The 144,179-nt window shown below is 46.0% G+C and overlaps 1 protein-coding gene across 8 annotated transcripts; it reads left to right on the forward strand.

Annotated features, from left to right (window-relative positions):
• Positions 1-11,301: 11,301 nt before the first annotated feature.
• Positions 11,302-118,459, forward strand: BNIP2 (BCL2 interacting protein 2). Of its 8 annotated transcripts, none has more exons than XM_029574395.1 (12): positions 11,302-11,544; positions 13,553-13,632; positions 29,214-29,330; positions 45,624-45,691; positions 47,067-47,249; positions 52,219-52,395; positions 71,464-71,566; positions 89,283-89,414; positions 90,469-90,555; positions 90,660-90,758; positions 105,739-105,774; positions 116,859-118,459. In XM_029574395.1, exons 1-12 carry the CDS (start codon positions 11,317-11,319, stop codon positions 116,908-116,910), a joined length of 1,362 nt encoding a protein of 453 aa, XP_029430255.1. In that variant the 5' UTR covers positions 11,302-11,316; the 3' UTR covers positions 116,911-118,459. The 8 variants fall into 8 exon arrangements, with proteins under 8 accessions (XP_029430255.1, XP_029430256.1, XP_029430257.1 ...); XM_029574401.1 differs by lacking the exon at positions 11,302-11,544 and adding an exon at positions 13,180-13,200; XM_029574396.1 differs by lacking the exon at positions 105,739-105,774 and having other exon boundaries at positions 116,856-118,459.
• Positions 118,460-144,179: the final 25,720 nt, after the last annotated feature.

The raw sequence follows: 144,179 nt of genomic DNA on the forward strand, positions 1-144,179 counted from the left end.
TGCAGTCTCACTATTGCATAAACCTTTCTACAGTTTTGTCCTGTCACTCATAAGTCCTAAAATGAATTCACTGTAATTTTAGATTTGATGTACAACTCACCTGCAATTCTCACTAATAGTGATCACTGGCAGTTATTTTATTTCAGAGTACACTCTTTCATCTATGGCATAGGACCGTGTATCCCAACCCACTACTGGAGACACATTTAATCAGTCTGGATTCAGAGTATCTGCAATGAATATGCATGAATAGATGTGCATACATTAGAGACCTGGTATATGCAAATGTATATCATGCATATTTATTTTGGCAATCCTGAAAACCAGACCGGTTAGGTGTGCCTCCAGGTTTGGATTGGGAAATTCTGGCAAAGCATCCAGTGTGGAGCTGGCCTTTGGGAACTTCTAAGTACAGGTCTCATCCAAGGAAATGAGACTGGTATTGTTCTCAATGCACCGCCTAATAAACATTTATCCATATCACAAACACGCCAAATAGCATGGCATAAATGGATGACTCTCGGCACTTGAACTATAACAGAAGAGACAAAACAAATCACGACAGAGGTCCCTTAATACCGTTCTTCATTCCATGAGACATTTGTGCAATGTCTACACAACTAACTAGCGCTGGTTTCGCTCTACCAGAGGCACAAGAAGGCACAATATTATTACAACTATGCAATTACTGTAGAGCTGGTCATACCAGGACACACAAAGTACAGGGATGTGCTGAAGGTCACTCCAGGCTTGGCTTCCTCCTTCTACATTTTTCTCATACTTCACAATCACATTCAGAGCCCATTTCAGGATTATCCTTAAGTCTTCCAACCTTTGCTCATTCCCTTCCACAGTATCCCAAAACCTGCCATTTTATTGTCTCTTTTTCTCCAAGCACCACTTCATACCGGTAAACCCAAACCACATCTGTGCATCCTTATATGTTCATATTTTTTTTATTTCATTGGCTTTACTGTTTTTCAACTAACACCCTCTTGCCATTCAAAACTTAAAATCTGGTTTTGCTCACACTTAAACCCTCATAATATTTTTTTCTTACCTGATCCTTATTCTTATGTAACCCTATCCCGGTGTGTCTATCCTGCATGGGTGGGGCTATAAAAGTATTTGTAAGTTCTTGGAGGCAAGAACCCTGACTTGATCTCTTCTATACCCATCTTCCCAGGATGTGGATCCGTTTGGTGGCCCAGTGCAGGGGTGGCTGACATCCTTTTCGTTATCCCTCTGCGAGTGCTGCGTGCCCAAATAAGGATGCTGGATGCACTGAGTTAGTGTCCAAACTTAAATTTACTGAATAAGATAGTTGCAGAAGGCACAATAAATATGTTTCCAGCACCACAGTCTTCCTTCTCTCAGTAACAATTTTCATCTCTATCTGTGCAGGAATCTAAGTAGGCAAGGGATCCTATCAACCTCCTGGTTTTAATGAGATGGAGATCCCTTCCACGGGCTGGCCAAAAATCCTGTCCTTGCACAGAGAGTAATTTTTCTCTCTCCCCAGGGGCTGAAGACTCCGGATTGGTATCCTCTATTAGCAGTTTCTTCCTCTCTTTGGATTTATCTCAGTCTCAAACTCTCCTTTGAATCCTGTATGGGAGGAATCCTTGGAAATAGGTTCTCTTACTTTTCTTCACTGCAGGTAGGAATGGGCAGCCAAACAATCTTCCTCCTGGATGTCTAACTTAATAGTCTCTTTCCTTAACTAAGGATAACACCAGAGTTACGCCTTGCTGCAGGTCACCACCTCAGATGGGTATCTTCCCTATCCCTGGGTATCCCAAACCCAAGGTTCCCCATTCCCTGAATCCAGGAAAGGCCCAGGTGTCCAGCAAGGCTCCTACCAAGAAAAGCTTAAATTCCCCAAAACATCCCGGAGGAGGATGCACACCAGCTAGGGAGTATTCCAAGGCCCCCTCAAAGGGAGGGACTGAATAAACTATGCCAAGTTTTTGAAGGCTTTGTCAAAATAAAACTCAGAACGTTAACAATAGAGAGCTTCAAAACTAACAAGGCCTTGTAGAGAATTAGTTAGAGAAATAAAACTCAGGAGTTTGCATTCCCAGGCCACCAGAGTTATTGTACCAACAACACATTTTATAATGGTCTGCATAAACCACAGCATTCTGTCTGGTAAAATGGAACATTTTTATAACTTAGCTCTAGGTTAGGAATAAACTTTCAGCTAATTTTATTTGTGGGCTGTGGGCAAACCATTCATATCAAGCACTTTCTCCATCATGTATAATTTAAGATTAATTATACTCAACAGAAACATTTCCATTGCTAGCAGGTAGAAAAGGGAGGAAGTAATAGGTATGAAGATTACTCTTTCAAGATTTAATAAAAAGTAATTAACCTTTAAACCATAGTACATGCTAGCTCTGCACTTAAGGATAAGTTTGCAAGTACATTGCTTTGATATTAACAACTTGTCAAAATGAGAGTAATTGTCAATAGTGTGCCTAAGTGGGAACATACATGCATATGTTAGTGTTCCTAAAGTTACACATGTGTTTTAGAAATTATGCATCTGGACCCCATAAATTATGCATGTATGTGTGCAAATATGTGCATACATTTTATGCATGCAAATGTTATGCACATACTTTCCATGCATAGTTTTCACTTCCAGGAATTTGCAGGGACATCATCAAAATGGCTCCACGGTCTCATAGGACCAACTTCAGCCACAGGGGCGAGCAGCTCCTGATGAAGCCAACAGAGCAGGAGGAATGACTTTTTTTTCTATCCCTGGGGTACAGAGAAGGCAGAGGAAGATGGCCTGAGCCTGGCGTGCCTTCTGTTCCCAGTACAACCAGTGGGCCTTGTCAATCCCTGAGAGGTAGAATTAGTCAAGGAGGTGGACTAAAGAGCAACTTTGTGTAGGCATGGTAAAAGTGGTGGGAACTAAGCAGGAAACGTATATGCTTATCTGCCCAAGAGGGTGGATTATAAAAGAGAAAGACAAAAAGGCTGTCCGGGAGAAGGCAAAATCAGGCAGGTGCTCACATTCTATGGCTAGCAGATGGGACGTATCCTTAGCAGAGAGGACAATATAATTGGACAGACTGGAGGGGCACAATGGTGTTTCTCAGCTAGCACTTATTATGTTACCATGTAACTATGTTCAGTGAAATGATGCTGGGTGCCAGAAATGGGCTCTCAAGGAAAGTGATTAAGACAGAAATGGAAACACAGAGTTCTAGAAAGCAAATCATGGAAAGCTAGACAGCAACTTGGGGTCAATGGCTATACTCCCCAAAGGAAACTGGGCACACTGAATGAGCATCATGGTCCATAGCTGCTCTCCTAGTGTTTCACACAAACTCAGAAATCAATGTATAAACAGTCAAACACAATGCTATGAGGCACATTACAACCAGGACCGGTGCAAGGGTATTAGGCACCCAAGTTGAATCTTCTGCCTTGTGCTTGCCCCCCCCCCCCCCCAGTTGTGCCCGCCTCCCCTCGACACACCCCCTGGTCTTGGCCCTGACTCGTATCTCATTGGTGCCTGCCGAGTGTGTGCTTCTCTGGACCACGAGCAGGATGGGTGCTGCTTGCATTCTGCTGAATCTCTACTTCTCTTTGCCATGAGCAGGATAGGTCTCGCTCATGGCCGCACCTGGCTGCTCTTCGGCACCCCCTAATGGCTGGTGCTCTAAACGACCGCCTAGTTTGCATAATGGGATGCACCGGCCCTGACAACATCCCAGATATATTCTGGTAGCTATTAGTATCCCACACATTCTGCAGCACATTAATAAATATTATTACAACTCTTTACTGTTCATTGACAGAGATAGCCATAACAGATAAGAAATCAATTAAATGTTGGTCAATGAAATTTCTCATTTTTTTCCAACAGTCTGCCCAATAAATAATATTCGGGGCCAATATTGAAATGGCACATAGTCGGTTAAGTCAGACCTAACTGGCTAAGTAGCAGCTACTGTATATTCAGCAGCCACTATTTAGCCAGCTAGCTTGGGGGTGGGCAACGGAGGCTAACTTGACACAAGCTGAATTGCTGGCATCCATCCGTAGCGAGCACAGTTTGGAAAGATAAGTACTTTCACTCTACTTTGCTCCTGAAGCAGTTGTTGCAGATGAAACATCAACTGATGTCAGATAGGTGGATGCAGTAGAAATCAATTGAGGTATTTTATTTAAAATACTGAAAACACTGAAAAAAAGATTTACATACGGTGGCTTTTAAAGGGTACACGTGAACTGGCTTTCTGACAGGCTACCAATCACACACACACACACATACCCTCTTACCCCTAGGCAGGTTACCATTCACACACCCTAAGGCAGGCTCCCATGCACATACACATTCATACCTAGGCAGGCTCCCATTCACCCCCCTGCCCCGGCAGGCTATCATTCACATACACACACAAACACAAAACACAGGGAAAATGGGGAGCCTCTTCTGCTGCTGCTCCTCATGTGCCTGCCTGTGGCATTCAAAAACTTGCAGGGCTAGCAAATTCTCTATGCTAATCTTGCGATACACAAGATCAGCATAGAACACTTACTGGCTGCACGTGTTTTGAATGCTGCAGGGCTGGCACCCGTGAGGGAGCAGGAGAATGGATGTGAGATTTTTTTTTTTTCTTCAACCGCCAGCCTCCCAGTCCTACTCCTCTTCTCGGTCAGTGGGATTTATCCACCAATGGCCTCGTGGGTCTCCTCCACTTCAGCCGCCAGTGAGATGGGGTTCAGCGGTGGCATTGCGGGCCTGGTCCACTTTTCGGCTGACAGGCCTCCTTCTCTTCTCGGCCGCCAGTGAGATGGGGTTCACCTGGCCTCCTTCTCTTCTCAGCCATCGGTGGGATAGGTCCACCGGTGGCCTACGGGCCTGCTCCACTTCTCAGCCACCTGGCCTCTTGCTCTTCTTGGCCACCGGTGAGATAGTCCACAGGTGGCCTCACGGGCCTGCTCCATTTCTTGGCTGCCTGGACTCTTCCTCTTTTCGGCTGCTGGTGGGATTGGGGGTTCCCTGGCGTCCACGACGGTCTCTTCCTCCTCTTGGCCAGCATGACCGCTGCAGCCCTGTGACACAGCTTTTTCTTGGGCCGCCAGGCAACGCTGATTGGGTAGGCCTGAGCCCAAAGTGGGTGGGCCACAGTCCACTCAGGCCTACCCCTGGCTACACCAGTGGCGCACGCTACGCGTGTATCCCCATTACATGCCAAAAATATCTTATAAAATCCCTCCCTCTTAACCGGTAGAAGACTGGGATACCTCCTATTAAGAGAGGTCTCACATTGCTTTTCCGGCTTGCTGACACCCGTATGTTTCTTGGTATTATTGGTTTGTTATAAGTTTTTGCCGTTTACACCTTGCTAATGTTTTATCCAATTTTGATTGTTTGATTTTGCTACTTGGGCAAGATACAGGTTCCTTATATATTTTATCCTTTTTGAGACATGGTATCCTGAACTGAACACAGTACTCCAGATGAAGCCTTACCAATGATCTGCAAAGGGGAATTATTACCTCCTTTTTTCTCCTGGTTATGTCACTCTCTAAGCAGCCCAGCAACCCTCTGACCTTCGCCATTGCCTTCTCACATTGCATCAGATACTATCACCCTGGGGTCTCTCTCCTGCTCCGTGTGCATCTGACCTTTTCCCCTCAGCATGTACAGTTCCTTTGGATTTCTGCACTACGAATGCATGACTTTGCACTTTATCCCAACTGCCAAACTTTTGACCACTTCTCATGTTCTCTATTATTTCAGGTGTTTCTACTCTTGTTGCAGATTTTAATGTCATCCACAAAGAACCCATTCCAATGATTTTCAATTTGTTCATGAGCCTATGTGTCCTTCCTTGATCTAACTCTCTAGTCACCCAAACAAAAAATGTCATTCGAATTTGTCTGCAAGATCTTCCCTGATAAAACCATGTTGACTCAGATCATGCAATCCACTGCAATGGAGATAGTTCCCTATCCTTTCCTCCAGAAGTGTATCAATTAGTTTTCCCACCACGAAGGTAAGGCTAACTGACTTGTAGTTTCCTGGCACTTTCCTGCTACCATTTTTGTGAAGCGGATGAGTTAGATGCTGCTCCATTCATTGAAGTGAGGGTGTGGGAGGTACTAGTGAAACTTGAAGTGGACAAGTCTATGGGGTCGGATGAAATACATCCCAGATATTCAAGAAGCTCAGAGAGGTGCTGGCGAGTCCGTTGAAAGATCTGTTCTATAGATCCTTGGAAACAGGAGTGGTGTCACAGGATTGGAGAAGGGCAGTGTTAGCTGGATGATAACTCTGAACATTGGCATTTATTCAGCTAATTTAGCTGGACAACCAATTCCACCCTGGAATATCTCTGCCCTGCCCCCAAGCAGTTATCCAGCTATATCAGAGCCAGTCAGCACAGTGGCATTTTCAAATTCTGCTATTTGTTCAGTCAAATCAAAATTTAACTGCTGCTGAATATGGACCTAATTATATCTATCTACCTATCTCTCTCTATATATAAGATTTGCAATACTAGGTCAGATCAAAGGTCCATCAAACTCAGTATCCTGTTTACAAGTGGCCAATCCAGGTCACAAGTACCTGACAGGATCCCAAAAGGTCAATAGATTCCATGCTGCTTATCCCAGGGATAAGCAGTGGATTTCCCCCAAGTCCATCTTAATAATTGTTTATGGACCTTTCTTCCAGGAATGTTTCTAAATCTTTTTAAATCCAACTATGCTAACAGTTTTCACCACATCTTCTGATAACAAACTCCAGAGTTTAATTATGTGTTGAGTAAAAAAAAATTTTTTCCTATTTGTATCACTGTTGCGTTCGTGCCTGTTCTCGCCCTCGCTCCACCCTCTCTACCTTAGTGGCGACTCCCTTCGGGTCTGACGGACAGATGCTGCCGTGGCTTCTCCTCGCCGCTTCTCCCTGGAATCCCTGGGCTGGCCTGACACTGCAGATCCGTCATGTTCCTGATGACGTAAGGGCGCGCGCGCCAGAGTTTGTACCGGCTAGGGCGCGAACCTTGGGGGCGTCCCCCCATGGTGACGTCATCCGCTTCCAACTTAAAAGGTCTTTGCTTGCAACTACGAATCGAGTTAGCAAGGGGAATTCTTTCTCCGCTGCTCTGCCTCCACAAACTTACCTAGGGGTACCCGCTCCTCAGGGGCCCCGCTCTCTCTTCTTGATTTCAGATTGCTAAGATGTGATCCGGTACTCGCTCCTCGAGGGCCTACGTCCCTGAATGCTCAGAAGACTTCTTACTACCTGGAAGCGATCGCAGACATGAATACTGTGAGTTCTATTACAGATAGGAACTGGTACTCGCTCCACGAGGGCCTATGTTCCTAATCTCCGAAGACTCCCTTCTGTCTAAGACGTTAGCACAGGTACGGAGATCGTGAGTCATTATTGCAGATTGCAGATAGGAACCGGTACTCGCTCCACGAGGGCCCATGTTCCTAAATCCCTTCTCAACTCTCTTCTATATCAGAAGCTATCGCATACCTATATCTGGTGCACTACTATTTCATATTGCAGATAGGAACCAGTACTCGCTCCACGATGGCCTATGTTCCTAAAATCCTCCAAAGACTCTCTACTATTCCAGAAGCCATCTCATACACAGATATTGTGAGTTCTCATTCCAGACTGCATATAGGAACCAGTACTCGCCTACGGCTCCTGTACCTGAATATACTGAAGACTCTCTGTTGCATAAAAGCCATTACAGATATCTACAATTGTGAGTGTATCATCTACTACTGGTTATGTATCCAGCATTCGCTGTCTACTCACTACCTATAGTCTCTCTCTACAGCTCAGCAACCCAGAGACCGCAATTTCGGTATCTGAGGGACTTCAGCCCTGCCGGGCACATCAGCTCACTACTGCCACCTCTGGTGGTTCTACTTCCTGTCTAATAAAGAACTATCTGTGTTTGTCTCCATACTCCAGCCTAGCCGGTGGTCCCTCTCAGGATATCCTCCTGGGGGCGCTGTCATCTGCCATCGGGCCCAGGGATTCACCAATTTATCTTAAGTGTTCTTTCCTTACACTACTAGAGCGGTATTATACAGACTGCCACTCTGTGGAAAGCCAACCCACCACAGATCATTAACTCCGCCTATGGAGTATTACAATTGTTAGCTCTTCCCCTTGGCAGTGTGATCCATAACAGATTGCTAACTCCCTGGTGGACTTATAACAGATTGCCAACTCCTCCCTTTGGCGGGGTGATTTATTACAGATTCTAACTCCGCCTCCCTGAGGAGCAGATTTCTAACAGATTGCCACTCCTAGCATAAGGAGATTGATACAGATTGCTAACTCCTCCCTCTACAGGAGGAGCTCAATAACAGATTGTTAACTCTGAGCAGCAGATTTATAACAATCACCTAGTAACGTCACTGATTGTCCCCTAGTCTTTGTACTTTTTGAAAAGTAAAACCTGATTTGTATTTACCTGTTCCACGCCACTCATTATTTTATAGACCTCTATTATATTTCCCCTCAGCCCTTTCTTCTCCAAACTGAAGAGCCCTAACCTCTTTAGCCTTTCCTCACAGGGGAATCGTTCCATCCCCTTTATCATTTTTGTCACCCTTCTCTGTACCTTTTCTAATTCTGCTATGTCTTTTTTGAGATGCAGTGACCAGAACTGCACACAATACTCAAGGTGTGGTCGAATCATGGCGTAATACAGAGGTATTATGATACTCTCTGTTTTATTCTCCATTCCTTTCGCATTCTATTTGCTTTCTTGGCTACTGCTACACACTAAGCAGAGGATTTCAACATATTTCCCATGATGATGGCTAGATCCTTTTCCTGGGTGGAAAAGTGGAACCTTGCATTGTGTAGTTATAATTTGGGTTGCTCTTCCATACATGCATCACCTGGCACTTGTCCACATTAAATGTCAACTGTCATTTGGATGCCCAGTCTCCCAGTTTTGCAAGGTCCTCTTGCAATTTCTCACAATCCTCTTGAGATTCAACAATTTTGAATAATTTGTATCATCAGCAAATTTGATCACCTCACTGGTTATTCCCATATCTAGGTCATTTATGAATATGTTAAAAAGCAGCGATCCTAGTACAGATCCCTAGAGCATTCCACTATTCACCTTTCTCCACTGAGAAATTTGACCATTTAGCTCTACTCTCTGTTTTCCAACGTATTTATATATTTATTTAGACATTTTATATACCGTTGTTCCAAAAGAAGATCACAACAGTTTACAATACCCATATTCATGGCCAACGATCACATACTGTGTGTCAACATATTTAGGATTTTAGTATTTATGTGCATTCTATACTTTTTAGTGTTGTCTTATGCTTTTAGGTTTCTTTTATAATTTAACCTTTTGATTTTATACTATTTTTAAGTAGTTATTGGATGTATTTTATTATTTGACTATTAATATTTATTATGTTTATCACGCTGTTGTGTTGGAAATGTAAACAGTTGTGATGGTACTACTTAACAACAGTATAGAAAAGCTGTTAAATAAATAAATAAACAAACATTCACCTTCTAGTTCAACACTATGTCATATACATATTCTAGTTCATGATCATAAATATTCTAGGATATCACGCTAGCTTCTATATAATCTAGTTCATATTCATACATTTGTTTGGTCAGCCTAACAGTAAATACAAGTTCCAATTCTACTAATAATACACTTCATATCATTCATTCCTTATTGCTCGCTCCACTAACATTATCTCTGGTACTGATGTAGCAGCTATCCACATATTTGTATTTTATGGTATGTCATAAGCATTTCTAAAGAGCCATGTTTCAGTTCACGGTTGAAACTCTTTCTTTCTGACTCTGGAAGTGAGTTCCAAAACTTGGGGTCTGCTATGAAAAACATTTGGTCTCTTATTTGCATTAGGTGTGTGTTCAGAGTAGAAGGCACCATTAGAAGTCCTTTGTTTTGTGATCTTAGGTCTCTCTGTGCTGTGTAGTGTTGAATTGTCACTCATAATAAACATGAGTTAATATTGTTGATACTGAAAATTAGAGATAATACTTTATAATGAATTCTGGATTGTATCTTTTAACCAGTTCTCAATCCACAGCAGAGAATTGCCTCCTATCCCAAGACTTTTTAATTTCCTCAAGTCTCTCATGAAATACTTTGTCTAAAGCTTTTTGAAAATCCAGACACTAAATCAGCTGGCCCACCTTTATCCATGTTTATTCACAGCTTCAAAAAAATGTAGCAAATTGGTGAGGCAAGATTTCCCTTGGCTAAGTCCAAGTTGACTTTGTCCCATTAAACTATGTCGATCTCTATGTTCAGTAATTTTCTTTAGAATACTTTCGACAATTTTTCCCAGCTGATGTCAGGCTCACTGGTCTGTAGTTTCCAAAATCACATCTGGAATTCTTTTTAAAAACCAGCATTACATCGGCCACCCTTCAATGTTGAACAGAAATGGACCAAGGACTGATCCCTGGTAACTATCCTTTCCTTGGCGTGGTCGGTTTAACTCTACCCTTTGTCAGCACAGGGAACCTATCACTCAACCAATTTCTAACCTTTACGTCTCTTTAGGGCCCATACCTACAGTGCTCAGTTTGTTTATGTTTCCTATGTGGAATCATGTGCAAGGCCTTACTGAATTCCAAGCATACTCTACTGCACTCTAACTGGTCACCTCATCAAAGAAATCATCAGATTTGTCTGACAGACTAACCATGCTGCCTCAGGTCTTGTAATCCAATAGATTCCAGTAACCACACTATCCTCTATTTTAGTAACGATTCTATTAATTTACTCACCACTGAAGTCAGACTAACAGTTCCTTCATCATGCCAACCTGTCTTATTGTAACTGAACATTAGGCCTCCACCTATTCTCTTTACCATGTTTACTTCCTGTTCATTGTAATTACCGCTTTTTTGCTTTGTTTTGATGGGATTTGTAGAACCGCCGCTTTAACAGGCTCTGAACTCATTTCGTTGGAAGAGCGTAAGCTAAATAAACGACGATAACAATTATTTACAATTTTTTGACTAAAGTGGACTACCAAGATATCCACACTATTTTGTCACAGTTTTGAAAGCATGAAAAAACTGCTGGTTCCCCCTCCCCTTCTTTCTCTCTCAGATTCCTGAAGGGCACAGCCATGAAACGGGGTTCTGCCTGCATGCTTGTAAACTTTCGCGAACGAGACGCCTTGTTATTGCCTCCTGCGCTAGTCTCCGACCTTCTATTACTAAGAAGACAAGGAAAGAAGGTACTGCAGACTTATTAACAAAGCAATACTGTGAAGAGTAATTGCATGCTGCGAAAAGCTCCTGCAAAAGGTCTGTACCCGGTCCACGCTTCCTCAAAAGACCGTCAGCACAGGGAAACAAGAAGTGACGCAGCTAACGGGAGGGGTGTCCCCAGGCAGCTGTCAATCAGCAGCGGTGCTCGAGACACGGGCTCGCGTACAGTGGAACAGCTGGCGGAGCAGCATGGTTACCCAGCGGGGGTGAAAACGTGCGCCATGGAGCAAACCTGCAAGGTGCGCGGCTTTGTTGCTTGTTTGGACGCTGCTGTTTTCGGAAGAGTCTCTCCACGCCCGCTGCCCCGCAAACACACACACTTTCCCGGTCCGCCTCCTGCACAGGGCCGCTAGAAGCATTAGAGGATTAGGCGACCGCTTGTAGCGCCATAGTCCCGGGGGCGGCTCCCGATGGCATTTCTTTCATCCCGCCGGCCCGGGCCGGGAAAAGTGATGTCTTGGACCCGCTCCGGCAGGATGAAGGAGATACCGTTGCCGCGGTAGCCGGCACCTGCGGAGCAGGAACGGAGCAGTGTCGAGCCGCGGGGGGGGGAGAGAGGGGCGGAGAAAAAGGAGGCCGTGCCTCTTGGGCCCGCGGAACCGAAGAAAGGAAAAGCCCAAGTACCAGTTAGTCCTAAATAAAGAGGAGACGTCCCATGGGCCCCACTGGATGACTGATGCTTATGCAGTATGCGTAGGGAGGGGAGATTACCGGGGTGGGGGATAGAAGGATGTGATTGGAAGGGGTGAGGAGAAAGTTTGTGCACTGTCCGTTTCCCCCTCCCCCATTACTAATCAACTACATGTTCAGGGCAACTAGAATTGAAATGTTTCTAGTTATGGAAAGCAAGGGTTTTTTTTTTTAATTCTCTTTAGTTTTAATAATTGGGTCTTATGTTTTGCTTTTTGAAATATTTTATTGGTTTTAGAAAAGCTTAAAACATTTTAATTTGTAATTTTGTCAGCTGTTTAGAAATATTTTTCATATTAGTATGTTTTTATATATATTTCATGTATTATGAGGAATGGATGTTTGTTTTCCCATTGCTGCACTGCATAGAGTCTGGTTTGTTGTAGTTTCATTTATGGTTTCTTTGATCTGTATTTGTTAAGTGTCTATCTTCTATGTGTGTGACTGAGGTAAAGTATTCTGCTAGCTTGTAGTTTCTGTGTAGTTTTGGCTTGGCTTGTTCGCTTTTCTGTATGGGTGATGTATTGGAATTTTAAGGCTTGATGTATTATCTGCAGTATTGTGTTTTCATATTGAGTGCTACTTTAGTATGGTAGCTTTATAGTATTGTAATTCCATTTACTCATGGCTTTGAGGGTCCAGCTCACACCCATAAGACTAGCAAGGCATTCAAATATAACATAACATACATGTTGTCAGTGATATTTTTACTTTAGACTGTACTTTGAATGTCCTCATTCATGTTTAAAAACTATGCATTTATAATAGACTTGATTGTGTGTGGGAGGGCCATGGGTAGGAGTGGGAGGAAGGAGCAAAGCTGTAAGGTTCCTCTGGAGGTGCCCAATACCCATGCACTAGCACGGCTGAAACTTTCTCCTGCAGGTTGGGGTTGGAGAGTGGAGACTTCTTGCACAACTTCAACTTTGGGGCCTTTGGTGGGGCTGGCAGCTGCACAGATTTGTAATGGTGCTAGAGCTCCTATTGGAGGTGAAGATTCCCCATCAAGCCCTGGAATACCTCATATCTTTGCCCAACAGGCCAGGATATCATTGATGCACTGGAGGAGCTTACTGAATCCTAGTCGTGTGTAGCTGAGTAGAGCAGCTTAACAAAAAGAAGAAAACGCCGTCGGCCCAGAACTACTAAGATTGCAAAAGCTGCTATCCGTCGCATTGTTCTCTGCTATGCAGTTTATAATGGAGGTTTAGTTACATATTGAGTGCTGTTGATAATGAATAGGGGGTCTGAAAATAGCATTCCTTCTTGAAGAGTGAGTGATGTCACTGCCATTGTTTCTTAGAGAAGCCGCTCTGCTGATTTTTCTCTGGGGTAGGTGGTGGTTGACCAAATTGCTTGTTGGGAGCAGCATTGACTCCTGGGAGTTGTAGTATGCGAGTGCGGGTGAGTAAATTATAATGCTGTCCCAGAAACATCAATTCCCAGTGTTCTGTGGGTGCTGCTTGCCTTCTAAGAATGTGAAAACTTTCAGGCGGCCATAAAGTAGGAAGAAATCACTTGCGAGTTGCCACTCCTTAATTTCTGTTTTGATTACAGAAGTTGCCACCTGATGACATGAATTATGAGGCAGAAAGTGCAGAGATGAGTGGAGAACTGCAAGAACCGGAGCATGTGGTGTAAGTAATGATTATTTTGTTGAAGGAAAGCTGTTTCCTATGAAGAAATTCCTAACGGACTGTGTGACACTGTTGCCAAAATGATTGTAGTCAATATTACTTTTCAACCGACTTCTTTGAAAGTAGTTTTGAAATGCAGTTTTATTCTGGTACAAAATGCTCATTTTATTTGCTGCTTAGAATGCTTCAGTCATGCTTGATTTTTACATTTATTTATTTATTTATTTATTTTTTTTTTTTTACTTGTTATGCTTCAGGAAATCCGCTAGTTAAACTGTTTACATATATTTCTATGGGAAGTTGAACTCGTCTTGAAGTGAATGTGAGGACGGTCTGTGCTGTTAGATTTCTGATTATGATATGTAGTGAAATAATTGTGTAAATTTGAAATAGTTTATCTGAACTAGCATTTTTGTGTGTGGTTAATTAATTGAAAGTATGTTGTTACAATATATTTAAAACTGGCAGCAATTAAGATCCCCTGGTTTTTTCTTGGTTTTTTTGGAGGGGTACCAGAACCATTCCTGGGGTCTGGTACCATGAGCTTTCATTTTTAATTACCTGATGATTTTTTTGCCCTACTTCTGTATTTCCTCCCAACTTCAGGATAGTCATTGCATGCCCCAATACTCTGGAACTCTACAATCATGGGTCTTAAATTCAGCCATTACATATCACCATTATGTGGTAACTACATGCACTGTCACACTTAAGGCCAGATGTACTAAGCATTTTTTTCCCCAAAGACATGTGGCTCTTAATATAAACTTACTTTTTGCAGTTTTTCTTATAGTAAAAACAGGTTAGCATGCACAAGAATAAAAGGTTCTGCTGCCTAAGTGGGCTTGCAGTGATAATACAGTGTATGTTATCAGTTGCATCAAAACTAAATCAAATTGCTCTACTAATGTTAGTGTGTGGATAGTTTTATTATGACATTCCTGTCCCAGTATATTTGTAGGTTTTTTTTTTTTTTTTTTTGTGTGTCCTTAGTAACTATCATATGCTTGATCTAAAAAAAACAAACCAAAAAACACAAAACTTTATTTGAACAGCTATTATATAAACTTCCAAGAGCTATTAGATACATTTCTTTCCTTGTTTTTGGAACCATGAGTAATGACTCCATCCATAAGGAGGGAATACAACTCACTTATAAATATAAATGATAGACAAAATCCATTTCAAGGCATTTTCCTGTGGTTTTTTTTTTTTGGTGGGGGGGGGGGGGGTTTGCTAATAATAAAAAAAAAAAAAAAAAAAAGTTTTCAGCAAGGCTTATGATTACCACTGCAGTCATATATATGCTAAGATTTAATTCACTTTATGAAGCCTTGTTAAGTAGGTTTATTGTAAAATTATTCATAGAAGAGCTTTACTTTCACCATGTTTATATAAGATATTTTTCTCTAATAAAATGATATGAAGGCTAAAATTTAACCTAGTTGGTTTATTGCAGATAAGAGCACAACACAAGTTTTAAAAAATTGTTCAGTTAAGGGTGCAAATTTTTAAAACCTTTGTTGTACTCTTATTTGCTAAATTTCAGCCACAGAACTTTAAAAGGTAATTCAGTTCCAAGATTACTCTAAAAACAATCACTGTAGGAATGATCTTATGGTTTACGCTGTTGCATGCTGTGCTGTGGTGTAGAGAACTGAAGAAGCCAGGGATTAAATTCTACTTCCACCCCTTGTGACCTTGGGCAAATCACGTCCCCTCTCTGTTGTCTCAGGACCTGATTAACTAAGGCGTTTCTCCCATTCCATGTCTATGAGAAAAATGCTTAGTAAGTGAGACCTTTTAGATTGTTAGCCCTCTGGGGACAGGGAAATACCTACTGTATCTTGATGTAATTTGCCTTGAGTTTCTAATGAAAAGGCATAAACTAAATCTAAAATAATAATAATTAAAAAAAAAAAAGTTGGTATGCTCAGGACTAGAGCAGAAGAGAAAACAGTTGCTGCTACTGTGGCAATCTTTCCTGGGTGCATCTTGAAGGTGACATTTTGTCAGCCCTCAGATTGCTTGAGCCACCTGGGCATGTTGTGAAGAGACAGAAAGAGAAAGTGATAATAGAAACTGGCAAAGGGGGGATGGGGGGAAGGGAAAAGAGAAAAAAGATGCAGCATCCAAAAAAATGAAAATGTTTCACTTGATAACCTTTTAATCAGGGTTTGCTCTCTGTTAAGACTATTGCAGTCAAAATGAAATAAATACCTACACTGTCTCAATTCTTGCTCTTCAAATATTGTACAAAACAGAAGCTGCTACTGAAATATTTTAATCTTGATTGTCCAGTTTAGCTAGCATGCCAGTAGGGACTTTCATTTTTAGTTTGGTTTTTTTTCCTAGGAATTTCAGGGTTTATTATAATAAATCAGTGAAAGAACTTCCACTGATTTTTCTTCTGTTTTTGTTTGTTGTAATAACACTGATAAATTCCAGAGAGAAATAAAATGAAAACATGCCCCTCCATATCAGTCATAGGGTAAAATCATCCAATTAACAGCCAATCATAATGTAAGTTGAGATTTTCCTTGTGTGGGTAATGGGAAAATTTATTTTGGAGGTGTTTTAATGCAGGTGTGGATTTACTTTTTTTTTTTTTTTACTTTTTATTTATTTTTGCTGCACTTGAGGGCTTCAAGTAAGTCTGGTTTTCAGGATAGCTATAATGAATATTCATGAAAGATATTTTGGTTTGAGAAACTAATTTGTGTAGCCTGGTAACCCTGAAAACCAGACCTTGTTTGTGATAATCAGGACTGTGGTTGTGCACTCTTTTTACACATTCTTTCTCTCTTTGTCTCATGGAAGCTGTAGTGAGATTTCTCGGAATGTAAAATTGAACCAGGGCCCTATGTACTTTTCTAATGCTCACCAATAAGACTTGTGCAGAATTCTAGCTTGTTTGCTGTTTCACTCAGGGTAATGTCTGCCAATGGGTTAATTTTGCACTTACCATGACAGGAATGAACCTCACATGTAAGCCAGGGTATGTTTAGTCTGATCTCTCAGATTTATTGCTAATGTCCTTCTTAATACCTGTATTTTGCCAGAATTTTCTTCTGGAGTTCATAGAGGTGCTATATGCTTAAGTAACATGTCTAGATGTGACTGGAAAGTTTTTAATTAGGCCAGTGGCATCAAATAAACTGGAACAATTTCTGTATCTTTCTGTCACATTTTCTTGGTCTTTGCAACATTTCTTGAGGATCTTCTTTCTCCATATGATCCACAGAATAGTTGACACTTCTATCTGCCATGCTGCTTTTCTCCTTCACCATATCTGGTTTTCTGCATCAAGCTTTTTATCTGTTGGAATAGGAATGTTTCAAGTTATCACATCTTCTTCATTGTCTGAAGATCTCTCTTAATGTGATCCCAGTGCTTTTCTGGTAGTGATGTTAGTGTTTTACATGAGCCGTGCCATTTTTATGCCTTTCCGCAAACAGACCTTCTGACATCACACTTGATGTCCAGTGATGTGTGTTAACTGTTTCTAGTTTGTTTTGCAGAATCTGCATTTTTCTGTTGTATTTTTTTTTCTATGTTGACTGTAAACCATCTTGTCCAGAGTCTACTAGCTGCAGTCATCACTCTCTTCTCTTCAGGTTTAAGCTCAGCTCTCTTTAGCCATTCCTGAAACAGATTTTCATCCATGTGAGGTTTCTGAAGCAACTCTGTATTTCCCGATTAAAATTATGCTTTTGCCACTTGATTTTCCTTCTTTGCTGGACAGATTCTTTAAAGAATTTTTTTTCTCTTGTTTTGCAAAATCTGTTGCTTCTTTCTCTTCAAGTGCTGGTAGATTCTCACTTATTTCTTCCACTTACGGAAGCAATTGTTCGCTTAAGGATGGAGACCGACTTTTTTTTTTTTTCCCCATTTTCTTTCATACTTCAGTATTTTTTAAGTATTAGGATCTGTTGACGAAGGTCTATAATAACACTTCTATATGTATATTCTGTTTCTATAAGGCCCATGCAGCCTTCAGCTCTTGGAATATAACAATCTCAGGATACACTGATTCTTATAGACTTCTTGATGGACATGGAGTTTTCTTGTTCTTTTGTCCAACTGTCTAAGATCTTTATCGGGCCAGTCTGTTATTCCAAAAGTATAGGAGGATATGGGAATTGCAAGTTGATTGATAGCTTGTATCTTATTTTGTGTTTAAAAGAGTTTCCAAAATCAATTTTTCTCCTCTATCATTCTTTACTGATCTTTTCTCTCAGCATTTTGTGCTGAATTGTTGCACCTTCATCTGCCCCTAGTTATTTATATGCTTCAGTTCTCAATCAGAAAGATGTTTTCAGTTGTGCTTACTTATTTACAATTATTTATATACAGTTTCTTCAGGCAAAGAAGACTGGGGTGGTTTACAATAAAACATCCATCATGGACTAAATAAATAAATAAAAACAAAACCAGTGCAAGATGTGTAGTAAAAACAAGATCATATCCATATTCATTCTTAAAGGCTTCAGCATGGAGTTCCATAACCTTAGGCCGGCGATGGAGAGGGCTCTGTCACTTACTTCTCTTAGATGAGCGCGGTGGATGGTGGGGACTTCAAGTAACCCTTTATCAGCAGATCTCAAGTTTCTTTGGGGCACATACATATGAAGGAATGCACCTAGCCAATTTGTCTGGATTTATCAGTAGTTTGTGAATTAAAGTTAAGATTTTGAATTGGATGTGATATTGAATAGAAAGCCAATGTAGGGAAGAGAGATGGGTGTGATTATAGTCGTATTTTCTTGTTCTGTAACATCTGCTTCAAAAGCTACTCCGGCTGAGGGCTGTGGTTTCGGTACCCATGTCTCAAAGTATGGGGCGATATTCCATTTATTTTGTTGTGCCCAAGAAGGGGAGGGCTCCTTTTCATCCCATCTTGGATCGCAAGAGGGTCAACAGTTATTTGAAGTTGTCTCAGTTTTGCATGGAAGCACACTGTGATAATGGCAGTGCAGTTAGGGGAATTTCTGACCTCCCTGAATCTGTCAGAGGCTTACCTTCATACTCCCATCCGATTGGAGCACCAATGCTTTCTATGCTTTGCGGTTTTGGGGTGCCATTATCAGTTTTGGGCACTGTCCTTTGGTCTTACGGGATTTGGTTGTTAGAAAGGCAGTTTCAAATCAGCCTTTGGAATTGTGAGTGATTAGGTATGCCTTAACGACTTTCTCCCATCTACTTAAGGGAAAGAGCATTCTCATTCAAATCGAAATCAGCCATATTCTGTTTTAACAAACAAGAAGGCACAGGGTCATGGACTTCCTGCTAAGGGGTAAATAAAGGGAATGGGCATGCAATCATTAAGCGATTCTTCACACAGCCTACTGATGTTAGCGGATCGTGTCAGCAAGATCTTTCGTCCACATAAATGGTCTCTACATTAGTCAGCAGGAGACATCAGTCTTTGGGGACATCCCTCAATGGACCTTTGTGTCCAAGGGAAAACAGAAAAGTGAATAGATGTTGTTCTGTTCTGTTCTTCCCAGCAAGCTTGGGTCCTCTCAGGACACTTTTCTTTTCCTGCTCAACTGGAATATAGATTTCATGTACTGCTGATAGTCAAAATAATGCAAAAACTGCTCATATACCAGGCCCATCTGATATTTATGGCACCAGCGTGGCTCTGACAAGTATAGTTTATGTACCTAATTCAACTGTCTCAGCCCCCTCATGGCATCCCGCCAATCCCCATACCTAGTCCTTGGTATGGATTCGTGGGGACAAGTGTGTTAATCCACACAATCTTTCTCTGTAAGTCAGGGGCAGGATCCATCCCACTTCCAGTGTCTGCCCCATTTGCTGCCTTAGCTCTCCCCCATCCCCAGTATTCCCTCCCTTGTTTTTAAACCTCATGCTCCAAAACCTGCAACTGCCTTCTTCCTTTCTCTTCCTTCCTCCCCACCCTGTTGCTAACAATACATCTGCCAGTTCCGCCTGCCTACTGTCTGGGCAAAATACCTATTTAGAGAAGAACAGTTGGGAGCCTAGGCTGCTGCCACCATCCTCCCTGTCGTACTGGCCCTGCAAACACGTCAAAACTCTTGGACTGGCACGATCTCCATGCAAATCTTGGGATGCACAAGATAAGCGTACAGGAAGTGTTGGCAAGAGTTTTGAGCATGTCACAGGGGTGGCAATGTTCTCGATTTTTTTGCCAAAGGTCCAGATCTGGGACTGGGTCTATATGGTCTGAGGTATTGCATGCTTAGCTGCTCATGAACACACACCACAAGGAGTGTTGGTGGCAGCACCCCTTTTTACATGTGCATCAGGTGACTGTCCTGCTGGTTCTACCCAAGAGCTGCCTCTGCTTCCATCTGTTTTTCTTGCAGAGGGCAGTGGGTTTTTCTCGGACTTTTCTGTACTTTTCTCCAGTCATTGTTTGTTTTTTCTTTTCTGTTCTGACAAGTGCCTCAATCCCTACTGATGAGAAACATCCCCATATCATGATGCTGTCACAAAAATGCTTCACAGTAGGGTTGATGTTTGTTTGTGCTGTATTGGTTTTTGCCAAATGTAATGCTTTACATTCAGGCCAGAAAATTCTGGTGTAGTTTCATTAGTCCTTTTGCTACATGGCTGCAGTATCACTTCGAACGGGATTCAAGGTGGGCTTTCTGGAGTAATGGTTTTCCTGTTTTCACCCTACAATACGGGCTGCATTTGTGGAGTGCTTGGGATATCATTGCATTTACTTGGACCAGTCTAGGCCATGGAAGCCTGTAGCTCTTTCAAAGTTGCCATTGGTTTCTTGGTTGCCTCTATTATCAGTCTTTCTTGCTTGGTCATCCATTCTGGAGGGTTGGCCTGATCTAGGGAGGGTCTTGATGGTGCTATACATCTTCCCTTTCTTAATAATCAGCTTGTCTGTGCTCTAAGGAATATTCAAGGACTTCACAGATTTGCGCTTTTCCACTGTTCCAGAATTCTTTTGACAGTTCCTTGGTGTTCATTGTTGGGTCTATGCTTTGAAATGTACCACCCAGCAGAGAGAGAACAAATGGAAACTACTACATTTCTTATCTTTTGTATTTAAAAATTCAGTGCAATTCAGTTGCTGTGTGCTTTTGAAGGTAATTGTTTACACCAGAGCTTTAAGTATTTAGGATTGCTAAAGAAGTACAAGGGGGGTGAAGACTTGTCCAACCAAGATATTCTGTTTTTATTTCTTACATTTTCTGAGGAATTCTGGAATATATTTTTCACTTGGCAGTTGTGGGGTAGGATGTGTGGATACATGGAATAATGCATTTTACTTCCAGACTATAAGGCAACAAACATTTTAGAAGGGAGTGTAGTCGCTGTATATGGGGCTACATAAAAAGAAAGTAGTTGTGAAAAAAAAAAAAAAAAGTAATGGTGGACATACATTTATTAGGGCTAAGATTTCATGACCATATAATGCAGGTGCTAGATAGCCATAATGGGATGCCAACGAAGGCTATTCTTAATTTCTTATCCTCCTGGTAGACCAAGCATTACGGAGTTTCCCTCCTTCACAGCTGCTGGAAACAGAGGACACACCTTCTCTTTCTCCCTTGTATCACATCCAGCTATAAGGAAGGTGGAGCCCTAGGTAGTTGCCAGTAGTCTCTATCTCCAGCAGTTTGCGGACTAGTGAGGGCAAATCTGGAGTCAGCTCCCAGGGTGTTGGTTAGACCTTAGCCTTATTGAGGCTACTGGAGCAACTGTCCTCTTGGTTTACTGCGCCTCATAGTAGTTGGCTCCCAGAAGGAAAAACCAAAGCAAAGGAGAAGAAATTCTTCTTGTCTCATGCCTCTACTTTCTCTTGGTTGAGCTCCCTTGAGCTTGTTCCCAGTTCCTCTAAGGGCTTGCCGGAGCTGCCCTGGTAGGGGCTTCCCATTTCCCTGTGGGGTATTGGAACCATGGAGGCAGGGTAGGGGACTACCCTCTCTCCATCTTATTCTCCCTCTTGCCTTTCCTCCCACCTCCCCTTTTGTCTTTTTTTTTTTTCCCTTGCTTACTAACAGTTTAAAAAAAAAAAAGTGGTGGAGGAAAGTAGACCCAATGAAAAGGATTTTCCTCTACCATGTATGGAAGTCTGAGGCACCCAATTCCTGGTTTGGTTCTGGAGGTGAGTTCTTTTTTTCCCCTGCAGGGGAATGACACTGCGCCGAGGGGTTGGCATTAAATTAGCCTGTAGGCTGGTTCGCCAAAGCCTTGGCAGAGATTTCCTGTTACTGCTGCAGCTGAAGCTAACTCAAATGGGAAGCAGCTGAGTTTGCCAAAGTAGTGCCGACTTCCTCGGGCAAATTTTAAAATGATGGCTTGAAGACCATGGCACCGAGTAGCGCCTGTGGTAGGGCTTATGCCATGTGGTGCACTGCAGTTCCCACTGTGAGGCTGGTCACCGCGACTGTGTCAAAAAAAAAATCTCCCTTCATCAAAACTGCGGTGTTAGGAATATCGCGCTATCAGCAGCTGTGGCTGAGTTATTCTCCCATAGGAGCAAACCAAGCAGAGCAGCCATTTTTTTTTTTTTTTTTTGTCAAAAAAAGAACAGCATTGATTATGAACAAGGATTGCAGGTGCTCAGCATGTTGGCTACATTGGCTGGCTTCCTCTGACCTATATGTGATAGGGGCACCGAACAACAGGAAGACATTGCTCTAGTCTCCGTTCCCTATGATGAATGGGGGAACAGTAGCAGGACCAGCAACATCCTGGGGAGCTACCATGTCTAACGAATGACCTCTCCATGGGACTTCTGCTCTCGCACCCTTCCCCATAGCGATCTCAGGGGGAAAGCAGAAGCAAAGGGCCAGGCCAGAGGCAGACAGTGTTCCCCTAATCCCACAGAATGGAGCCCCAATAGGATCCTTTGGGGCCATTTCACCAGATTTTGTGCCATGTGAAGGCCAGGGATGGAACCTCTCCTGGCCTTGTCTGGGCCATCTCATGCTACCGAAGACAGAGAACCTCAGAAGAGGGCTGGGACAGCCCCAGGAAATTCAGGATCTTCAACTTCCCCCTTGGGGAATGGAGTTGGATCGATCTGCCTCCACAGACTCTCTAGACTGAGGAGTGATCCTCCAATGGTATGCCTCTTCCGTAGGGAGGAATTATTTGCTCTACTTTCCAGCATTATGACCAGTGTGGGTGATAGCACACTGGTTACAGCAACTACCAGACTCTGCGGAAACAGCTAGGATAGTGGCCTTTTGTAGACCTCATCAGGATGGCTTCCTGAGTTATAACTTTGGGGATAGCGGCAAAGAGGCTACTGGGCTCTGTAACTGGGCAGCAGATGCTGTATCCAAAGCCCACCTTTGTAAATTGTCATTCAAAGTAGGCTGCCTTTTGAGAGAGGAATTAGAAAAAGGATCTGTCTCAGGCTGTTTGAATCTAGGAGACTCCCAGAGAATAGACTGCAAGCACGTACTTGAGGCCCAAGGCACCAGCACTCTTAAAAAGTATTGCAGATACATGCCTTGGCAAATCAGGAGGGCAAAGTCCCAGCCCTTTCAAGGGGCTAAAATATCTAGGCAGCTGCAGGTTCCAGTCGCCCACACAATGGGTCACTTTCTTGGTAGTCTTCCTAGGTGGACACCTATGACAGTTCTAGGCAGAATGGACCAGTGGGTACTGTACATCATTCGAAGAAGGTATGTCCCAAACCTGATTTCATCGGTTCTGTAAACCTTTATGGTGCCTCTGTGCTCATCTTCAGGCAAAAGGGAGGCAATAAAGACCAAGCTGACAAAAACTGCAGGGTCTTCAAGGCATTGTTTGTCCCCATGGAGGAACAAGGTAAAGGGGCATACTGCATTTATTTTGTGGTTCCCAAGAAGGACAGTGCCTTCTATCCAGCGTAAGACCTCAAGGGTGTCATCAGGTGCCTAAGGGTTCCTCATTTCCATATAGAAACACTCTGCTCCATGATCGTTTAAAAATAAAAAGGGGGGGGGGGGGGGGGCGTTTCACATCCATTGATCAGATAAAATGGTATTTTCATATCCCTATATGGGATTCACAACAGAATTTGCTTTGCTTCTCTAAGCTAGGCAAGCATGTTACTGCCCAAGGATCTTCACCAAGATGATGGTGATGGTGGCCAGAGCATTATGCAAACCAGGGGTATTGATCCACCCCATTAAGGTGGTTGGCTTATCAGAGCCAAGTCTCTACAGGAGAACGAACGATCAGGCCTCTGCTATAGTTGTCCAGCTTATGGAAGACCTGGGATTGGTGGTAAACCACACAAAATGCAGTCTTCTGCCAACTCAGTCTCTAGATTTCCTAGGGGCACTCTTAATACAAGAAACGGCTTAGCATACTTTTATACCAAAGAAGATCAGAAAATTGATCTCCCAGGTGCAAAACTTCTGAATGCAGACTGCTCCCAAAGTTTGGGATTACCTGCATATTTTAGGGCTAATGACCAACAAGTTAGTCCTGCTGCCATGTGGTGCCATGCACCCATTTCTCCTATCCCGGTGGTCACAGGTCTCAAGGAACTACAAGATTCATCTTCCCTTACAGCAGGCAGTGAAAGTCAGTCTGGCATGGTGAGCAGCTTCTGTTACTTTGTCAAAGAGAGTAGATCTGGATCCTCCCTCATGGACCGCCATAACCTCGAATGCCAGCAGCTACTGCTGGGGAACCCCCCAGTCAGGTTCAGATGGCTTGGGGGTAATGGGGAAAGAGGGAAGGAACATGGTTATTAAACAGGTTAGAGTTAAGAGCCATCAGGCACGTGCTAGTTTTCTTCCTACCTTTTAATAAAAGGAAGAACAGTCAGAATTCTATCAGACAGTGCTACAGTGGTAGCATATATGAACAAATGGTGAGGTACTCACAGTCAGAAACTAGTAGTTGAGGCTGCCATAATCTGCAAATGAGTGGAGCAAAGTCTTTCTTTCTCACTTAACAGCAGGAATATTGTGGCAGTAGACAGCGTCATGCAGATTTCCTCAAATTAAACAGGCTGGACCCCTGGGGAATGGGAGCTGAGCCAAGAAGCGTTTCTCATATCAAGCCAGTGGGGACAGCCAACAGTGTATTTAATGGCATCCTAGGCGAACACACAGACAAATTCTTCAGTTGGCGGAGAGAGCCAGGATCCAGCAGGATAGATGCACTGATACAGGAGAGGCCTTCTTTAGGCCAAGGCTTTGTTTTTCCACCCTGGCCACTGATAGGGAGAACATTAAAGAGGATAGAGAATTACACGTCTGTGAAAACCCTGCTAGTGCTGGATTGGTCAAGGATGCCACAGTATGAGGACTTCATGTTTTTCTGTTTTTACGACCTTTTTATTTATCTTGATATTTTACTTTTTATCATTTTTATTGTGACTGATTTGTATGTTTTACTGTAAACTGCCTTGTACCTATTGGCTAGGCAGTATAAAAACTTTTAAAACAAAGTTACTAGCAAGTACCTCACTATGTCCATCTTAATGGAAAGTCCAGCTCCATTTTTGTCCCCCTGCCTGACCTTGAGAGGGCATGACTACATGGGAAAGGGGTAATCTCACATGGTCATTTCAACCATATTGAAGGGCCTAGATTTGTATTTGGCGCTTATTTGAGAATTTTGGTTGCTCTTGCGAGGTGTCCCCATGGAAAGCAGACATTGCATACATTTTAGATTTCATCCAGCAAAGACTGGATAAAGGGCTAGCCCTTAGCTCCCTGAAAGTGCAGATAGAGGCCCAATCGAGGGCTTACAGGTAGCAATACATTGGGTATTGTCTGGTTTCTTAGAGGGGCAATACACATTGGGTCTCCTTTTTGACTAGTGGTCCCTGAATGGGACCTCAGTCTTATTGTTAAGAACCATGACATGGCCCCCTTTTGAGCCCATAAGACAGGCATCTTTGAAGGACCTGTCCTTACAGACAGCCCTTCTTGTAGCCATTTATTCAGTTAGATGAATTTCTAAGCCTTGTCCTTGCAGGGACCCTTCACTTCAGAGTTGGTCACATTCAGGCTGGTCCCTTCCTTTTTGCTTAAAGTAATGTCCCCATGCCACCTAAATCAGGTTGTATAATTTCCAGCCTTTAGAGGCAAGTAGCAGAAGAACCACCCAGAGCTGTGTCTTCTGGATGTTAAGCATGTTATTGAGGTATCTAGAAGTCACAACCTCTTCTTAAAAACAAATAGAATGTTCATATTGTATGAGGGGTCCGTGCAAGGGAGAAGCAGCCTCTAAATCCACAATAGCCAGATGGGTTAAGGAAACAATTGCCTTAGCATATGTCCTTAGAGGAAAATCAGTACTGCTTGGCCTCCAGGCACATTCCATCAGAGCACAGATAGCATTATGGGCAGAGATATCAAAGATGGGCCATAGAAGAGATCTATAGGGCAGCCACCTGGTCATCCTTGCATTTGTTTACCAAACTTTGTAGACCGTATATCCTGGCCAAGAAAGATTCTGCCTTTCTGCCTGAGGGAGTAGCAGCTTTGGTACTTCCCATAAATATTGACTGATCTAGCAGGAGGATAAGAGAGGTGAAATTTTATCTTCATGCTTTCCTTTCCTTGAATCCTGCTAGAGCAGTCCAGACCAGCAGTCAGGAATATGGGACTGACAGATCCTAGCACAAGGCAGAAATAGTAAGTTATCTCTCTGTGTTTCTTTTTTTGTTCCACACCTGTGCTGCAAGGGGGATAGAATTCTAGACTCCATCCCTTCCTTTCAAATAATGAAAGAAGAGGGAAGATAATTGGGTGGAGATGATGATGGGGGGGGGGGGGGGGGGGGAGAGAGAGAATACTCATAAAACACAGAAGTTTTATTGATAATTGAGTGTCTGAAGACTGTGAATCAGGGAATACCTCACCAGAACCCTAATGTTCTTTTGGATTATCCTCAAGTGAATCAATTGTACCTTTTTGGCTTTGACAGGCTACTGGCAACTGCCTAGGACAACACCTCCCTTTATAGCTGGATGTAATATCTCATGGGCGAAATAGGTGGTGTGTCCTCTCTTGGGCAGCTGTGGAGGAGGGAAATCTCATAAGTAAAGACAGGTTTAGCAGGATTCAATTGCCTTACCTTATTGGGAAAGATACAATTTCACTTTTCAAGGTATTTAGTATTTACGTCCTCCTCTTTTAAGGCTTGTTCCCAATATTTGAGGTGGTGATTGAGTTCTTAACCTTCCACACTGGAAATGCAGAATAAATAGGGCACACATACACATTTATTTATTTATTTTATTTATTATTTTTATATACCAACATTCATCTCAATTGAGATCACACCGGTTTACATTCAGGTACTGTAGGTATTTCTCTATCCCCAGAGGGCTTACAGTCTAAGTTTTTGTACCTGAATCCCAAAATAATATGTGGCACTACAATATAAACTGTTCAATACATATATTAATTGCTTTATTTGTTCGAAGGCCAACAGGAAAGAACACTTATTTAAACAGTTTATATTGTAGTGCCACACATTATTTTGGGATTCGTTTTTACATTCCAACCAGGTCTCTTTGCTCATTGTAAGAGGTTTTGCTCTATATTCTGTCTTCAGCAGAGATAAAATTATAATGAAACTTTTTAAGTTGTTATATATTAAGTTATTAATCGTAATGTTTTAATTGTATGCTACCTAGGGCCTGAATAAGGGTATGCTTTATAAATTGCAAAAATAAAATACCTGAATAATGTTGGAAAATAGTTTTTCAGTGAAAGTGGTGGATGCACCAGAAGGAGGTGATGGAGACAAAAATGGTAACAATTTTAAAACAGCATGGGAGAAACACAGACAATCCTAGTCACAAGAGAATGGAAATGATGCACGGGGTACCTTGCACACAGAGCAGCAGTCAACAACCATAAACGGCAGTGGTATAATTCATCAGATATACAAAACAGCATTGTGATGACCTGCACATACTGGCAGTTACGACCTTAAAAGGCAGTGGTACATCTTTGAGAAGTTGGGTGAAGGATATGAGCCAGGGTTCCCTTGAATGTTTTGAAAGACTGCATGCACAAAAATTTTTCTTTTTGTGCAACCTTTTATAAGCCAAGTTCAAATTTGTGCACTGTGAGCCAGTATAGTACAAATAATGAGATTTCTTGTGCATGCTGTTTTTTGCTGTGTGCATAGGGTTTGACCTCTCTGTATTCATACACACTCGGCTTGGGGAACAGTGGATATGAGGGACATTGAGGAAGCGGGAGTTGATGTCAGGTTCCATATAGGAATTTTAGATTGCTACTGGGCAGACTGCATGGATCATTTTGATCTTCAGGTGCCATCATCTATTTTGTTTCTTACGATAACAAGTTTTGTGGTGTTTTAATTTAATTTGGATTTGCTATAGTATAAAAGTTTTTTTTAGGGATTTTCTTTCAGTTCTTGTTGCATGGTAATCAGGAAGTTATATTTTTCTTCTATAAAAAATTTAAAATTGATGTAGGCTCAAATTCTCACACTGATGCAGTAATCTTCTAATGAATTATTTATATTGACAACAAACTTGACATATCTGGAATTTCTCTTTAACATTTCATCCATTCTAGATCAGCAGCTGTCTCTGTTTAGCTGCAAGTGTTTTTCATTATGTCTATTATGTTTTTAATGCTAAAATATTTATGGGTTTTGTTTTTTTTTTTAACTATTACTGATGCTTGTCTGTTTAGTGAGATACATTTGGTAGCTGAATTTGTGACTAGTATGTATGCTGTAGCACAGGGGCTCACTTAGATAAGCTCAGTGGATGTTTGTTCTAAATTAGGAAACATTAGAACAGTGTGTGGTGGGCATTCTGTTGAAGGTAAACTTTCGTTTAAAAGATAAGTGAGAGATGACACTTGTGGATTTAAGTTTCTGTAGTTGATTGAAGGTGAATTAGGGCTAAGATTTATATTATTCACCTTTTTTGGTTCACTTACTTGTATTGTAGAACGGGGTAGGCAGCTCTGGTCGTGGAATGCTACAAACAGGTCTGGTTTTCAGGATATCCACAGTGATTATGTGTGAAGAATATTTGCATGCACCACCTCCATTCAATGCAAATATCTCATGCATATTCATTGTTGATATTCTAAAACTCAGACCTGTTTGTGGTACTCCGGGACCAGAGTTGCCTACCCCTGCCAAGTGTATAAATAACATATTATTGCAAGATTGTTGTGCTTGAAATGTACTATTAGCTATTAAAATTCTGCTTCTCGGTAGTGAAAGGTATGAATTTTTATTTAAAAATAAATAAATAAATAAATAAATAAAAAATCAGGTATAAGAATAAATGCAACCAGGGGCTATCACTATGGCTCACTCTTCTGCACATGTCTACTGTGGAGCTGATGCACTTGAACTGTGAGGGGAGAGAGAAGGTGGTGGCAGCTGCTGCTGCAGTAAAGGAGTGACACTAAAAGTCTACAAAGAGGCTTTTCTTGAATCCCTCAGAAGGTGAGGGACTCTGTTTCTCCTGGACATGCTGTCGGGGGAAGAGGTTTTGAAGTGGTGAAAAACTAAGGGATAAAAGAAAATATATGACTAGAAAGCCTCATTCAGAAAACAATCCTAGCAAATTTCTGACTTGTTTGTCTGTCTTCTCCTGTTTGCAGTCGAGAAATGTTTTCTGGGTCTCTGGATCGCCAGGAATCTGTGGCTACCACGGAGGCCAGGTTGAGAATGGAAGGTGTAGAGCTCAAGGAAGAATGGCAGGACGAAGACTTTCCCAGGTAAGCAGAATGAAGTATTAAGAAACATCTCCACTCCTGAAATAACAGGTTATTAATCTTATATTCTAAAACCTTCTGGGAAGTCTCAAGGCTTTCTGCTTGCAGTCTTATCCATTCTTTAAAGCAGTCAAGCATTATAACATTTTTGTATGCATTTTGTCACAGCAGTATTAGCAACAAAAAATACATTTTAAAATGATTTTGTTGGTTGGCAAAATGATTCTTGCTTTCCAGCCTTATTTTTATTTTCATTTTTAGCCTATGAGATTGCTGTGTCTGTAGGTGCGCCCTCTTTTATTTAATAACCTTTTCACGCAAAATTTTTAGGGGATGTTGGGGGGGGACTTGGGCTCTGGTGGTGGCTTTTTTCGGATGTGTGCAAATTGCAGATGCGACTAGTATTCTTCTTTTTTTAGTTCTTGTTGAAGAGAAAGATGTTTAAAATTTCAAAAGGTCCTTTTAGTTGCTGCATACCGAGGTGGTGTGCTGACTTTATTGCAGCCCTATCCAGGTATTGGCTGGCGACTTTAAATATGTTGACTCTGGATTTTGCACAACTGAAGAATGGACTCTGGGAATGACATTTTTAAAAAAAATTAGAGAGAAGAACCTCAAAAAAAAAAAAAAAAAAAGTCTTGACTTTTTAAAAAGGTTTGAAAAGACAAGAAATTGAAGAAACTTTACGCATAATACCCAAAGAGAAACGTTGGCTACAAATTAGGCACGTGGACATTTTGAAGAATGTGACTACAGCTGCTTTAAATATATATCTGAGGCATACTCTCCGTTTGTTCCAAGACACATTGTTTTTGGTTCCTGCAGTCAAAAGGACCCTGAAATCCAGCTCGGCAGAAAGCTTTTCATGACCAAGCATACTAAGTCTTTCTTTTAGAGGGGAGAAAGGGAAGAAGCCCATGCTAGGTCTGATTTCTGTGGTAGTGGTGGCTTTTTTATTTCCCCTGGAACAGCTAGAATAAGGAATGTACAGGCACTGCCCATTTTACTTAATATTTTAGATTAAATTATTTTTCTTTTGCTGGCAGAAGTCTGCAATGCTGGATTGTTTGATCCCTGAAATGTATTGATGCTGTTAAAGTAAAAGCTTATTAACCAAGTTGGGCATTACACTAGTGCTTTTCAAACTGGGAGTCATGGGCTTGATTGGCTGGAAGGAGGGCAAAATATATTTTAATTGCAGTAAATTGTACTAGAAGTGATTTTGAATGGCTAATTTATCTTTTTTTTTGGACGGGGATGAGGGAAATGAAGGAAGGAGGCTAAACGTGTTATAAGATACAAAAGGGAGTCACAGCCTAAAAAGTTTGAGAAACTGTGCATTCCCTGTACGTACCAGGATCAGTCCAGACTGCTGGGTTATGCCTTCCCTCCAGCAGATGAAGTCAGAGAGAAGCTGAAAAGCACCCCCTAGATATACTGGTGTGCTGCCTGCGATCCCTCAGTATTTTCTCTGATTCCAGCAGATTGAGAGGCATAACCTGCGGTCCTGATCTCTCCAAATTTCTACTTTTGGTGTACAGGTTGGAGAAACCCTGACTAGATCAATTAGTGTATTTAAGCAGTTTTTGGGAAAAAAAAAAAGAAATGTAGTTTTTGAATTTTCTTCTGACAGCAAGGGTGTCTTGTTAAGAGCAGGCTTGGCAGGGCATTGCCCTATGGCCACATACCCGGAGATAGCTTATTCATAGGGGACCGGGGGGAGTATTTACCGGTGGGCCGGTCACTCTCCCCCACCAGATTACGTGTACCAGAGGTTTTCCTCTGAAGGGGGCTTGCTATTTGAATTGTTGAACCCTTGAATTTGGGGGGGGGGGGGGGGGGGAAAGGAGACGACAGACGACTTTTTCAAATAGGTGCCGGGTAAGACCTGTTGGGGACAGGCAGAGCACACTAATCTGCAGCCCCAGCCTGCCACATTCGGTCCCAGGACTCCAGAGGGGGGTGGCTTTGTCGCCCGTAGTGTCTTCAAGCCCTGCTTGTTTTACTTACTACTTTAGCGCGCTTTTCCCTGGCTGTCCTGTTCGTGCCCTCATGCCGCACTCCTCGTCTTGCACGGCCTGCGGGGGGGCGGGGGCGCGACTCTCCCAAGATGGACTCTGCTCCCGATGTCTTCCCGGGGGCGAGGGACCCTCTCAGGGGTCGAGTGCTGTCAGAAGTTTGCCTTCTGCTTCGCGATCGCGGAGAGCCTCGGTCCCTCGGCGATCGGCCCCACCCCCTGCCAGTGAAGGGGCGGCGGCAATTTTGTCCACGCTGCACTCGGACGAGTCAGCATCGGAGGAGGGAGAATTCCCTCCTCATTCTCCACCGGCATTAAGCCCACAGTGGGATCAAGGTTTCGGGTCACCTCCCCCCCCCCCCCCTCCCTTTCATCCCGCGGGGGATGCTTTTAAACGGCCAGCTCAGTTCTCCTCACAATTTGTGCTCTTGATGCACAAAGCCTTTTTGGAGGCAGAAGCGGGCTGGGAGGACTCAGGCCCCCACCACCTTCCAAGGGCGAATCCGGATCAGGGCAAGGCGGGGGCTCGCTGTCCCCGGCCACAACGAGAATTGGAGCCTCCGGAGCCCTTGGATCCTTCACCGGACCCCTTGGTTGCTGTCGGGGGAGGGGACCTGGACAGACAGGTGTCCATGGAGGGAGATGATACCCAGGTCCTGCATTTATTTAGCAAGGACGAGCTGGATCACCTCATCACGCATGTTTTGCAGGAATTGGGAATCCCGGCATCTCCCCAGGAAGCGGATTTTTCCCCAGGGGATGAAGCCTTGGCGGGGCTCAGGGATCCCCCACAAACCTTTCCATTTCACCCAAAATTGTTTCTAAGGAATGGGAGCTTCCGGAAGCTTCTTTGTGGGTCAGCAGGGCTATGGATAAATTGTACCCTCTGCCGGCTGAATCTTTAGACCTCCTCAAGATTCCCAAAGTGGATTCAGCGGTCATGGCGGTGATAAAACACACCACTATCCCCGTGATGGGGGGCGCAGCACTTAAGGATCTCCAGGATTGGAAATTGGAGATCGTATTAAAGCGCATTTTTGAAGTTTCAGCACTGGGCGTCCAGGCGGCTGTTTTTTAGCAGCCTCATGCAGAGGGCCACGCTTCGTTGGGTCCAACAATTGCTTACGGCCCAGGAGCTTCCGCCGGGGGAAGCGGAACAGGCCAACCGTATGGAGGCTGCGGTCGCCTATACTGCGGATGCCTTATCTTCTGCGGACTTCGGCTCGCACTATGTCCTCAGCTGTATCCGCCAGGAGGTTGCTCTGGCTTTGTCGCTGGGCGGCGAATGCTTCCTCTAAGTCGCGCTTGGGTTCCATTCCCTTCAGGGGGAAATTGTTGTTTGGCGACGAGCTTGAGCAGCTCATTAAGGACTTAGGGGATAACAAGGTTTATAAGTTACCGGAGGACAAGCCCAGGCAGTCTCGCCCCTTTGGGAATTCAAGGGGTCGGTTTCGGGGCCAACGTCATTTCCAGATGGGGAGAGGGAGCTCCTTCTGAGGCAACAGACGTCTCTGTCCCTGTCTTGGCTGCATTCCTTTCGTGGCAGACTGCCTCAACAATCGGGAACATCACAATCCTTTACCCCCAATAAGACAGCGCAATGAAGATGCGCAGACCCATTCCTCTGTTCCGCGCATTGGGGCTCGGCTATCCCTATTTTGGGATAATGGGTCAAGATAACCTCAGACCAGTGGGTCCTAGATGTTGTAAGTCACGGTTACGTTTTGGATTTTGCTCGGCCGCTCCGAGATCTGTTTCTTGTATCGCCCTGCGGGCCTCCAGCAAACCAACAAGTGATTGTGCAGACGTTGGATCATCTTCAGGCGCTGGGGGCAGTGATCCCGGTTCCACCTGCTGAGCGCCAAACCGACCGGTACTCAATTTACTTTGTGGTCCCGAAGAAGGAAGGGACGTTCAGGCCAATTTTGGATTTGAAGCAGGTCAACAGGGCTTTACACGTTCCGCGTTTTTGCATGGAGATGCTAAGGTCTGTTATTGTGGCCGTCCACAAGGAAGAATTTTTGGCTTCTTTGGACCTAACCGAGGCGTATCTCCATATTGGAATTCAGGAGCATCATAGGCGGTTCCTCAGGTTCATGGTGCTGGGGGACCATTATCAGTTTTGCGCACTACCGTTCGGGTTGGCAACAGCCCCCAGAATTTTCACCAAGGTTCTGGTGGTGGTAGCGGCTTCTCTTCGTCGTTAAGGGATATTGGTACATCCTTATCTGGACGATTGGCTCATTCGGGCCAAGTCAGAAGCTCTGTACAAGCGAGCATTTCGGTCAGTGGTGGATCAACTACTGAAGCTAGGTTGGGTAATCAACTTTACCAAGAGCCATCTAGACCCAACCCAGCAATTGGAATTCCTGGGAACCCGGTTCGATACTTCGCTGGGCAAGGTATTTCTTCCCCACCAATGGATGGTCAATCTAATGGATTAGGTACGGAACCTGTTGGCGCTACCGTTGCCTACGTCCTGGGATTATTTGCAAGTAATTGGGCATATGGCTTCCACCCTGGAAATGGTTCCTTTTGCTCACATGCGGCCTCTGCAGAGGGTGCTACTTTCCCGCTGGGATCCCAGGTCCGAGGACTCTACGACATGCTAATACCCTTGTTGGAACCGGCCTGGGCCAGTCTCACATGGTGGCTGATTCTGGACCATCTTCTTCAGGGGGTGGACTTAGAACCCCCACATTGGATTGTGGTGACAACGGATGCCAGCCTATCAGGGTGGGGAGCGGTATGTCAATCCCGGGAATACAGGGACGTTGGTCCCCTCGGCAGGCCGCTTGGTCCATCAATCGCTTGGAGACCAGAGCGGTTCGTCTGGCCTTGCGTCAACTCCTCCCGTTAGTGCACCGCCCGACGGTGCGAGTTCTATCAGACAATGCGACCACCGTGGCATACATAAACAGACAGGGCGGCACAAGAAGTCGCCCGGTGGCGGCCTTGTTGATGGCATGGGCGGAACGCCATCTGAACGGCATCGTGGCGTCCCATATCGCAGGCGTGGACAACGTCCAGGCAGATTTTCTCAGTCGACAACATCTGGACCCCGGAGAGTGGGAACTGTCGGCAGAGGCGATGCTCCTCATAACTCGACGTTGGGGGATTCCATGCTTGGACTTGATGGCGACGTAGTTAAACGCCAGGGTGGCTCGTTTCTTCAGCCGAAGGCGAGAGCATGGTTCGGAGGGGGTGGATGCGCTCGTTCTTCCATGGCCTCCGCACATCCTCCTTTATGTATTTCCCCCGTGGCCTCTGGGAAAAGTTTTAAGGCGCATAGAATCCCACCAGGGTCTGGTAATTCTAGTGGCCCCGGAGTAGCCAAGAAGACCGTGGCTCGCGGATCTGGTCAACCTAGCGGTGGACGGGCCCCTGCGCCTCTGTCACATTCCGAATCTCCTACGTCAGGGTGCGGTATTTTTCGATCTGGCGGATCGCTTTTGTCTAGTGGCTTGGCTTATGAGCGAAGACAACTGAGAAAGAAAGGGTATCCTGAAGCGGTGATTTCTACTCTTCTTCGGGCTCGCAGATCTTCGACTTCGCTGACCTATGCTAGGGTTTGGAAGGTATTTGAATCCTGGTGCAGTGGTTTACAACTGTCCCCGTGTAAGGCTTCCTTGAGGCATATTCTCATGTTTTTGCAGGAAGGTTTGAAGAAGGGCTTGGCGTATAGTTCTCTTCGGGTTCAGGTAGCAGCCCTGGGCTGTCTGAGAGGCAAGGTTGATGGTTCTTCGCTTGCACGTCACCCTGATGTCGCATGTTTTTTACGCGGGGTTAGGAATTTGCGTCCCCCCGTGAGGGCTCCATGCCCATCCTGGAGCTTGAATTTGGTTCTCCGTGGTCTCTGTGCTTCTCCTTTTGAGCCTCTTAAGAGAGCCACCTTGAAGGATTTAACTCTCAAGACAGTATTCCTAGTGGCCATTTCATCCGCGCGTCTCATTTCGGAACTTCAGGCTCTTTCGTGCAGGGAACCGTTCTTGCGTATTTCTGAGTCAGGGGTTTCTTTACGCACAGTACCTTCCTTCTTACCTAAGGTGGTATCGGCCTTCCATGTTAATCAGACTGTGGAATTACCTTTCTTTTCGGAGGAGGAGATCCAGTCTTCTCAAGGTCGGGATTTGAAGCTTTTGGATGTCCGGGTACTCCTGCGGTATTTGGAGGTGACTAATGAGTTTCGAGGGTCGGATCATTTATTTGTGTTATGGAATGGGCCCAAGAAGGGTCTTCAGGCATCCAAGACGACCTTCGCCCGCTGGTTGAAAAGTGCGATTGCTTCCACATACATTGGCTGCGGAAGGTCTGTTCCAGATGGGCTTAAGGCTCACTCTCTGTGTTCTCAGGCGGCTTCGTGGGCTGAAAGCCAGTTTGTGTCTGTCTTCCCAGGAGATTTGCAGGGCGGCCACTTGAAAATCCTTGCATACTTTTTCTAGGCATTATCGCTTGGATGTTCGTGGTCAGTCGACAGTCTTTTGGGGGCAGTGTGCTTCGAGCGGGACTCTCTGGATCCCACCCCATTTAAGGCGGCTCGGGTACATCCCAGCAATCTGGACTGATCCTGGTATGTACAGTGAAAGGAAAATTAGTTTCTTACCTGATAATTTTCATTCCTGTAGTACCAAGGATCAGTCCAGATGCCAGCCCAAGTAGGTTACGGGAGAGTCCGCTCGTACCTGCTGCTGCTGTTTTCCTTATGTTGCAGTTACTCAGATTACAGAGCGTCTGCATACGTGATGGTTCATTGTTACATACAAGTTTTACTGGGTTTCCTTTCTCCTGTTGGAATTTGGGAGATAGGATTGTTTTTTTTTTTTTTGGTTTTTTTTTAGGGCAGTAGTCCTACTTGATCTAGTCATTGGTTGGGTTCTAAACTGTTTATTATTCACTGGAAGTGTATGATTATATATTGCTTCTGCTTTGATATTCTTTATACTGAGGGATCGCAGGCAGCACACCAGTATATCTAGGGGGTGCTTTTCAGCTTTTCTCTGACTCCATCTGCTGGAGGGGAGGCATAACTCAGCAGTCTGGACTGATTCTTGGCACTACAGGAACGAAAATTATCAGGTAAGAAACTAATTTTCCTATATGCAGTCTGAAGATGAAAGCTGCTTTCAGTAAAGTTGCTTTTACCTCTTTTATTGTAGAGCTTAGTTTCTGCCAGGCCTCTGCTCCCTTATCAAACTGATGGTTGCTGATGACCAACTTGCTGATTAGACCCAAAATGTGTTCCGAAACTGAGGAAGGAAGGAAATGTTAAAGAGAACCTGCACAAAGATTAGGAAACTAACATTTTCACTAAAAATGATCCTTGCCCTCTGGTATCATTAAAGTGCTTCATTATAATATTGTAGTAATTTCATTTGATAAAGTAGCCTCCACTAAACCATATCACGCTTCTTAGTTATTTTTAGTGCTCACATGAATGAGTGCTTTTGATGTTAATGGCCTTGCAGTGCCTTTCCTGATTCACAACTGCATGTAAGCGTCCTAAAAGGAGAGGAAATAATGTTTTGAGTTAGTCACAGTATGCAACATTGAGGCTTAAGGAGATAGTGTGACTTACCCGTCATAGTCTTCTAAAATTAATTCTAGCCTCATACTCCAACAGGTAGACTGCACTGTCTCCCTTCGTCTATGCCTCTGCCGCATAACTAACTTTTTCATTATCTGTGTTAGAATACTCCTTCAAAAGAGAAGCAATTTTTTGAAAATTTTAAAGAAACATGTCTCTAGTGCTTTATGAACTGGAGATGGCCAAAGTGTCATTGATATAATTCTGCTTTAATAGTTGAGGTAATGTGCCAAAACATTTTGCGAAATGCAAAACAGACATGTTGCCATGTCTAGCATACAAAGTATTTTTGCACCTAATTTTAAGAATAATAGTCCAAATGATACCCACTTGAATGGAGGGTTATTTTTAAGAGACCTTGCCTTTATGTCTGTGATGACGTTTGAAGTAGTAGAAGCTTATTTACTTTTATTTAGCTCATACCTTTTCACTGGTCGTGCAAAGCGAGTTAACATTCAGGTACGGTAAGTATTTCCTTCTTTTCAGAAGGCTTACAGGCTAAGAGGTCTATTTCTTAGCATCTAGACAGATGGATTCAGGACCAGTGGGTTATGCACCTCTACCAGCAGATGGAGATGGAGCAACGTGACGACAGTGTGTGTATATATATATACTCCTGTAGTGATATCAGCCTGTCAATATTCTCAGTCTCCAGCAGATAGTGGATGTGCATCTCCCCAGTGGGGATTGCTTCATTTTAAAGAAAAGGAGAATTAAGGAAACAAATTAACCCTATTTTCCTGAGGTGATACCAAATGGTATCTCACAGTTGAGAATTCTTGAGGTGATTTCCATGGTCCCTCAGACTAGTTCCTTGGTCTGGTAGCTGGTTTCAGCTGCCGTGGACTTAACCGCTTGAGCAGCTGAAAGGCAGGAAACTGAGCACGGTGGTGAAGGTATATGCCCTCTCCTGCCGCAGCCGGAGACCATCTCTGTACTCACCCGGGAAAGGCTGAACCCAGGTAAGCTTTAAAAAGAAATGCAAGTGCCTTGCCCTCTGTGCTGTCTGTCATATTTGGGCATCTCAGCCTGGAGTGCCCTCTAACTCGTGACAGTGCTGCTTAAGATGCTGATTTTACTAAGCCTGGTTCTTCCCAGCCTGATGATGGCCTAGTTAAGTACATGTCAGTAGGGACACCTGACCTTGGAACTCCCTTGACTGGTTCCTCAGCAGAGGACGGCAACTCAGTGGGTGCCACACAAATGCCTCTTGATTTTTGGCATGTATTTTTCTGCCTTTTCTTGGGTAGAATTTTTTTTTCAAGGATTGCAGTCCTTTCTTCAGGCTCAGTCCTGAGTCCTGTTCAATCCTATCAGGTCAGATCCTCAGGCGGTGACCTCTTCTGCTTCCAGTACTACGTTTAAGTGCCAAAGTACACCTCAATTAGCTGCAGGTGTTCCCAACAGGAATCTGGATGGCACTGATGATGAGGCAGATCTTGACTCTCTGGAGGATGGGGAAATTCCTCCGGGACTGGAACCGTATAGGACTATGTTGCAGTTCTTTCATAGAGATGAACTGCCAGCCCTGATTACCCAGACATTGATGCTGGGAGTACCTGGGGCAGATTCCATGTCTGAGCCAAAGAAAAATCCAATTTTGGTGTCTTTGCGTAAAGCCTCTTTGTTTTTTTTCCCCTGTTATGGAGGCCATTCAAGAATTCATTGATCTTGAATAGGATGCCCCGGAGGCAAATTTCAAAAGGGGTCGGACCTTGGAAGGCCTCTACTCTCTGGATCCAGTGGTGAGAAAGCGTCTGCGTTTTACGAAAGTGGATGCGTTTGTCTGTGCCATCTCTAAGTGAACGACTATCCCCGTAAGAGGGAGGAGCGGCCTTGAAGGATGTGCATAATAGGAGGATTGAGGCCATTCTTAAGCAAGCATGTGAAGCAGTGGCAATGACAGTGTAGATAGCTTGCTGCTGTTCCCTGGTGGCTCATTCTTGTTTGATTCTCTCTCAGGAGGTTGATGACTGGAGTGAATTCCAGGGCAGTTATGGAACCCACCACTGCCTTTTTAGCAGATGCAGGCTACGATTTGGTCTGCACCTTGGCCAGAGGAGTGGCTTTGGTAACAGCGGCCAGACAGCAGTTATGGCTGAGAAATTGGACGACTGTTGCTACCTCCAAACTAATCTTACGAAATTGCCTTTTGAAGGCTTGCTCTTGTTTGGGAGTGAGTTGTAAAAACTGGTCTGTAAGTGGAGTGAATCCCCAGTTCCTTGGTTGCTGGAGAATAAGAAGCAGTTGCAGTGTCCCTTTGGTATGAGGGGTTGTCTAAAGGGGGTTCCCTACAGAGGGATGACCTTTCAGAGGACTCGGCCTTTCGGCAAGTCTCAGTCCTTTCATCCCAGACAGCCCAAGCGAGGTTCGGGCTCGGGAACTGGAACCTCCCGAGCTTCCCAATGAAGGTTTGCCGACCCTTCCCTGGGAACAGGAGATAGGGGAGCGCCTCTCTCTCTTTCAGAGGTGGGTTGAGATCACATCAGATCAGTGGGTCCTGGAGTGATATGAGAAGGATATGCGCTGGAGTTTTGCAGTGTTCCTCTGGACATTTTCATGGTGTCTCCCTGCCACTCCTCACAGAAGAGGCAGGCAGTGGAGTATACACTGTCAACACTCCTCAGTCTGAGGGCTGTGGTTCCAGTACCCAGTCTCAAGAAAATATGGGTCGATATTCCATTTATTTAGTTGTGCCCAAGAAGTAGGGCTCCTTTCATCCCATCCTGGATCTCAGAGGTCAACAGTCATTGCATTCAGTGATAATGGCTGTGCAGTCGGGGAAATATCTGACCGCGGCGAGCCTCCATATTCCTATCAGATTGGAGCACCAACGTTTTCTGAGTTTCATGGTGTTGGGGTGCCATTATCTGTTTTGGGAGCTGCCTTTTGGTCTGGCCACCACTCCCAGAACTTTTTCCAAGGTTGTGGTGGCGGTGGCAGAGTTGATTAAGGATGGGATCCTAGTATTTGGATGATTGGCTGATTCGGGCCAGATCTATGGAAGAGAGCCGCCTGGTGACCCACAAGGTGAGCTTCCTGTTGCAAGAGCTCAGTTGGGTGGTGAATCGAGCCTAGAGCAGTCCAGCCATTTCAGTCGGAGTATCTGGGTGTTTAGTTTGACACCAGGCAGGGCAAAGTTTTCCTGCCAGAAGCTCATATTCAGAAGTTGATGACACAAGTGGATCTCTCTGTGAACACTTATGCCTGACAGTGTTGTCCTATCTATAGGTACTCTGTTTGATTTTTATTTATTTAGATTTATATTCCGCTTGTTGCAATTTTTTCAGCGCTTCAAAGTGGATTACATTCAGGTACTGTAGGTATTTCCCTGTCCCCACAGGGCTTACAATCTAAGTTTGTGGTGCCATGGGCAAGGGTTCATATGCATCCTCTTCAGTGCTTCCTGCTGTCTCGTTGGAGCCCGCAATCTCCGGACTATTCGATTGGGCTACACCTGCTCATGGAAGTCTGCTCTCACCTCCAGTGGTGGTTGTAAGCATATCATCTGAGAGGGAGTTTCCCTGACATCACCGGACTGGTTGATACTCATGACAGATGCAAGCCTCCTGGGTTGGGGAGTTCATTGTCAGGAACGAACAGCGCAAGGGCGCTAGAATACAGAAGAGTCTCTCTTGAACATCAATCAGCTGGAAGCCTGGCAGTCCGGTTGTCATGTTTGCAATTCAGTGGCAGGCTGCAGAGTCAAGCAGTCAAAGTAATGTCGGACAATGCAACGATGGTGTCTTACATCAATTGGCAGGGAGGAACCAAGAGCCAGCAAGTGTCGCAGGAGATAGACCAAGTTATGGAGTGGGCGGAAGTGCATCTTCAGAAGTTCTCGGCCTTGCACATTGCAGGAAAAGGCAACGTAAGCGCAGACTTTCTCAGCAGGGAGAGTCTGGACCTGGAGAATGGGTATTGTCAGACAAGGCATTTCAGCTGATAGTGTATCACTAGGGCCTTCCGTTTCTAGACCTGCTGGTGACTTCCTGCAATGCGCAGGTTCCTCAGTTCTTCAGTCGAGGGAGAGATCTAAAGTCCTTGAGTATCGATGCACTCATGCAGATCTGGCCGGAGGACAAACTGTATGCCTTTCCCCCGTGGCCGAAGTTGGGCAGAATAGTTTGGAGGATCAAAGGCCACACTGGGATAGTGCTCTTGGTGTCACCGGATTCGCCCAAGAGACCGCAGATCTATGAAGACCTCTGGTAGACTCCTCCCTCCATCTTCTGGTGCACAGGAATCTGTTGCAGCAGGGATCTGTCCTTCATGAAGATCCAGCTCTGTTTTGTCTTATAATATGGCCCTTGAGAAGGCTTGCTTTTTGAAGTGTGGATATTCTACTTCAGTAATTGCCATCTTGCTATGAGCACGAAAGTTCTCCACTTCCTTAGCCTATGTATGGGTTTGGTGAGTGTTTGAGGCTTGGTGTGACGATCGAAGAGTGCTTCCTCATTCAGTTAGTATCCTGCTTATTTTGGAATTTTTGCAGGATGGGTTGAATAAAGGGTTGGCCCTTAATTCCTTGAAGGTACAAGTAGTGGCTCTTGCCTGTTTCAGGGGCCAGGTGAATGGTGAATCCTTATCTCATCCTGATGTGGCCCGTTTCTTGAGGTGAACTGGTAGATGTAGTGTATTTGGATTTTCAGAAGGTGTTTGACAAAGTCCCTCATGAGAGGCTTCTACGAAAACTAAAAAGTCATGGGATAGGAGGCGATGTCCTTTCGTGGATTACAAACTGGTTAAAAGACAGGAAACAGAGTAGGATTAAATGGTCAATTTTCTCAGTGGAAAAGGGTAACAGTGGAGTGCCTCAGGGATCTATACTTGGACCAGTGCTTTTCAATATATATATAAATGATCTGGAAAGGAATAAGACGAGTGAGGTAATCAAATTTGCGGATGAAACAAAATTATTCAGAGTAGTTAAATCACAAGCAGACTGTGATACATTACAGGAGGACCTTGCAAGACTGGAAGGTTGGGCATCCAAATGGAAGATGAAATTTAATGTGGACAAGTGCAAGGTGCTGCATATAGGGAAAAATAACCCTTGCTGTAGTTACACGATGTTAGGTTCCATATTAGGAGCTACCACCCAGGAAAAAGATCTAGGCATCATAGTGGATAATACTTTAAAATCGTCGGCTCAGTGTGCTGCAGCAGTCAAAAAAGCTGTTCAGCTTGGAGAAGAGACGGCTGAGGGGGGATATCATAGAGGTCTTTAAGATCATGAGAGGTCTTGAACGAGTAGATGTGACTCGGTTATTTACACTTTCGAATAATAGAAGGACTAGGGGGCATTCCATGAAGTTAGCAAGTAGCACATTTAAGACTAATCGGAGAAAATTCTTTTTCACTCAACGCACAATAAATCTCTGGAATTTGTTGCCAGAGGATGTGGTTAGTGCAGTTAGTGTAGCTGGGTTCAAAAAAGGTTTGGATAAGTTCTTGGAAGAGAAGTCCATTAACTGCTATTAATCAAGTTTACTTAGGGAATAGTCACTGCTATTAATTGCATCAGTAGCATGGGATCTTCTAGGTGTTTGGGTAATTGCCAGGTTCTTGTGGCCTGGTTTGGCCTCTGTTGGAAACAGGATGCTGGGCTTGATGGACCCTTGGTCTGACCCAGCATGGCAATTTCTTATGTTCTTATGTTCTTATGTTCTTAATGTTAAGAATTATTAGGAAGGGAATGGTTAATAGAACGGAAAATGTCATCATGCCTCTATTGCTCCATGGTGAGACCGCACCTTGAATACTGTGTACAATTCTGATCGCCGCATCTCAAAAAAGATAAGGTTGCGATGGAGAAGGTACAGAGAAGGGCAACCAAAATGATAAAGGGGATGGAACAGCTCCCCTATGAGGAAAGGCTGAAGAGGTTAGGGCTGTTCAGCTTGGAGAAGAGACAGTTGAGGGGGGGGATATGATAGAGGTCTTTAAGATCATGAGAGGTCTTGAACAAGTAGATGTGACTCTGTTTTTTACACTTTCAAATAATAGAAGGACTAGGGGGCATTCCATGAAGTTAGCAAGTAACAGATTTAAGACTAATCGGAGAAAATTCTTTTTCACTCAATGCACAATAAAGCTCTGGAATTTGTTGCCAGAGGATGTGGTTAGTGCAGTTAGTGTAGCTGGGTTAAAAAAAGGTTTGGATAAGTTCTTGGAGGAGAAGTCCATTAATGCCTATTAATCAATTTTACTTAGGGAATAGCCACTGCTATTAATTGCATCAGTAGCATGGGATCTTCTTAGTGTTTGGATAATTGCCAGGTTCTTGTGGCCTGGTTTTGGCCTCTGTTGGAAACAGGATGCTGGGCTTGATGGACCCTTGGTCTGACCCAGCATGGCAATTTCTTATGCTCTTATGGAGTGAAACATCTTCGTCCTTCCTTGCAGTTACCGGTACCCTTGTGGAGTCTTAATCTGATGTTGGATTTCTTGGCGGGCCCTACATTTCGACGGTTGCATAGCCTTTCATTGAGATTACTGACCTTTGAAAATGGTGTTTCTGGTGGCAATATGTTCTGCACATCAACTTTTCAAGCTGCAGGCCTTGTCTTGCCGGGAGTTGTTCCTTCGGGTGACTCCAGGAGTGATACAACTGTTTACTGTTCCTCCTTTCTTGCTTAAAGTGGTCTCAAATTTTCACTTGAATCAGTCCATTTCCTTGCCATCTCTGAATAAGGAAAGAGATGCAGAGGAACATCACCTGTTGTATCCCTTGGATGTTGAGTCATGTCATGAGGTATCTGGAGGTTTCTGAACATTACAAAAAGACAGATCACCTGTTTTGTCCTTCATGGTAGGTAAACAGGGCGAGCCGGCTTCGTGGGCTACAATAACTCGCTGAATTAAGGAGGTAGTCACGGCCACATATGTGGCTGCTGAAAAGCCATTGCCTACTCAAGTTATGTTTCATTCCACTAGGGCTCATGCAGTGTCATAGGCAGAGGTTAGATTGTCTCCCGTCGACATTGGCTGAGCTGCAACTTGGTCCTCCTTACACACTCTTTCCAAGTATTATCGTCTGGATGTGCAGACGTAGGAGGACACAACCTTTGCACGTGCGGTTTTGACTGGGCTGCAGGCAGCCTCTAACCCTATTCGGGAGTAGCTTGGGTACATCCCACTGGTCCTGAATATATCTGTCTAGATGCTAGGAAATGAGAAATTACTACTTACCTAATAATAATTTCCTTTTCCTTAATCTAGACAGATGGATTCAGCTTCCTGCCCTTGGCTGACGAATGATTATGGTTGTCCTGTCTGGTTACGTGTTCCACAGGTTACTGGTAAGTGTTCATCCAATCCCTAGATTAGTGTTCTATGTTCTTTGCCTGAGTTTAGTGTTTCCTGTCAGTTGAATACTGAAATAGTTATCTGTTTTTAATCAAGTTTTTGCTAGTCTATCCACAGTTGGTTTTTGAGGAGAATACTGGCAATCTGATGTCACTGAAGGAGTATATATACTGTAACCTCGATTTGCTCCATCTCCATCTGCTGGTAGAGGTGCATAACCCACTGGTCCTGAATCCATCTGTCTAGATTAAGGAAAAGGAAATTATTAGGTAAGTAGTAATTTCTCATTTATTAAGCTGCGGTATTTTCCCCAGGAGTAAAATACCGCCAGGGAAACTACCGCAACTTAACTGCTATCCTGCCACAATTCTTGTTCTGTTTGTTCACTGCTTTCACAGTGTCCTGCTTCTATAGCAGCCTTTCTGTTTGTTTGCTAATGCTGTGTTTATGGTTTTACTGTGCTTAAAGTTTCTTGTTTACTGTTATGCTGCCATGTGGTGTTCAGCCTGCACATTCTCTGCTTCTGTTCTATTCAGTGCAGCTGTGCTCTTTCTCTCTCCTGTACCCTCCTCTCGGCTCACACTCTTGCACTTCTCACACCCTCTCAGCTCTGCTGCTGTGGCTTTGCCTCCTTTTTCTTTAGCTATCAGGGCCTGAGGAACACTGCTAGGCCTTCTGTCCCAGCTTCACCTCCTTTTCTTCAGCTGGTTGGACCTTGGACTCCTATTGCTTCCTTCTCCTGGTGTGCTTATGTATTTGAGTTTATCTGTCTGCTGGGCCCTCTGTGTTACATTAGTGTTGCAGATGGACAAACCGAGTATACAAGTACATTTCATAGCAAAAAACACACTAAAAATACATCTAAATCTTTAGAAAGCTGAAGCATGATCTGACTGATAACCAAATCATAGGGCTTTGCACTGCCAGGTTGGATATCCACATTTGATTACTAAACCCAGCTTTTGAGACTGGCAAGGGCTTGAAATGTAGCAGCAGCATTCAAAACCCTTCAGAAGAAGGAAGTACTACCCATTGGACATGAGCAGCAACTGGTTCAAGAACACCCAAATTGGGTTCAGAAGGGAGCCAATGTCTTTGTCCCTCAGAGGACTGTAGCTGCAGTGCTTGAGCTAGATGGGAATGGGGGCAAGAAAATAAGAGGAGAGATGAGTGAAGACTCATGGCACTGTAGCTTTGTTTGTGCTGGTTCTGCTTAAATTAAGTCTACAGGAGCAGGAGGAATACACCAGGCACAGGTATATAATTCTGTGTAATAATGTGAAGAGCAGTCTGTTTCAGCAGGATTGCCTACATGTGTTGTTTTCAGATCAAGTTTAAATGCATTATAGAAGCCTGAGCACGGTGTGTGTGGTACTATTTCTAGGCCCCTACCGGAGGATGACCACATTGAGGGAGATTTCTTAGCATCAACTGGAAGAGACAGCCAGTCAGGTAAGGACCACATATGCTGCATGAGTTTGGAATAGATTTATTTCAACTGGGTTTTTTTTTTCTTATATTTTGATAGCAATATTAATTTATTTAGACACTTTGGGGGTAATTTTCAAAAGGAGTTACGCATGTAAATGTAACTACTATTGTAGCAATTTCCAAAAGCCATTTACTGGAGTAAAGTGCACTTACACAAGTAAATCCTATGGACAATTCAATGGCATATATTATAGCAATTTTCAAAAGCCCACTTACTCAAGTAAAGTGCATTTACTCAAGTAAAACCCTGTTTTACTCGAGTAAATGCTTTTTAAAATCAGGCCCTTAATATACAGTTCCATATCAAGATCACAATGGTTTACAAAATATAACGTTTATAATTTTAAAACAAAAATTAACATAAAACAAATGAATTAATCCAGTACAAATTAAATTGCATACAGAAAACATAAAATACAAATTATGCCACACAGAGCAATATAAGATTCATGATACAGAAAATAATATAACTAAGAAATATTTCAGATATTGATCAGCCACGCGTGTAAAAATCAGACTTATGCACGTGGCTGGGCCCTGCGTGTGCTGCACGCACTTTCAAAAGGGCCCAGCCATGTGCACAAGGGCAGGGCACTGAAAAAGGGGTGGCCTGGAGGCATGTGGTTTGGGAGGGGTGAGACAGCGGCCATTAGCCGCTGTTCCGGGGAAGCGCGTTCCAGCAGCTGGCCGGCATGCATAACTTCTGCTCCGACGGAGCAGTAAGAAAAAAAAAATGGGGATGGAAAGGTTTAGGTTAGGGATTTGGGAGGAGAGGGGAAGAAGTAGGAAGGGTAGGGTTAGGGATAGGAAAGTTCCTTCCCAGTCCGCACCTTAATTGGAGCGGACTGGGAGGGGAACTGTGCGTTGCCGCACGTAGTTAATTAAAATTCACCTCCCCCCGCACGTGCATGCGTGCATTTTACAACCGGGTGCGCATGGGCTCACAGCCATGAGATTTTGTAACATGCGCATGCGCCAGGAACTGCACGCCATTGGACGCACGCGCGTGCGTGCTCGTCCTTTTAAAATCGATCCCATTGTGCACGAAAGTATAAAGGAGCAGCAGAAAACTGCTGGGCCGAAAAAGATATAGGCCTAGAATTAAAATGAAAAATGCCTGCTCTGGAGGACTGTAATCGAATCTCATTCTTCACTTTTTGGTTTTCCTATTGGTGATTTGTAGTATAAATTTAAAATTCTACAACTGTCTATTTTTCAGATAGCTTGCCTGTGTTCTTTCTTCTATCTGGCATTAATTTAGCATGAATATCCAAAGACTTTTGACCATTTAGAACAGAGAGGGCGAGCTACCTTTTTTTTTTCTTTTTTTTTTTAGTTCCAAATCCACTGGAAATGAACGGAAATAAGAAAAGCAAGAAAAAACTAATTGCTCCAAATATTAGTTTAACACTGGACCGCAGTGACTGTTCCATTCCATCCGAAGACTGTGAGAGTGGGGAACTTGATTTAGATGAATTGGATACTCCTTCTGAGAACAGCAATGAGTTTGAATGGGAAGGTAAACTTTTTATTTTAATTTTTTTTTTTTTTGACTTTTCACTTTGCTAAGTCAGATTGTTTGCTTAAAGATTGTTCTGTATATACAGGTAAACATGACTAAAGCTCATGGAAAGAGGAGAAAATGCAGGGTCTGTAAGATTCTCGTGCAGGGCTTCCCAAATCTGTCCTGGTGACCCCATAGGATATTCACTATGAATATGCATGAGATGGAAACCTGGAATGACAATTCAGCTCATCCTTATTTGTTGTGGTTATGCTGAAAACTCAACAGGCTGTGGTGTCAGCAGGACATGTTGGACAGCCCTGTTGTAGAGTTAATTTGAGAGTACTGACTTGATCTCAAGATTTTTAGTAGGTTAAAACAAAAGTTAACTCCTATCTCGTTGCGGTCTAGATGCTACGTAGAAACAGAGAAACATGATGGCAGAAATGGATTGTATGGCCTGTCTAGTCTGCCCATCTGCCAAACTAATTTAACTGGCATACATCAGGATGGGAGTCAGGAAAAACTGGACTGTAGCAGGATTCTCTAATCGAACAAATTTGCAGCACTGAGCATAAAAACTGCATGTAGTAGGCTCTCAAACAGGCCGATACAGTACAGTGCCCTCTGGCGGAGTGCACTGTTAACCCGCGTTAACCTGTGTTTGGATGCGCGTTTTCAACGCTTTACCCCTTATTCAGTAAGGGGTAAAAGCGCATCAAAAACGCGCGTCCAACACCCCCCCCCCCCCCCCCCCCCCCCGAAACTAATAGGGCCCGCAACATGCAAATGCATGTTGCTGGCCCTATTAGTTATTCCCGCGCGATACAGAAAGTAAAATGTGCAGCCAAGCCACACATTTTACTTTCAGAAATTAGCGCCTACCCAAAGGTAGGCGTTAATTTCTCTCGGCACCGGGAAAGTGTACAGAAAAGCAGTAAAAACTGCTTTTCTGTACACCCTCCAACTTAATATCATGATGATATTATGTCGGAGGTCCCAAAAGTTAAAAATAATCAAAAATAAAAAAAAAAGTAAAATCGGCTCGCGGGTTGAAAACTAGATGCTCAATTTTGCCGGCGTCCGGTTTCCAAACCCATGGCTGTCAGCGGGTTTGAGAACTGATGCCGGCAAAATTGAGCGTCGGCTGTCAAACTCACTGACAGCCGCCGCTCCTGTCCAAAAGAGGCGCTAGGGGCGCGCTAGGGTCCCTAGCACCTCTTTTTACTGCGGGCCCTAATTTGAATAATCTTCTTTTCTGAATCGCGTGCCGGGAGAGTGGGCGCTTGCCCGCTCTCCCGCGATTTTTACTGTATCGGCCTGAAAGAAATCAGTAGCAAATCATATATATATGTGTGTGTTATGTTCAACTTTCTAAATTTGGTGGTTAACATGCTTCAGAACTCTGTTTTTCTCCCCAGTAGTGTTCTAACCCCTTTCTTGTGCCTATGAAACAGCAACTTGAGTTTTTCATTGTGAATAAAATTTATGAAAGGAAAACCAGCCAAATAGCAGAGAAGAGATGCGACTTTTTTTTATATAAGGCTAATATATGTTCTGAGGTCCTGCAAATGTCACACCTTTATATAGGGGAGAAGAATGTAGGATAAAGCACATTATTTGTTACTTATTTTAGTTACATGTAAAGGGATATTTACTATAAAAATGGGAAAAAATAGATGGTAAGGATAAAGGAAAGGAATTAAGGGGGTGGAAATTTAGAAGTATGTTGAGGGACTGATGTACTTTTAAACTCTGCTCTGTGTGCCTGGTTTGCTCTTCAGGAGCTTCTCCTTTTGATGGCTCCAGTTTTGTAAAAGTGACCGTAAAGGGTTTCTGTCTTTCTTTCTCTCTTCCCCCTCTTGTTTTTTGAAATGCTGCTGTTTTCATTTTCCCAGAAGGATAGTTTTCCTTAACAGCTTTGTCTTGGAGACAGACAACTAACATGCAGTAGGTTTTTGCCCCATCTTGTGGTAAGATCCATGCTACAATCATTGTTCTTCAAAATAAAAAAATACAATGAAAAAAAAATGGAAACCAAATTCTAATCATGGTGTAGAAGCAAAATAAACATCTACAGATTGCTCTTTCAGTATAATTTCTCTACCTTGTGATTTGGCTTATATTTGCTGATCAGTTCTAAATCATTTTATCTGCATGTCTGCTGTTGATGACCTTAAGCATGCTTACTATTGCTTCCTCTATAAATCTGTTATCAACCTTGCATCTAGCTCATGGAGGCATTATCTGCTTTTCATCTTACTGTGACACTCTGAATGATCTTGAAATTAAAAATTTTGAAAGCTCGCGTGCTATATATATATATTTTTTTTAAATCAATTTGAAATCCTAACTATAGGCAACAAAGAATTAAAAATTGTAATGTATTATTTTTCCCTTAAAACTGAACCTACATCACCATGTTAATTTTAATTTGCAACAGCATCAGAATTCTGCTTTAAAAAAAAGTCATTAAAACTCTTCTTCAGGCACTCATTGGGAAATGATTTATACTGATGTATGTATATTGGACTTGGCTTGTGTTTCTGTAAGTCTCTCATGTCTTACAAGAGCTGTTTCCAAAGTTTTTAAATGCATGATCATTCTTTTCCCCTCTCCCGTCCATACAACATTTCTCATGCATAAAGACTTTCTCTCTTATACCCAGTGAAGCAGAGCTGGCAGAGATTAGGGTGGAATGTCTGATATTAAGAGGTATATTTTCAAAGTTCATTGACCTTGGCAGAAACTTTGCAAACCAAAACATTTCATCGATTTGATTTGCATTGGCTTCTCCGAAAGCATTGCTTTCCGTTAGTGGCCCAATCAATTTGACCCAAAATCCTGCCTCTAATCAGGGTGTTTCCCCACAGGCTGAGTTTATTGAAATGTCAAATTATGGACACAGGAAACTAAGATAAAATTGACAAGAGTCCTTGGTTTTCATTTTCTTGCAATCAGTAATCATGACACAATAAACCAGACTTTGAGGAAAGGTTTAATATCACGGTTGTTGAGCATGATTATTTGGCATATCTTTGGTTGTAATGAATTGAATACAATTTGGGAGTACAATGAAATCCTCTTCTAGCAATAGAAATCTTTTTAGTTTCTCTTATTCTGCATCCTGACTTTACGTACCTTTTAAAGACATGATCCATTTTACAAGGCAGTTCTGGAACAAGAAAAGCCTACCATGCAAACTGTATTAAACTAGCAATCTAGAACTCTTTTTTTTTTTTATATATTTAATGAAATCTCTAAGGGGTAGATTTTAAAAGAAGCGCGATCAGCCTACTTTTGCTTGCGCATCAGACTCAAGCAAAAGTACGCTGGATTTTAGTAGATACGCGCGGAGCCGCGCGTATCCACTAAAATCCTGGATCGGCGTGCGCAAGGCTATCGATTTTGTATAGCCTGCGCGCGCCGAGCCGCGCTGCCTCCCCCCGTTCCCTCCAAGGCCGCTCCGAAATCGGAGCGGCCTTGGAGGGAACTTTCCTTTGCCCTCCCCTCACCTTACCCTCCCTTCCCCTACCTAACCCACCCACCCGGCCCTGTCTACACCCCCCCCTTACCTTTGTCGGGGGATTTACGCCTCCCAGAGGGAGACGTAAATCCCTGCGCGCCAGCGGGCCTGCTGCGCGCCGGGCCGCGACCTGGGGGCGGGTACGGAGGGCGCGGCCATGCCCCCGGGCCGTAGCCACGCCCCCGTACCCGCCCCCAAAACGCTGCCGACACGCCCCCAGAACGCCGCGACGACCGGGCCCGCCCCCGACACGCCCCCGACACGCCCCCCTCCGAGAACCCCGGGACTTACGCGAGTCCCGGGGCTCTGCGCGCGCCGGGAGGCCTATGTAAAATAGGCTTCCCGGCGCGCAGGGCCCTGCTCGCGTAAATCCGCCCGGTTTTGGGCGGATTTACGCGAGCAGGGCTCTGAAAATCCGCCCCTTAGTGAACATTTTAATTCCCATTTCTTTTTCTCAGAATAAAAATCTCACATACAACTTTTTTATTGAGCAGCATAGGTTATTTAAAAATCAGCTTAAAACATACATTTGTATTCTACTCTTCCCTGATTGGCAATGTAGCCCACAACTGCATCTAAAAAGATATCAATGATATAGAGAGAACTATTTTGTGCACTTAAGATGATTTTAGCTAGTTTCCCAGTTAGAAAGTGAAAGATCTGTACTCCCTTGATATAGTGAACTATGAACCATATGCACTACCTTTTGTGCTTTTGGAAGCAATGCTCTATTTATGGCAAAATAGGATGGTAGGGGCGGGGTTCCATTTTTGATTGGGCAATTTAATTCTGCTTCTTTGTACTTGCTGTTCAGGTGAGAGCCAGGCCTGGGATCTGGTGCCATGGACCTTCATTTTCAATGACTTACGATTCCCTCCGCCTCCCATTTTACATCCCCTCTCAATGTTTTCATTTAATTCAGTCATTGGAGAAGCAGTCCTCAGCAAGGGGCCATACACCAAGGTTCCTTCTACAACTCTCTAAATATGGCCACTAGGTGTCGCCATTGTGCAATGACTCTGATTTCCTTCACACACTCTCTAGCTTTCCACCAAGGGATGTGAATGCTACCCCCGAAGTGTCTGCTGTCCTGGCTGACCTGAGGAGCAGAAAGTCCTGAGCTGATAAATTGAACCCAGATTCCTTCAAATGCAATGTGCAGTAGTGCCACTGGGCCAGCCCTAGAATCAGTGTTTTATGGGTTTTGCTGTATTTGAGTAGATGATCCAGTTGTGGGGTCTCTCTTATGTGATAGATCAGTCTTTTAGAAATTTCTTACAAATATCTCATGAAGAAGTAAGATTTGATAGTACTGAGACCTGCAAACATTGATTGAGGTGAGAGGTGGTGGGAACATCTCTATTTTGCATGCTGTTGCTATAAATGTCCAAATGGATAATGAAGTGGTTCAATAGCAATAAACAGTGTGCCATGTAACAGTATTTCTTTTAAAAACAGATGATCTTCCAAAACCAAAAACTACTGAGATCCACAGAAAAGGGTCCATCCCAGAGTACACTGCAACAGAGGAGAAGGAAGACATCAGGCGCTGGCGCTTGTTCAGGATTGGAGAGCAAGATCACAGGGTGGATATGACAGCAATAGAACCTTATAAAAAAGTTATAAGTCACGGAGGTATGGCTGAATGAAGAGATTTCTTTTATTGGTGAAAGAATGCCTTCTGACAGATTGGCTAATTTGGGGATTTAAAAGAGGTGATAGTGCGAAAGTTAAACACCTGGGGCAGATCACAGGGTGACCTAATTCAAACCACCTACAGAACATTGTAATTATGCTTCTTCATTAACAAATCAAACCCTAATTCAGCGTTTCCCAACTGTCTCTTGGAGGCACACCTATTAGGTAAAGTTCTCAGGATTGCCACAGTGAATGTGCATGAAGTAGAGTTGCATACCCTGGGTCTTCAGTGTCTAGTCTTCTCATGCATACCCAACACCAGTTGGGTGTGCCTCCAGGAGACTGGGGAGGGGGGGGGGGGGAATTACCCTATCTGAGCTATCCTTTTTCCAATCCCTTACACCACTAGTTATTCTTATTCAGTTTGGAACCCACTTAAAGCAGCAGCATTGCCTTAATTTGTTTAAAAAAAAAAAATCAACTTGCCTACTACTCTTATTCTTAGGTTCCCCTCTTTTTAGCCTAATATTTTTATTTCTTGTTTCTCTACTTTTTTGAAAGATGTGTACTTGATTTATGAAAATGAAGTTCCCATCACCACCACCTGTATCCATTCTTTAGCTCTTCATGCGATGCCTGCTGGAGCTGGAATGAGCACAGCAGTGATTTCCTGACATTCAAAATACTGGGAGTAGCTAAACAGGATTAGTTATAAAAACTAGAATTCTAGTACCTTCTCCAAAATGGAATTAAAAATTCAGAACAAAGGAGGACTATTAACATTGTTTTAATTGCTATCTGAATTGTTTTTAAATATGTCAGTAGTACTGGCTGCTTTAAAAATTAAAGTGCAAGAGAATCTGGAAGTCCTTTCTGTTTTCAGCTGTTTTACATCTCTCTCCACCACCAATTTTAAACTGAGTGTGTTGAAAAATAATTGCACTTTTGTTTGAGTAGAACACAGAGCCAATAACTTGCTATAAACTTGCAAAACATCAGCTGCAGCCTGATTCTTTTGTGCCTTGCATTTGATTTTCAAGAAAAATGTATCCATGATCCACTAGTTAAAAACTGGCTTAAGCTAATTTGGTGAATATTGTGACAGATTTTGACTAGGACACCCTTATTCAGAAAAGCTAGAAAATGTGGAGTACTGCACGTGCAAGACAGTTCTCCGAGGACAAGCAGGATGGAAGCCCGCACACGTGGGTGACATTGGAAGGAGCCCGGCATGGAACTTTAATCTCAAAGAATCTAGAACTTTCAAACATGCCCTACTGAGCATGTGCAGCTGTAGTCATCACCCTGCTCACTAGGCAGAGTCCCTCGGGCTCTCTCCTTTTTTTTTTTTTTCCCTGCAAAGCCGTGTGGTTGCGGCAGCCATGTGTCTCATGATATTCAGCTTTAATCTCTCCTCAGTTTTTCCAAGTGATTTTTTTTTTCTAGAGCTGCAGCTCTTTTCTTTCCTTTACAGTAATTTTATTTCTTTTCTTTCCTCTTTCCTTTGTCTGCCAGCCACATGGCAGGCCTTAGTTGCTGTGCAGTCTGGCAGAGTTTTTCTATCCCTTATTTAAAAAAATTTAAAATACTGCACCTGCAGTTTTAGTATCTGTGTCCTCTCCTTGTGCTGTTTTGGTACATTTGTTAGGTGCTGGCAGGACTGACTGAATGCAGTCCATGGGTAATCCGTGTAGGCCATTGAGCCTAGGGACTCGCCTGAGTTCTAACCGGACAGGAGTTTCATGTCGTTTCACCGATCGATCGGCATTGATGGAGGTTCAGACAGTGCAGAGATTGAGGACCACACTGTTCCTTTGGTGGGGAGAGCTCATCCTCCCCACATTCAAAGGAACTAGTTTCCATGGGCAGGGGCCCTGGATGACATAGCCTCCCCTCCTGCTTGCCTGTGGTGGCAGTGCAGTTTCCTTGTGAGAGAGAGTGAGTAGGATCCTGGGTAAGCAGCTTGCTGCCGCAACTTTGGTGCCATGTCCAGGAACAGTTGCCCATGCACATCTGTGACCAGCGCACCATTGCTCTGACGCATCTGTCAGGACCGCATCAGGGACCAGGACTGCCAATGAGCACCATGTTCACCCTTGATGCCTTTGAGGTGCCGGGGTACCCTTGATGCCATCATGGTGTGTGTCCACCTTCGATGCTGTAAGGGTCTTTTGTGCAGTAGGCAGCTGTAGACATGGAGTCTCAATGCACCGGAGTCATCGAGTGCCTTGTGCCTCGAGCTAGCTGAGTAGTGGCACCAACCTCTGTCTGGGACCAGGTCTGCCATCAAGCACCATGGTACCCCTTGATGCTATCGGAACTGCCCTCAATGTCAATGCTCCTCCATGCCTAGGTGCCTTCATTGCCACTCTTGACAATATCGAGCACCACCAATAAGGTACTGGGATCACCATTGAGCAACCTGGTCATCCCCGAGGCACTCGACCACCGGGGCTCTTGAGAGCCCTTGATTGCCACTGAAGCCCTCAAGCGACAGGGATTTTGGCCTTGAATGGATCGAGCACCAGGGTTTCCATTTTAATCAAGACACCCTGGTACACCAAGGCGTCCAGGCGCAGTGGTCTGGTGCCCTTGAGGCTCCTTGGAAGTTTCCTGACGGGGCATTGAGGGACACTGTGCTGTCACATCACTGGCCTATGGCAATTGGGCACCATGAATGCAGATGATCTCAGGGGGAGGGGCATTGGAGGCCTCACCTGGATTCGTGCACCATTGGTGTTTGAGCGCTAGCGAGGCTATTGTCAGTCATGGCCGCTGGCGAAGGACATCATCGAGCTAGCAGCATCGACGTCCTCGGACGCATAGGTGACCCGAGGGGAACAGTCAATGGCGCTGACAATCATCAGTTCCTCTGGGAACCAATGAGGCATGTTGGAACCATGTCAAAGCTGCAGAGCCTCTGCCTGCAGGTGCCCCAGGCATCCTTGGTACCGCTGGGCCATCAATGCCTTTGGGCACTGTGGTGCTGCTGGACTGAGGTCTGCAGGTGCCTTTGGCACCGGGGATGGCGCTATATACCATTGAACAGATCAAGATTTGGTCAAGTGACATGTAAGCACTGGGTGCAGCATTGTTTGGTGCCCTTGATGTGATACATCGTTGGGGAGTGCAAAAGTGCTATATATTTACATCTACATTTATTAGGTTTATAGACCGCCTAACAGAATGTTCTAGGAGGTTAATAATGAAACATGCATAAAATAATTGACAGTAAAAAGAGAACATAAAATGACATTAAAAAGCATAAAAGAATAGTAAATTAAAATACTGTTTCAAATCATAAAACTCAAAAATAGGCAGATTTAAATAAATGGTTCTTGAGAAGACCTTTGAACTTTTTAAGAGTTACATTTTCGTATTTCGAGTGGGAGGAGATTCCAGAACATACGTCCAGCAATGGAGAAGGAGGATTCATGTGTAATATAGAGCTATGAGCCTTAAGGGTGCTGTCACCACCTTGGGCACTAGTGGACATGGATGCCGCAAGACACGACCGCAGAGTGCCATGGACTTTGCTGCTGTCGTTCCATGAGGGAAACTGTGATGAGCAATTCCCAAAGTAGTTTCAAGGGCTGTGTCTAGCCTCTTGGAGTGTTATCATGGACTGAAGGGGGCCACTCCACAGAATGCCACTCACCACCATGCCATACCCAGAGCCCCAGTGGTGCTGGGGATGCCGTTATCAAACTTTTCCTATGTGTTCCACTCGGAGTTACTGTAACAGTAGAGTGCAGCGTGCATGATTGGGTAGCGTAGGGCATCTAATCCAAGCGACTCGATAGGCAGCATTCTCCTGTCTGTACAGTTCTCAGCCATGCCAGGGTTCTGCCATTGTCGCATCAATGTCTTAGCCTCCTCGTCAGTTCTGTACCACAAAGTGCTGTGGAGCACTGGTGAGGAAAAAGTGTCACCACACACTGTGATTTACCTTTTGACAGTGCGCAGCCACAGACTCTAGCAAGTGGTGCTCGGTCCTTTCTGTGCTGTGGGATTCTACCCACAAGCACAGTGAGTGGGGGTCATAGGTGTGCCTGCCATCCATAGGATGGGATACCACTTGTATGAACACTGGTCAGCATGCTTTTACAGCAGAGGGCTCTATTCTCAATTTGCCCTTTACTGTATTGGTGTGCTTTGTGTGTTCCCTCATGGCAAACACAACAGGTTGTGGGCTGGTGTTAATTTCTGAGAGTAAAATATGCAGCTTGGGACAGTATAAGGGGTAATAGACACGGGTTGGAAACGTGCGGCCAGTAGTGTGGTAAACTGTGCGCTTGGCCTATTTAGTGAGAAAGGTTCTAATCCGTCTAATTGGTGAGTATGCCTTTCAACCTATCGCCATTCCATGGCTGAGGGAGTTGGGGGACAAGGAACCCTGCAATAGAGGTGCTGCTCTTTGGTTGCTGTGGCTTGCAAGCTATACTTCCCCGTTTTTAGGGATAACCCTGTCTGCGAACAGGGGAGTTCTGATTCATGCAACGATTGTTCCATTTACCTGACCACATGCTTCCTTGGGGGAAGTGTAATCATGGCTGAAGTATTCATATCTAAGCCAGGTTGCTGGGCAGTCCTGTTCCGAGATCACACTGCCCTGCCCTGGTACCCTTAGGGCAGGGGTGGGCAATTCCGGTCCTCGAGGGCTGCAAACCAGTCGAGTTTTCAGGATATCCTTAATAAATATGCATGAGAGAGACCTGCATACACACTGCCTCAGTTGTATGCAAATCTATTTCATGCATATTCATTAGGGGTATCCTGAAAACTCGACTGGTTTGCAGCCCTCGAGGACCGGACTTGCCCACCCCTGCCTTAGGGTTTCCAGGCTGGTGGTGAAATCCTGTTTGAGTGGGGTTTGCACTTGTGGCACCCCGGCTTCCTGTCTTAGTGGAGTGTTTCTGGATTTCTTCCCTGTGGAATTTGCTCTTTCAGCTGTTCCAAGCAGGCTGAGGGCTCTGTCTCTGTGGGTAACTCCCCACTGGAATCAGCAGTGAGTTATTCACTTGGGGATGTTATGCAACCTAGCAACTTGTGCTTAACCCAGCAGTCCAGTGATCTGCCTCCTTGTGATCTTCACTCCTTCCGACTTCCGGTTGGAATTTCGTGGGGGAAGGGGAGGAAAAGCTAAGACATTCATGCATATCTTACAGGTCTATCCAGTAAAGTGCGGCCACGTTTACCCCGCTCCTAACCCGCGTTCTACTCACTTTCCGGCCACGTTAGCCCTTCCTGCGATCCACAATCCCCTTTAACCTACTCTTACCGCGTCCTTAAATGTCCGGGTAACCCCTTCCGCACGCAGCATGTATATTAAATGTAAACGAGCGAATTAGCTATTCCCTACCATCCAGTAACGCGCATCCTGACTATCGCTATTTTACCCTGCCGTTTTGCCGCGCGTTTAACCTGCTAACTTACCGCCTACCCTTACCCCTGCGTTAGAGGCAGGGGTAAGGGTAGGCGGCAAACTTTCCCCCAGCCCCTGCTCTCCTGCCCTGGCCGCGTCCATGGGTGCTGGTCTCCGGGGCAGCCCCAGTCCTCTCCCCTTCTCCCGAAGCAAAAAGCGAAAAAAAAGTAGCAAGAGAGCGAGGGGAGAGAGGACGGGCAATCCTACGCTCGGGATTGCCAGTTCCCCCTCCCCTCCTCCCGAAGCAGGGCGCGAAAAGCAGCCTTGCTCCGGGAGGAGGGGAGGGGTGACTGGCAGTGTAAAGCGACGAAGCGACTTACTTTTTGCAGCTCCCCTCTCCTGCCTCCAACTGCCCGCGAAGATGGACGCCTGCACGGGCGAAAGCGGCCCCTGTTCGTGCAATTGGGCCGCTCAAGGCGTGACGTCACGATGTTTGGCGTCACGGCATGTGACGTCACGTCTTGAGCGGCCCAATTGCACGAACAGGGGCCGCTTTCGCCCGTGCAGGCGTCCATCTTCGCGGGCAGCTGGAGGCAGGAGAGGGGAGCCGCGGTCGTCCTCGCCAATGTCCGGAGGGGGGCTGCAAAAAAGTGAGTCGCTTCGTCGCTTTACACTGCCAGTCCCCCCCCTCCCCTCCTCCCGGAGCAAGGCTGCTTTTTGCGCCCTGCTTCGGGAGGAGGGGAGGGGGTTCTGGCAATCCCGAGCGTAGGATTGCCCGTCCTCTCTCCCCTCGCTCTCTTGCTACTTTTTTTTTTTTTTTTCGTTTGTTCCGCTTTGGTTGCTTGCTTCGGGAGGAGGGGAGAGGGCTGACAATCCCGAGCGTCGGAGAACTGTCCACTTCCTGGTACCTGTCATTTGAAATGACAGATACCAGCGTGGCCGTGAAGAGTTAGGCCCGCGCACCCTGGTTACTGTATAGGCGCTCTATACAGTAAAATGGGTTGCGCGGGCCTAACGCATCATGGACGCTTCTTAGACGCAGCTTGCATTTGCAAGCTATTTACATACAGGATCGAGCGGTAGGTGAGCTGCATTGTGCGTGCGGCAACCGCGGGTGCACCGGGCACTAACGCAGCTCTTCCTACCGTTCGGTACTGGATTGACCTGTTAGTGAATATTACAAGGAAAGACACCACTTTTTCCCCTACATTTTCACCAAGCTCTGGCCAATGCTGCCTTTGGGCAACCTAGTGACGTGAGAAAAGCTAGTGTCTTCCTGCTCACCTGAACTATTCTGTAGATAGGATGGATAGCCCTGCCCTTGACAGTTTGCAATGTGGATGAGCTTCAAGCCTAACATATCTCCTTGCTCAGGTGTTTGGATTAGCGATCCCATTCAGGGATTGCCCTTCATCCCCGGAAACTCTTGACTCTCCTGCTGGTTAACTGTCTGGTGTTTTGGCACGTAGGGTCTGTCACAGACTGGGTAAATGTATCATCGGGTCACGCTAGAGAGATAACGTTCCTGGATGGAATAAATGATAGCTTTATGGAGCAATTGGTTCAGGAACCGACGAGAGAGGGAGCAATTTTAGATCTAATTCTCAGTGGAGCACAGGACTTGGTGAGAGAGGTAACGGTGGTGGGGCCACTTGGCAATAGTGATCATAATATGATCAAATTTGATTTAATGACTGGAAAAGGAACAGTGTGCAAATCCAAGGCTCTCGTGCTAAACTTTCAAAAGGGAAACTTTGATAAAATGAGAAAAATTGTTAGAAAAAAACTGAAAGGAGCAGCAACAAAAGTAAAAAATGTCAAAGAGGCGTGGTCATTGTTAAAAAATACCATACTAGAAGCACAGTCCAGATGTATTCCACACATTAAGAAAGGTGGAAAGAAGGCAAAACGATTACCGGCATGGTTAAAAGGGGAGGTGAAAGAAGCTATTTTAGCCAAAAGATCTTCATTCAAAAATTGGAAGAAGGATCCAACAGAAGAAAATAGGATAAAGCACAAACATTGGCAAGTTAAATGTAAGACATTGATAAGACAGGCTAAGAGAGAATTTGAAAAGAAGTTGGCTGTAGAGGCAAAAACTCACAGTAAAAACTTTTTTAAATATATCCGAAGCAGAAAGCCTGTGAGGGTGTCAGTTGGACCGTTAGATGATCGAGGGGTTAAAGGGGCACTTAGAGAAGATAAGGCCATCGCAGAAAGATTAAATGATTTCTTTGCTTCGGTGTTTACTGAAGAGGATGTTGGGGAGGTACCCGTAATGGAGAAAGTTTTCAAGGGTGATGATTCAGATGGACTGAATCAAATCACGGTGAACCTAGAAGATGTGGTAGGCCTGATTGACAAACTGAAGAGTACTAAATCACCTGGACCAGATGGTATACACCCCAGAGTTCTGAAGGAACTAAAAAATGAGATTTCAGACCTATTAGTAAAAATTTGTAACTTATCATTAAAATCATCCATTGTACCTGAAGACTGGAGGATAGCAAATGTAACCCCAATATTTAAAAAGGGCTCCAGGGGCGATCCGGGAAACTACAGACCGGTTAGCCTGACTTCAGTGCCAGGAAAAATTGTGGAAAGTGTTCTAAACATCAAAATCACAGAACATATAGAAAGACATGGTTTAATGGAACAAAGTCAGCATGGCTTTACCCAGGGCAAGTCTTGCCTCACAAATCTGCTTCACTTTTTTGAAGGAGTTAATAAAAATGTGGATAAAGGTGAACCAGTAGATGTAGTATACTTGGATTTTCAGAAGGCGTTTGACAAAGTTCCTCATGAGAGGCTTCTAGGAAAAGTAAAAGGTCATGGGATAGGTGGCGATGTCCTTTCGTGGATTGCAAACTGGCTAAAAGACAGAAAACAGAGAGTAGGATTAAATGGGCAATTTTCTCAGTGGAAGGGAGTGGACAGTGGAGTGCCTCAGGGATCTGTATTGGGACCCTTACTGTTCAATATATTTATAAATGATCTGGAAAGAAATACGACGAATGAGATAATCAAATTTGCAGATGACACAAAATTGTTCAGAGTAGTTAAATCACAAGCAGATTGTGATAAATTGCAGGAAGACCTTGTGAGACTGGAACATTGGGCATCCAAATGGCAGATGAAATTTAATGTGGATAAGTGCATATAGGGAAAAATAACCCATGCTATAATTACACAATGTTGGGTTCGATATTAGGTGCTACAACCCAAGAAAGAGATCTAGGTGTCATAGTGGATAACACATTGAAATCGTTGGTGCAGTGTGCTGCGGCAGTCAAAAAAGCAAACAGAATGTTGGGAAATTATTAGAAAAGGAATGGTGAATAAAACGGAAAATGTCATAATGACTCTGTATCGCTCCATGGTGAGACCGCACCTTGAATACTGTGTACAGTTCTGGTCGCCACATCTCAAAAAAGATATAATTGCGATGGAGAAGGTACAGAGAAGGGCTACCAAAATGATAAGGGGAATGGAACAACTCCCCTGTGAGGAAAGACTAAAGAGGTTAGGACTTTTCAGCTTGGAGAAGAGACGACTGAGGGGGGATATGATAGAGATGTTTAAAATCATGAGAGGTCTAGAACGGGTAGATGTGAATCTGTTATTTACTCTTTCGGATAGTAGAAAGACTAGGGGGCACTCCATGAAGTTAGCATGGGGCACATTTAAAACTAATCGGAGAAAGTTCTTTTTTACTCAACGCACAATTAAACTCTGGAATTTGTTACCAGAGAATGTGGTTAGTGCAGTTAGTATAGCTGTGTTTAAAAAAGGATTGGATAAGTTCTTGGAGGAGAAGTCCATTACCTGCTATTAAGTTCACTTAGAGAATAGCCACTGCCATTAGTAATGGTAACATGGAATAGACTTAATTTTTGGGTACTTGCCAGGTTCTTATGGCCTGGATTGGCCACTGTTAGAAACAGGATGCTGGGCTTGATGGACCCTTGGTCTGACCCAGTATTGCATTTTCTTATGTTCTTATGTTGCTGATTATTTTTCCAAGCGTTGCTTGGGTTTTCTGCCTATTAGACAAACATGGGCATGCTTCTGCAGAGACATTGTCTTTCGGATATCACTGAACCACAGTTTCTTTCTGGGGAGTTCTCGAGCCCCAGTTAGTTTTTTGGTTGTCTTGTAACACCGAAGAAAACTGTATGCCTTCGTCCAAGAGGCCTTGTTTAATTATGTAGACTTTTTCCTGTATCCAGGAGGTTGTAGACCTAGGTTTACTGATTCAAAACCCTGCTTGTAAAATTTTCAATGATGTGGAGTATGTTTTTTGCTGGCACTCGCATCTCTCGCCTGTCTTAGGCACCTCTGCTGCACATCGGGGTTTTGTGTCTGTCTGGTTTTCTCTTTTATAGAACCCAACTCTTTTTCCCACCTAGGACCCCTTTGTGGGTCTGCTGCCTCACAGGCGAATGGGAGAGAGAGGTGGTGCTTTCAGCACAGTGTGGTTTTCTACTTTGTCCTGCTCGTACATCCTATAGTTTGGGATTCACCTATGTGTGAGGACTACCATCCTGCTTGTCCTCACAGAAAGAGTTGCTTACCTGTAACAGATGTTCTCTGAGGACAGCCAGATGTTAGTCCTCATGAAACCCATCTGCCTCCCCTTGGAGTTGGTTTCTCCATAAGAACATAACATGCCATACTGGGTCAGACCAAGGGTCCATCAAGCCCAGCATCCTGTTTCCAACAGTGGCCAATCCAGGCGATAAGAACCTGGCAAGTACACGAAAACTAAGTCTATTCCAAGTTACTGTTGCTAGTAATAGCAGTGGCTATTTTCTAAGTCAACTTAATATAACTATGTAATTAATTAATTTATTGTAATTGACTAAATTGTTCCAGCTACTCTTCTTCTCAAAGTTCTAATTTTCCCTTGTTTATTGTAACTTTCTTCGCTACATATCAACACCAGTTTTCGTTCAATGTTATCACTCCCCTGTTTTCTGTAAACCGGCATGATATGATTTTATCATGAATGCCGGTATAAAAAAGCTTTAAATTAAATTAATAGCAGGTAATGGACTTCTCCTCCAAGAACTTATCCAATCCTTTTTTAAACACAGCTATACTAACTGCACTAACCACATCCTCTGGCAACAAATTCCAGAGTTTAATTGTGTGTTGAGTGAAAGAACTTTCTCCGATTAGTTTTAAATGTGCCACATGTTAACTTCATGGAGTGCCCCCTAGTCTTTCTATTATCTGAAAGAGTAAATAACTGATTCACATCTACCCGTTCTAGACCTCTCATGATTTTAAACACCTCTATCATATCCCCTCTCAGCCGTCTCTTCTCCAGGCTGAAAAGTCTTTCCTCATAGGGGAGCTGTTCCATTCCCCTTATCGTTTTTGTCATCCTTCTCTGTACCTTCTCCATCGCAGTTATATCTTTTTTGAGATGCGGCGACCAGAATTGCACACAGTATTCAAGGTGCGGTCTCACCATGGAACGATACAGAGGCATTATGACATTTTCCGTTTTATTCACCATTCCCTTTCTAGTAATGCCCAACATTCTGTTTGCTTTTTTGACTGCCGCAGCACACTGAACTGACTATTTCAATGTGTTATCCATGTGTTAGCCTTATTATGGACTGAGGGACTCTGCCTAGGGGGGCAGGGTGAGGGCTGCAGCTGCACATGCTCAGTAGGGCATGTTTGAAAGTTTTAGATTGAGATCAAAGTTTTGTGCCAGGCTCCATCTGATGATGTCACTTTTGTGTGAGGACTAACATCCTCTGAGAATACCTGTTACAGGTAAGCAACTCTGCGTTTGACAAGAAAAGGTATAATAACACTTCTGTGACACAATGTTTCATACAAAAGGGGGAAAAAATACCATCTAGTTTTAAAGCAGTAATGTGCCTTGCTGCAGTAAGAGGGAGAAAGTCTGTCAGCTTGTGCACACAAACAACATTGCTAATTTTAGTGAAGCAAATCTCAAGTATCATTGGTCTTAGGCTGTAATTTCTTGTCATCAGCCTCCATTGAAAGCTAAGATTATGAATCTCAAGTTGGTCCACAATGAGCATCTAATGTAAAACTCCTCCATGCCTATGGCACAGTAGTTTATATTTCACCATAGAGCATACCAGGGATAAGGTGACACTTGTTCTGCTTGCTTTGAAAATAAAAATTTGTTGTACAGCCAATAAGTGATAGTGAATCAACTAAGAAATTGCCATACTGGGTCAGATCAAAGGTCCATCAAGCTCAGCATCCTGATTCCAACAGTGGCCAATCCAGGCTATACAAGTACCTGGCAAGTACCCAAACACTAAGTAGATCCCATGCTTCTGATGCCAGTAAAAGCAGTGGCTATTCCCTAAGACAACTTGATTATTAGCAGTTAATGGACTTCTCCTCCAAGAATTTATCCAAACGTTTTTTTAAGCCCAGCTACACATCCTCTGTTAACTTGTCCTCCTTTACGCTTACATAATCAGTTGCTTTTTCTCTGTGTGTGATTTTCTGTTTGTTTTTTGAGTAATAAATATAACTTCCCTGTACGTACCCGGATCAGTCCAGACAGTGGGTTAGTCAGACAAAGCTTCAGAGGGTGTTTCCTTATAAACCAGTGCACCCTCTGGAAAACCTCAGTATCTTTCTGACTCCAGCAGATGTGAGTGCGGAACCTCTGGTTCCCCATTACACTTCTCTAAGTTTACTTATTTTCTTGTATTCTTACTTGGATGGATCAAGTAGGGTAATGAATTTTTTTTTTTTTTTTTTTTTTTAAAGCAATTTGGCAGTCTGACATTCTTTGGGCTTTACGGCCCCACAGCTCCTGACTTGCAGGCTGAACTGTTTCTTACAGTCTCCCTCCTTTGCTCCCCCTGTATGCTGGGTAAGTATTTTTTTGTTTGTTATTTCTGCATTTCCAGCTTGAATACCTGGCTTTCCTCACTGGGGGTGCATGCTGGTAGTCCAGCCTCTCCCTCCTCGTCACGACCCGGCCAGCTGCCCTGAGAAGCCACCTTCCTCAGGGCAGCCCACACAGAGAAGCGCATCCCTCTGTCATCGGTCTCATTCCTATTTTTAGGTAGGACAGCGTGTTAAGAGTCTGCGGCGGACGAGTTTTCCCACTGCTTACAGCGTGTTCATTAAGATCAGCTGTCTGCCTCACGGCTCCCCTCCTCCGCTGCTGATGCCGCGATCCTCCCAGTGCAGTGAGTGCGGAGAGCCCTGGTCGAGGCTCTCCCGTGAGGGGGTGTGTACGAGGTGCCTCCCTGGTGGGGAGGGCCCTCACAGCTGGCGGGACGCCCTGTTTCGTGCCTTCAAGCATGCCTGGATGTGCAGAGTTCGGCCCCATTCCCGCTCAGCGCGGGAACGGCGGCCAGTTTGGGTGAGGAGCTGGATGCCTGCTCACAGTCGGGGGAGGATCGGGATGCTGAATTTTTGCCTCTGCCACCGATTTTGACGCCAGTGCTGCCTCTAGGAACCATTCCACCGGCTGGGGACCCACCGATTCTGCCTCCCTTGGGGCCACCTCCATTTTCTGCGGACTTTGTATTTATGTATAATGCTTACCTGGCTAGAATGATCCCACCCCAGGAGCCACCAGCAGGTCCTACTTCTCCCAAGATACTTGGGATAGCGGACCCTCAACCTGCAGGGGACAGTGTCGGGGTTCCTGTTCCAGTGGCCCCTCCCGGCACAGCCAGGGTCCGCATGGTGCATCCCTCGGTGGGCGGTATTACTCCCATCCCAGACCCGGAGGAGCCTTTACCAACAGCTCAGGTGGACGGGGACGATCCGAGAGTCCTGCATATCTTCCAGAGGGACGAGCTAGACCCTCTCATACCGTTCATCCTACAGGAACTGGACATTGAGGCCCCACAGGAAATTCCTGGATCCACGCCTCAGGCTAAGAAGGGAGACCCTGTTTTGGCAGGGCTTCGACCTCTGACAAGGGCTTTTCCTACCCACCCTACTCTTCAACTATTGTCCAGGGAGTGGGATTCTCCTGAAGCCTCCCTTAAGGTCGGTAGAGCTATGGAACGACTCTATCCGCTTCCAGATGATTTCCTGGAGTTTCTTAAGGTCCCAAGAGTAGACTCAGCGGTCTCAGCCATTTCTAAGAGGACAACCATCCCGGTGACGGGAGGTACAGCTCTGCATGATCTCCAAGACAGAAAGCTCGAAGTTTATATCAAGAGAGTGTTTGAGGTGTCCGCTCTGGGTGTCAGGGCAGCCTTCTGCAGCTCCTTAGCACAAAGGGCAGGCCTTCGCTGGGTCCAACACCTTCTAAGCTCGCAGGCGCTACCTCCAGAGGAAGCTCAGCAGGCCGACCATTTGGAGGCAGTAATAGCGTATGGGGCGGACGCACTGTATGACATTCTCAGAGTTCTGTCCAAGTCGATGGTTTCGGCAGTCTCGGCCAGACGCCTCCTCTGGCTCCGCAACTGGTCGGCGGATTCCTCCTCCAAGGCTCAGTTAGGATCGCTGCCCTTCAAAGGCAAATTCCTTCTTGGAGAAGATCTGGACCAGATCAAGTCCCTGGGTGAAAATTCGGTGCATAGATTGCCAGAAGATCGGCCGCAGACCTCTAGGACTTTCAGTTCCTCCAGAAGCCGCTACTGTGGCCAACGACGGTTCCGCACTACGAGACAGTCGGCTCCTCACCAGTCCTCTTCGTGCTCTCAGTCCTGGTCCCATTCCTTTCGAGGCCGAAGACAGGCACGGGACGGTTTGGCCCAGGGGGCATCTTCCAAGCCTGCACAGTGAAGCCAGGCAGGCCCAGTCCCCGATCCCCAGGATAGAAGAGGGAGATCCGTCCCCCCCATGAGGAGTGGGTCAAGATTACATCGGATCAGTGGGTCCTGGATATTCTAAGACACGGCTACGCGTTAGATTTTGCTCGTCCTCTAAGAGACAAGTTCCTCTTCTCTCCCTGCGGTCCAGTGTGAAAACCTCATCGTACGCCAGACACTCTACAGACTCCTCGCTCTTGGGGCGATCCTGCCGGTTCCAAGGGAAGTGGGGACCAGTCATTATTCAGTCTACTTTGTGGTTCCAAAGAAGGACTCCTTCTTCCGTCTGATCTTAGATCTCAAGATGGTCAACAGAGCACTCAAGGTCCCATACTTCCAGATGGAAACCTTGCGTTCCATGATTGCAGCAGTACACTGCAGGGAATTCTTGGCCTCTCTGTATCTGACAGAAGCGTATTTCCACATTCCCATCCTCAAGTCTCACCAGCGCTTTCTCTGCTTCAAGATCCTGGGGCGGCATTTCCAGTTTCAAGCGCTCCCTTTCGGCCTGGCTACCGCACCCTGGGTCTTCACGAAACTGATGGTGGTGGTGGCGGCAGCCCTCAGACGAGAGGGCATCCTAGTCCACCCATAATCTGGACGACTGGCTCATTCAAGCGAAGTCCCTCAGCCTGTGTCATCAAGCGGTCAACAGAGTGTTGCATCTCCTCAAATCCCTGGGATGGGTAATCAACTTCGCCAAGAGCAACCTTACGCCTTCTCAATCGCTGGATTTCCTGGGAGCACGTTTCGACACGGCGGTGGGCATGGTATTCCTGCACCCAGACTGAGCCCAGATGATCATAGCACAGGTGCAGCGCTTCTCTTGCCTCCCCCCTTCCCACTGCCTGGTATTACCTCCAGGTACTGCGCTCCATGGCTTCCACTATTGATCTGGTACCTTGGGCGTTTGCGCATATGCGTCCTTTACAGAGAGCTAGAAGCCGGTGTCTCAGGAGTTCCAGACCGCCCTCCCTCTCCAAGCGGAGACCAGGGACAGTCTGGCTTGGTGGCTCGACCCCTTTCATCTGTCACAGGGGATGCCCTTGGAAATGTCGGAGTGGATGATTTGTCACAAGGGATGCCAGTCTCTCCGGATGGGGAGCAGTGTGCCAAACTACCTCGATCCAGGGACAGTGGACGCTGTTGCAGGCATTCTGGCCGATCAATCGCTTGGAGACCAGGGCAGTGTGCCTGGCGTTGAAGCAGTTTCTCCCCCTTATTCATCATCGAGCTTTCAGACAACGCAACCACAATGGCGTACATCAACCATCAAGGGGGCACAAGAAGCCGTCATGTCTCTCAGGAGACGGATAAGTTGATGGCTTGGGCGGAGGCTCACCTTTCCCGATTGGCGGTTTCCCATATTGCAGGGACAGACTTCCTCAGTCGATAGCGTTTGGACCCAGGGGAGTGGGAACTCTCCGAGGATGCGATGCAGATCCTAGTCAGTCGTTGGGGGCCCCCCCCCCCCACCTGGACCTGATGGCCACCTCCCGCAATGCCCAAGCACCGCAATTCTTCAGCCGCAGAAAGGAGCACAGTGCGGAAGGCGTGGATGCCCTAGTCCTTCCATGGCCCCTTCACATTCTCCTCTACGTGTTTCCACCGTGGCCCCTGGTGGGAAAAGTCCTCCAGAGAATAGCAGTCCACCATGGTCCGGTCATTCTGGTGGCTCAAGAATGGCCTAGTCGTCCATGGATTGCGGACTTGGTCAATCTCGTGGTAGACGGGCCTCTTCGACTGAGCCATCTCCCACTCTTGCTGCATCAGGGTCTGTATTTTTTGACCAGGCAGATCACTTCTGTCTTGCAGCTTCGCTTTTGAAAGGCGCCGTTTGAGATGGCGAGGATACCCGGAGGCTGTGGTTTCCACCCTACTCAAGGCAAGGAAGACTTCTACGCCAGTGGCCTATGTTAGAGTATGGAAGGTTTTTGAGTCTTAGTGTACTTCCATAGCGGCTCCTCCGTGGACTGCCTCGTTAGCTCAGATTCTATCTTTCCTACAACAGGGCTTGGAGAAGGGCTTGGCCTACAATTCCCTGAGAGTCCAAGTAGCAGCCCTTGGGTCCCTAGTACATTGTCGCGAGGGAGTTTCTCTCTCCTCGCACCCAGATATCGTCCGATTCCTCAAGGGAGTGAAACATCTACATTCGCCGGTGCGCGCCCTGTGTCCTTCCTGGAGCCTCAACTTAGTCTTTTGGATTTTGGCAAGCGCTACGTTTGAGCTTATGCGATCCGCTACTCTCAAGGATTTCACCCTCAAGACTGTCTTTCTCGTGGCTATTTGCTCTGCACGTCGGATTTCTGAGCTACAGATGCTTTCCTGCAGGGAGCCCTACTTGCGTTTTTTGGACTCGGGGGAAGGGGGGGTTTCGTTGCGCACAGTACCCTCTTTTCTTCCCAAGGTGGTTTCAGCATTCCATGTGAATCAGACTGTTGAGCTCCCGTCTTTCGCGGCTACTGATCCAAGAGATCTATATGTAAGCTAGATGTCAAGCGTATCCTGATTCACTATCTCGGTTACTAATGAATTTAGATTGTCAGATCATCTGTTCGTCCTTTGGAATGGACCTCAGAAGGGGTCTAAGGCCTAGAAAATCACTATTGCTCACTGGCTGAAAGAAGCTATCGTAGCAGCCTACCTGGGAGCAGGTAGGCAGCCTCCGGTGGGCATCAAGGCCCAATCTCTTCATGCTCAAGTGGCTTCCTGGGCGGAAAGCCGCTCTGTCTCTTCCCAGGAAATCTGCCGAGCGGCAACCTAGAGATCGTTACATACGTTCGCTCTGCACTATCGTTTGAATCTACAACCACCGGTGTTTGGCTCCTTTGGCGATCGGGTAATTCGAGCAGGGCTATCCAGGGCCCACCCCTTGTAGGGAAGCTTTGGTACATCCCATTGTCTGGACTGATCCGGGTACGTACAGGGAAAAGAAAATGTATTCCTTACCTGCTAATTTTCATTCCTGTAGTACCACAGGTCAGTCCAGACGCCCTCCCTAAGGATTTGGGGTTGATGGGATTGCTCTTTCTGCTCAAATGTTCTTCACTTGCCTCTCTGTTTTTTCAGTCTCTAAGGCTGGTTTCATGGTTCCTTTTGCAAGTTTTTTGCTGGTTTTTTACAGCTGTTTTCATAGCTATGTTCTAAAGTGTTAGTGTTGTTTCCTTGATCCATCCATTCTTATTGTTCATGCTTTGATATTCTGTATACTGAGGTTTTCCAGAGGGTGCACTGGTTTATAAGGGAACACTCTCTGAAGCTTTGTCTGACTCCATCTGCTGGACGGGCGATATAACCCACTCTCTGGACTGATCTGTGGTACTACAGGAACGAAAATTAGCAGGTAAGAAATAATTTTCTTATAACTGTTATTGTGGAGAAACATGGGCACACAGGAAAGCATATAACATAGGGCAATGTATGTGACCAACTGGTAATGCTGTTCCAAGTAGGCAAGGTAATACTCCAATGATTTCTTCAAAACATTTATTTTTAGGCTTCAAAGCAGTTTCTCAAAAATAGTCCCCCCAACACGGCTGTGTTTCGCTGTAGGGTCTGCGTTGGGAGGGACCCACAGGAGGCAGATTTGCATAACGTAGGAATCATCTGTACAAAGAACAGTTATCAATCAGAACAGCAGCAACTAGCAGATAGGCAAACGTACACAAAACATGAAAACTGAGAGAACATACCAGATTAAAGATGCTGCTCCAGATTGTGTCCTGTAAACAAAGTGACAAATGTAAATCCTTGAGCCTATATACAAAATGCCCTTGGTATATGTAATGATAATATAATTGTGATTGGATTACGATTATCATTGTACTTATTGTTTTTAGGACACCTTGATTTTACAACTCTATAAATGATTTAAGTATGCTCTCTGAACCTTTTAATCTGGTATGTTCTCTCAGTTTTCATGTTTTGTGTACGTTTGCCTATCTGCTAGTTACTGCTGTTCTGTTTACTCTGTTCTTTGTATAGATGTTTTCTTCTTGATGCAAGTCTACCTCCTGGGGGTCCTTCCTGAAGCAGCTCCTATGGTGAAACATGGTTGTGTCGGGGATTGTATTCTTGAGAAACCGCTTTGAAGCCTAAAAATAAATGCTGTTTTGAAGGAACTATTGGAGTATCTCCTTGTTTACATGGAACAGCATTACCCATTGCCCTATGTTTTACACAGTGCAGTTTATAAATGCTTTAAATAAATGTCATAAAATCAAATATATAAAACAAATTAACAAAGACAAACGCCACAACTATAACCACCACACAAAGACACGTGTCTGTATATCAAATAGAACACACAACCACAGCTTTCTGGAGGACTCCTTATCTGTATCATACAACAGATCGACGAGAAGAAACTTTTAACAGCCAGATTTTCAATAACTTTGGACCTGCCATTCAAAATCCTGGACAAATTTAAAAAAAAAAATTTGAAAGCATTTTTATGTTGACAAATGGGCCTCCGCTCTCAAATGCAGAAGAATTGAATTCCCTAGTAAAGGCCCTATACATTTAAAGGTTTGTTTTTTTCCTATTATTTCTAATAAGTACACCAGTTTCAGAGAAGGTTCTGACCAGAAGACCTTAGCAATTGACAAGGTCTATAGATTTTTCAATGAGAACTGAAAGACACTGTTTCTTCAGAGCTCGAGGCCTTATGTTTGAAGCTGAATAAAAATGAATCAGAAGCCAGTGGAGGGAGGTTGAAACAGGTGTTATATGATCCTTTAGTACCAGATAAAACACTTGCAGCTTGTTTTGAACAATCTGTAAGGCTTTAGTAGTGAAAATGGAATGCCCAAATATATTGAATTTGCATAGTCTTAAGTAATTTAAATACTAGCACCTGCCAAACAGTCCTTAAATTGTCATATGTTTTAACTGTTGTGTGTGTTTTTTTTTAAGGTTATTATGGAGATGGCTTAAATGCCATTATTGTATTTGCTGTTTGTTTTATGCCTGAGAGCAGTCAGCCCAACTATCGATATTTAATGGACAATCTTTTTAAGTAAGTATCTGACACATTGGAGGTAATTTTCAAAAGGATTTATACATGTAAAAGTAGAAATTTTCAAAAGTTCCTTTAAATGTGAAGTATTTTTTTGAAAATTCTGTGAAAAAATTCAAAGGCGATAAGCATGTAAAAGCAGTTTTCAAAGTCCATTTGTGCACGTAAAACCTTTTGAAATTACCTCCTTTTTGTGTATTTATCTCTATACTAGACACTGATCATTTGAATTTGCCCCTTTGCATTGCCAAATGAGAAATGTGGGGTCCAGACTCAACCTGGGGTCTGTACTTATAGGGTAGAATATAGTACAGCTTCTATGATATGTCAGTGGAAAGAAGAAATTTAACAGGTAAGACATTCCTCTTTCATTGGATCCTGCTAGATCAATCCAGACACATGGGTTTATACCAGCAGAGGAAGACAGAGCACAACTATTCTAGTCAGCTCATCATTTGCTATTAGTACTGGAGCAGCACAGCACACCTGCCAGTATCCAAATGTCAAAGCAATGAATATCCCATAAAACAATGCTAACATTTGAGAGAAAATTCCAGATAAATCCTTCCTCAACAAGAGGATCAGAAGAGAAAATATAATTAAAAAAAAATGCAGGCTCAGATGCTTAGGACAGCTGCTTAAGGAGAGTGAGAATTATACCTAGTGCCCCTAGGCTCCCACAATTGTGCATTGCAGGGGAACTCATCTAAATTATCTTGTTGCTACGTAATTGACAACCTGCTACATAATCAACATTCCTGAAGCTTTCCCACCTTTTTGGAGAAAGCTACAGAGTGCCTGTCGGCCTTCAATGTCTGGTCCCTTCTCTCCTCCAAATACTCCCTTCACAAACAGCTTGCAGAGAATACTTCCCTTCTCTTTACCCCTGACTCCTGTTCCAAAGCAATCAGGAGGGGGAGGCAGGCCCTGATATAGGCACAAGCTACATAGGCGACTCCAACACCAAATTCAAATAGGTGCTGGAGCATCACAGACTCTACCAAAGTCTAAATCCAAATCTTCCCCGTGCACCGCATGGACTCCGGTTAGTGCAAGGAAGACCAAGAAAAATCAGCACGGGGTCTTCAGCTGCCATCTTGTGCTGACTGATCCTGCGGCATCCTGCTCCTTACATAGGTTTCCTTGGTTAAAGGAAGCCCCAGGGTGGGAGGAAAGGGCGAGACTGCTACAGTGCAAGAGGGCTACAGAAGGCCCAGTGCAGATATTTCTTTGCTGCTTCAAGGTGAGAAAGGGAAGGAGGGAGGGAGAGAGACCCTAAGAATAGGGGGTAGAATGGATCGTAGGATAACTGTCCCTCATCCATTGCCAAAGGGCGCATGCCACTTTAATCCGGCCCTGAGGGAGGGGTGAAATTGGAGTGGAGTAAGGTGGTTTGATGCCATAAAAGATCTCTTAAATAATTATCAAATCAAAGATGATTTTGATATAATTCCTGGATGGCATCATGTCCTTTAAGAAGAATTTTATCTTTATTCAAACTTCTTGCACCTGCATATGTAGTCAAACATAAATTAGCTACAAAGATTTGGATGTGGTTTTTGAAAGTCTGCAACTGTTGTGGCCTACAGCTAGCAGAGAGGGCATTAATTTTAATTCATAGAAGCCTTTGTGACTGACACTATCTGCTTCAGGTTAACTACACAGAGCGGCAGTTTCTACTCAAGAGAAGCATGGGAGTAACCAGCTTCTTAAGGTAGTAAGCTACTATCTTAAGAAGCTTGCCTGGCAGACTGGATGGACCCTTTGGTACTTTTCTGCTGTCATTTCTATGTTGTTGCTGACAAGTTTCAAACTTCTGATGATTCAACCCCTTTTTGTCTGTTACCATGTAACCAATTTGTGTGCGCACGTTTTATGTAATTAATAGCATAGCAAACTGCTGATGCTGAGGGCATTTTCAGCATATATAAATTCATATATTCAAAAAGACAAGGAATTTCTCAAGAAATTAGAAAATATAAAAAGGATAGTTGACAGAATACAACTGGGGTGCTGTCCATACTGCTGCTCCCTTTACTATGGACAGAAACTACAATAGAGATAATCTGATGGCTCTGGTCTCCAATCTGTTGAGTCCTCTTCCTTTGACTACAACCCTGAGTCACATGACCACAATAGAGGGGCCCCCTACCAGACTCATGTCTGTCATGACTAGACTTCAACTGGATGGTTCCAGATCCATTCCCTTTTATAAATTCCAGGGCATAGCCCACTACTTCAGGTTCTCCCTTTCAGCAGGAGGAAGGATAAGTCTGATCTCATAATCTTAAAACTGCAGAGACCACCATGTTAATGAGATGACTGAAGGGGACATGTGAGCCCTGGTCCACAGAACCAACTCCTGGAGCTGCAGATAGTCCTACATTCTGCATGCCCTGCAAGCACAAAATGACTACACTTGGAACAAGAACTTGGCTATCAAAAGACTATGCTGTGTTTGGTATCAGATTAAGCACCTTCGTACTCCTTTGATTGGGACTGACAAAGATTGATCTTTGTATAATTCACACCCAGTCCAGGCTTTCAGGGTATGAACTAGTTTGGCTGAGGCTGCTTGACCGCCTTGGAATGATTTGGCCCTGGTGAGCCAGTCCTCCAGGTATGGATGAACCAGAATACCTTCTCTGTCGGGTCGATATAGTAAGACCGTGTTAGAGTGCGGCAGCGCCGGGCACACCCTCGTTTGCCGCACGCACAGTTCTGATCACATACCGCTCGATACTCTATTTAAATTGCTTGCAAATGCAAGCCGCGTCTGCGAAGCGTTAGGCGTAGCGTTAGGCCCGCGCAACCCATTTTACTGTATAGGCGCTTAATACAGCGCCTATACAGTATCCTGGTGCGCTGGTACCTGTCATTTCAAATGAAACATAGAAACATAGAAACATAGAAATGACGGCAGAAGAAGACCAAATGGCCCATCCAGTCTGCCCAGCAAGCTTCACACATTTTTTTCTCATACTTATCTGTTTCTCTTAGCTCTTGGTTCTATTTCCCTTCCACCCCCAGCTTTAATGTAGAGAGCAGTGATGGAGCTGCATCCAAGTGAAATATCTAGCTTGATTAGTTAGGGGTAGTAGCCGCCGCAATAAGCAAGCTACACCCATGCTTATTTGTTTTACCCAGCCTATGTTATACAGCCCTTATTGGTTGTTTTTCTTCTCCCCTGCCGTTGAAGCAGGGAGCTATGCTGGATATGCGTGAAGTATCAGTCTTCTCCCATGCTGTTGAAGCAGAGAGCCATGCTGGATGTGCATCGAAAGTGAAGTATCAGGCACATTTGGTTTGGGGTAGTAACCGCCGTAACAAGCCAGCTACTCCCCGCTTTGTGAGTGCGAACCCTCTTCTTCTCCCCTGCCGTTGAAGCAGAGAGCTCTGCTGGATGTGTGAAGTATCAGTTTTTCTTCTCCCCTGCCGTTGAATCGGAGAACTATGCTGTATATGCATTGAAAGTGAAGTATCAGACTTATTTGATTTGGGGTAGTAACCGCCGTAACAAGCCAGCTACTCCCCTCTTTGTGAGTGTGAATCCTTTTTTCCACATTTCCTCTTGCTGTTGAAGCTTAGAGCGATGTTGGAGTCACAGTAAGCATGTGTATGTTTATTTAATAAGGGTATTGACTCCAGGCAGTAGCCCTCATTCTGGCGAGTCACCCACTCTTCATTGGCGGCCTCTTGACTTTATGGATCCACAGTGTTTATCCCACGCCCCTTTGAAGTCCTTCACAGTTCTGGTCTTCACCACATCCTCTGGAAGGGCATTCCAGGCATCCACCACCCTCTCCGTGAAGAAATACTTCCTGACATTGGTTCTGAATCTTCCTCCCTGGAGCTTCAAATCGTGACCCCTGGTTCTGCTGATTTTTTTCCTACGGAAAAGGTTTGTCGTTGTCTTTTGATCATTAACACCTTTCAAGTATCTGAAAGTCTGTATCATATCACCTCTGCTCCTCCTTTCCTCCAGGGTGTACATATTTAGATTCTTCAATCTCTCCTCGTATGTCATCCGATGAAGATCCTCCACCTTCCTGGTCGCCCTTCTCTGTACCGCCTCCATCTTGTCTTTGTCTTTTTGAAGATACGGTCTCCAGAACTGAACACAGTACTCCAGGTGAGGCCTCACCAAGGACCTGTACAAGGGAATAATCACTTCCCTTTTCTTACTCGATATTCCTCTCTCTATGCAGCCCAGCATTCTTCTGGCTTTAGCTATCGCCTTGTCGCATTGTTTCGCCGATTTCAGATCATTAGACACCATCACCCCAAGGTCCCTCTCCTGCTCCGTGCACATCAGCCTTTCCCCGCCCATCGAATACAGTTCATTCGGATTTCCACTCCCCATATGCATGACTTTGCACTGCTTGGCATTGAATCTCAGCTGCCATATCTTCGACCACTCTTCCAGTTTCCTTAGATCTCGTCTCATTCTCTCCACTCCTTCCGGCGTGTCCACTCTGTTGCAGATCTTAGTGTCATCCGCAAAAAGACAAACCTTACCTTCTATCCCGTCCGCAATGTCGCTCACAAAGATATTGAACAGGACCGGTCCCAACACCGATCCTTGCGGTACACCACTTAAAACCGCTCTCTCTTCAGAGAAGGTTCCATTTACCATCACACATTGTCTTCTGTCCGTCAACCAATTTGCAATCCAGGTCACCACCTCGGCACTCACTCCCAAGCTTCTCGTTTTATTCACCAGTCTCCTGTGCGGAACCGTATCAAAAGCTTTGCTGAAATCCAAGTATATGATATCGAGCGCTCTTCCTTGATCCAATTCCTTGGTTACCCAGTCAAAAAAGTCAATCAGATTTGTCTGACAGGATCTTCCTCTGGTGAATCCATGCTGCCTCTGGTCCATCAATTCTCCCGTCTGTAGAGATAGTTCACTATTCTCTCTTTCAACAGTGACTCCATTACTTTTCCCACCACCGAAGTGAGGCTAACCGGTCTGTAGTTACCAGCCTCCTCTCTGTTCCCACTCTTGTGAAGCGGGACCACCACCGCTCTTCTCCAATCACTCGGCACCACTCCCGTTTCTAGGGATCTATTGAACAGGTCGCACAGCGGTCCCGCCAGCACATCTCTGAGCTCCCTCAGTATCCTTGGATGAATCCCATCAGGCCCCATGGCTTTGTCCACTTTCAGATTCTTTAGCTCTTCCCATACATTATCTACTGTAAATGGATTTTCCTCTGTTCCGCTTCCCTCCAGTTTCTTGTTGTGTAGAGATGGTCCTTCTCCAGGGTCTTCTTTAGTGAACACAGAGCTGAAGTATTCGTTTAATATTTCTGCCATTTCTTCATCTCTCTCCACACATTGATCATTTCCACCTTTCAATTTCACTATACCACTTTGGACTTTTCTCTTTTCGCTGATGTATCTGAAAAATGTTTTGTCACCATATTTTATCTCCTTGGCAATCCTCTCTTCCGCTTGACCTTTTGCCAACTTGATTAATTTCTTAGTCTCCCTCAGTTGAATCAGATATTCTTCTTTGTGCTCCTCCCTTTGGGATCTTTTGTATTTCTTGTATGCAGTTCTTTTAGCTTTAATTTTGTCAGCCACCTCCTTTGAGAACCAGATAGGTTTCATTTTTCTTTTGCTTTTCTTTACATTTCTAACATATAGAGCAGTTGCCTTGGCGATTGCTCCTTTTAGATTGGTCCACTGCTGATCCACATCTCTCTCATTTTCCCATCCATTTAGTTCTTCCTCTAGGTACTTCCCCATTTCCTCAAAGTCTGTGTTTTTGAACTGTAAAACTCTGGTCTTTGTGCTTCTTTTCCATATTCTTTTAGTGATATTAAACCATACCGTTTGATGATCACTGGTGCTGAGGTGGGCGCCCACCTTGACATCAGAGACGATATCTCCATTATTGAGCACTAAGTCGAGAATAGGTCCTTCTCTCGTGGGTTCCAATACCATTTGTTTGAACAATGATACTTGCATGGCATCCACTATTGCTCTACTGTTTTTAGATTCTGCAGATGGGATTTTCCAGTCTACATCTGGCATATTAAAGTCACCAACGATCACCACTTCCCCTTTCTTACCTATCTTATGGATGTCTTCAACCAGATCTCTGTCCAGCTCTTCCTTTTGGTTTGACATTTCAAATGACATTTTGGTTTGACATTTCAAATGACATTTTGGCACCAGGAAGTGGTTTCCCAACTTTAACCCATGAAAACCTAAAAACCGAAAATCCCCTCCTCCTGAAGCGGCTCGACATGTGCCAACTTACCTTTTGTTGCTTTTCAGCCCCTTCCCTTCTCTGCCGCCCTCCGGAGGGGGCAGCTGGCGGCAAAAGCGGCTCGCAGCGGTCCCCCCCGCGCAGGTCCCGGTTCTCCATCCACCCCAATCCTTCCTTCCTTCCTTCCTGGCTCGGCCAAATTGTGAAGCGGCTTGCAGCATTCCCCCCCCCCCCCCCCCGCGCAGGTCCCAGTTCTCCTGGCTCAGCGTGAGGTCCCACTGTTCTGTGCCCTCTCTGGCACGAGCAGAGCTAAGCGTTCTTTCATTGGCCTGAGCGCCCGTCGATTTGGGCGCTCCAGCCAATGAAAGCACATAGACGGGGCGCGTGACGCATGTCGTGATGTCATGCGCGCCCGTCTATGTGCTTTCATTGGCTGGAGCGCCCAAATCGACGGGCGCTCCCTAATGAAAGCACGCACGTCTATGTGCTTTCATTGGCTGGAGCGCCCAAATTGACGGCGCTCAGGCCAATGAAAGAACGCTTCACTCCGCTCGTGCCGGAGAGGGCACAGAACAGTGGGCTCTCACCTCACGCCGAACCGGGACCTGCGCGGGGGGGGAACGCTGCAAGCCGCCTCACAATTTGGCCGAGCCAGGAAGGAAGGAAGGATTGGGGTGGATGGAGAACCGGGACCTGCGCGGGGGGGGACCGCTGCGAGCCGCTTTCGCCGCCGGCTGTCCCCTCCGGAGGACGGCAGAGAAGGGAAGGAGCTGAAAGCAACAAAAGGTAAGAAAGCAACAAAAAGTAATGTCGAGTCGCTTCGGGAGGAGGGGATCTTAGGTTTTTAGAGGTTTCCTTTTGGGGGAAAGTTTGCAGTCTACCATTACCCCTGCCTCTAACGCAGGGGTAAGGGTAGGCGGTAAGTTAGCAGGTTAAACGCGGGGCAAAATGGCAGGGTAAAATAGCGATAGTCGGGGTGCGCGTTCTGTATGGGAGGGAATAGCTAATTCGATCGTTTACATCTCATATACATGCCGCGTGCGGAAGGGGTTACCTGGTGATTTAAAGAGGCGGTAAGAATGGGTTAAAGGGGATAGTGTATCGTAGGAAGGGCTAACGCGGCCGGAAAGTGAGTAGAAAGCGGGTTAGGAGCAGGGTAACCGCGGCCCCACTTTACTGTATCGAGCTGTGTGTTAGAAGGCCAACGTGACCACCATCACCTTGGACAGTCTTTGGTGCTATGGTGAGACTAAAGGGTAGGGCTCTGAACTGAAAGTGCCTGCCCAGAACACAAAAATGAAGGAACTTCTGGTGATTCTCTTTGATGGAAATATAAACATATGCCTATGATAGGTCAAGGGATGAGAGAAACTCTTGTCTGCCACAATGACAGACTTCTTAAGGAAGTGCAGTACCTGGTGAATTCCCTCAAGATCCAATATTGGTTGAAATGATCTGTCCTCCTTTGGCACTACAAAATAAGTGGAATACCGCCTTTGATCTTGAGGTTTGGGCAGTACTGGGATAACTGCTTCCAATTGCTGGAGCTTTTCCAGGGTAGCCCTTACTGCTGCCCTTTTGACCCCTGACTTACAGGGAGTCGGTGAAGGCATTGGGGGGAGGAGCATGACAATGTCTAGAATAGTGGTTCTGAACCTTTTTTCTGTCAGGACACACCTGATAGTTCTCACGTGTGACAGACTGAACACATGATAGTCATAAAGTAAATGTAAATGTACACTTTGCATCCACAGTACCCCACCCCCGACCCTCAGCAATGGATATAAAGCAGAACTAGAACATTCACCATACAACTCACCGTACAAAAATATATTCTGTTATCTAAATAACAGCAACAGCAAACTCCCTGTACTACCAGGTGCAATAGCTGTACTTATAAAGAGACAGCAGTTCACCACTAATGCATGCCTATAGAGAAAACACAACAAATAAGGTGAGGTATTTTACTAGCCTACATGCTAAATACCTCACCTCTGTCAAACACACAAAATTGACCTTCAAGTACAGAAATACCACAAATTACAAATATGGAGATAGAAACTGGAATGGAAACCCAAAAAAGCCACTCTGCATGCAGTACAAAATAGGAGAAATAGAAACAGAAATATAGCACCTAACATAGTACCAAGATGTGCAATAATGCGCATAAAGTTACACCTGCGTTATGGCATGCACTCAAATGGAACAACCTTACCTATAAAAAGGTATTAAATATTAAACCAGATCCTAAACACCAATACACCTCCAATTAGGAAAACAGAAAAAGCTAAGCTGCTATAGATCCCCACATAGAAATAATTATAAAATTTATATGAATAAATGTTTTAAAACAGCTGATGAACAGAATAACATCTAACAATCAAAAACAATTAATTATTAACTCCATGGTTGGGGAGCTCACTGTCAGGAGCTGATGGCGCAAGGGCGCTGGGATGCAGAAGAGACTTTCTGGAACATCAATCGTTTAGAAGCCAGGACAGTCTGGCTGGCATGTTTGCAGTTCAGTGACAGACTGCAGGGTCAAGTGGTAGGATAATGTCGGAAAATGTAACAACTGTGGCTTTCATAAATCTGCAGGGAGGAACCAAGAGCCAACAAGTGTCAGGAGATAGATCAACTTATGGAATAAGCCGAACTAAATCTCCAGATGATCTCCGCCTTGCATATAGCAGGAATAGACAATGTAAGCAGATTTTCTCAGAAGGGAAAGTCTGGACCCAGGAGAAGGGGTGCTATCAAACGAGATGTTTCAGCTGATTCTGATTCTAGACCTGCTGGCTGCTTTTCATAATTTAAAAGTTCCACGATTCTTCAGTTACAAGAGAGATCCAAAGTCATTGGGGATAGATGCCTTGGTGCAGGAGTACGCGGAAGACAAGTTGCTGTATGCCTTTCCTATATGGCCCATGTTGGGCAGATTAGTCCAAAAGATTGAGCGCCATAGAGGAATGGTGCGCTTGGTTGCTCCAGATAGACCCAGGAGACCATGGTATGTGGGTCTGCCGCAGCTCCTTGTGGAATCGCCTCTTTGGCTTCCAGCGCACAGGGATCTGTTGTAGGCAGGGTCCTATTCTTCATAAAGATCCAACTCTTTTGCTGAAACGTGGATACTCTGCAGCAGTGATTTCCATCTTGCTAAGAGCTAGAAAGTTCTCTACTTCCTTGACCTATATGTGGGTTTGACAAGTGTTTGAGGCCTGGTGTGAGGATCGAGGTACTCTTCCTTCGGTCAAGATCCCGTTCATTTTGGAATTTTTGAAGAATGGCTTGAATAAAGGCTTAACCTTAATTCCTTAAAGGTACAAGTAGTAGCTCTTTCCTGTTTCAGAGGTCAGGTGAATGGTGGATACCTGTCGGCTCATCCTGATGTGGCCCATTTCCTGAAAGGAGTGAAATATCTTCGTCTTCCTTAGCGGTTTTCGGTGCCCTCATGGAGACTTAATTTGGTGTTAGATTTCTTAGCACACCCTATGTTTAGACTGCATAACCTGAGCTTGCGGTTATTCACCTTAAAAACAGTGTACCATCCCTCCGAGTGTCTCCAGGGGTGGTACAGCTGCGTACTGTTCTTTCTTTTCTACCAAAGGTGGTCACTGACTTTCACTTGAATCAGTTCATCTCCCAGCCCTCTCTGGACAAAGAAAAAGGTGTAGATGTCTATTGCGACCCTTTGATGTCAAGAGACATATATTGTCCGGTATCTGGAGGTTACTAAGCTTTTACGGAAGACTGATCTCCTGTTTGTCTTTCACAGCAGTACTAGGCAGGAAGAGCTGGCCTTGCGGACTATCATAGCTCGCTGGATTACAGAAGTAGTCATGGCTGCATACGTTGATGCTGGGAAGCAGTTACCTACTTAGGTCATAGCTCATTCAATTACAGCTCAAGCAGTGTCATGGGCGGAAATGAAATTGTCTCCCATCGACATTTTCTGAGCTGCGACATGGTCCTTGTTACACACTTTTTCCAGGAAGTATTATCTGGATATGCAAGCCTGGGAGGACGCAGCCTTTGCACATGCAATTTTGACTGTACCACGGGCAGCCTCATGCCCTATTCGGGAGTAGCTTGGGTACATCCCACTTGATCTGGATTCATCTGACTGGATGCTAAGAAATGAGAAATTACTACTTACCTGATAATTTCTTTTTCTTTAGGGCAATCAGATGAATCCAGCTTCCCTCCCTTGGCTACCGAATGGTTGTATTATGTTCCTCCTCCATGGCTTCATGTTATAAGGATTACTGGTAAGTGTTAGTCCAGTCTCTAGACTAGTGTTAACCATTTCAAAACTCAGCCAAGAATGTATTATCTGTTTAATCAAGTTTTACTAGTCTGACCACAGTTGCTTTTGAAGAGAATACTGGTAGGCTTATGTCACTGCAGGGGTATATGTACTGTGATGTCAGTTTACTCTGCCTCCATCTGCTGGTAGAGGTACATATTCCACTTGTTCTGGATTCATCTGACTGTACTAAAGAAAAGGAATTATCAGGTAAATAGTAATTTATCATTTTACCTCACAAGGACTAAATGTTATATACTTCGCACATGAAAACCATTTCAGCACAGCTGACTTTCAGGCTATGTGCAGAATTCATGAAAGATTCTTTAATGAACAATACAGAGAAATATATCCAGTAGCTGGACTGGAAATTTGTGTTGGCATTCTTGAAACATCAGACTATACTTGTCACTGGGAATTTTCATTGACACAAGAGTTGCATTGTTCTTAGCTCTGTTTTTAGCAGACTACATGTAAAGCAAGAGATAGTAATGTCCTTTTGGATTGAGCATTACATCATATTTTAAATATGATTTCCTAGCGTGTAGCAGATGGACTCAGGACCAATGGGTATAGTGTACTCCTGTTAGCAGTTGGAGACGGATCAGATTTCAATCTGACGTCAGCCCCTAGTACATATACCCCTGCAGGAAGTGCAGCTCTTCAGTATTTTCCGTCTTCATAGCAGTTATGGACTATCTGCACGCTCTCACAGCGTTAGAACCAAATTCAAAGAAGAAACCTACCTGAAGACGAGCCCCGCTCTCCTGCTGTGATACCCTCGGGTCCCTCCCCCAGTTGAGATTCCCGAGGTGATTTCCGTGGTCCTTCGGAGGTAAGCCTCAGTCCGGCGGCCGAATCGCAGTGAGGACCTAGCCTCCGATCCTCGGGCGTGGCTGAGAGGCAGCGGGTGCACCCTCGAGCGCAGCGGTGAAGGTATTTGCCCTCTCCCCCCGCAGCTGGAGACCGCCCGGGACGCAACCGGAAGCGCCGAAGACAAGGTAAAGTAGAAATCTTCTGCTTGAATCTGGTCTCCGAGGATCGAGGAGGCGCACAGGTCAAGGGCCGGGACCAGTGCCACAGAGTTGATCCGCCCTAGCAGGGCCAGGCCCTGGCTATTTCCGAGGGTCTACCCACGTAGAGACCCTCCGAGGGGGTCGCCATCTTGGCCCTATTCGCTGCGCCGTTCGAGAGCGCACAGTTCGAGCTAGGCGCAAAAAGCACTTGTGCGTATAAACTTACACGCATATAAAACCTTGCGCGCACAGAGCCGGGTGCCTATCTATGACTGAACGCACAGCTGCGCGCACAACTACACGCTCATCTTAAGCGCACCGGAGCGCATAAGAGTTTATGCGCCGACAGCCATGGCACCTCCAGAAACAGGGATAAAGGCTCAAGGCCTCTGCCCAGCATGCCACATCAGAGCCGCACAAAGCGAGGAGGCCGCTGCCCTGTGCACGCAGTGCGAAGAGGCCCTGGGAGACCCAGTCCAGGGCCAGTCCCATCCAGGGCCGAGTTCTAGCTCCTCAGGAGGTACCCCGGACCTAGCCAGGAGGACCTCCCCACAGACGGGGACCCCCAAGGAACCAGCGCCCCTCAGCTTTGACACAGCGTCGATCTCATGGGTGGAGTTCTTCAAGGGGATTCATGCCTTTGTTCAAATGCAAACTGAACCTCAGGCTGACCAGCCACAGGCTCCACAGGAGGACCCTCATGCCCCAGGCCCTTCAAGACCTAGGCACAGGCTTTCCCTACCCAGAAGCCCCACATATGGGGCCTCGGACATCTCTGAGAAGGAAACCGAACCCTTAGAAGAGGGGGATCTCCCCCCCGGGGACAGAGCCTCACCGAAACATGAGACGCTTCTTCACAAAGGACGAGCTCCCGGACCTGGTCAACCAATGCCTGACGGAGCTCGCTATCCCGGACCCAGGTACTTCGGGGGAACCTAAACCGAACCCCTTGCTGGAGGGTCTGCAACAGACTTCTCGCCATTTCCCTCTGTTACAAGCAGCACAGCAGCTGATTGACCTGGAATGGAATGCTCTGGAGTCCACCTTCAAGGGGGGACAAGCTTTGGCAACCCTGGACCCAGCAACCAAAGATCTTCTTGCATGCCCAAGAGTTGATGCCATGGTCTGCGCGGTCTTCAAGCGCACTACCATCCCAGTGGAGGGAGGAGCTGCACTCAAGGATGCACATGACCGGCGGCTGGAGTCCATCCTCAAACAGTCATTTGACGTAGCCGCTATGTTTCTACAAATTGCGGCCTGCTGCACCGTGGTGACACTTGCCTGCTTATCACCAACCAGGACCAACACCCCTGGAGAAGACATGGAGCCAGCAGTATCATTCCTCACGGACGCTGCCTCCGACCTAGTGCACACCGTGGCCAGAGGAGTGTCCTCTGCGGTGGCGGCCAGGAGGCAACTCTGGCTCCGAAGCTGGTTGGCTGACGCATCTTCCAAAACGCACCTCACGAGGATGCCCTTCAAAGGATCCCTCCTGTTCGGCAGCAAACTAGAGAAACTGGCCGACAAATGGGGTGAGTCCCCATTGCCGCGCCTACTGGAGGATAAGACGAAGAAAAACCAGCGACCCTTCCCCAGGTCCTCCAGGGGCAGAAGTTCACAGCGCTTCAATCCTTACAGGACCAACTATCAAGCCCCCTGCCCTATGGGCAGGAACCAGTCCTTCCGGACCAAGCACAGCAAGAGGGGAACCAGCTCGGGTACAGGCCCCAGCCGCACCCCACAATGAGTTTCAGCCAACCCATCCAAGGGAAGAAGCCATAGGAGGCAGACTAGCCCTATTCTACTGCAGATGGGTCGAGATAACTTCGGACAAGTGAGTCCTAGCTGACGGTAGGAACAGAGAGAGAATTTACCTGTGCTGTGGCTAACTCCAGCGGTGTCTCCGGGGGTCTTTCAGGCCCCAACGGCTAATACCGAGCACAGCTGAACCCTTTCTGACGTCATCTCAAAAGGACCGATTGAGGATTATATAACCCCGCCTACTAGCGGCATGCAGCAAAGCCGGCGCGCTGCCTAAGCCACGCGCGCCGAAGGGGCGTGTGCGGCTTTGAAACCAATTGCATGGAATTTTGAATCGTCTTGAAGAAATTGGGGACTTAGAATCTCTTTCGTGTATTTCTACCTGCCCGGGTTAAACCCGTGCAACAGATCCAAGACTTTAGAAGCTTCGGTATAGAGTGAGTAGAGCCTGGTGGCTTAAAATTTATATGCCTCATTCCGTTAGAAAACGGAGGGCCAAAGAGGCCCTGCCGGGATCTCAAAATATTATTGGCCCAATGGACGCTCACATACACCGGGATACTGAGAAACCGGGGGAAGTCTCGCTGAGAGTGGGAAAGGAGAAAGATTTACCCGACCCCTCCCCTGAGTTGTATACTACCCTCTCCCCGGTAGTGCGGAGCCCACCAAGCAATCTTGCCGAGACTAGGCCTGAGACCCCAATGATAGATCACTTGGAAATAGGAGAATTCCGAACTCCGGGTGTTCAGGGAGCTGAAACACCACAGGCTTATGGTAGTCTCCCTATTTTACCATCTATTGCTGGAGGTAGAAACGATATTTCATCGGAGAAGGACATCGGGGAGAAATATGTACTTCCTCAGCTAGTGAAATCGGAATTATCGAAACCAACTAACATTTCTCTTGAATCAATTTGGGACGCTATACAGGCATTGAATATGAATATTTATAATCAGCTCCAGTTTATACATATATAGGGAAAATGGAAACTAGGATTGAGAATGTTGAAAAAGAAATTGTTACAGACTACTGGCCCTCGAGGCCATAACCCCAGCGCCTCCGCACTGGGGTTATTCCATTAATTTTAATTTAAATACTGGGCATTATTCCATTAATTTTATCGTCCCCAAGAAAGAGGGAACATTCAAGCCCATCCTGGACCTCAAATCAGTCAGCCGCCACCTTAGGATTCCCTGCTTCTGCATGGAAACCCTACGATCTGTAATAAGGGCGATACAACTGGGAGAGTTTCTCACATCCCTGGATCTTTCGGAGGCCTACCTACACATCCCAATTCATCAGGATCACCAGCGTTGCCTATGGTTCAAAGTCCTGAACTGTCACTACCCGTTCTGGGCACTACCCTTCGGGTTAGCCACAGCACCCCGGACGTTCACCAAGGTAATAGTAGTGGTGGTGGCAACACTGAGGAAGGAAGGAATCCTCATTCACCCTTACCTGGACGATTGGCTGATCAGGGCAAAGTCACCGGAGGAAAGCTGCCAAGCAACCAGCAGAGTCATAACTCTACTGGAGAGCCTAGGATGGGTGGTCAACACAAACAAAAGCTCTCTCCAGCCCTCAAAGTCGCTGGAATACCTAGGAGTCCGATTCGACACCAAAGAGGACAAAGTCAGCCTGACCCCCACAAGGAGATCAAAATTGTGGAACTGGCTGCAAACCTTGCTGAACGATCCTCGTCCCACAGCATGGGATTACCTGCAAGTCCTCGGGCTGATGGCATCCACCCTGGAAATTGTGCCATGGGCGCAAGCCCACATGAGGCCCCTACAGCACTCACTCCTATCACGTGGAGCCCATGGTCCCAGAAGTACACCGTACATCTATCACTCCCGTGCAAAGTTCGGACCCAAACTACGGTGGTGGCTGCAGGCCAGCCACATGAGCCAGGGATCAAGGATGGGGAGCACACTGCGAGGAGTTAACCGCCCAAGGGCAGTGGAACGCAGAAGAGGCGGGATGGAACATCAACCGCCTAGAAGCGCGGGCAGTCAGACTAGCCTGTCTGCGGTTTGCTCACAGACTCCGAAACAAAGCGGTCAGAGTAATGTCGGACAATGCCACGACAGTGGCCTATATCAACCGGCAGGGGGGAACCAGGAGCCCTAGAAATAGACCCCCTGATGGCGTGGGCGGAAGCAAACCTCCAGGAGATCTCCGCTGTCCACATCGCTGGGAAAGGCTACATCACGGCAGACTTCCTCAGCAGGGAAAGTCTAGACCCAGGAGAATGGAGTCTGTCGTCTGCAGCCTTCCAATTGATAGTGAATCGGTGGGGGACACTGGACATGGACCTTCTGGCAAGTAGATCCAATGCCCAAGTATCCAGATACTTCAGCCGCAGGCGGGAACCGCAGGCCCAAGGGATCGATGCCCTGTTATAGACCTGGCCACCGGGGACTCTACTTTATGCCTTCCCGCCATGGCCCCTATTGGGCGCAATCATTCACAAGATACAACTACACAAGGGACTAGTTCTTCTGGTGGCTCCGGATTGGCCGAGAAGACTGCTGGCAGGGAACCCTCTACCCCTGCCCCCACCCAGGGACCTGCTACAACAAGGTCCGATCCTCCACGAGGACCCAGCTCAATTCTCTCTTACTGTCTGGCCATTGAGAGGGTCCGCCTGAGAGAGAGCGGATACCCGGGGGTGGTAATCGACACCCTCCTCCGAGCACGCAAGTTCACCACATCGTTAACGTACATAAGGATCTGGAGAGTATTTGAAGCCTGGTGCGAAGACCACAACATCAAGCCACGCTCATTTAAAGTTCCCGTGATCCTGGAATTATTACAGAATGGACTACAGAAGGGTCTGTCCCTCAACTCCATCAAGGTACAAGTGGCCGCATTGTCATGCTACGGCTCCAAGAGTGAGGGCGACAGCATAGCTTCTCACCCGGATGTGTCATGCTTCCTGAAAGGAGTCAAACACATTCGCCCACCACTAAAGTGGCCGGTACCTCTGTGGAATCTCAATCTTGTTTTGGACTTCTTAGCGGGAATCACCTTCAGACCCCTCCGAGGCCTGTCCCTCCGCCTGTTAACCCTAAAGACGGTGTTCTTGCTGGCAGTGTGTTCAGCCCACTGCATCTCTGAATTACAAGCATTGTCCTGCCGTGAGCTGTTCCTCAGGCTCACCCCGGAGTCCATCCAACTACGCACGGTTCCCTCCTTCCTCCCCAAAGTGGTCTCACACTTCCACCTCAACCAGACCATCTCGCTACCAACGATGGATGGCTTGAAGAATTCGGAAGAAGCCCATAGTCTACATCACCTCAACATCGGCAGACTCCTATCCAGGTACCTGGAAATGTCTGAACCCGTACGAAGAACAGACCACCTTTTCATCCTTCACAGCGGAAAGAGACAAGAGGAAGCGGCCTCGCGGGCAACCATCGCCCGCTGGATCAAGGAAGTCAGCAAGGCAGCCTACGTAGAAGCTGGCAAGCCACCACCTCTACAGGTCAAGGCCCATTCTACCAGAGCCCAGGCAGTATCCTGGGCAGAAACTAGAATGCTGTCACCTGCCGAGATCTGCAGGGTGGCAACATGGTCCTCCATCCATACTGTCTCCAGACGCTACCATCTGGACGTTCAGGCTCGGGAGGACACGGCATTTGCAAAGGCAATACTAAGTGGACCACGTGCAGCCTCCCACCCGGTTCGGGAATAGCTTTTATACATCCCATTGGTCCTGAGTCCATCTGCTACACGCTAGGAAATGGAGAAATTACTTACCTGATAATTTTGTTTTCCTTAGTGTAGACAGATGGACTCAGCATCTCACCCTTGGCTGCCGTTATGCATGGTCTTTCAGATAATTCAAGGGTAAGCCATGTTTTCATTTACCTAGGGCATCTACCCTGCCGGGTGTCGACGCTTTCCGGTTGAGTACACTGGCGGTCTCCAGCTATAGTCAATCAACCAGTTCATGTTAATCAAGTTTAAATGTTTAACCAAGTTATGAAGTTATTCAAGTTAACCAAATTATTAAGTTAATCAATCAGTCAGTCACACATTTATCCACAATGCTTTTCGAGGAAAACTAAAGAGCTGCACTTCCTGCAGGGGTATATGTAACAGGGGCTGAAATCTGATCCGTCTCCAACTGCTAGCAGGAATACACTATACCCATTGGCCCTGAGTCCCATCTGTTTACACTAAGGAAAACAAAATTATCAGGTAAGTAATTTCTCCATTTTTGGAGAATATTTCTATTTTGTGTGTATTGCTTAGATTGTAATACATACAGTCTTGAAGTACTAAGCTGCCCTCTCCAACCCAGGGTATGAACTGATGACCTCAGGGCTTCCACACCATGTCCTAGAATTAAACTGTTTGTACACTGCTGCTTGTGCTAAATTCTTCACCCTGGATTTGTTTTGTCAGGTATGTTATTGGCACTTTGGAGATGCTGGTAGCAGAGAACTACATGATAGTTTATTTAAATGGTGCCACAACACGGAGGAAAATGCCAAGCTTGGGGTGGCTCAGAAAGTGCTATCAGCAAATCGATAGAAGGTAAAAAAAAATAATAATAATAATCCTGTAAGAGTGATGCTCCTTTCCACTACTGTAAAACAGGATGACTGCAGTGTGCTGTCTGCACCCCTCCCATGTAATGGAGATTAGAAATGGGCCTCCTCTCCCACATGCTGTGTGTGTCCTTAGGAGTGAGGATGCCTCCCTTGTGCCATGTGTCTCTTGTCTCAGTCTCCCCTCTTGGTGTCCTTTTCAAAGCAGGAGAGGGGAAAGGAAAATCACTTTCCATCTTACTACATCCTTGCTATTGGCGATGAGAGGTGCTTCGGGGTGTGAGAGGCTGGAGGGCAAGGTGGTTCTCTTAGGCAGGTGGAGAGGAAATCTCATTTTATGCAGTTTGTTCCCAGTAGGTCATTTTAACTTAGGAGTTTGTGTTGGTATCTTTAGTCTGCTTTCACATCTTACCTCAAACTTTTTCCTTTACAGCTGGTATGATATTTTTTGCTGCTCAGTTAAATTTGTGAGCCAAACAAAGAAAAAGGGATGAATCCAACTGCAACTAAGATTAACTCTGTGGCATCTGGAGTGCAGAAGGTTTTGCTGGCAGAATGCAATAGAAATGGTTGGAACTTTGAGCCAATGGGTTCTGAAGTGTTAAGGAAAGCCCAGGGGCGTGAGAAAATAACCGCTTCTGTGAAGTCACTGGTGGCGTTTGTTACACGATCGCGATCAAGCACCCAACCTTCCTGTTCAGATTCAGAACTCCTGCAACTAATGCCCCTTCACCAGGGAGTCCCAGTTTATTTTTAAACTAATATCCCAGAAAGATAAATACCAGGGTGCAGGGAGGACTGTAGTAGGTTTTACTTTAAGTTTGCAGGATCCTTTGATAGTTTTTAGAGCCAAAACCAACATGGTTGTTTAGGGTGGGCTTCTGTTAAATTTATTTATGACATAAATAACTGAACTAAAGTGTTCGCTGTCTGCAGAACTTCCCTGGTTGCAGGCCACCACGCCTGTTTCATTGCAGCTCATTCTTTCAAGATATCTTTTGCTAACACTCTCACATTTTAATTCTTACATTTCTCTTAAGGTTACGGAAGAATCTGAAATTATTAGTCATAGTTCATCCCTCTTGGTTTATCAGAACTCTTCTGGCTATCACAAGACCTTTTATTAGGTAATGGGGTAAAAAAACTTTTGTTTAGTTATTTTCTCCAGTGTTACTGGACATGCAGCAGATACTGTAGTTGGTGCACAAAGTATTTCACTTTCTTTTTCCAGCTCAAAATTCAGCCAGAAAATTAAATATGTCTTCAGCCTGGTAGATTTAGCTGCACTCGTTCCTATGGAGTACGTCAGCATACCAGAATGCATTAAACAGTAAGTCCCTTTGCTTTGTGTGTGTGAGAGAGAGATTCAGATAGCAACTTTATTGAAACATGCTAGAATTTAAAAATCTTTAAAGGATTTTATGAGCTTTGCAAAGTGTACAAATCTTTTTATTGTTGACTGACTGAACTATTCAGCTTCTGAATTTGGCATCTGATTTTCAGGAACTGCAACTCACCTTGCCTGCCCTTGTTTTTGTCCCAATTCAGTGTACAGTTCAGTCCAGCCCCTGAATAAATCTATTACAACACTTGCAGCAGTGGGCAAAGTAGTAAATGTTATTGTTTAAAAGTAACTAGTTACATTTTATAGCTGTAACTAGTGGAACAGTCTGTCACTACTGACTGGGTATAATCTCATCCCCTCTATTGGGCCTCCTCTCTTGTCCCAGGGCAAGGCAAGGTCTGCAGGAGCAATGCGCAGTCATTTCTGCCCCATTGCTTGTGTCCCACTGATGCCAGTATTCAAAGTGATGTGCTGCCTTCTCCCTGCACGAGGGGTAGCTTGAAGTTAGCCACTGGCAGGGCAAGAGTGTTTGAGCATCACTCCTGCGCTTTAAGACCTCAGCTTGACCAGAAGTGAGGGAGAGGGATAAGGAAAGCTGAGGAATCTAATTTCTTGAAACACAAAGGATAACAATTTTGGTTGAGGCAGCTGCTATGCTCCAGTGTGCTCTTCTCACAATTAATATACACTGTTTGAAATAATGCGCACTTAGTGCAAGCTGTTTGCCTTCAGCACATTTGCATAGCAGCTGCCAAGTCAAACATACAAAGAAAGCTCCTTTATGGGGTGCATTGAGTTTAGGGCGGGGTCATAAAATTCCCCAGTCAGCTCTTCTATGTCCCAGACTTCTCCTCACATACATCTCATAAAACCCTTTTGAGACACTAGGGTTCATCTGGTTGGGGGGGGGAGAGGTTCAAACCCCCCCCCCCCCCACCCGGTGCAAGCTGTGTATGCAATCATCAAATTCACTCTCATCACTGGCTAGTGGTATTCTCAGGTGAGATGTCTTTCCACTTGGGATACAGATGGAGTCAGAGAATGGTGATCAAATTAAAAAAAAAAAAAAGTACTTACAGGCCGATACAATATGGGTGCACAAAAAATGGGCTCTCATGATTGAGCGCCTTCTTTCCTAATATGCGCCCATCCCCCTCTCTTGGGCATGTGATGCAGTATTGCTAACGAGACGCTGCATTAAAAAGGAGGCGCATGGGGAAATTGTGCATCTCTAGTGCCTCTGCATCAGGTGCCCAGGAGAAGTGGCTGTGTGTGGGTTAGGAAAATAGATGCTGAATTTTACGAGCGGCCGTTTTCACGGGTTAGGAAAAAGGATACTCTTAAATTGAGCATCTGTTTTCCGAACCTGGCTGCTGTCAAGACTTTTTTTTTTTTTCTCATGTTGCTTTCTGTGGTTCCTCCGACTTAATATTGCCACAATGTTAAGTCTGAGGAACCACAGAAAAGCAGTATTTTCTGCTTTTCTTGTCAACTTCTGGGGTTCCTCAAGATGTAGCGCCAATTCCTGGGTCACTGTTAATTTTCGAGGGTTAAAATGTGCGCATCGGGTGCAGGTTTTTTTTTTTTTTTTTTCCATCAGGAGTACTAGCTAATAGCTTCAACATGGCATTTACATATGATGAGCACTATTAGCCACACGCTGGTTTGGATGCCCTGATCCCCCTTATTGCATCAGAGGTTATGGACACGTGTCCAAAATGTGTGTCCAACTGCGAGCTAACCTGTGTGCTGGCTTGAGCGCATGATATTTATTTATTTAAGGCTTTATATACCGATGTTCCTGTACTAGTACATATCACGTCGGTTTACATAGAACCAAAGTTGGAAATTACATCAAACTAGAGGCTACAGATAAAAGGGCTAACTTCGTATAAACTTATAGATAAAGCAGCGAACGACTTAAAATAACAATTAAATTATTATAAATATAAGTATAAACAATCAACAAACTTGGATTTACAGCAGACTTGAAAAGCTTGAATGCATTATAACATACAGCTAGCGGGGAAATAATGAGATTATAAGATTAAATGGTTACGGCGTCGGACATCTCGCATATTGGGTTATGAAATGCGTGAATCTGACCCTGAGGGAGAGACCTTTAAGTGAAGGCTTTTATGAAAAGCCAAGTTTTGAGCTTCTTTTGAACGTCCGACTACAAGTTTCTAGCCGAAGGTCTGTGGGGAGGGCATTCCAGTGAGAGGGGCTGGCGGTCGAGAATGCACGTTTCTTGAGCGATGACTTGGCTGGAGGTGCATATAAGGTGCCTAAGTAGCTGGTTCTTATTGGTCTCGATGCGTGGGGACGAAGTGGGTCACTTAGATTTAGTGAAGTTTGGGAATGAATGGCCTTGTGGGTTATGGTTAGAACTTTGAATATGATTCTAAATTTAATAGGGAGCCAGTGTAGGTTCTTTAGAATAGGTGTGATGTGTTCTCCTCTACTAGAGTTGGTTAGTATCCTGGCAGCCGAGTTCTGCAGCATTTGTAATGATTTGGTGGTGATAGCTGGGAGGCCAATTAGCAGAGAGTTGCAATAGTCAATTTTTGAAAATAGAATAGTTTGGAGGACTGTTCTAAAGTCCTGAAAGTGGAGGAGAGGTTTTAGCTTTTTCAAAATGTGTAGCATGTGAAAACATTCTTTCGAAGTGTTTGTGACAAATTTTTTGAGATTCAGCCTGTTGTCGATAGTAACGCCAAGTCTCTTACATGAGTGGGGGAGATCATTAGCGGTGTGATTAGATTGATGGCAGCCTGACAGTTGTCATCCAGGGTGATCAGCATAAGTTCCGTTTTTGCAGTATTGAGAACTAAGTTAAGGCTAGTGAGGAGGGAATTTATGGACTGTAGACAATTGTTTCAGAAATTGATGGTGTTGGAGATAGATTCAGTGATAGGCAACAGGATCTGGACGTCGTCGGCGTATATGAAGTGTGTGATCTTTAGACTTGAGAGCAGATGACATAGTGGGAGAAGATAAATGTTAAACAGGGTTGGGGAGAGGGAGGATCCTTGTGGGGACTCCAAGAGTGGACTTGACCGGGTGTGATTCCTTGTTGCTTATTCTGACCTTGTATGTCCTATTGTTAAGGTATGATCTGAACCATTCAAGGGCTGATCCTGAGATGCCTATGTCTGAGAGCCGGTTGATGAGGATAGAATGCTTTATAGTGTCGAAAGCTGCAGATATATCGAAGTGCCAGGAGGTAGGGGGTCTTTTTCTCCAAGCCGGAGAGGACGCTGTCCGTCAATGAGATCAAGAGGGATTCCGTGCTGAGGGATTTGCGGAATCCAAATTGGGCTGTTGTGAGAGTCTTTATTTATTAACTTTTATTTACCGACATTCGTGAAGCACATCATGCCGGTTTACAATGAACTCAAGGAGGAAAATTACAATAAAACAATAGAACAATAAAAACAATAGAGCAATAAAACAAGGGAGGAGGGTGGGGAAGGAGGATACGGAGGGGTGGGAGAGGGAGGGGATAGGGGGATGGGAAAGGCAGAACTGATAGAAGAAGTAAGAAACAAAATAGAGGAGAACTATATACAGTTGACAATATGTACAGTTACAATCAACTTATGTAGAGCTAAGGAGGTATTGGGAGACTGGCTGTATTATCTGAACGATAGTATTCACTTAAATATAACGTAATTTGGGGGTGGTTAAAAGGATTTAGAGGCGGCATGGAGGAACAGGGATAACTGGGATAACATGGAGGGTAGTAGAGGGGCAGAGGGTGAGTTGAGCGGGGAGGGGGGGGGTACAGGGGGTAGAAGGTCGAGCTGGGAGGAGCTGAAAGGGAGGAAATTTAAGTTTGGTTTGTATCTGGGTAGGCCTGTCGGAAAAGCCATGTCTTGATTCCTTTCTTGAATTTGTGAAGTGAAGTCTCTAGGCGTAGGAAGGTGGGGAAGGAGTTCCAGAGGGTGGGACCAGCGACTGAGAAAGCTCTCCCTCTGGTAAGAGATGAATGCGCTGATTTGAGGGATGGGGTGTGGAGGGTGCCTGTAAGGGCGGTTCTTGTGGGGCGGTCAGAGGAACGGTAATGAGGCATTTCATCGAGCCAGGTGTGATTGTGTTTATGTAGGGAGCTGTGAAGGATGGTGAGAGTCTTGTATTGTGAGCGGAAGGAGATGGGCAGCCAATGTAGGTCCTTTAGGATGGGGGTGATGTGGTCCCTTTTACGAGTACTGGTTATGATTCTGGCCATGGAATTTTGTAGAATCTGAAGGGTTTGATGGTGGTGGCAGGAAGGCCTAGTAGAAGGGAGTTGCAATAATCTAGTTTCGTGAGCATAGTGGTCTGTATGACTGTGCGGAAATCGTGGGTGTGGAGTAGGGGTTTGAGTTTTTTCAGGATGTTTAGTTTATAGAAACCTCCCTTTAGGAGGGCTTTGATGTGGGGTTTAAAGTTTAGGTGTTGATCTATAAAGACAACCTAGGTCTCTTAAAAACTGGGGCTGAGGGTGGGCTGTAGTTGTATTATGGGGAGTGTTCTGTCGCGTGGGGAGTGTGAAACGGTCAGGTTGAGTAGAGATGACGAGTAGTTCTGTTTTTGATGTATTTAGAGCTAGGTGGAGCTTGGTTAGCAAGGCGCTTATAGCGGTGAGGCAAGATTCCCAGCGTTGCAAAGGTTCGCTTATGGATTTTTGAAACGGGATAAGAATCTGCACGTCATCTGCGTATAGGAAAAATTTCAGGCCTAGGTCGGAGAGAAGGTGGCATAGTGGTAAGAGATAAATATTAAAGAGGGTGGAGGATAGCGATGAACCTTGGGGGACACCTTGAGTGATAGGGATGTGTGAGGATTCGTATTTGTCAATTTTTACTAGGTATTCTCTGTGTGTGAGGTAGGAGGAGAGCCATGAGAGGGCTGTGCTGGCGATACCTATTTCTGCCAAACGGGTCATTAGTATTTGATGATTGACTGTGTCATAGGCAGCTGAAATGTCCAGTAGGGCGAGTAGGTACGAATTTCCATGGTCCATACCTTTAAGTATGGTGTCTGTCATGGCCAATAATAGGGTTTCAGTACTCCGGGCTTTACGGAAACCGAACTGTAGTGGGTGGAGGATGTTGTGGTCTTCTAAGAAGTCAGTCAGTTGTTTGTTAATTACCCTCTCTAGGACTTTAGGTCGGTAATTGGCAGGGTCTGTGGGGTCGAGGGTGGGCTTTTTTAGGAGGGGCTTGACTATGGCCAGTTTAAGTGGGTCTGGGATGCTGCCTGCGGTGATGGAGCAGTTGATTAAGTCCGTAATAGGTTTGGTAATGGCGGAGGTAATAGAGGAGGGTTTTTGAGGGAATGGTGTCTGAGGTGTGGGTGGCTGGTTTCATCTTTTTTAGAATTGCCTCTACTTCCATGTTGGTAGTGAGGTCAAAGGTTCCAAGGGTGATCCTTTTGTCATTGGGGAGTGGGGCGAGGGGGGTCGGGTTGGCAGGGAAGCGAAGTAGAATGTTATCGATTTTGTTCTTGAAGTAGAAAGCTAATTCTTCGCATCTTTTGTTGGAATTTGTTTTGTTGAAAGTAGGAGTACTGGAGCTTGTGAGTTCTGAGACATATGTGAATAAGGCGTTCACATTAAATTGGTAGTCATGGATTTTTGCTGCGTGGAAATCTCGTTTGGTTTGGGTAATCGTATGGCGGTACTTGTGTAAGGTATTGTTGTATGTAGCTTTATTTGTTGCGGATGGTTGTTTGCGCCAAGCGCGTTCTTTGGCTCTTAGGTCTTGTTTAATCATTTTTAAATTAGTGGAGAACCATGGTTTTCTTTTTTCAAGTTGTGCTAGGGGTATTTCCTTGTGGATGATGGGGCATAGTTCGTTGGCTATGGTAGTTGTAAGGTTGTTCCAGGAGTGTAGTGCAGTGTCTGGGTTGGTGAGATCAATGTTATTGGATATTTTGTCGAAAGCTAGGGTAAGCTCTTCCGTGCTGCAGTGTTTACGGAAGGATAAAGTTTTACTCTGTTTTTGTGTGGTAGGTGTGGGGAAATTGGTTGTAAGGCTTGTATTAATGAGGAAATGGTCGGACCACGGTACTGGGGTGACTACAGGGGGGGTAGCAATAGTTAGTTTAGAATTCACAAAGATTAGGTCGAGTGTATGACCCGCTTTGTGTGTGGGTTCGGTGATGATTTGATTGAAGCCCTGGGCTTTGAGGGTGTCCAGTAGAATTTCGCAGGCAGGGGTGACAGGGTGGGTATCTACATGGAGGTTGAAATCTCCTAGTATAATGCTAGGGAGGTCTGTTTTGATGTTGACTGTAAAATATTCTGTGATGGGTGAGGGATCTTGTTCGATTAGGCCTGGGGGGGCGTAGACGAGGCAGATCTGTAGGGATTTGGATGTAAATAGCGCAATTTCTAGTTTGGGCGGGGGTTGAGTGGTTTGCAGTTTGAGGCTGAGGCTTTTTTTGGCTGCCAGGAGTAAGCCCCCACCTCTTTTTTTAGGTCTTGGGATGGAGAGGTCGTACGTCTTTGTCGGGAGCTGATTTAGGAAAACCTGGTCAGTGTTTTTTAATCAGGATTCAGTGATGGCACATAGATCGGGATTATTGTCAGTGAGCAGATCATTTAGAATAGGTCCTTTTTTTTGGATGGATTGGGCATTAAAGAGGGTAATGGCTAAGGTGGTTAGGCCCAGGAGTTGAGAGGGGTGAAGTCCTGGATGGAATAAATTATAGCTTTATGGAGCAATTGGTTCAGGAACCGACGAGAGAGGGAGCAATTTTAGATCTAATTCTCAGTGGAGCACAGGACTTGGTGAGAGAGGTAACGGTGGTGGGGCCGCTTGGCAATAGTGATCATAATATGATCAAATTTGATTTAATGACTGGAAAAGGAACAGTGTGCAAATCCAAGGCTCTCGTGCTAAACTTTCAAAAGGGAAACTTTGATAAAATGAGAAAAATTGTTAGAAAAAAAACTGAAAGGAGCAGCTACAAAAGTAAAAAATGTCCAAGAGGCGTGGTCATTGTTAAAAAATACCATTCTAGAAGCACAGTCCAGATGTATTCCACACATTAAGAAAGGTGGAAAGAAGGCAAAACGATTACCGGCATGGTTAAAAGGGGAGGTGAAAGAAGCTATTTTAGCCAAAAGCTCTTCATTCAAAAATTGGAAGAAGGATCCAACAGAAGAAAATAGGATAAAGCATAAACATTGGCAAGTTAAATGTAAGACATTGATAAGACAGGCTAAGAGAGAATTTGAAAAGAAGTTGGCTGTAGAGGCAAAAACTCACAGTAAAAACTTTTTTAAATATATCCGAAGCAGAAAGCCTGTGAGGGAGTCAGTTGGACCGTTAGATGATCGAGGGGTTAAAGGGGCACTTAGAGAAGATAAGGCCATCGCGGAAAGATTAAATGATTTCTTTGCTTCGGTGTTTACTGAAGAGGATGTTGGGGAGGTACCCGTAATGGAGAAGGTTTTCATGGGTAATGATTCAGATGGACTGAATCAAATCACGGTGAACCTAGAAGATGTGGTAGGCCTGATTGACAAACTGAAGAGTAGTAAATCACCTGGACCGGATGGTATACACCCCAGAGTTCTGAAGGAACTAAAAAATGAAATTTCAGACCTATTAGTAAAAATTTGTAACTTATCATTAAAATCATCCATTGTACCTGAAGACTGGAGGATAGCAAATGTAACCCCAATATTTAAAAAGGGCTCCAGGGGCGATCCGGGAAACTACAGACCGGTTAGCCTGACTTCAGTGCCAGGAAAAATAGTGGAAAGTGTTCTAAACATCAAAATCACAGAACATATAGAAAGACATGGTTTAATGGAACAAAGTCAGCATGGCTTTACCCAGGGCAAGTCTTGCCTCACAAATCTGCTTCACTTTTTTGAAGGAGTTAATAAACATGTGGATAAAAGTGAACCGGTAGATATAGTATACTTGGATTTTCAGAAGGCGTTTGACAAAGTTCCTCATGAGAGGCTTCTAGGAAAAGTAAAAAGTCATGGGATAGGTGGCGATGTCCTTTCGTGGATTGCAAACTGGCTAAAAGACAGGAAACAGAGAGTAGGATTAAATGGGCAATTTTCTCAGTGGAAGGGAGTGGACAGTGGAGTGCCTCAGGGATCTGTATTGGGACCCTTACTGTTCAATATATTTATAAATGATCTGGAAAGAAATACGACGAGTGAGATAATCAAATTTGCAGATGACACAAAATTGTGCAGAGTAGTTAAATCACAAGCAGATTGTGATAAATTGCAGGAAGACCTTGTGAGACTGGAAAATTGGGCATCCAAATGGCAGATGAAATTTAATGTGGATAAGTGCAAGGTGATGCATATAGGGAAAAATAACCCATGCTATAATTACACGATGTTGGGTTCCATATTAGGTGCTACAACCCAAGAAAGAGATCTAGGTGTCATAGTGGATAACACATTGAAATCGTCGGTTCAGTGTGCTGCGGCAGTCAAAAAAGCAAACAGAATGTTGGGAATTATTAGAAAAGGAATGATGAATAAAACGGAAAATGTCATAATGCCTCTGTATCGCTCCATGGTGAGACCGCACCTTGAATACTGTGTACAATTCTGGTCGCCGCATCTCAAAAAAGATATAATTGCGATGGAGAAGGTACAGAGAAGGGCTACCAAAATGATAAGGGTAATGGAACAACTCCCCTATGAGGAAAGACTAAAGAGGTTAGGACGTTTCAGTTTGGAGAAGAGACGACTGAGGGGGGATATGATAGAGGTGTTTAAAATCATGAGAGGTCTAGAACGGGTAGATGTGAATCAGTTATTTACTCTTTCGGATAGTAGAAGGACTAGGGGACACTCCATGAAGTTAGCATGGGGCACATTTAAAACTAATCGGAGAAAGTTCTTTTTTACTCAACGCACAATTAAACTCTGGAATTTGTTGCCAGAGAATGTGGTTCGTGCAGTTAGTATAGCTGTGTTTAAAAAAGGATTGGATAAGTTCTTGGAGGAGAAGTCCATTACCTGCTATTAAGTTCACTTAGAGAATAGCCACTGCCATTAGCAATGGTTACATGGAATAGACTTAGTTTTTGGGTACTTGCCAGGTTCTTATGGCCTGGATTGGCCACTGTTGGAAACAGGATGCTGGGCTTGATGGACCCTTGGTCTGACCCAGTATGGCATTTTCTTATGTTCTTATGTTCTTATAAGGGATTTGTGAGGGGTGGGCAGGTGAGGGTGTATTGGGGGGGGGGCTTGCGTAGCGAAGGGCAGTGCCGTCTTGGAATGGAGAGTAGGCACATGGTTCTGGTATAGAGCGGGGAAGGGCAGCGGGGGGGGAAAAAGGGGGGGGGGGGGGCGGCTGAGCAAGATGAATAGTTATGGAGAACAGGGACGCACCTGGTCTTGGAAGTAGCTAAAGTTAGTTAACACAGTAGATGCAGGGTACAATCAAATCAAAATGCAGGGTACAATCAACTGCAGGGTACACTCAAATGCGGGGTACATTCAGATGCAGGGTACAATTCAGGGTACAATTCAGGGTGGCGCGGCTCAATCACCACGTGGCGTTGGAGGATTATTTGCAGGAGACAGTCCTTTTATTAGTTTTCCCTTTCCTTTTGGTATTTTTTAAATTTTTGTTTGCCGTTCCCGCTGGCGCCTCCTCTGCACGGTTCACTGCGGATGGTGAAACGGGCTCTTGCCCCGAGGGGGCAGCGCTGACCGCGCGAGCCCCAGCAGAGGAGGGGCGAGAAGCTGTTGGAGCTGGGAAAGCAGGGCGCGGTAAAATCCTTTGGGCTCCGAAAATTTTTACTGTCAGTTACTAGTTATTAAGGCTGTCGTCACTTCCGTGGGTATGGGTCGGGGCTCCTTCGGGGCTGAAACGAAGAGGCGAGACAAAGGGGCCTGCGACGCCTAGTCGCTGCATGAGATTTAAAGGGCTCCTGGCCCTGCTGCTATTGGCGTCGCTGCGGGGTTGCGGGCGTCTTGATTGGCTGCCGGCCCGGAAGAGGGCTGAAGGTGGAGCCTCGGGTCGGCTGTGAGCGGTGCCTCGTGGTCGGTGCGGAGGGCTGCCGGGGGAAGGGTGCGATTTAGGGCCTTACCCCAGTGGGTCTCGGCGCCGGCTGCACAGGCCTCGCACGCTCCAGTCTTGTGGTCTTCTAGGAATTCTGTCAACTGTTTGTTAACTATTCTCTCCATAAGTTTGGCGACATGCTCAGACATTTCTAACCAACTCAACCTAACTTCAGCTGACAATGCCTTCTCCTCTTGGATTGATACCACCCTTAACATAGCAAACACACACTGCCCTATCACCGTGAAAGCTATCAAACCTGCTCATCCTAATAGGAAACCATGGTACACACCTGAACTTAAGAAGCTCAAAACCCTCCTCAGAACATCTGAAAGGCATTGGCGCAAACATCCCTCCCCAGCATCCAAAACAGCCTACTTACCAACTCATGCACGAATACAGGAAAGCCAACCTCTCGACCAAACGAGAATACTACGCCAAAAAGATTCACAGTTTCCAATACAACCCCAAGGCGCTTTTCACTATGATCTCCTGCCTCACCAACCCCACCCACACGCAACCTCAAACCTCCACCTCAATAAACCGATGCAATGAACTTGCACACTTTTTCCAAAACAAAGTCTCTTCTCTCACTGCACGCTTCTCCTCTAACCCTAACAACGTGACACTACCCACCTTCAACATCTCGGCTAAGCTATCTTCTTTTGACGCATCCTCCTCCCTAGAAATAGAAAACTTCCTACGAAAAATGAGACCCTCCTCCCATCCCTCTGAAGCTATTCCAACTAAACTTCTCCTATCTATCCCCAAAGTCATCGCTAAACCGCTCTCCTCTATCTGCAACCTTTCATTAGAACAAGGCACTGTCCCCAAATGTCTAAAACAAGCTGTGGTTAAACCCACACTTAAAAAATCCAGTCTTGATCCCTCTACCCTAGCCAATTTCAGACCCATTTCCAATCTCCCTTTCCTTTCCAAAATCTTAGAAAAATTAGTCAACTCTCGCCTATCTGACTACCTTGAACAACACAACATTCTTCCTCCCTCCCAATACGGGTTTCCGAAAAAATTTGAGCACCGAAAAACTGCTCCTCTCCCTAACTGACACCATCATCAATGGTTTCGATACAGGGAGCTCATTTCTTCTTGCCATGCTAGACATCTCTGCTGCTTTTGATACTGTGAATCACACTATCTTAATCAACATCCTCAGCAATATTGGAATCTACGGCACCGCTCTCTCCTGGATCAAATCGTACTTACAAAATTGTCACTACACAGTTTCCACTGATAACAAGGAATCCGACCCGATCAGCCTCAACCAAGGTGTTCCCCAGGGCTCATCCCTCTCGTCCACTCTATTCAATATATACATGCTACCCCTCACAACCCTCCTCACCAATCTTGGCTTCAAACATTTTATATACGCAGACGATGTTCAAATTCTTTTCCCTTTTGCTGACTCACTCCAAACCGCTCTTCAAAACTGGGAATCATGCCTTACTGCTATCAACTAACTTCTTACTGACATGCACCTTGCTCTTAACCCCCCAAAAAATGAACTCATCATCTCTACCAAACGTCCACTACCCTCCATTCCCCACGCTTACTCCACCACGACATTCCCCGCCCACACCCGTAGTCTGGGTGTCCTCATCGAGAATCAACTCTCTTTGATTGTGACTGCTACTTCAAACTTCAAACTATCAAAAAACTCAGACCTCTACTTTACTTCACTGACTTTCATACAGTACTGCAATCTATTATTTTCTCCAAGATTGACTACTGTAATGCTCTCCTCCTCTGCCTCCCTGCCTCATATACCAAACCTTTACAACTCTTTCAGAATGCATTAGCACGCATCCTCACCAATTCCAAAAAACGTGACCACATCACACCCACTCTAATTGAACTCCACTGGCTACCTATACAATCCCGAATCCTTTTCAAGGTCCCCTCTCTCATCCACAAAAGTATCACTAATGAAAACTCTGACTGGCTCAACCCTCCCTTACTTCTATTCACCTCTACTCGACCAACTCGTACTGCACTCCAAGGAACACTCCGTACCCCTTCTATCAAATCAACAAAACTCATCTCCACAATGAACAGAGCCTTTTCTCTGGCCGGTCCCACCCTTTGGAACTCCATGCCCCCAGACCTACGCACTGAATCCTCTACCCCTAAATTTAAGAAAAAACTAAAACCTTGGTTGTTCCTACAGGCCTACCCATCCAACATGAACCTCTTTCCTGATGTAGCCTGTACCATATATAGGACCCCTCCCCGCTCAACCTGTACATTTTGTCTTCCCTTTAACTTGCTTTCTCATCTATTCTTTCCCTTTTCCTTCCCTCCGCTTATAATGTAATTTCCACCCAATGTTTGTCGAACAGTTTTGTATACTGCCGTTCTGCTTCTCCAGTTACCCAATTTTTGTCAAATATTGTGTAAATATCCTTTTTGCCTCCCAGTCCCCCAAGCAGTATTTCGACCAGATGTATCTGCTCCTTGTAAATTATAGCCATGTTTAATTAGTTGTTTTGTTGTTCCTTAATCTCACAGTTACCGTTTAATGTAAAGGCAATGCCTAAAAGTTATTAAGTTATATGTAAACCGATGCGATGTGCAAACGGATGTCGGTATATAAAAGATTTTAAATAAAATACATAAATAAACGGTAGGTTAGCGATGGGGCGGAAATTGGCCAGGTCTGCAGGGTTCAGGTTGGGTTTCTTGAGGAGAGGTTTGAGAGTGAGGAAGTGAGTTCGAAGGATTCTAGGTTTGCTTTCTGGCTGAAAAGGGGGGAGAGTAGAGAGGGGGCGGTTCTATATTACACATAGCCAGAGGTGATATTAGCTTGAGAATTTTGTTTTCGAAGATTGGGCAAGTTCAGAGCATCTGGATTGAGCTTGGTTGTCAGGGATAACTGGTGAAGTGGGTTTTGTGAGCTCCGATACATATGAGAACAGTGCTTTGGCATCGAAGGCAAAATTGTGAATTTTTTGTGCATAATAATCTCTCTTTGTGCGAAGGATGCATCGGCCTGTTAGTTTGACATTTTCTATTGCATCGGCCTGTTAGTTTGACAATTAAGATTCAAGCCAGTATGAAAACAAACATAACACCAAGAAAATCATCAAAAAAGCAAGTGTCTCTTTGTCAGTGGTAAATCCCCAAGATGATGTTCTCCCAACTGAACCAGTGTTCAATTCTAGAATCCCTTCCCCTTGGAGGGTAGGATAACTGCTTTCCAGTTCTAGCATGAGACGGGGCTGAAAAGATGACAATTCTCTTGTTCAAAAATTAGATTTTCCAAAACAGATAACGCCAGTAATCACCACAAAAATCTCAGTCACAAAAATGTGACAATCTCCAATTTCTGCTGTTTGCTGTCTGCAAAGATAAAAGATCTAGAACCCAGTCCTTCAAGATACCAGGGATTTGCCCTTCTCTCAGAAAACTGGTTCAAAATCTAAACTTCAAAAAAAATCTTCCAAAACTCAAATAATCTTCAACTCTCAAAATCTCCATTCTCCTTGGGTTCCATCTGAATTAATCCTCTTAAGGAGAGGCAATGATCCTGATCGCATTCCCAGAGGGACATTTATATTCCTGAGCCACTACCCATAAAAAGGTGGGAATATAATAGGGGAAGGACCCCCAAAAAATGCAAAAACCCTGAAATGCTGAAATGGCAGAAATAGTAGTTGATACTATAGAGAGAGATAAGGATACATACACTGAATTTTAATTTGAAATATGAATTATTTTTAAATAGAAAATTGGTAGTAACGTTTTTTCATCTTGTGGAGGGGCGGTGTTTCAGTGATAATTGTGAAGCTTTTGGGTTCTTTGCATACCTGTTAGCTTAATAGTTAAAGCCTGTGCTTTCCTGGGATTTTTAGATGTGGGCTGACACATTGCAGAGCAATTGGTGACTGCCAGTGTACCAGTCTGTGTGGAGTAAAGACAGCATTTAAGTAAGCAATAAGCACCAGCCGGGTGTGTGGTAAGACAGTGAGAAGGCTGCTTTTATACCCACATAAGAGCTTGGGTGAAATCTCCTTTCCTGCGCACCCAGGGGTTTCGTAGCTTATTGTGCTCATAAAATGATCAATTTTAGGGGTGGAGGGAGAAGGCAAGTACAAATCCTTATGTCCAGATGTACTAAGCATTTTTCCCATAAAACATAAGAAGGAAAGAACCCATTAATACAAAGATGAGACAGATCCCAATACAATAACTGTATGGAAAATGGAATTTTGCCACATGGCCATATGATCTCTTCTGCTCCATCACAACACTCCATTTCCAAATGTTTTATGCCCAACATTAATTGCTAGAAATAACATTATCTGAATCTTTGTTGTAGTCTCTGTATGTGTGTTTAGAATTCAATTTCCTATCTCTTAAACCAGTTTTTCAAATTTGGAAGATACAGAGGACTTAGAAGGTGGATGCAGATTGCACATCCATTCCATACTAAGTCTTTCAGTGCTACTTTGGTATATTTGATTGATATATCAGACAAAACGTTTCAATGTATTACAATCTCAGCATCATCCAAGGCTGCACTAAACTGTACAGAAATCCACAAGGCATTGATTTATTTAACCTATAAAACAGGATATATCTTATGTTTTTGTGGCGATATACATAATTCTTGTGAGTCCTATCATTATCGTTCACAATTTAGATTTATATGTCAAAAGGTTTGGGTGCCTGGAGTAATATTTTCAGGTTTGTGTGTGTGAAGGTAGAGTTAAATGTGGTTAAAACATGTCATTTAATGTATAATTTATACAGTTATTGATTTAGGAACTTTTACTGTAAAAGTTTAAATTAGAAGCTTCATCTGGGGAGGGGAAGATGTATGAATAACTTTAGTGATGATAGTCTGTAATCATTCACCTTCATCTCTTGTGCGTTTACTGAAATTGTAACTTTTTCTCACCAAGGTATGAAGAAGAAAAGTTTAGAAAGAGGCGCAAAAGGTATATGCCCACCAGTACTGGAGTTGCAGCTTAGACTAGTCCATGTGCACCAAACACACTAACTCTTCCTAGTTAGTTGGCTTGCAAAAATGGATACAGTATTTGCAAATATAAACATACATCACTGGCAAACCATACCCACTATGCTAATATACAAATTGTGGTCCCTGTTCCCCTATTTTTGTATGGGGAATAGTCACGTGAAATTCAGACCCTGTTGTGTGACTAAATATAATGTACATGCAACTGGTAATGAAATGCAACATATATATTCACTCAGTGGTTCCAAGAAATACTATGTGAGGTCATCTGTTTCCATTAGGGACATGTTTTGTAAATCTTTCTAGATTCAATGAACTGTCATGTAAATATTTTCCTTCCTGCTGTTTTACAAAATTAACTGCAAAAAGCATGCTATTTCTAAGCAAAAGAAAACTGCATCTAAACATAATTTACTTTTTAACCTGCAAAATCAATGCTTTGGAAGTTCTGGGTGACTAGAATTTCTGCTTTTATTTATTTTTTTAGTTTAAATTTTGCCTTGCTCAGCGTGTTTAAAAATCGTCAACATTTAATTTTTAATTTCAAGAGCTCTGGGACCACACATGCTTGTTACCTCCTTTACCTCCTTGTTTGGCTTTAGTGTTTTTGTTTGTATTTGCAGTTCCTGAATGCCTAAGCTGTCCAGTATGTTATCTGACTATATGCTGATGTAACATTTAAGTAATCTGCTTAAAGCTTTGCTGATACTGCTCACCAGCTGAAGAGAAATACCTTGTGCTACTACTAACCAGCTGTCTCCTGGTTAATACATTGCTGGGCATGCAGGTTTAATTCTGAAGCCGTTCATTGTGCACTTGATTTGTGTAATTGCAAGTAGTAAACGTTTATGCCACTTTTCACGTAGTCCTGTGAAGGGGAACGATGAATAAAGTGATCAGAAGCCAACTAAGTATTCTACAAAGACACATTCTGCTGTAACCAGTTGTGTCTATTACAACTCGAAAAATAGTTTTTGTATATAAGGACATATTTATTTTTTGTAGTTGAGGTTTGTTGTAAGGATAAATTACTGTTAATCTCATCATGAAGATGTAACATGCCACCCGTGATCATGTATTATCCCAGGACAAGCAGGATGCTAGTCCTCACATATGGGTGACATCATTAATGGAGCCCTATTGTGGAAAACTTTGTCAAAGTTTCTAGAAACTTTTGACTGGCACTCTGAGCCCACTGAGCATGCCATGATATTCTCAGCCACAGGGGTCTCCCTTCAGTCTTCGTTTTTCCACGCTGCTGTTGGCATCGCGGAGCAGGAGCCTGTGTGAGTTTTCTCACAGTTTGTCTGACTAAAAAGCATTTATTCTCTCCCACATTGGGGTCTCTCGTGTTACCACCAGCTGGTGAGTAAATGTAGTCTCTTTTTTGCTCTTTGGAGTAAAAATAATTTTCTCATTTTTTTCTCTCATTTTCATCAATGGCTGTCAGCGAAAATATGGCCACGGGTTTTAAAAAATGTCCCAACTGTAATCTGACAATGTCCATTACAGATCCACACCTCGAGTGTGTCCTTTGCTTAGGTCAAACACACGACGTAACAACCTGTCCCAAGTGTGCTGAAATGACTGCGAAGGGTAGAAAGGCCCACCAAGAAAAGATGGAGCATTTATTCCATCTACAACTTTTGCCTTCCTTGTCTACGTCTACACAATTGTCTCCAGCCAGAGTCTCGAAGCGTTTAATACTCAAAAAGCGTCGTCCGGAAGGCTCAGGGGATCATTCATCACCGACCCCCATCCGTAGCATCGACGAGGTCAGCGGTGGAACATCGACCAAAGCATTGCCATCGGCACAGACACCCATTGATCCCGGAGGCGCTTCTCTCCCCAGAGAAATCGACTGCAAAAAGGCCTCGACTCCAAGAAACACAGAGGCCTTCGCCGAGACCTTCACCGCCCATCGATGCACCGATCATCGAACCTCCACAGGGCCCTGTGGAAGGACCATCAACACCTCCACCGCCACCACGTGTAGCTGCTCTGCATACACCAGCTATCACAGAGGAATTGACGGATTTTATCCGTCAAGCGGTGCTCCAAGCATTAAAAGACCAGCAACCGTCTATGTCTATGCCGGTGCCCTCAACAATGCCGGAGCCTGCACCGAGGCCGGCACCAACACCGAAGTCTGCACTGATACAGAGGCGGCCATCGATGCTGATGCCCGGCCAATACCGGAACCAATTTCATCGATGCCGATGCCACCTGGGGCTCCAGGACAGCCGGAATTAGCAATGTTCCAGCTTTTGATGAACAGATTCGACACAATAGTCTGTGCTCTACATCGATTCCGACCAAGCCACAAGAAGATGTCCCTGGACGGATACCATTAGATGATCCACAGCCAGATCCTTCAGGGCTTTCTCGACCGCCAGGGTCTTCTCCCACGTCTCCACATCAAGATGACCCATACGATTCCTGAGAAGAAAGGCATACAGATGATATTTCTGAAGGGTTTATGTCTGATCCTTCTCCTGCAGAAGAAAAAGAGAAAAATCTCCACCGGAGGATTTATCCTTTACAAATTTTGTTAAGGATATGGCGGACACCATATCATTCACTTTGGTATCAGAGGAGGACACAAGACAGCAAACACTGGAAGTCCTTAATTCGTGGACCCTCCAAAAGAAGTCTTGGCTATCCTTGTCCACGAAGTTCTCCTAGACTTACAACACAGACTCTGGGAGCATCCATGCTCAGTGCCATCCATAAATAAGAGAGTAGACACCACTTATTTGATACAATCGGTCCCCGGATACCAGAAATCGCAACTGCCACATCAATCAGTTGTTGTGGAGTCTGCACAAAAGAAGTCTAAACGAATAAGACCTAATTCCTCCACTCCTCCAGGCAAGGATCACAGATTCCTGGACTCCTTGGGCAGGAAAATCTATTAAGGGGCCATGCTAAATACAAGGATTGCATCATATCAGTTATATATGATGCAATACCAGAGAAACCTGTGGAAACAGATGCAAGATCTCTCTAATTCATTACCACAGCTGTTTTAAGAAGCAGCTCAAACAATAATACATAAAGGACTTGAAGCTGGCAAGCACGAAGACCGAGCCGCTTATGACAATTTTGAAACTGCTTCCAGAGTAGCGGCCTCCAGCATAAGTGCATGTCGCTGGGCATGGCTTAAGGCCTCGGACCTCAGGCCTGAGGTCCAAGAAAAATTGGTTGATTTTCCATGTGTAGGGGACAACCTCTTTGGCTCTAAGGTGCAGAATGCTGTAGCCCAGTTAAAGGAACATACAGAAACCCTGCATCAACTGTCGTCAGTTCTGCAGGACTCTGCTGCATCTTCATCTCGCTGCCCTCCTAGGAAGGAATCTCGAAGGCCTTTCTACAGACAGAGGTGTTACTACCCTCCAGCATCAAGGGGCAGATCTTCACATCTGCAGCAAAGATCTCAGCCCAGGCAACCTAGAGCTGCTAGGCCTCAACCTCCACCGCAGACTGGACCGGCTGCAGGCTTTTAAGGCCATCACCAGAGACCAAAGCCATCTCCACAACCCACAACCGGAGCTACCAGTAGGAGGCCGAGTTTCCTCCTTTTACAACCACTGGATACAAACAACAACAGACCAATGGGTACTCTCCATAATATCTCGAAGTTACCAACTCAATTTTGTCTCAATTCCAAGAGATACTCCTCCAAAACCTCTTCCATTAAGCGAAAATCACATAATTCATCTACAAGCAGAATTATCCACCCTTCTGAGAGCCAGGACTGTAGAACCGGTGCCCCGGACTCAGCAGGGCAGAAGATTCTACTCCCGTTATTTCCTCATTCCAAAGAAAACCGGAGGCCTACGTCCCATCCTAGACCTCAGAAATCTCAGCAAATTTCTGAAGAAAGTTCAGGATGGTTTCTCTAGGCACCATGCTTCCACTTCTTCAAACAGGAGATTGGCTTTGTTCTCTGGATCTACAAGACGCTTACGCTCACATGCCAATATTCCCGTCTCATCACAAATATCTGCGCTTCCTGGTGGGTCATCAGCATTTCCAGTACAGAGTACTACCATTCGGACCCGCTTCAGCTCCCAGAGTTTTCACCAAATGCTTGGCAGTAATTGTAGCACACTTACACAAGGAAAGTGTCTATGTCTTCCCTTATCTGGATGACTGGCTAATCAGGAGTCAATCTCAACAAGGAGCAATAACCTCTCAATCAAACAATTGCTCTACTTCACTCTGGGATTTCTCATCAATTATCAAAAGTCCCATCTCATTCCGTCTCATCTGCTTCAATTCATTGGAGCAGAATTGAACACCATCCTCTCAAAAGCCTTTCTACCCGACGACCGGGCAGAGAGACTTGCCCTATTGGCAAACTCGCTACACTCAAAGAAACAAGCAACAGCTTATCAGTTTCTGACCTTACTAGGTCACATGGCCTCCACAGTTCGTCACTCCTATGGCAAGATTAGCCATGAGAATATCACAATGGATCCAAGCCATTCAACCACTGTCCTCTCCAATTCAAGTAACCCACCAGCTGTGTTCATCTCTACTTTGGTGGGCGCACAACGACAACTTGTGCAAGGGCCTGCCCTTCCAACAACCAGGCCCTCAGATAACTTTAACTACAGATGCATCCACCTTAGGTTGGGGAGCTCACATAAACAATCTCCAAACCCAAGGTACTTGGACAAAACTTGAAGCAACGTTTCAAATCAATTTCTTGGAACTTCGAGCTATACATTATGTTCTGCATGCGTTCAAGGACTGCCTTTCACACAAGACTGTTCTCATTCAAATGGACAATACAGTAGCCATGTGGTACCTGAACAAACAAGGAGGTACGGGCCCGTATCTCCTTTGTCAAGAAGCCGCACAGATTTGGGGCTGGGCCCTAACACACTCAATGTTTCTCCGGGCCACTTATCTGGCAGGCATTCACAATGTAGTGGCAGATCGACTCAGTCGTCAGTTCCAACCACACGAGTGGTCCCTGGATCCCTTAGTAGCGACCAGGATATTTCAACGTTGGGGGCAACCAACAATAGACCTCTTTGCATCACACCTGAATCACAAAGTGGACAAGTTCTGCGCTCTGCACAGACAGAAACACCAGCCAGCCAAGGACGCCTTTGCTCGCCCTTGGAACTCAAGCCTTCTATACGCGTATCCTCTGATACCACTCACCACCAAAACTCTAGTGAAGCTACAATAGGACAAGGGGTCCATGATACTCATAGCCCCGTATTGGCCTTGACAAGTAAGGTTACCCACACTTCTAGACCTCTCGATCAGAGAACCAATTCGCCTGGGTGTAGCTCCCACTCTCATAACTCAGGATCAGGGTCTGTTACGCCATCCTAACCTTCAATCCCTATCCCTGACAGCATGGATGTTGAAAGCTTGATTTTACAACCACTCAGTCTTTCAACCAATGTATCTCAAGTGCTTATAGCTTCACGTAAACCTTCAACATGAATTATTCTTCGAAATGGAAAAGGTTTACTGTGTGGTGCACACAAAAAGAGCATTAACCCTTTCTCCTGCCCCACAACTTCTCTACTAGACTATTTATGCCATCTTTCAGACTCTGGTCTCCAGACTTCATCTGTCAGAGTACACCTAAGTGCAATCTCAGCTTAGCTTACCATAAGATGGGAGATGCACCATTTCAGTAGATTTATGAGAGGTTTAATTCACCTTAAACCACCAATTCGGCCACCTGTCACAGAATGGGACCTGAATCTGGTCTTAAAAGACTCATGCGTCTCATTTTGAACCCATGACTTCCTATGATCTTAAATTTCTTACATGGAAGACTATCTTCCTCATAGCCATTACATCGGCTAGAAGGGTTAGTGAGTTACAAGCACTTGTCACGTACTCACCCTATATAAAATTCCTACATGACAGAGTGGTTCTCCGTACACATCCAAAATTCCTCACCAAGGTAGTTACGGAATTCCACTTGAACCAATCCATAGTTTTACCCACATTCTTTCCAAGACCTCATTCTCACCAAGGAGAACGGGCCTTAAATACCTTGGACTGTAAACGTGCGCTAGCATTTTACTTAGACTGCACTGAGGTCCACAGGAAATCCACTTAACTCTTTGTATCTTATGATCCAAACAAACCGGGAAAAGCAGTGGGTAAACATACTCTTTCCAACTGGCTAGCAGATTGCATACAGTTTTGCTATGAAAAAGCAGGCCTTCCTCTCCAAGGATGAGTAAAGGCACATTCAGTAAGAGCAATGTCAACCTCAGTAGCACACTATCATTCAGTGCCAATTCTTGACATATGGTAAGCAGCAACATGGAATTCTCTTCACACCTTTGCAGCTCATTACTGTTTGGACAAAGAAGGACAACAAGATTCAGCTTACGGACAATCTGTCTTAAAGAACTTGTTTCCAGTATAATCCCAACTCCTTCTATATCCAACCTGCTGTGATCTTCGGCTGCCTCATTTTCACCAACAATACTTCAGTGTTGCTTCACTATAAAATGACACGGCATATAGGTTGCTAATCACCCATATGTGAGGACTAGCATCCTGCTTGTTCTAGGATAAAGAAAAATTGCTTACCTTGTAATAGGTGTTATCCCAGGACAGCAGGATGTAGTCTTCACGAAACCCACCCGCCACCCTGCGGAGTTGGGTCCGATATGTTTTATTTTATTTTTTGCTAAAGCTTACTGCTACAAACAAGACTGAAGGGAGACCCCTATGGCTGAGAATATCATGGCATGCTGGGCATGCTCAGTGGGCTCAGTGCCAGTCAAAAGTTTCTAGAAAGTTTTCCGGAATAGGGCTCCATCAATGATGTCACCCATATGTGAGGACTACATCCTGCTGTTCTGGGATAACACCTATTACAAGGTAAGCAATTTTGCTATATTCATTTTCCCCCAAGTTCATTGACTTTCTATTTGAGATATTTTATTCAGATTAATGTATCAGCTTTATTGAAGACTCAGGCTAGTTTGCTTGTTCATTTTCCATGCTGGAAAGATATACAATTGTGTGTTCAGAATTATTGGCTCACGGGCCGATACAGTACAGTGCGCTCCGCCGTGCTAGCTTTACCCCTTATTCAGCAAGGGGTCGAAAATGCACGTCCAACCCCCCCCTCCCCCCCGAAACTAATAGCGCCCGCAACGTGCAAATGCATGTTGATGGCCCTATTAGTTATTCCCGTGCGATTCAGTAAGTAAAATGTGCAGCCAAGCCACACATTTACTTTCAGAAATTAGCACCTACCCAAAGGTAGGCGTTAATTTCTCTCGGCACCGGAAAGTGTACAGAAAAGCAGTAAAAACTGCTTTTCTGTACACCCTCCGACTTAATATCATGGTGATATTGTCAGAGGTCCCAAAAGCTAAAAATAATTAAAAAAAAAAAAAAAAAAAAAATTTAAATCGGCTCGCAAGTTGAAAACCGGATGCTCAATTTTGCCGGCGTTCGGTTTCCGAACCCATGGCTGTCAGTGGGTTTGAGAACAGACGCCAGCAAAATTGAGCGTTAGCTGTCAAACTCGCTGACAGCTGCCGCTCCTGTCAAAAAAGAGTGTCCCTAGCGCCTGTTTTTACTGTGGGCCCTCATTTAAATACTGAATTGCACGTACAGGAGAGTGGCCCGCGACTTTTACTGAATCGGCCTGTCAGTGAGCTAAATATCTTTACAAGTGTTATCTCTATCGCTCGCTCGCTCTCTCGCTCTCGCTCTCTCTTATTTATTTTTATGTGGCTGTTTGTGCCATGAAGGTATCATGTACTATTGAATGCTAGAATATTAGCTGAACTACATTTTGATTGACAGCATTCACTGACCCCTTCTATAATTTCAGTGGTTTTAAGGAAATATCTCCTAGACTTTGAGAAGTTAGATTGGCAACTGAGATGTCTGAAGCAGAAGCTAGAGCTATTAGTGATTCTTTCTATTGTACCAGATATTTAAGTAAAAAAAAAAAAAATCCATAACTCTTAAAATTCAATCCAGAATCCAAATCACATCAGTCTTAAAAGAGCTATACCCTATGTCTGTTCTCGTTTTGCATAGTATACAGCAAACAGTTATACTCCCTTTGTTTCAGCAGCACATTTGACAAATAAGTCATTTTTTAAATTCTTCAGGCTTCCCCCCCCCCCCCCCCAACCGCAGTCTCCTTGAATTCTTGTTTAAAGAATGATATTTGAGTGATGTAACAAATTGTTGTGTAAGCAATATCACTTCTGATGGACCACATGGGCAAATTGGATTTTGTGAGTGTGGAATAACTTGACTCTTGCTAATGTGACTTCCCTGAGAAGTTACATGGAGGACTGCATGAAGACCTCCAAAATCCAATTACCGGTACTACTGCTAGCTGGGGTGTACTTCTGAAATTCTGCTTGGTATAGAGAGGGTGTAGGTTTTTGTTTAATGGTGAGGAATCCAGCCACAAAATAGAACTTTGAAAATTGTACAAGAATCCAGTCAGTGGTTACTCTTCCTAGCAGAAGACAGGGGTTACTTCTCAGAACAATGCAGCTGATTAGAAGGAAGTTATCTTCTCTGTTTTAGAATATAAAATTACTTTATTGGATGAGGGAATTCCTTATGTTTTTAATGATTCTTGGACCTTATAAAATTCTTGGTTTTTGTTTTCCTTTTTGTAATACAGTTTTGAAAGGTCATAGCATTTTCCTAATTCTTGGAGGTCACATGATACACAAGTGCGAATATTTTCATGTTATGAGTTAATTAAATTCAAGTTGTCCTTCAAAAAGGAGAGAACTCATACAAGCTGTATAAAAATGGCTGCAAATATGCAAATATGTTAATTGCTGCAAATATGTTAATGGCTGCAAATATGCAAATATGTTAATTATGTTGGATAACTTTTACAGTAGCAGTAATTCAAATGTATGCAGCACTCTTCATTTAAACCAGAATCCACATTGGTTTAAAATATAAATTTTGAGAGAGTGCATATTGTGGTTTTCAGCACCACATGTGATACCCGAAAGCTTCCAAGTACCATGGAAGGTTTCAGCTGAGAGAGTTAATGGCAGAGGAATAGACTTAAATTCACATGCCAAGATTTTGTCTGCATTTCTTCCAGAGTGAAAAATTCAGCTGTTGCCTTTTAGTCATTATGAGTTTGTTTATAGAAACCATCACTAGTAAAGAAAGGCCCACTTCAAGCTATGTGTATTCTGTTTTCCAAAATTGTCTAAATTGATCAGTCTGGGAGGATCAAGGTTTGTTTTTTGTTTTTTCTTGTAATCAGGCCTAGTTCATGAAAATTGTCAGCCATTTGAATTTTATTTCCTGTCTTCTGTTTTCATGGAAAACATTTGCATACAGGTGAATTTTCAAAAGGATTTACACATGTAAATGTAACTACTATTTTAGCAATTTTCAAAAGCCATTTATGCATGTAAAGTGCACTTACAATGGCATATTCTGTAGCAGTTTTCAATTGGGTCATGCACTATCACCACCCAACCTTCTTTAGCTCAAAATTCATCTCCCTTTTCATGCAAACATTTTTTATATACAGATTATTCACATCAGTTTGTAACATTGCTGAGTATTCCAGGACATCTGTGATACATCCTAAAAATATTTTTTTCTTTATTCTTACACATTTTAAACATCTTAAGGAATATTTGACACTGTGTATTTTATATACTATGACATGTAACGATATAGTAGGTGGGCTGTCAAATAAAACATTGACAGGAAATGGGAGACAGACATTGAATTTGTAGAACATCCTTTAGATATGATTTAGGACACTTTAAAATGTAGTGCATATTAAACATACATGTAGCCATGTCAGTGTACAGTTTGATAACTTTCCAAGAAGAGAAGAGGGAAGAAGGAAGTTATTAACCAATTGCAGTTGAAGCATGTTGAGATTATTGCTTATCCAAAGTGATAGCCAGAGACATTTAAACTCACAATTACCTTGATCAGTTTATTTTTTACAGATTTCCTCATTTTAAGTATATTAAAAAGCAAATATGCCTATAGTATTCTAACATTTCCTTATTTCAATAATAATCTAAAGCAAGGTGCTGTGATTTGCCTGTAGTGCTGTGTGCCACGGGGCAAGAGATCCATGTTTGAGGCCTGTATAGGTGGGCTGTTCATGGACTCCATGAGAGGAAGGATGATGGTCTCTTCAGGCATGACCTTTGATGGCACACGATTGCCAGCTGAGACATTTACCTTGAGTGAGACCTCTTTTGTAGCTATCAACTAGAAGAGAATTTCTATCATTTTAAGCAGTTGTCCTGGGGAGGTGAATAGGAAGAAAAGAATACCCCCCCCCCCCAAAAAAAAAACCAAAAAAAACAAAACAACCACCCCAAAAAGAAATGTCCAATTGTTTGGCAGAAAGTCCCATGACTCATTCATCTTGAAACTTAGTTTAAAACCATTTCATTGTATCCGCTAGTTAGTTTTGGCACTTCTATAAAACAGAGTCTTGTCTTTCAAGTATTCTCTATCCTGCCCTGCTTCATTCTAGAAGATATTTCTAGCATATTACTTATTAAAGGAGTAACAGAAAAGAACTTCAGATTTAGTATGAAGACTGTATTGAAAGTATTGGTATAGACCAAAAATAAAGGTGGATGCACGTGTATGCTGAGCATTGTTGATCATTTATGACCTCCAGTATGTAACAGTATTACACTGGTGTTCCTTTTTAAGGAAGAAGCAAGACAATCACTATTTTTGAACCCAGTCATGATTCTTTCTGCTTATGAACTAACATCATAAGTGCTGCAGTGTGCTTTTTTTATTTTTTTCCTTATTTTTCTATATGCCATGAATTAACCTAATTTTTGAACAGGTGATTCCCCTGCAACCTTCATCCTATGCACTAGATTGCAGTTTTTATTTTTTTTTATTTCAGCATAGGAAAGTAGGCTTTGGCTGCACAATCGGCCCTGTCAGAGTTTTAGAATAAAGCCAAATGTGTTGACAAAAAATGGAAAAATGTATGTTTCTGGTTGGTAATACACACTAAAATATATGATTTTTACCTAGCAGAGTTGACAAAGAACTTAATCGAAAGCAGGAAGAGCCACCAAGTGAGCCGTAAGTTTGAAGCACAAATAAGACTGAAGAATGTGCAGATGGAATGATACTTGCTTTTTTATTTTTATTTTTTTGAGGGGAAGAAGACACGTCTTAACATCTACAATGTATTTGGTCATCTTCTCCATGTAATCTGTTACAAAAGGTGCCTTAAATATGTCAGCTATGTACAATGGAGTGTTTACTACTGTATTGGTTTGCATAGTCCTGGTCATTTATAAAAAGAATTCCTCCAATTGTTTGACAACTATATAGTACACGGCAGTATTTGCCAGAAATGGAACTGAAAATGTTCTCTTAGATGTCAGTCCTGAAGCAGCTATCTTGTAATTCTTCTGTGCCCCTAGGTTCAGCCATGCTGGAAAGAATGTCACAGTATAGATCAGGACTGGTTAGATTGTCATCCATGACATCACACATTGCATGAACTGTATAGACTGCTGGAACCAAACAATTATTTGAGTCTTCCTAGACCTATCATTTCTACACATGTTGCCATTGTTACTTTGTGGCATAGTTGTCTCACAGTTTAGCTACAGTGCAAACATTGTTCCATATATATCAATTAAAAATACCCCAGTATATTCCAGTGGTTAAAACACGGTGCAAAATTTGTGATTCTTGTGCACCAGCACAAAATGTATTGATACATCTGCACCTTTGCCATCAAGGGACTTTAGTTCTGGTTTCCTCATTCACATGACAACCCATTCTGGTTTCTGGAGCTTGGATTGGCCATGTGAACTTAGGAGAAAATGAACAAGAATGCACTGGGATGGCATAAGAAGACCAGAATCACAGTTAAGATCTTAGCGGGCAGAGCTAAGAACATTTACTAAGAACATTATAAGAACATTTTACTAAAAGTACAATGTGAAATGAATGTGAGATAAAAAGGCAAAGTCTTTCGTTCAGAAGCATTGACTTTCTTGCATTGGAAAATAAACTGTCAGCTCCTCTAGTGTGTGTGGTGTCATTGTTAGTCCTGCATCTCTTAGGAGATCAAGGAAACTATTTTTAACACTGTCCAAAGTACTTTAAAAGTACAATTTCAGATTTATAGAGCGGTATTTACTACTAACAATGAGAACATTGGAAGCACTGCTAAGGGCATCATAAGTGGAGTTTTCTTTTAACAGTTTTACTTTAATAGCTACCTTTAATATTATAACCATTTTATATTTTATAATGCTAACTGTCAAAGAACTACACTTTCTTTAAAGAAGGCACACCTGGCAATTTATCTGAATGATGCATGTTCTTCAGTAAAATATTTATATTCGGAAAAGGTAAAGGACAGAGATAATATATATTTTTATGACAAGTTTTTTTGAGCAATATTTTATAATGTGCACCTGTAGAATGAATATCTGCAGGCAAACAGGGCAGTAAATGTCATTTTGTATGGAACATGAACATTTCCTTGATGTAAATGGTTCACATTTTTCAAGTGAGACAAACAATTGTGTTAATGTTCAATTGTAATCTAATTGTCACATGCAAATGTAAAAGTTTCTTGTTGTACATTATTAAATAGAATTATATGGCTAGTATTTTTCCTTTAAGTGTAAAATTTGTTGGGTTTTTTGTAAACTTATTTTCCATTTTTCACAAGAATTACACTGTCAGAAATGTTACCAGTGCACTTCTAAAATGCTAATTGCTCTTTACCTTGCATCTCTTCATTTCAAAGTTAACAACCATACAATTAAGAGATCTATTATTCCCTGAAGACGAGTAATCACTAGTCACATATAGGAGTGATGTCATCCCTCACAGACTGGGCATTTTTCAGAGCTTTCCAGAAAAATGTTACACTTCTGGCCATGTGCCACAGCTCTGCATTCTCACAACATGGCTAAATGAACAATTTCCTAGCGTGTAGCCAGATGGACTCAGAACAAGTGGGTATAGTGTGCTCGTGCTAGCAGTTGGAGACGGATCTGACATCAGCACGGGTACATATACCCCCTCAGGAAGTGAAGCAACTCAGTAATTTCCGTCTCCAAAGCAGTTTGGAGTACCTGCACGCTCGCTGAGCGTGTTTTCCAATACTACTTTCCAAAATTTCTCAGAAGACGAGCCCCACACTCCTGCGGTGATACCCTCGGGTCCCTCCCCCAGTCGAGTTTCCCGATGTGATTTCCGTGGTCCCTGCTTCGGTCCGGTGGCCGGTTCGCGGCAGGGATCTAGCCCCCGAGCGAGAAGGGCTCGGGCCTGGCTGAGAGGCGCCTCGGTCCCAGCGTGGACTTGGCCCCGAGCGAGACTAGTTTGGTGGCTTAGAGGCAGCGGGTGCCCTTCCTCGAGCGCGGCGGTGAAGGTATTTCCCCTCTCCCCCCGCAGCCGGAGACCGCCTGGGTTACAGTTGGGAAGCGCCGAGGATCAGGTAAGGCATACATCTCTTACTTTTGGTCTCCGAGGTACGAGGATCGGCGGCGTTGCCTGCATGCGGCACGCCGTGGAGGTCGCCATTTTGTCTGCCTTGTTCAGGTATTGAGCGCCCACAGATAGGCGCACGTGGATAGGCGCACAACGCAGCATATATATTGCTAAGCGTATGTTCCCTGTACGTACCTGGATCAGTCCAGACAGTGGGTTATATCCCCCGACCAGCAGATGGAGTCAGAACAGAGTTTGAGAGCGTCAGCATATAGAGTAGTGCACCCTCTGCTGGAGCTCAGTATTCTTCTGACTCCAGCAGATGTGAGTGGGGGATCCACTAGCTCCCCCAGATTGACAGGGTTTCTTCATTTTTGGTTATTTCTTTCTTTTTCTCCACAGTATTTCCCTGTCTTATGTTTCCCTTCATTTTGGATCCTTAAAATTAAAAAAAAAAAAAAAAGACTTTTCAATTTTTGAGGAGGCGTGTGTCTGTGGCTCTGCCTTCTCTATTCTGTACTCCTTTCCTCTTCCGTTGGGGTAAGTGGAAGTTTTTTGAGTTTCTTTCTCCACAGGTTTGCTTCTTTTTAGTGGTGCCCCATGGATGCCAGTGGTTCCGGCCGCTCCACGCGTCGTTTGTGGGTCCCGTGTTTCGCAAGCTCCCCCCGTGGTTTTCCCCCGCAGTTCCTTGACCCCTTCGGCAGGTTGTTAGGGCCATTCCAGGCCCCCCCCCCCCCCCGGCACTAGCTCGTTTTTGGCCCCCCCCCCCCCCCGAGGCTTTTTTCCCGGTGCTGACATGCCGCGGTCCTCGAGGTGTGAGGCCTGCGGCGAACCGGGGAATCAATTTCTGAGGGAGGGGCTTTGTGAGCGGTGCTTCCCCGACGGGGAAGGCACCCTGCAGTCCTCCGGTGCGATTTCGGACCTGCCTCCTCCTCAGCCCGGGTGGCGCGGGCCGGCCACGATGCCGCCTTTGGCGGGAACGGCGGCCATTTTTGGGGGACAGCGTGAGACGGACTCGCTCCCAGATGCAGACAGGAGACAGGATTGGTTGCACTGGCTCTCAACAGGCTTTGCCCCCGGCGGGGGGTTTGCCCGACCGGGGCTCCCAGGACGGTCCCCCCCCCCAGGGATTCCAATCAGCTCCCCGTTTTTCTCACCTGATTTTATTCTGGCAATGCAAATGGCTTATTTGCAGGGTATGGGAGCGCAGGCGCCGAATCCCCTGGGGGCCCCTCCCCCCAAGGTTCCTAAACTTGCTGTTGGTCTCACCGCCTCGCCCGTTACGCCTGGATCCCTGCCGGGTCCCTCTCCCGTGCCACCCCGGCGTACCACGGGGGCGGCTTTGCCGGTGAGAGACGTCTCCCCGGAACCCCCGGAGGCGCATCCGGATGGACATACGGAGGGGGACGACCCTCGAGCCCTACGGATTTTTCAAAAAGAAGAGCTGGATGAACTCATCCACCATATTATTCAGGAGCTGGACCTCGACCCACCTCCAGATCCGCCGATCCCTGTGGCTCCTGCCATCGCCACCTCTTCTCACAAAGGGGATCTGGTACTTGCCGCCCTCCGTCCTAGGGCAAGGGCTTTCCCTATCCATGAGTCCTTCCTACAGCTTCTCACCAGGGAGTGGGACACTCCCGAGGCGTCCTTGAAAGTCACACGCGCCATGGAAAAGCTATACCCGCTCCCTGAGGATAAGGTGCCCAAGGTGGATTCAGTGGTGTCGGCAGTGACCAAGAGGACGACCATCCCGGTCACGGGTGGAACGGCCCTGCGGGATACGCAGGACTGTAAACTAGAAACCCTCCTCAAGAGGGTCTTCGAAGTCTCTGCCCTAGGTATGCGGGCCGTGATGTGCAGTTCGTTCGCGCAAAGGGCCAGCTTACTCTGGGTACAGCAGCTTCTCACCTCTCAGGAGTTGCCCCCGAAGAGGCCGCCCAGGCGGACCGTCTGGAATCTGCCATAGCATACGGGGCGGACGCCTTGTATGATCTCTTTCGCGTAATGGCGCGGTCCATGGTTTCGGTTGTAGTAGCCCGACGGCTCTTGTGGCTTCGCAACTGGGCGGCGGATGCTTCCTCCAAGTCGAGCCTTGGCTCCCTCCCCTTTCGGGGGAAGTTTTTATTTGGAGAGGACCTGGATCAGATCATCAAGTCACTGGGGGAAAATTCGGTGCATCGGCTGCCGGAGGATAGACAGCGTTCCTTCAGGTCATTTTCTTCCGGTAGAACCAGGGCCCCAGGGCACAGCGATGTTATAGGTCTTACCGGCAGTCCAGTTCCCGGACACAGCCGACAAGATCCCAGCCTTGGTCTCGTTCTTTTCGTGGGTGGAGGCCCGCGAGAGAGGGTCCAGGGCAGCAAAATCCGCCCACAAAGTCCTCCCAATGATGCCAAAGGAGCCCACTTCTCACCTCCCCGGATCGGAGGCCGCCTCATGGACTTCTATGAGGAGTGGGCAGTTATCTCCACAGACCAGTGGGTGCTGGACACCATAAAAGATGGTTACGCCTTGGAGTTTGTCCGCCCCCCGAGGGACCGGTTCATCTTCTCCCCCTGCGGTTCGGATCTCAAGAGGATAGCGGTTCAACAAACACTAGACCGACTGCAGGAAATAGGGGCCATCGTTCCCGTCCCCTTCAACGTGGGCTTGGGCCACTATTCCATTTACTTCATCGTTCCCAAAAAGGACGGTTCCTTTCGGCCCATCCTGGACTTGAAGGAGGTAAACAAGGCCCTCAGGGTCAGCCGGTTCTGCATGGAGACTTTTCGATCAGTGATTGCCGCAGTGCACAAGGGAGAATTCCTCGCTTCACTGGATCTCTCGGAAGCATACTTGCACATTCCCATCCTGCCGGCTCACCGGCGATATCTTCGCATCAAGATTCTCGGTCAACACTTTCAGTTCAAGGCGCTTCCCTTCGGTTTGGCGACCGCACCTCGGACATTCACAAAGATCATGGTAGTGGTGGCGGCGGCCCTCCGCAAGGAGGGTATCCTAGTACATCCGTACCTAGACGACTGGCTGATTCGAGCGAAGTCCTTCTCACATGGTCAGACCTCAGTGGCCAGAGAAGTACAATTCCTACGCTCTCTGGGCTGGGTGGTAAACCTTCCAAAGAGTTCCCTTGTGCCCTCGCAACACCTGGATTTCTTAGGAGCGAGCTTCGATACCCGGCGGGGTATGGTGTTCCTGCGCCAGGACAAGGCGCAAGCCCTGAGGGAGCACGTGTCTCGGTTTTCGGCTTTGGAAGAACCAACCGCCTGGAATTATCTGCAGCTCCTGGGAGTAATGCCATCCACCATCGACATGGTACCCTGGGCGTTTGCACACCTGCGTCCACTGCAGGCGTCCCTGCTATCCCGTTGGAAATCAGTCTCCCAGGAGTATCAGGTGATCCTGCCGCTTCCACCATTAGCCAGGAAAAGCCTGGATTGGTGGCTTGTCCCCTCGCATCTGGCTCGGGGAGTCTCACTCGAGGTTCCCAATTGGGTGGTGGTGACCACCGATGCCAGCCTCGCGGGATGGGGCGCCATCTGCGAAAGAAACGCCATGCAGGGGACTTGGACGCCAGAGGAGGCAAAGTGGCCGATCAATCGCCTGGAAACGAGAGCCGTGCGTTTCGCTCTCCAGCGTTTTCTTCCCCTGGTGCGACTCAGAGCGGTGAGGATCCTCTCGGACAACGCCACCACCGTGGCCTACATCAGTCGTCAAGGGGGGACAAGAAGCAAGCATGTCTCCCTCGAGTCAACTCCCCTGATGGAGTGGGCGGAGAGCAATCTCATCCGGATAGCGGCCTCTCACATCGCCGGGGTGGACAACGTTCAGGCGGACTTCCTGAGTCGTCAACAGCTAGACCCCGGCGAGTGGGCTCTCTCCGAGGCAATGCATCTCATCGTCCGTGGGCCTCCACCCACGAAAGGAACGAGACCAAGGCTGGGATCTTGTCGGCTGTGTCCGGGAACTGGATCTAATGCGACCTTTCTCAACGCCAAGGCTCCACGCTTCTTCAGCCGCAGAAGAGAGCGCGGCGAGGAGGGGGTGGATGCCCTCGCCCTTCCGTGTCCGTCGGATCAACTGCTCTATGTGTTTCCTCCTTGGCCTCTGGTCGGCAAGGTTCTCCGCAGGTTGGAACATCATCGAGGGACTGTAATTCTCGTCGCCCCGGAATGGCCCCGTCGGCTATGGTTCGCAGATCTACTTCAGATGACGGTGGACGGCCCACTTCGCCTGTCCCATCTTCCTCATCTTCTGCGTCAGGGGCCGGTATTTTTCGAGCAGGCAGAACTCTTCTGTCTTGCGGCCTGGCTTTTGAACGGCGCCGTCTCCGCCACAGAGGCTACCCGGAGACAGTGATCTCAACGATGCTTCGTTCCCGCAAGCCTTCGACCTCAGTGGCTTACGTTCGAGTTTGGAAGGTCTTCGAAGCCTGGTGCTCTGACCGCGGGGTCCAAACCATGGAGGCGACTGTCCCGCTGATCCTTCATTTCCTACAGGATGGTCTGGATAAGGGTCTCGCCTATAATTCGCTCTGGGTTCAGGTGGCGGCCTTGAATGTCTTGGTACAGAAGGACTGCTCTCTACCCCTTCAGCCGGATATCGCACGTTTTCTGAAGGGTGCCAAACACCTACGGCCACCGGACAGGGATCCTTTCCCTTCTTGGAGCCTCAACTTGGTGCTGCGAACGCTGTCGGGCCCTCCTTTTGAACCCCTGAGGGGGTCCTCCCTCAAGGACCTGACCCTCAAGACGGTTTTCCTGGTAGCCATCTCTTCTGCTCGCCGGATCTCAGAGCTCCAAGCCTTGTCCTGCCCGGGACCCTTATCTGCGTTTCTCCGACTCCGGGGTTTCCCTTCGTACGGTGCCATCCTTCCTACCAAAGGTGGTCTCGGCCTTCCACGTCAATCCAACGGTGGAGCTTCCAGCATTCGCTCCAGAGGAACCCCGGTCTCTCCGGCTCCTGGACGTCAAGCGTGTGCTGCTCCGTTACCTGGAGGTTACCAATGACTTCCGGGTATCCGATCATTTGTTTGTCCTCTGGTCAGGACCGAGGAGAGGTTCTCAGGCATCTAAGACGACTATTGCGAGCTGGATAAAGGACGCCATCTCATCGGCTTACATTGCGGCGGGGCGGGTGCCGCCTCGCAGCATGTCGGCTCATTCCACGCGATCCCAAGCGGCGTCCTGGGCGGAATCTCGCTCCGTCTCCTCCCAGGAAATCTGCCGTGCGGCGACGTGGAAGTCGTTGCACACTTTTTCCAGACATTACAGACTACACCTGGTGCCTCAGTACACGGGTTCTTTTGGCGATCAAGTTCTCCGAGCAGGTCTCTCAGGACCCCACCCAGTTTAGGGAAGCTTGGGTACATCCCACTGTCTGGACTGATCCAGGTACGTACAGGGAAAAGAAAATTATTCCTTACCTGCTAATTTTCGTTCCTGTAGTACCATGGATCAGTCCAGACGCCCGCCACTAGGGGTTTCATTAGGTCCTGCTCGGATTCTTCCAGGTAACTTTCATTCTGTTTGTCTCTGATTATTGTTACTGTTCACAGCTCCTCACAAGTTGACTGTTGGTGGTCCCGTTGACCGTTTGTTTACTTATATCTTTCTCTGTTCCTTTTTGGGGACGGATCTGGATCCAAAATGTTGTGTTTTGCTTTTGGGCTTTGCTATGCGTAATACTGAGCTCCAGCAGAGGGTGCACTACTCTATATGCTGACGCTCTCAAACTCTGTTCTGACTCCATCTGCTGGTCGGGGGATATAACCCACTGTCTGGACTGATTCATGGTACTACAGGAACGAAAATTAGCAGGTAAGGAATAATTTTCTTTTATTGAGCGCATATTGCGGTACGCATATTGTTTATTATTGAGCGCATATTGTTGTGCGCATATTGTTTATTGAGCGCATATTGCTGTGCGCATATTGCTGAGCGCATATTATTGATTATGGGGTGCATATTGTTATTGGGCTCATTATTATTGAGCGCATATCGCTAAGAGCATAAGCGCCGGCGCCCTGCATTCGCAAGACGCGATGGAACACTTAAACGCCCCGGCGTCTCCAGAGGTGGCACCTCCTGAGTCCGGCGTGAAAGCTCTTGGCCTGTGCTCAGCGTGCCAGCTTAGAGCCACGCAGAGCGAGGAGCCAGACTCCCTTTGTGCCCAATGTGAGGAGGCCGTGGGAGCCTCGGGCCAGGACCAGTCTCAACCGAGGTTTACTGACAGTTCCCCAGGTGCCACCCCGGATCTAGCGGGCCGTCTCGAACAGCCAGGAATCCCGGGGGACCTCGTACCCCAACGGCTGGAGACCGCTTCCATTTCCTGGGTGGACTTATTTAAGGGGATCCATGCCTTTGTACAGATGCAGTCGGCTTCCCGTCCTGGACCTGCTGCTGCTCCGGCTGACCCTGCCCCCGGACCTTCTCGCCCTTATCGCGGGCACCAGCCTCTGGGCAGTCCGGCTCATGCGGACCCTGATGTCTCGGAGGACGAGTCCGAACCCCCCGAGGAGGGGGACCTTCCCTCGGGGATAGAGCCATATCTATGAGGCGGTTCTTTCCCAAGGAAGATCTCTCCGACCTGGTTTCTCAGTGCCTGACGGAGTTGGCTATTCCAGGCCCCAGCACCATGGAGGCATCTACGCAGAACCCCCTGCTGGAGGGACTTCGTCCCACAGCCCGCCATTTCTCCTTCCTGCAAGCGGCACAACAACTGATAGATTTGGAGTGGAATGCGCCGGAGGCCTCGTTCAAAGGGGGTCGGGCCCTGTCCGGCATGTACCCCCTGGACCCGGCAATCAAGGATATGCTGGCGTGCCCTAAGGTGGACGCCTTGGTTAGCGCTGTGGTCAAGCGCACTACCATTCCAGTGGAGGTGGGGGGCGGCCCTCAAGGAGGCTCATGACCGACTCTTGGACGCCATCCTGAAACAAACCTTTGAGGTGGCAGCTCTGTCTCTGCAAATCGCAACCTGCTGCACAGTGGTGATGCGTTCCTGTTTGTCACAGGTCCGGAACAATGCTCCGGCAGCGGACATGGAGTCAGCTCTCTTGTTCCTTACAGATGCCGCCTCCGACCTAGTCCGTACGACAGCCAAGGGGGTCTCATCCTCAGTAGCAGCCAGGAGGCAGCTCTGGATACGGAATTGGTCAGCCGATGCTCCTTCTAAGACACGTCTCACTAGAATGCCGTTCAAGGGTTCTCTCCTGTTCGGCAGTGACCTAGGTAAACTGGCCAGCACATGGGGCGCCTCTCCAGTACCTCGACTACCGGAAGACAGGTCCAAGAGGAACCAGCGCATCTTTCCGAGGCCCTCCAGAGGTAGAAGCTCCCAACGCTTCACTCCCTATAGGAGTCGCTACCAGGCACCTCGTCTTCAGGCCAGGAACCAGTCCTTTCGGACCAAGCAGCGCAAGAGGGGAGCCGGCTCGGGGTCAGGTCCCGGCCGCGCCTCACAATGAGAATCAGCCAATCCATCCGGGGAACGGAGCCATAGGGGGCAGGTTAACCCTCTTCTACCCCAGATGGGTCGAGATTACGTCGGACCAGTGGGTCCTCGCCATCATCCGAGAGGGGTATTATCTGGATTTCCATCACACCCCTCCGGAAAGGTTTGTGGAGTCTCCGTGTCCAATCCACAAGAAGGCGGCATTAGAAGTTACCCTGGCGAGACTCCTGTCCATAAAAGCCATAATCCCAGTACCTGCATGGGAAATGGATTCTGGGCACTATTCCATTTATTTCATGGTACCCAAGAAAGAGGGCACTTTTCGGCCCGTATTAGACCTCAGTCAACTGATACTTAAAGGGTCCTGAGGTTTTGCATGGAAACTCCGCTCAGTCAAGACCGCAGTACAGCCAGGGGAGTTCCTTACGGCCTTAGACTTGTCAAAAGCCTACCTGCATATCCCGATCCATCAGGATCATCAGCGTTACCTACGCTTCAAGGTGCTGGGACGACACTTCCAATTCCGGGCTTTGCCCTTCGGGTTAGCCACGGCGCCGCGGACCTTCACCACGGTGATCGTAGTGGTAGCAGCAGCGCTCAGACCGGAAGAAATCCTTGTCCATCCCTACCTAGACGATTGGCTGATCAGGGCGAAATCCCGAGAGGAGAGCCATCGGGCTACCAACAGCGTGATCTCCCTGCTGGAAAGCCTTGGATGGGTAGTCAACCTAAACAAGAGCTGCCTACAGCCTTCCCAATCACTGGAATACCTGGGAGTCCACTTCGACACCCAGGCAGACAAAGTCAGCCTCACCACCAAGAGAAGGTTAAAACTCCAGACGCGTCTACGGTCCTTGATGGGAGCCAGCCGGCCCATAGCTTGGGATTATCTGCAGGTTCTCGGTCTCATGGCATCCACTCTGGAAGTGGTACCCTGGGCGCGGGCCCATATGAGACCACTACAACGCTCTCTTCTCTCTCGATGGAGCCCACGCTTCAAGAATTACTCCGTACATCTAACTCTACCAGCCAGAGTGCGGACCCAGCTACGGTGGTGGTTGCAGTCCGACCACATGAGCAGGGGGTCGAAGATGTCCTCCCCCACATGGACTCTGCTCACCACAGATGCCAGCCTGAGCGGATGGGTAGCACACTGCGAAGAGCTCACCGCCCAAGGGCGGTGGAGCAGAGAAGAGTCAGGGTGGAACATCAACCGTCTAGAGGCACGGGCAGTCCGATTAGCCTGCCTGTGATTCACTCACAGGCTGAGGAACAGAGCAGTCAGAGTGATGTCCGACAACGCCACCACGGTGGCATACATCAACCGACAGGGTTACAGAAGCCAACAGGTGTCCCTAGAGATAGCCCCACTGATGGCTTGGGCAGAGACGAATCTCCAGGACATCTCCGCCATCCACATTGCCGGAAGGGACAACACCGCGGCAGACTTCCTCAGCAGGGAAAGCCTAAATCCGGGAGAATGGCAGCTGTCCCCCACAGCCTTCCAGATGATTGTGGATCAGTGGGGGACTCCGGACATGGATCTATTAGCGGACAGGTCCAATGCTCGAATACCCAGATACTTCAGCCGCAAGCGAGATCCGTTCTCTCACGGGATCGACGCCCTGGTTCAGCCATGGCCTCCAGGGACCCTGCTATACGCCTGTCCTCCATGGCCCTGCTGGGCGCCCTTATACACAAGATTCAGAGGCACAGAGGCCTAGTTCTTCTAGTAGCACCAGACTGGCCAAGAAGACCCTGGTCCGCGGACATGAGAAGACTACTGACAGGGGAGCCCCTTCCCCTGCCTCCTCTCGGGGACCTGCTTAGTCAAGGTCCCATCCTCCACGAGGATCCGGCTCAATTCTCGCTTACAGTCTGGCCATTGAGAGGGCTAGACTGAAGAAGAGGTTACTCGGAGCCGGTGATAGATACACTCCTCCGAGCCCGCAAGTTTTCCACATCCCTCACCTACATAAGAATCTGGAGAGTATTTGAAGCCTGGTGCAACACTCATGGCACCAATCCACATGCGACCACAATACCTATTGTTCTGGATTTTCTGCAAGATGGGCTTCAGAAGGGTCTCTCCCTAAGCTCCATCAAGGTTCAGGTGGCTGCGCTGTCTTGCTATGGTCCCAGGAGCGATGGCAAGACCATTGCCACGCATCCAGATGTTTCCCGCTTCCTGAAAGGAGTCAAGCACATTCGACCGCCACTGAAGTGGCCAGTGCCCCTGTGGGACCTCAACATAGTTTTGGATTTCCTTGCGGGATCCACCTTCAGACCCCTCCGGGGCCTGTCTCTCCGTTCTCTAACTTTGAAGATGGTGTTCTTGCTGGCTGTGTGTTCAGCATGCCGCATCTCGGAGCTACAAGTGCTGTCTGCCGTGATCCCTTTCTCAGAATCACTCCTGAGGCTATCCATCTTCGCACGGTTCCCTCCTTTTTACCTAAAGTAGTCTCACAATTTCACCTCAACCAAACCATATCCTTGCCAACCACGGCGGGTTTGAAGAAATCAGAAGAAGGGCGTTTGCTACGCCATCTCGACATCGGCAGATTGCTGCCCATATACCTGGAAATGACAGAAGCAGTACGAAAGACGGACCATCTGTTCGTCCTTCACAGCGGGAAGAAACAAGGAGAAGCGGCCTCACGGCCCACCATCGCCCGCTGGATCAAAGAAGTTATCAGAGCGGCCTACGTAGAGGCCGGGAAGTCACCGCCTCTGCAGGTCAAGGCTCATTCTACCAGAGCGCAGGCGGCCTCTTGGGCAGAATCTAGGATGCTGTCGCCCGCGGAGATATGTAAGGTGGCGACATGTTCCTCCCTCCATACCTTTTCCAGATTTTACCGTCTGGATGTCCAGGCCAGGGAGGACACAGCATTTGCGAGGGCAGTCCTACGCGGTCCTCAGGCAGCCTCCCGCCCGGTTCGGGAGTAGCTTTTGTACATCCCACTTGTTCTGAGTCCATCTGGCTACACGCTAGGAAATGTTGAGATTACTTACTGGATAATCTCCTTTTCCTTAGTGTAGACAGATGGACTCAGCATCCCGCCCGGCTGCCGGTATACAGGGGTTTCACCGATTCAAGGTAAGCCTTATCACTTCTTACATGAGTGCGTCCACTCTACCAGGTGTCGACGTCTTCCGGTTGGGAACGCTGGCGGTCTCCAACTACTATCAATCGGTCAGGGGAATCCTGTTTCACTAATTCATCGATCGGTCAGTACACATATCTCCATAACAGCTTTTGCAAGGAAGATTACTGAGTTACTTCACTTCCTGTGGGGGTATATGTACCCGTGCTGATGTCAGATCCGTCTCCAACTGCTAGCACGAGCACACTATACCCACTTGTTCTGAGTCCATCTGTCTACACTAAGGAAAAGGAGATTATCAGGTAAGTAATCTCAACATTTTGTTCTTGAGAGCAATCGCTCCCTTGTTGCTTTTAGTCTTTTTGATAGTTTTTTCTGTTTGGTGTGCCTCAGACTCTTTCTTGACCTGGAAGTTTCTAGTCAAGTTTTTCAGCATTTTTGAAACTTCTTTGTTTTTTGATTGTACTGTCACAAAATTTTGCATCATGCCCAAAAAGGCCAGAGGCTTTTAAGTTTTATCCCAACACAAATGTTGACTGATCCTCAGTGTTTGCTTTATAACGTGACCTTTGTAACATATGTTCAAGGATCTCACAAGGGTAGTCTGATTATTCCAGATAGAAGGTAAAATTTGTCTATTTGCAGATGATACTAAGATCTGCAACAGAGTGGACATGCCTGAAGGACTAGAGAGAATGAAAAGTGATTTAAGAAAACTTGAGTGGTTGAAGGCGCTTAGCAGCTGGAATTCAATACCAAGAAGTGCAGTGTCATGTATCTGGGGTGTGGTAATCCAAAAGAGCAGTATGTGAAAGACTAATGTGCACATATTGGAGTGATAGTGTCTGGCCATCTGAAGGTGGTGAAGCAATGCGACACGGTAATACCTAAAGCCTGAAGAATGCTCAGCTGCATAGAGAGAGGCGTAACCAGTAAGATGATGATGATACCCTTGTACAGGACAGATGGAGATCATATCTCAAAAAGAATAGAGACAGAACAGAGGCAGTCCAGAGAAGGGCAACCAAAATGGTAAAAGGTCTGATGGATCTGAATATGTATAACTGGAAGAGAGGAAGTGTAGGAAGGATATGATACAGACCTTCAGATACCTGAAAATTTTTAATAATGCATGTTCTTTGAGCCTTTTCCATTGGAAAGCAAACAATAGAACTAGGGGTCATGATATGAAACTTCGGAGGGGCAACTTAGAACCAAGGTCAGGAAATATTTCGTCGTGGAGAGGGTGGTGGATACCTGGAATGCCCTATCAGAAGAGGTGGTGAAAATGAAAACAATAAACCAATTAAAGACATGGGATAAACATTGTGGATTCCTAAAGGCTAGAGTTGGAAATTGAAAAAAGGGTGCATGGGGGGTATCCAGCAAGGAGCAGCAGCTACTACCCCCTAACAGCTTACAAGCTTAACTAATTAGCTTACAAGATTTTGATGCAAATGTAACTTCACTCTCTGCTTCAGTGCGGGAAGAGGAATGGGAATTAGATTCAGATGACAGCCCTGACTTTTACAGTCTAAGGCAGTGGTTCTCAACCTTTTTTTCTGTCGGGACACACCTGACAGATGGTTCTCACATGCATGACACACTGACCCATGATCGTCACGGGGCTAGATGTAAAAGTACAGTTTGCATCCACGGGAACCCCCCCTGACCCACAATAATGGATGTAAAGCAGAATTACAACATTCCCCAAACAACTCACCCTACAAAAAAAGATGTTCTGGTGTCATCTCAGTAACAGCAACTCAAACTCCTTCTAATAACCAGGCTCAATAGCCCTACTTATGAAAAGACAGCAGTTTACCACCAATGCATGTCTTCTTGAGAAAACACAACAAATAAGATTGATACAAACACTTACATGCTAGTAAAATATCTCACATCAGTAACACACACAGAACCGACCTAACATACTCCCAGGATCTGCAGTTACATACATAAACTAATCCGCACACAGTTACACCTGTATTATGGATTGCACTCAACCAGTAACAACCCTATCTACGAAAAGGCAACACTACAAATATTAAATCAGGCCCTAAACACCAATACACCTCCTATTAGGAAAACAGAACTAGCAAGCAGCTATAGATGCCCACACAGAAATAATTGTAAAACTATACTAATAAGCAGAATAAATGTTTCAGAACAGCTATGAACAGAATAACATCCAACAATAAAAAAGCTATTATAAATTCTCCAAACACCAATAAAATATTTTAAAAAAGCAGACACATCACATAATATTAAATAATTAAAATGGCAGTCAATCAAGAAAGATAAACTTAAAAAGCCACCTTTTCCTGTCCTGTAACCAGATGGACTCAGAACAAATGGGTATAGTGTGCTCGTGCTAGCAGTTGGAGATGGATCTGACGTCAGCACGGGTACATATATCCCCACAGGAAGTGAAGCTCTTCAGTAATTTTCGTCTCCAAAGCAGTTTGGAGAGCCTGCACGCTCGCTGAGCGTGTTTCCAATCTACTTCTACTTTTCTACTTCTAAAATCTTTACAGGAACATCGAGCCCCGTGCTCCTGCGGTGATACCACTGGTCCCTCCCCCAGTTGAGCTTCCCGGGGTGAGTTCCGTGCTCCCTCAGAGGTTTAGGCCTCGGTCCACTGGCCGAATCGCAGCAAGGACCAAGCCTGCGGGCTAAGAGGCGCCTAGGTCCCGGCGTGGACCTGGGAGGCAGCGGGTGCATTCCTCAAGCGCTGTGGTGACGGTACTTCCCCTCTCCCCCGCAGCCGGAGACCGCCCGGGTTCTAGCCGGGAAGCGCCGAGGATCAGGTAAGGCGCACAACTTTACTTTTGGTCTCCGAAGTCTAGGATCGGCGGCGTTGCCTGTATGCGGCACGCCGCGGTGGTCGCCATTTTGTTGGCCCGGTTCAGGTATTGAGCGCCCATGATAGGCGCCTGTATTGAGCGCATACTGCTGACTGTATATTATTGAGCACATATTCTGTTTAGCGTATATTGCTGACCGCATATTATTGAGCGCGTATTGTATTAAGCGTATATAGCTGCCGCTTAGTATTGAGCGCATATTGTATTAAGCGTATATAGCTGCCGCTTAGTATTAAGTGCATATTACTTTATTGGAATGGACCAATCGAATGCCCCGGTGTCCCAGGCGGCGCCGCCTCCTGATTCCGGCGTGAAAGCTCACGGCCTCTGCTCAGCATGCCAGCTCAGAGCCACGCACAGCGAGGAGCCAGACTCCCTTTGTGCCCAATGTGAGGATGCAGTGGGAGCCTCGGGCCAGGACCAGTCTCAACCAAGGGGCCACCCCGGATCTCGCAGGCAGTCTCGAACAGCCGGGAATCGCGGGGGATCTGGTACCTAGGCGACTGGAGTCCACCTCCATTTCATGGGTGGATCTCTTTAAGGGGATCCATGCCTTTGTACAGATGCAATCAGCTTCCCGTTCAGGCTCTGCTGTTACAGGGGCTGCTGCTCCAGTGGACCCTGCCCCTGGACCTTCGCACCCTTATCGTGCACCGCCTCCGGGCAGTCCGGTTCAGGCGGACCCTGATGTCTCGAGACCGACTCAGAACCCTCCGAGGAGGGGGAACTTCCCTCAGGGATGGAGCCATATCGAACCATGAGGAGGTTCTTTCCCAAGGAAGATCTCTCCGACCTAATATCTCAGTGCCTGGCGAAGTTGGATATTTCGGGGCCCAGTTCTGCGGTGCCACCTACACAGAACCCTCTGCTGGAAGGTCTTCGTCCTTCAGCCCGCCATTTTCCCTTCTTGCAAGCTGCACAGCAACTGATAGATCTGGAATGGGCTGCACCGGCGGCCTCATTCAAAGGGGGGAGGGGCCTGATAGGCATGTACCCCCTGGATCCAGCTATCAAGGAGATGCTGGCGTGCCCTCAGGTGGATGCCTTAGTTAGCGCTGTGGTCAAGCGCACTACCATTCCAGTTGAGGGGGAGGTGGCCCTCAGGGAGGCTCATGACAGGCGACTGGACGCCATCCTGAAACAGATATTTGAGGTGGCAGCTCTGTCTTTGCGAATCGCAACCTGCTGCACAGTGGTGACGCGCTCCTGTTTGTCACAGGTTAGGAACAATGCTCCGGCAGCGGACATGGAGTCCTCTCTCTCGTTCCTCATGGATGCCGCATCCGACCTAGTCCGTACAACAGCTAAGGGGATCTCATCTTCTGTGGCTGCCAGGAGGCAGCTCTGGATACGGAATTGGTCTGCTGATGCTCCTTCGAAGACACGCCTCACCAGAATGCCCTTTAAGGGGTCTTTCCTGTTCGGCAGCGACCTTGATAAACTGGCCAGCACATGGGGTGCTTCTCCCATACCTCAACTGCCAGAAGACAGGTTCAAAAGGAACCAGCGCGCCTTTCCAAGGCCCTCCAGAGGCAGAAGTTCTCCACGCTTCAATCCCTATAGGGGTCGCTACCAGGCACCTCGTCCTCAGGCCAGGAACCAGTCCTTTCGGCCCAAGCAGCAGAAGAGGAGCCGGCTCGGGCTCAGGTCCCGGCCGCGCCTCCCAATGAGATTCAGCCGATCCATCTGGGGGACGGGGCCATAGGGGGCAGGTTAACCCTCTTCTACCCCAGATGGGTCGAGATTATGTCGGACCAGTGGGTCCTCGCCATCATCCGAGAGGGTTACTTTCTGGACTTCCATCATCTCCCTCCGGACAGGTTTGTGGAATCGTAGTGTCCGATCCACAAGAAGGCAGCATTGGAAGCTACCCTGGTGAGGCTCCTGTCCCTGAAAGCCATAGTCCCGGTACCTGCACGGGAAATGAATTCTGGGCATTATTCCATTTATTTCATGGTACCCAAGAAAGGGGGCACCTTTCGGCCCTTCCTGGACCTCAAGTCCGTCAACCAATACTTACGGGTCCCGAGGTTTCGCATGGAAACTCTGCGCTCAGTCAAGAACGCAGTACAGCCAGGAGAATTCCTCACGGCCTTAGATCTATCAGAAGCCTACCTGCATATCCCGATTCATCAGGATCATCAGCGCTACCTACGCTTCAAGGTGCTAGGGCGCCACTTCCAGTTTCGGGCTTTGCCCTTCGGGCTGGCCACATCGCCACGGACCTTCACCAAGGTGATTGTAGTGGTAGCAGCGGCGCTCAGGCGGGAAGGAATCCTTGTCCATCCCTACCTAGATGATTGGCTGATCAGGGCGAAATCGCAAGAGGAGAGCCATCGGGCAACCAACAGAGTGATCGCCCTTCTGGAAAGCCTGGGATGGGTAGTCAACCTCAGCAAGAGTTGCCTACAGCCTTCCCAATCTTTGGAATATCTGGGAGTCCAGTTCGACACCCAGGCAGACACAGTCAGTCTCACCACAAGAGAAGATTAAAACTTCAGACGCGTCTCCGGTCCTTGATGGGAGCCAGTCGACCCACAGCTTGGGATTACTTGCAGGTTCTCGGTCTCATGGCATCCACTCTGGAAGTGGTACCCTGGGCGAGGGCCCATATGAGACCTCTACAACGCTCCCTGCTCTCTTGATGGAGCCCCCGCTTCCGACATTACTCTATGCATCTACCTCTACCAGCCAGAGTGCGGATTCAGCTACGGTGGTGGTTGCAGTCCAACCACATGAGCAGGGGGTCCAAGATGTCCTCCCCCACGTGGACTCTGTTCACCACAGATGCCAGCCTGAGCGGATGGGGAGCACACTGCGAAGACCTCACAGCCCAAGGGCGGTGGAACAGAGAAGAGTCTGGGTGGAACATCAACCGACTAGAGGCACGGGCAGTCCGGTTAGCCTGCCTGAAATTTGCTCACAGACTGAGGAGCAGAGCAATCAGAGTGATGTCAGACAACGCCACCACGGTGGCGTACATCAACCGACAGGGCGGAACCAGAAGCCAACAGGTGTCCCTCGAGATAGCCCTGCTGATGGCTTGGGCAGAGGCGAATCTTCAGGTCATCTCCGCCGTCCACATTGCCGGAAGGGACAACACCACGGCAGACTTCCTCAGCAGAGAAAGCCTAAATCCGGGAGAGTGGTAGCTGTCCCCCCACAGCTTTCCAGATGATTGTGGATCACTGGGGGATTCCGGACATGGACCTACTAGCGGACAGGTCCAATGCTCAAGTACCCAGATACTTCAGCCGCAGGCGAGATCCGTTCTCTCATGGGATCGACGCCCTGGTTCAGCCATGGCCTCCAGGGGCCCTGCTATACGCCTTTCCTCCATGGCCCCTGCTGGGTGCCCTTATCCACAAGATTCGGAAGTACCGGGGCCTAGTTCTTCTGGCCAAGAAGACCCTGGTACGCGGACATGAGAAGACTACTGGCAGGGGAGCCCCTTCCCCTGCCTCCGCTCAGGGACCTGCTCCGTCAAGGTTCCATCCTTCAAGAGGATCCGGCTCAATTCTCTCTTCGGTCTGGCCATTGAGAGGGCTAGACTGAAGAAGAGAGGTTACTCGGAGCCAGTGATAGACACACTCCTCCGAGCCCGCAAGTTCTCCACATCCCTCACCTACGTCAGGATTTGGAGAGTGTTTGAAGCCTGGTGCGATACTCATGGCACCAATCCACATGCGGCTACCATCCCTATGGTTTAGCATTTCCTGCAGGATGGGCTTCAGAAGGGTCTCTCCCTCAGCTCCATCAAGGTTCAGGTGGCTGCGCTGTCTTGCTATGGTCCCAGGAGGGATGGCAAGCCCATTGCCAAGCATCCAGATGTTTCTCGCTTCCTGAAAGGAGTCAAGCACATTCGTCCACCACTGAAGTGGCCAGTGCCTTTGTGGAACCTCAATTTAGTTTTGGACTTCCTCGCGGGATCCACCTTCAGACCCCTTCGGGGCCTGTCTCTATGTTCTCTCACTTTGAAGATGGTGTTCTTGCTGGCTGTATGTTCCGCACGCCGCATCTCGGAGCTACAAGCACTGTCTTGCCAGGATCCTTTTCTCAGACTCACTCCTGAGGCTATCCATCTTCGCACAGTTCCATCCTTCTTGCCTAAGGTAGTTTCACGATTTCACCTCAAGCAGACCATATCCTTGCCAACTACGGCGGGCCTGAAGAAATCAGAAGAAGGGCGTTTGCTACGCCATCTCGACATTGGCAGATTGCTGCCCAGATATCTGGAAATGACAGAAACAGTTCGAAAGACTGACCATCTGTTCGTCCTTCACACCGGGAAGAAACAAGGAGAAGCGGCCTCTCGGCCCACCATCGCCCGCTGGATTAAAGAAGTTATCAGAGCAGCCTACGTGGAGGCCGGGAAGTCACCGCCTCTACAAGTCAAGGCTCATTCTATCAGAGCCCAAGCAGCATCTTGGGCGGAATCTAGGATGCTGTCGCCTGCAGAAATATGTAAAGCGGCGACGTGGTCCTCCCTCCACACCTTCTCCAGGTTCTACCGTCTGGATGTCCAGGCCAGGGATGACACAGCATTCGCAAGGGCAGTTTTACACGGTCCTCAGGCAGCTTCCCGCCCAGTCCGGGAGTAAAGCTTTTGTACATCCCATTTGTTCTGAGTCCATCTGGCTACACGACAGGAAATGGTGAGATTACTTACCTGATAATCTCGTTTTCCTTAGTGTAGACAGATGGACTCCGCATCCCACCCAGCTGCCTGTATACATTGGTTTCACCAATTCAAGGTAAGCCTTATCACTTCTTACATGGGTGCGTCCACTCTACCAGGTGTCGACGCCTTCCGGTTGGGAATGCTGGCGGTCTCCAGCTACTATCAATCGATCAGGGGAATCCTGTTTTCACTATTTCATTGAGCGTCAGTACACATATATCCATAACAGCTTTTGCAAGGAAGATTACTGAAGAGCTTCACTTCCTGTGGGGGTATATGTACCCGTGCTGACGTCAGATCCGTCTCCAACTGCTAGCACGAGCACACTATACCCATTTGTTCTGAGTCCATCTGTCTACACTAAGGAAAACGAGATAAGTAATCTCACCATTACTTATCCCCTCCAGCAACTCTCCTGCTCCTGTCTTCTTCCATGCAGGACATAACACATACCAGAAGCAGCAGTAGTGGCTAAGCTATATACTCGTGGTCCTCTTCCTTAGGGCCCATGACCAGTCTTTGTCTCTCTCACACACACACCATACCAGTCACACCCCCATGACCAGGTCATCATCTCCCAACCAGTCTGACACACACACCAGTCACCTTCCTAAACAGTTTCTCTCATGCCATACACACACACAGGCTTCCCATGCTCGTGTTCTAGCTTACATATACGGGCTTCTCACTCCCATACTGTCTCACACACACCCAGGTTTCTCACTCCCATGCTCACACTCTCCACATGCACAGGCTTCTCATTCCCTTCATCATTTTCACGTACACAAACCCAGTCTCTCTCTCTCTCTCTCTCTCTCACAGTCACCTTACCAACCAGTCTCTCATGCATTCACATACACAGGCTTCCCACTCCCATGCTCGCTCTCACATATACAGGCTTCTCAGTCCCATGCTTTCTTTCACACACACCTCCACAACACCAGGCTTCTTACTCCCATGCTTTTTCACATACCCAGATTTCTCACTTCCATGCTTTTTTTTCTCTCTTCTCTCTCACACTCATACACACACGTCACCTCCCTGACCAATCTTTCACACACATTCCAGTCATCTCCCTGACCAGTCACTTTTATTATCTCTCACATATACATTCATCACCTCTGACCAGTTTCTCTCAATCACACACATGCTCTCAACCACACACACATTCTCTCACAGGCTGTCTGTCTACTCTCTCACTCGCTTCTTCCCCCCCCCCCCCTCCCCAGAGCACAAATGGTAGCTGCAGCAGCCTCCTCCACCCCCTGCAGGCCAAGAAAGAAGAATCCCATCGGCCGCAGGAGGCTTATACTGCTGTCTCCTTTGCCGATTGCCGGCTGCTTCGATTGCTCCGGGCCACGCTACTGCTTGGGGGCCGATGCTGCCACCACTACTTTTCCACGCGGCACGGCTTTTTCTCCTTCCCGCGCACTGCACTGTGCATTACTTCCTGTTCCGGGGCAGGCACGGGAAGAAGAAAAGGCCAGCCATGGGTGCCACAGCTTCCTCTAACAATGCTGCCGTTCCTATTGGGCTTGAACATGCTGTTAGCCCAGCAGCAATGGCAGCAGGGAATGAAGAGTAGCGGGAGAGACCGGGAGCAGCGACACACCTGCTGGTGCTTGGCGACACACTGGTTGAGAAGCGCTGGTCTAGGGTACTGGAATGCAGATATTAGGGAACATGCAGAACTAATATAGCCAACTACAAAGCAAAGCACATACAAGCATCAGCAATGTATGAATTATCAAGAAGACTGCTCAACCTGTAAAAGTGTTGCTAGCAGTAATTTTATGGGTTTGACAGTTGTTTGGTTTTGATTGCTAATATTACTACCCTTAACGTAAGGCTTGAGGGTAACCTGCATGGAGTGGCAGTTATTACCATAAGAAACTTGCTGGACAGAGTGGATAGACTATCTTGCTCTTTTTCTGCTGTTATTACTATCGGGCTGATACAGTAAAAATCGCGGGAGAGCGGGCAAGAGCAGGCCACTCTCCTGTGTGCGTGATACAGTAAATAAATGTATTTAAATTAGGCCCGGTGGTAAAAAGAGGCACTAGGGACACTAGCACGTCCCTAGTGCCTCTTTTTGGACAGGAGCGGCGGCTGTCAGCGGGTTTGACAGCCGACGCTCAATTTTGCCGGCGTCGGTTCTCGAGCCCGCTGACAGCCACGGGTTCGGAAACCGGACGCCGGCAAAATTGAGCATCCGGTTTTCAACCCGCGAGCCGCAGGCCTATTTCAATTTTTTTTTTTTTTTTTAAACTTTCGGGACCTCTGACTTAATATCGCCATGATATTAAGTCAGAGGGTGCACAGAAAAACAGTTTTACTGCTTTTTTGTGCACTTTCCCGGTGTCCGGAGAAATTAGCGCCTACCTTTTGGGTAGGCGCTAATTTCTGAAAGTAAAATGTGGGGCTTGGCTGCACATTTTACTTACTGAATCGCGCGGGAATACCTAATAAGGCCATCAACATGCATTTGCATGTTGCGGGTGCTATTAGGTTCGGGGGGGTTGGACGCGTGTTTTGGATGCGCTATTACCCCTTTCTGAATAAAGGCTAGCGCTTCAAATGCGCGTCCAAATGCTGGCTAACAGTGCGCTCCAGGCCGATACAGTACAGCGCGCTGTACTGTATCTGCCTGTAGGTTAGATGTGGCTCCAGCCTGATATTCGAAAGTTAGAAGACCAAATTTCATAGAACCAGCACCAGAATTGAAACTGAAGCCAAAGGTCCATGGAATTGCATTATCTGCAGAAGAAAGCCTTAATTCCTTCAGTGTAAAGTTAAAATATAGGTCCTAAGCAGATACATTACTAAACATTTAAGCAAAGGCACAGAAGCATTAGTATTGATTCCTTTTGCACGGCTCTGAGAACCAAGGGATCGTGAACCTATGCCTGGAGGGGCTAATGAGAACAATTTCACAGGATGCCTTAACATTTATTTATTTATTTATTTATTTATTGTTTTTGTTATACCGAGTTTCATGACAGGCATCACATCAACCCGGTTTACAATTAACAAAGTGTGAAAGGCATAACGTAGCGTAATAAACAATATTCTCAATAAAAACCTTGAACTTTAAATACAGGGAATCAGAAAAGGATGTGAGAAAGTTACAAAAAACAGGGAAAATTAACTTGGAACTGGAAGAGGGGAGATAAAGGAACAGAGCAATATTTACATTTCAGCCAATTAATGTAAAAGAGTAACAAGATGAGTAAATAAGACTATGCGAATAAATGTGGCGGTATATCACTGTGAGATGGAACATATGTATCTAGAAGGCTAAGTATGACACAGAATATGAATAAATATAACACAGAATTTAGATCCAGTTGTGCTGTTGCGTGAAGGTTTTATTCCTGTACGTACCTGGATCAGTCCAGACACCTGGATTTTGCCTTCCCTCCAGCAGATGGAGACAGAAGTTGTTTTTTTTTTCAAATAACCCTGCCATATATACCAAGGTGCCATCCACAGTCCCTCAGTCTTACTCTGTCTCCAGCAGATGGAGGTACAAAACCCACAATCTCTTCTGATTCCATGATTGCTGCAAGTTGATAGAGCAGGAATGTAGTCAGGGTTTAGATTTATAATTAGGGAGCTGTATCTAAGTTTAAAAAAAAAAAACAAACCAACTTCAAAACTGAAAGTAAGTCCCTTTTTTTTTTTTTCCGTCAGTGGTTCTGTGAGTCTCCCAGGAGGTTGCTAGGTCCTGAGGAGACCATACCCCCTGGTTGAGGACCCTGCCCTTGCGTTCTCAGCAGCATCGGGGTGATACTGGGGAGCCCAGCTCACTCACCCCCACAGGACCAGGACTTGCCCTTCCAGAACCTGGGACAGCGAATGGCAAAAAAACCCAAAAAACCCGAAGTTATTTGTGCATGCCGGCTCTCCGTGACTTGCTAGGGTTATGGGGGGGAGCTGCACTGCTGACTTTTTATTTTTATTTCGCCTTCTTGTTCTCTCTGTTTTCCCAGTGGGCCTCCTATGCCTCTGGGCTCTTCTTGCCACGCTCATGGCTGCCGCGGGCAGGCCTCTGCTCAGAGTGTGTGCAGGGGGGGCGAGGGGCCTTCCATTTCTCTTCGGGGGGGGGGGGTCACAGTCGGGCGCCACGCTCGGCAGTGCCTGCAGAGACTAGTGATATGTTGTCAGGGGATCCGTTTCCGCTTAGTGCGGGAATGGAAGCCATTTTGGGCACATTTCGTGCGGGCAACAATGGGGATGGGGATTTTACCCCCCCTCGCTTTCCCCGCAACAAATTCCTGCTGGGGGTGGCGCTCCTGCAGGTGCAGCCTCTCCAGTACAAGAGGATAGTCCTGAGGGGGCTATGGATTCCTCTTCAGAATCTTCTTTCTCATCTGAATTTGTGTTCTTATGCACAAAGCTTTTAAAGCAAAAAAGGTAGGGAGAAAGCAAGCGGCTAGGAAGCTTTCGCTGCAGCCGCATGCTCGGACGCGGAAAAGAGGCAGGTCCATGAGGGGATCTGATCCGCTTAAAGGTAAGAGACACTTAAGGTCTGTACCAGCGGGGACGGATACAGACTCTACTTCTCAGGACGAGCAAGATCTGCCGGTTAAGCCCCCGAGGGGGGGGGCGCTGAGGGGTGACGCAGACCCACAGCGTGATTCAAGCAGGAGCTCTCAGATGATGGAAGATGACGATCCAAAGGTGGTACGTCTATTTAAGGAGGAGCGGTCTCCACTTATTCCGGCCATCCTGCAGGAGCTAGGATTGGAGGCTACACCGGTGGGGTCCCAGCTGGGAGCTATGGATCCTGTCTTGCTGGGCCTTAGGGGTCCTACAGTTTCCTTTCCTTTCCATTTCTCGGCGACGGATCTTCTGTTCAGAGAATGGGACACCCCAGATTTGGGCCTGAAGGGTAAGTAAGGTGATTGGACAAGTTATATCCCCTTCCGGAGGATGCATTGGAGCTGCTACGAGTCCCTAAGGTGCATGTAGCGGTGTTGGCCGTGACCAAGAGGTCCACTATCCCAGTCACGGGGGCAATGGCCCTCAAGGGCTTGCAGGACAAAAAGTTGGAGCTTCAGCTCAAGAAAGTGTTTGAAGTGTCAGTGCTCGGGGTCCGTGCAGCAATGTGCAGTAATTTTGTGCTGCGTGCGGGTCTTCGTTGGGCCCAGCAACTCCAAGCCAATGCCGACCTCTGAGGGGGAGGCTATTCAGGTGAACTGGCTGGAGGCAGTCATCGCATGCAGAGCAGATGCTCTCTACGACCTGCTGCGCACGTTGGCCAGATCCATAGTTTCCGCACGCAGACTCCTCTGGCTCCGGACCTGGGCTGCGGATGTTTCGTCCAAGGCCCACCTCGGTTCGCTTCCTTTTAAAGGAAAGTTGTTGTTTGGCAAGGAATTGGAGGACATGATCCAATCTCTGGGAGAGAACAAGGTTCATAAACTACTGGAGGACAAGCCCAGGTCAAGAGGACCGTATGCAGCTCAGTCAAGGTTCCGTGGCAGTACGAGGCCCCGGCTGGCGCGGTCATCCGGGCTGTCCTTTCGTCCAGGCTCAAACAGACAACAGTCGTGGTCTCAATCCTTTCGAGGCAGACGTTTTGGCAGACCAGGAACCACTCAGTCAGTGGCGGGGGCCAAGGCCTCGCAATGAGATACTGCCGGTCCATTCCTCAGTGCCAGTCGTCCATCAAGTACCAATCGTGGGAGCCAGGCTATCGCTCTTCTTCAAGGAATGGACCAAACTAACATCGGACCAGTGGGTCCTCACCATAAGTCAAGGTTATGCTTTAGATTTTGTACAGCGCCCTCGAGATAAGTTCCTGATATCTCCATGCCTGTACCGAGAAAAGCGGGAGGCAGTACAAGGCACGCTCCAACGCCTCCTGGACTTGGGGGCTATAATACTGGTTCCGGCCAAGGAACAACGCAGAGGCCGCTATTCCATTTACGTCATAGTCCCCAAAAAGGAAGGTACTTTCAGACAAGTCTTAGACCTAAAAAGAGTCAACAGATGTCTTCGGGTGCCCCGTTTCCGAATGGAGACCCTTCGGTCAGTCATCGCCTCTGTACAGCAAGGAGAGTTACTGACTTCTCTGGACCTCATGGAAGCATACCTCCATATCTGCATTCGGTCATCACACCAGAAGTTCCCCAGTTTCTGCATTCTGGGCAATCACTATCAGTTCCAGGCCCTGCCTTTCGGACTCGCCACAGCTCCCAGAATGTTCACCAAAGTAATGGTGGTAGTTGCAGCGCAACTCCGGAGGGAAGGCTTGCTGGTGCATCCCTATCTGGACGATTGGCTGATTCAGGCGAAGTTTGAAACTCTGTCAGACAGCTATCTGTTGGGTGCTACAGCTTTTGCGATCGCTCGGCTGGGTGGTCAACCTTGCCAAAAGTCGTTTGACACCTTTGCAGTCTCTGGAGTTCCTGGGAGTCCTGTTCGACACGGAGCAGGGGAGAGTATTCCTCACCACAGAATGTGTAGTCAAGCTTCCGGGACAGGTGAGTGACCTGTTGTCCAAGCGGATGCCCCAGGTGAGAGATTACTTGAAGGTCTTGGGATCCATGACGTCCACTCTGGTGTTTGTGCCCTGGGCCTTTGCTCATATGTGTCCCTTACAATCAGCATTGCTGTCCTGCTGGAACCTGGTGTCAGAACAGTTTCACCTGCTGCTTCCGCTTACCCACTCCGTGAGAGTCAGTCTCAACTGGTGGCTTTTCTCGGAACATCTGACGTATGGAATTCCCCTGGTAATGCCCGACTGGACAGTTGTCACCACAGATGCCAGTCTCTCCGG

Source organism: Rhinatrema bivittatum, chromosome 13 (assembly GCF_901001135.1).
Source record: "Rhinatrema bivittatum chromosome 13, aRhiBiv1.1, whole genome shotgun sequence".
NCBI classification, from domain to species: domain Eukaryota; kingdom Metazoa; phylum Chordata; class Amphibia; order Gymnophiona; family Rhinatrematidae; genus Rhinatrema; species Rhinatrema bivittatum.

Excerpts from the sequence above, each read along its gene's own strand:
- BNIP2 (XM_029574395.1), top strand. The coding sequence starts at position 11,317 with ATGCTGCGAAAAGCTCCTGCAAAAGGTCTGTACCCGGTCCACGCTTCC. Across the intron at positions 89,415-90,468 it reads TATCAGCAAATCGATAGAAG|GTTACGGAAGAATCTGAAAT; the intron begins GTAAAAAAAAAT and ends ATTTCTCTTAAG. Across the intron at positions 105,775-116,858 it reads TTTAGAAAGAGGCGCAAAAG|AGTTGACAAAGAACTTAATC; the intron begins GTATATGCCCAC and ends TTTACCTAGCAG.